The sequence below is a fragment of the Pristis pectinata genome, chromosome 6, assembly GCF_009764475.1.
Source record: "Pristis pectinata isolate sPriPec2 chromosome 6, sPriPec2.1.pri, whole genome shotgun sequence".
NCBI lineage: Eukaryota > Metazoa > Chordata > Chondrichthyes > Rhinopristiformes > Pristidae > Pristis > Pristis pectinata.
The window spans coordinates 87007432-87115202 of NC_067410.1; the positions used below are offsets into that span (position 1 = coordinate 87007432).

Genomic DNA, 107771 nt, shown 5'->3' on the forward strand with positions numbered 1-107771 from the left:
TTTATTGATAGTGACTCAGGTAAGCATCTGACAGCAATTACTTTAGTTTTGTCATTTTATTGCTTTCCTTGTTTAAAATAGAAGAACATTTGTTCAAGATGTATCCTTGTTCATTTGTTTTAAGGTCAGAATTGGACAAGGAGGTTTGCACAGCTGAAGATTTTTAATTTTTGACTCAAGTAATTTCCTGATAATGTAAAAAATGGCAAATATTTTATACAGCGTAACAAGTATAAAATCATATCTTCAAATGGTAGAAGCTGGGCATTTTAAGCCAGAATTACAAAAACATGGAACTTCAGGATGCTTTTCTTTATTGTATTATCCCAATAAAAATCAAATACTTTTTACATTTGAAACTTATATGCTTTTATATCCTCAGAGCCATAAAGTCTTACTTCAAACTCAATATTCCAGAGGAATCCTATAAATTAAATTTAAAATAATTAAACTGACCTGTCATTTCCTGAAAGTAAAAACATATTATTGATCCGCAACCCTTTGTGAATTTTTCGTTGTTTCTAAAGTCACATTGATTTTTCTGTTTGGGGCTAATTTAAATGAAATGAACAATATCCCACCTTATTGCGTAGTAATAATTGGGAAATCCTGAAACCTGAGGTCTCAAACCCAGGGAATGTTAATCTACAAAGAAGCATAGGAACAATGACCTAGAGTTTAAGTCAAAGGTACAATGAGGGAGGTGGAACAGAGGACCAGCAGTGCTAGTGAAACCTGAACCCCAGTGCAGGGCACCTGTCAGTGTATTTTTTTTACCCCAGCCACTGAGTTAGCATAGTCCTTGTTGGTAACAAGATAATTCCTCATGATTTTATTTTATCCAATCCTTAAAAGAATGCTCCAAACTTGAAGCATTTTGGAGTTGGAAATCAAAAGAGGGAAGTGGGAAAAGAGAGTGGAAAAGTAAAAGATTGCACATTGGCTCATTGACTGTCAAGCCTCTAGGGCTGTGAGGATCCAGGGTGACGTATAGTTCCACGGTAACCAGAGGAAGAAGCTAGTTGAGTCACTGAACTGGAGGGCTTGGAAGTGGCACAAGTGATATCCAATAGCAAGTGGCAACAATAATGTGGTACCATGCTTATTGATTCAAAGTAATAAATGGTTTCATGACTTAGCAGGACAGGAAAGATGCTAGCAATGATGCACTCATCAAAATCCTGATAAACAGAGTCAGATGATTAACACATTGAAATTGAAACCATCCTGTCAATGGGAGATAGAGCAGGTAAGAGGTTGGGAGGGGAGGTGGAGAGAGTGAGTGGGGAGTGATGCAGGATAGTAGTGCAGGGGGTGAGGTGGTGGCGTACATTCAGCCTAGGTTGATAGACCAGGATTTCAGAAGTTGGGTACAATTATGTGAGTTCACCACAAGCATCTTATGGACAAATTTCTATTGCTGTGACTCTTGCTGGATCAGTTGTAAGTCCTGACAACTCTCTAGTACTAGAGTGAATAAACTTGGGTCAAGGGCACAGGCAAAATATGGGTCTAGGATTAGTGAAATAGTCCAATTTAAAGAAGCCTGTATTCTTACAACCATGGATCCAGATTTGAATGGAAAGAAAGATTAGCCAGCAGACTCAGGTTCCTGAGGATCGTTGCCTACTTTATAGCTTACTGATGCCAAAGTCATTTTGAAGGCAATTATAACCGCAGGAAACCATAGTGAACTCTCCAGCCTTATGACTCCTTGATGCTTCCAAATAAAGCACGGACTGTTACGTTATGCCAAATGCAGTGAACACATTACACAGTCAAAATGGATCATGCATAACATACTTTGATAAATTATGTACTTGGTTTGCAGACACTCGCACAGCTTCCACTTGTGCTTGTAGTTAATTGAGTGGGTGGTGGTGCAGATAGGGAAGCAGAGCCCTACATCACAACAGATGGTGAAGAGCACATCCCCTTTGAAACATTGCACTTAAACATTTGTGAGCCACTCATTCCCCTTCCTTTGGCCTGTTTCTCTTAATGGGAGGAGTTGCCGGAGAAAGAATGCCACCATGCCTTTTGAATCATATTGCTACACAGCACAGACATTCAATAGTGGTGCAAGCAATTTATTTGTCAAGAGATTGTGTTGTGTGTGTGTGGAGCCACATTCCTGCATATCACCCAGGTACAATGATGGAAAGTCAAGAGGCCCAGGTTTGACTTCCAATGCTTGCAGCCACCATCACATATCGGGAAGGTGAGGCCTCAAAATGTGGGTAGTAATCTGGCTGGATTGAGCTGGGTGTGGCTCACTGCTTGGACTCAATACCAGCGGTGCCTGCGCATTTACACACAAAATCCTGAGGAACTCAGCAGTTCAGGCAGCATCTATGGACGGAAATAAACAGTCATTTTGGGTTGAGACCCTTCCTCAGGACTAATGATGAAGGGGCTGTGCATCTATAGAGGGAGTTTATTTCCCTCCATAGATGCTGCCTGACCTGCTGAGTTCCTCCAGCATTTTGTGTTTGTTGCTCCAAATTCCAGCATCGACAAAATCTCTTGTGCCTGCACACTTAGACACTTTTAGGATGTGGAGGGTGAATGAGCTGATAATCTCTGAGGTGAAACCAGCTCCAAGCAAAGGGTAAACCTCAGGTAGCATACTCCAAGGCCCTGCCTTAGAACACACCAATAGTCTTCCGCAATTCACCATTGTTCATAAATGTCTTTGATGATGGAATTTGAAAACAGTTCAAGAAGATTTAAGTAATTTAAAAGTTAAAAATGATTACATTTAAAAATAAAAATTAAAAATTCCTTAAATACTTACAAATAATTAAATAATTTGAAGTAGAGTAAAATAAGGAATTCAAGCACTTACCATTATCCACAGGGTCAGTGACTACATTGAAACAAATAGGTTGTCACTGGTACACCTGGACTCCCTGGTATAAAACTGATGTGATGCGGAATATGTCCCTCTTCAGCTTATTCTTCACTAGAAGGCTCAATGGTAGCTTCACCAGTACACCAGGAGGTCAGTACCAGCATCTGCCTTTGGGTTTGTCTTGGACTTGACCAAAAGTCCTATTTATTGGCCAATATATATCCCTCACTCAATGTCATTAAGGAACAAATATGGGCTGATCAGCTGACTCATGGACCAGCAGTTAGTGGAGTAACTGCTGGTAGTCACTCTTGGTCATTGTTGGTAGGTTGCTGGACTGATGGAGTAGTTTGCCAATCGTTGAGCTGGTCACTTCCTGTCTCACTGGTTGACGACAAAGCTGGTCATTGTGCTTCCAACAAATGGACCTGAGGTTCTCAGTGCCATCCCACACACGAAGTAGTGTGTCAATGGTCATGGATGAGAGATTCCCACAAGTCTGTGGAGATGGAGTTTTGAGAATATCCTTGAACTCTTATCTCTTCCCATGAAACAGCTCAAAATAGTCTGATTTTGGACATGTGAACAAATTTGCCCTGCAGTTGAGTTGACTAAGTGTAATTAGGGCCTCATTGTTGGGGATGTTGACCTGGGGGAACAGTGCATTTTCTCCCATGTACTTTGTAGATACAGCATTGATGGTATCTCTTACCGGAGAGCAAGGATCACTGCTGAATTGTAGATAATTATTTTTGTGTTGGGTTTGAGGTTCTTGATAACCCCCAGGCAGTACTGGTACTCTGCAGGTGATGATAAATTTGATTGTGAATATCTTCCTTCCCTGAGAGGTGACTTTCAAGATATGAGAAGTGATCCATGTTTACCAGGTTCTTAACATGAACCTTTATTATCAGAGAGCAGTGTGACGCAGAAGGGGCAGATTGGTAGAGAACCTTTGTTTTGCAGATGCTAAATGCAAGGTCCATCCTCTTGTGCGCTTCAGTGAACAAGTCAACGATTGCTTGGAGTATGGCTCCAAACATGTTTCGTCAAGATACTGTAGCTCAACAACTGAGGTTGAAGTGAAGTTACCATGAGTTCTGTGGATTAGTTCCACTCCAGCAGGAGACGATGTGCAGCATTGTGGCAAGGAAGATTGAAAAGTGTTTTAGGGCAACATGCAGCCTTTCTTGACATTGCTCCACACTGAGATTGGATCCACAGTGGACACACTGGTTAGTATAGTGGCTTGCATGCCATCATGAAGCAAACTTAAAATGGAGACAATTTTTGTGAGCAGCTAAATTTGAGAAGGATGCTCCATGATCCCTCTCAATCGATGGAGTCAAAATCTTCAGCAAAATTGACAAAAACCACATATGGTACTGCTCCCTACATTTCTTTAGACTTGTCATGAGTTAAGGTTCATACCCTGTAGGTAGAAGGAATCCTTACAGCGATTCATGGTGAAGCCACTGGGAGGAGAATGTTGAGGACTCTGGTGATGACTTTCTCCATGGCAGACATCAGGGAGATCCATAAAAACAGCATTACTCTTCCAGTTTATTCTTCCAAAAGAAGATGTACCCACCACCTTCTTCTTTTAAAACCTGCACCAAGTCCAACATTGTGCAAGACCAGAGGAGCATTTTCCAGCCTGAGACCATGAGGAAAATTGTGCTGTCCCACTGAGGACTCTACCAATACAACACTGGTGTCTCAAAGTCAGCAGTTAACTGGATTTGCTCAAGCTTTAAACAGAAGGCCTGCCTCATTAATTTGTATGAAGTACTATACCCCATCTCAACCATGATCCTGGTTGAACTATACTGATACTTTAAATGGATCTCCATCAATTGAGATACACTTTAGGATCAATGAATGTTTTATTTGCATTATACGTGACTACAGAACTGTTTGAAAATTATTCACAAGGCATAAATGTGGTTGGCAAGGCCAGTATTTATTGCAAACTCCTAATTATCTATGAATTCAATGGATTGTTATTCCATTTTAGAGAGGAGTTAAGAGTATATCATATTGCCGTGGATCTGAGGGCACATCTAGGCCAGGTGGGGTAAGTAAAGTACATTTCCTCCTGATGGACATTTGCAAATCTACTACACTTAGAACTTCAGAAGCCATTTGATAAGCTGTAGCAATATTATTGCAGAAAACGACAGCTCAAAATGTAAGAGGTAACATAAGAAATGGAAGGGGAAAGGAAGTCTATGCTCTTTCTGCCACTTACAGAGGATTTCTGTGTGCTCCTGATGCATGGACTGAGGGTTCTCTATCCCACCCAATACATCTTCACTTTGAGAGACCATAGGCCAAGAGTCAGTGGGGATGTGGCATTTCTTCAACGAGCTTTTTCAGTCACGTAGGCATAAAAGGCAACTATCCACAACTATTTAGCAATCATTGATGACGTCAGCATAAAAGCCACACGCCCTGTAAAGCCTGCTTTTCAGCTTCAGAAGCACATTTCTTTCCCCTTTATAAGGGTGAGCAGGAATAAAAAGTCTTCAAGATTAATCTAGACAAGAGTACATTTTAATTTGGGGAGGGGGTTGGTTTGGAAACAGAAGACTTCAACAGCGTCATATCAGCCAAAAGTGGCAAATTAAAACATGGAGCCTTAAGAGATTATATTAAAAAGGAAGTCTATGCAATTTATATTTTTAAGATAGGATAGGATACAACTTCAATTGCTGTTTTATCTGTTGTTTTTATTATTTATGTTCTTCATTATACAATTACTGTGTAATGCCTTGACAAATTCCAGTAGATTTTGGCACCCCCAGGAGCTGCCACAGATCTGAATGTTAATGTTCTATTCAGGGTGATCTCCTGCCAATAGCACCTCTAAACCAGTGAGGCAACTAAAGTTCCTATTTATGTTTTTACATCAATGAAATGAAATAAATCATTCTAACTTAAATGTTTTGTTGCTTTTCAATCTGATAGCCTAGAAATTTCGGAGCGGGAGCTTTGAGAAGAGGTGAGTCTCTGTGCTTGCACTTGTGACTGCTTCATTGCAAGAGTGTAGGAGGCCAAGTCCAGAAGATCAGAGTTGGAGTGGGATGGAAAAGTAAAATAAAAGACAGCCAGAAAGTCAAAGTCACCTGGTGGACAGAATGAAATTGTTCCACAAAGCAGTCATTGAATCGCTAGCAACACACACAAAGTGCTGGAGGAACTCAGCAGGTCAGGCAGCATCTATGGAGAGAAATAAATAGTTGATGTTTTGGGTGGAGACCCTTCCTCAGGACTGGAAAGGAAGAGGGCAGAAGCCGGAATAAGAAGGTTGGGGGAGGGGGAGGAGCACACGCAGGCGGGAAATAGGTGAGTTCGGGAGATAGGTGAGAGGGGGAAGGCAGGTGGGTGGGGGAGGGGGGAGATGTAAGAAGCTGAGAAGTGATAGGTAGAAGAGGCAAAGGGCTGAAGAAGAAGGAATCCAGTAGGGAAGGGCAGTGGACCATGGAATAAAGGGAAGGAGGTAGGGAATAGTTAAGCAGGTCATGAGGGCAGGGGAAGGGGAAAGTGAAGGGGGAAGGGGGCCACAGGAATGAGGATAGACAAAGGGAAAAAAGAAGAGGGGAGGGATAACTGGAAGTTAGAGAATTCGATCTTGAGGCGGTCTAGTTGGAGACGATCAAGGCGAAATATGTGGTGTTGTTCCTCCAACCTACTTCTGGCCTCAACGTGGCAGTAGAGGAGGCCATGAATAGACACGTCGGTATGGAAGTGGGATGTGAAATTGAAGCGGCTGGCCACCAGGAGATCCTTGCTTTTGCGGCGGACAGAGCGAAGGTGCTCGACGAAGCGATCATCCAAGCTCACCGATGTAGAGGAGGCCGCACCAGGAGCACCGGATGCAATAAATGACACCCTCGGATTCACAGGTGAAGTGCTGCTTCACCTGGAAGGATTGTCTATGGCCCTGAATGGTGGTGAGGGAGGAGGTGTAGGGGCAGGTGTGGCACTGAGTGCGGTTGCAAGGATAAGCGCTGGGAGGCTCACCTACGGGGAGGGACGAGTGGACAAGGGAGTCGCGGAGAGAGCGATCCCGACAGAAAGGGGAGAGGGCTGAAGGGAAAGATGTGTCTGGTGGTATCCCATTGGAGGTGGTGGAAGTTGTGGAGAATGATGTGTTGGATGCAGAGGCTCGTGGGGTGGTAGGTTGAGGACAAGGGGAACCCTGTTCCTGTTACGTCAGAGAGGGGATGGGGTCAGGGCAGATGTGTGGGAAATGGAGGAGATGCAGGTGAGGGCAGCATTGACGGTGGAAGGGAAACCCCGGTTACTAAAAGAGGAGGACATCTCTGATGTCCTAGAATGGAAAGCCTCATCATGGGAACAGATGTGGTGGAGGCAGAGGAACTGGGAGAAGGGGATGGAATCCTTGCAAGTGACAGGGCAGGAAGAGGTGTAGTCAAGGTAACTGTGGGAGTCGGTGGGTTTGTAAAAGATGTTGGTGATTAATCTGTCTCCGGAGATGGAGACAGAGATCCAGAAGGGGGAGAGAGATGTTGGAGATGGATCATGTAAATTTGAGGGCAGGGTAGAAGTTGGAAGCAAAGTTGATGAAATTGATGAGCTCAGCACGGGTGCAGGAAGCAGCCCCAATGCAATCCTCAATGTAGCAGAGAAAGAGTTGGGGAGCATTACTGGTGTCGGCTTGGAACATGGACTGTTCCACATAGCCGATGAAAAGGCAGACATAGCTGGGACCCATGCGTGTGCCTATGGCTACACCTTTAGTCTGGAGAAAGTGGGAGGAACCGAAAGAAGTTGTTGAGGTTGAGTACCAGTTCAGCCAGAGGAAGGAGGGTGGCAGTGGAAAGGAACTGGTTGGGTCTGTTGTCCAGAAAGAAGCAGAGAGCCTTAAGGCCTTCCTGATGGGGGATGGAAGTGTACAGGGACTCAACGTCCATAGTGAAAATGAAGTGGTCAGGGCCAGGGAACTGAAAGTTGTTGAAGTGTCACGGACGTAGGTGGGTAGGAACTGGACCAAGGGGGACATGTGGTTTCTCCAGTGTGGAGGAGACCACATTGTGAGCACCAGTATTGGAAAAAGTACCAGAAAATCACAGCTTCACTGGTCTGCCCAAAAATCGCCCTGGAGTTCTACTCAAGTCCCAGGAGACTAGTTTAAATGTCATTATATTTTGTGAAATATAGTGTTATATTCAGGGCACTTGCCCTGATTCCTCACTTAAAATCCCTGCAAAAATGACACCAATGAATGAAAAAGGGCATTCATCTTTTTCCTGAAATGTTTTGATCTTGATGCCCTATTTGAACTGGATGTCACCCTATAAATTCAGCTTGAATTACCTATCTCACCTGTATGGATGATGTAATAAAACAACTGAGTGCCTGTTATTGCAATCTTACAACACAGTTGTAGTCTAATTTGTTTACTGTAATTACATCTACCAGCCATTAGTTCTAATAGCAGTCTTGTTGTAAAACCTATTACACATTGCCATCTCTACATTCCTGGAATGTATTTCAAAATACCAAAAGCAGAGACTTTATGAATAAAGTTGGAATTGTGTTATGGTACTGTGTAATTAAACAGGTTTGCATTCATACAGGATTTGTATTTATAGAAGACTGACAGAGAATGCAAAGTAATTTCTTCTTGTAAAGTCATCAGAATTAATGTGAAGTAAAAAGGAAACAAACTACAAGATGATCTTCAGCATAAAAGCATGAATGACTTGCTATCCACATACAGTCCTGCCCATCTCATAGTTGCCAAACTGGTTTTATAAGTGGTGGATGTTTGGATATTATGGCCTAGCCTTGATTATTGTACAATTGTTTATTATGCATACATATGGTGGTCAATTTTCATGGCCCCTCAAATGGGAGTGGTGTATGGTAGGAGTTAAAACAAGACATTTTATTCACTGGCTTGAAATACTCTGTTTTTGCTCAACAACATTTTATATTTGACTTTTATTTGAACTTGAATTGAGGCTGTCTAACAACAAACCTGACAGAGATAGAAGTTAACACAAGCTGGCCAGAAAGTCTCTTACTTTTTGGAATTTGCCTCTTCCATGCAATGCAAAGGAATCCTTGGCCTTCTCTGCTACAGTCTTTCCTATCCTTTCCCCAGTAATAGCTCCACAACCCACTTTCAGCCACATAGCTTATGGCATGGACTGCTCCTCCAGTCTCTAGTGGTGTCCAGCTCCTCTGGTGTCCGACCCTCTGGCTAAAGAAAGAGAAATTTCTTTAGCCAGAGGGTTGTGGATTTATGGAATTCGTTGCCACATACAGCTGTGGAGGCCCGATCATTGGGAGTGTTTAAGGAGGAGATTGATAGCTACCTAATTAGTCAACGTTTCAAGGGATATAGGGAAAAGGCAGGGAATTGGGGCTAGATGGGAGAATAGTTTAGCCAATGGTGAGGTAGCAGAGCAGACTCAATGGGCTGAATGGCCTACTTCTGCTCCTTTGTCTTGTGATCTTGTGATCTCTCCTCATTATTGCCCAACCCATTGGCCTCAATATTTTTCCCACTGGCTTTGGGCAAGATATAGATACAAAAAACAAAGCCTCATTCTCCTTAATGCATTAAAATTGATTGAGGATGGAAGTCAAGCTACCAGCACTTTTCAAAAAGGATTTGGGTCAATGCTGGATGGAGAAAAAGAATATGTGCCTATGCAAAATTGCAAGGTTGTGGATTTAATTGGATAGCTCTTTAGGAGCTGGAACACACATGATGAGCTGAAGGACCTCCTTCTGTCCAGTATTATTTTATGATTCAATGACTAAAATGAAACTCAGCCAACAAATTCAGTGGGTTCCATTTGAACTTTTCCCTCAGGTGTGGCATCCACTTTCACCTCCCATCAACCACTACTGCCCATTGATCAAAACCAGTGCCCATTGACCATCGTCACCTGTCAATATGTCACCATCACTGACCACCACCACTACCCATTGACCACCATCACCCATCGACACCGCCAGTACCCATTGACCATCACCACACTTTGACCATCACCAACACACTTTGACTGCCATCAGTAACCATAGACCATGGCTGTTACCCATTGACCACCACCACCCAATGACAACAATCCACCATGCACTAATCACTAGAGCCCACTGATCATCATCATCACACATGAACTATCACCATCAACCACCACCAACACATAGCCTATGACCACCATCCATTGACAACCAATCCCCCTACTGACTGCTGCCATGCATCGACCACCACCACCGTCAGCCATCACTACCCATCCACCATCAACCACCATCACATACGACAACCAGCCATTTACCATCACTACCCAATGTCAACGGCCACCCATCAACTGCCATCTATTGAACAACACTACTCATTGACTACAACCATCACCCATCAAGCACCATCATTCACTGACCATCACCACACATGGATCATCACGGCCCATCAACCACCACCATGACCCTCATTCATCAATCATGACCATCCATTGACCACCACTACCCAAATTACACCACCCATTGACCACCATCAATTAACTACCAATACTCAAGGATTACCACCAACAATCGACCACTACCAATATACATCTACCACCACTACTTACTGACCACCACCACCTGTTAATTAGTACCACCCAATGACCATCATCAATTATTGACCATCACCACCCACTAACCTCTACCCACTGACTCCACCACCTTTTGACCATCCCCACTGACCATCATCACTCACTGACCACCATTGTTGTAGCTTTAAATGAGGCACACGGAGAGCAGAGCTGTACATGTAACATGTCTTTATTTACCACAAGCAGACACGTTGGGGAGACCTGATGAGAGAATTTCTTTGTAGAATCTCTCTGAATTTAAAGTACACAGAGTTTTATACTCTTAAGCACAAAGATAACAAATACAACTTCAATTGTCAAATCTGCATGGTTTAGCTATTGAAATATTTTGGGATGGACAAATGGATCCATTGAAATACATATTGACAACAAGGGCACATCTTAATTGGCAACAGCATCAAACACCTTTTTGAGACAAAGTAGATCACATCAATGTTCAAAACCTTTTAGGGATCACTGTATTCTGCAGGCTGACTCTCTGAGAACACAAAGACCCCAAACATTGATTGACAGAACAAATATACCTATGACCATATTTGATGTACTAAGTGGCAAAATAGCCAGTAAGGAAGCTTCCTTGATCTCTGTCACAATGGTGTAATATATGTTAGCTCAAGATGTTTGATGCCTGCTTTGATGTAGGCCATTAACATAGCTCTATTCTCTAGCCAAAGTTGTCTCATGATCATGCCAGTTTCCAAACCACATCTCTTAAGTGGCCACCTGCTCTCCTTTAGTGGTGTTTGTTCAGGCAGCTTTATGTAATTTCAAAACTGATAACTGCTTGTTGCATTTGAAGACACTTTAGTTCTCATTTGTATTAATGGGCACTGCCCTTTAACTCCTGATTATAACTGCTTCTCCCTACAATCACCACTAATCAACTAGCCTCTCATTATCCTTAATAACGTGCCATAAATAATTGTTCAATGCTACGGAGGAAGAAAATTAAATAATGCAATTACACTCAAATAATAAACCCACCTTTGCCCTATCACATTCTGACACGTGGATAAGACACGCAGAGGTAGGTATGTACAGTATGATAAAAATAAAAACTTCAAATGCTGGAAAGCTGAACTAAAAACAGAAAATGGTGTAAATTCACAGGAAGTTGACTTCTCTTTCTGCAGATGCTGCCTGACCTGCTGAGAGTTGCCAACATTTTTTGTTTACATTATAAACAGCATGATGCTACGCATCAAACCAATCTGATGGTCTCTGAATTCGACAGTGTTCTAACCTTTGCTACCCTAAGTGGGTCTTAGTGGAGCTGGTAGTAGTACAGATGGTGATACTTTCAATTAATTAGTTTTATACTGGACATTAACAAAAACACTAGTGTTGAATTTAAGATTGCATATTTTCAGCAAGGAGCTACATATGAAATTTACTCCTCTTAATTACCATTGATTATTTCAACTGAGGAGTTCCACATTTTATAGTTTTTTTTTGCTTCATTCAAGTTGCTAAATACAGTACTTCAATATTTTTGGTGTAAAAAAGGGTAGATTATTACAAATTGTGAGAGTTCCACCCAAGTAAGATTAGCAGTCAGATGACTGAGTAGCTGGCTTTAAACTTCCTAATGTGCTTGGCTGAGAGGAAATATCGAGCCAATTGCATACTTATATAACTTAAGGGGCAGAAAGGGATAACATAGTCAGTAGTTATAGTTTAAGAGGGATTATTACTGCAATAAAGGTGCAGCAGCCTCAGAAAAACTATTGCAAAGCAATCCAAACTATAATACTGTTCACACTGTGAACATGATATAACCATAAAGTTCTATGGAATACTTTGCCAAATGTATAGGAGACACACTCCAGGGCAACACTAGATAATGTGAGAGTTGTATATCACAAAGAGCCTAGGTACAGGAATGCACAGTAGCACCTTAAAATACACATTGAAACTTTGAGCTAGTAATACTGATAAGGGAACCATAGACAGAGAAGCTCATTAAATTTCCCTTGTAATTGCTCACCAAATAAAGGCATGAAGGGTCTTCCACCTGAAATATTAACTCTGTTTCTCGTTCCACGGAAATTGCCTGATCTGCTAAGTGTTTCCAGCATGTTTTGTTTTGATGTCTAATGGCTTTGGCCTCCATGTGGTTGCACCCATAACAAACAACAAAAGAAAATTGGTCCACAGCTCCTTGGAACAGCAGCCTTTGTATTTCTTATAAAAACAATTGTTTCTATTCAAACACCTGCATCAAGCATAAGCGTTTTGTTATCAATGTATATTTTTCCATCATTACATTTTATTTCTCAAGGCAAAATTATAAACTATAATGCAATATTTCATCAGAACTGTTTTACAAGAATGAGATATGTTTTATTTGCTGTCCTTAATATCTTTCTCTAAGTCATGCACAACATTCTTCATTGTGATTGATTTTAATTATTTGACTGTTAGTTAAAGACTGTTCTTTATACCTCAGCTCAATTTCAAATAAAATACTGTATGAATGACATGATCCATACAATTTGAGAAATTTGTGATTGAAAATAACTCGATCAGTTTTCCATATTACTCTATAGAATTCCGCAAAATCAAACATTCATTTCAACAGAATAATTTATGCATTTTTAGAATTTTTCTTTCACGAGTTCTTAGTATATGGGCTTGTTGGTAAAGTTCAATTTGTTATTCATCCCTAATTGTCCTTGAGAAGGTGGTGATGATCCATTACACTTAGATTTGTGGAAGTGCTTCTTTGATGTTATTTGGTTGGATGTCAATGTTAATCGATCAGTAAAGGAATGACGATGCATGTCCAAGTCAGGATGATTGGGAGGGAATTTGGAGGTGAAAGTGTTCACATGTCCTTTGCTCTTCTATACAGTGAAGGTCATGAGTTTGGGAGATGCTACCAAAGCAGCCTTGGTTAGTTGCTACATTACGCAAAGTGCAGTTTTTACATGGTGAAACAAATGGACTAACTTGTCCTGGAGAACACGGAGCTTCTTATCCATGGTTAGAACAGCATTCATCCTCATAAATACAGCACAATCTTTCCCCTACCCTGCAGGTGGTAAAAAAGCCCTGCTCTGCACAGTCACAATAATAAGTGCATTCAGTTTCCCCAAATGCCCAACAAACTTCTCCAATGGAAATGTGGATCATAAAGAACGGAACACAGAGAAACGGAGGACCGCAGATGCTAGAATCTAGATGAAAAACATGATGATGCTGGAGGAACTCAGCAGGCCAGGCAGCATCCATGGAGAAGAGCAGGCGGTCGACATTTTGGGTCAGAACCCTTCTTCAGGACTGAAGATAGGAAAAGGGGAAGCCCAATATATAGGAGGGAAAAGCAGAGCAGTGATAGGTGGACGAAAGAGGGGAGGCGGGGTGAGCACAAGGTGGTGATAGGTAGATGCAGGTAAGAGATAGTGATAGGCAGGTGCGGGGGAGGAGGGGAGAGCAGATCCACCGGGGGATGGGTCAAAGGTAAGGAGAGAAAGGAGAAAAAAAAGGGTAGGAAAAGAGATAGTCTGGGAAAGAGAAGAAGAAGAAGCATGGTGGTGGGGGGGGGGGGGAAGAGGGCATTGTGGGGAATAGAGGTTGGGATTACTTTAAGTGGGAGAATTCAATGTTCAAGAACAGAACATCATTTTTTTGTTGAATGCCTTGATCTCAGCCAAGCAGTGACAAGGTGTGCTACTTTCTACCTCTTATCAAGAGATGGACATTTGGCATTGGTATCTTTTCATTGTTCTCCTATTTCAGTTATCGTCTGGGTCAGGAAAAAGGTCAACTTTTAAATCGAGCTACACCATCAACTCCTCTTGGGTGGCAATACAAAAGGGGCCAAGGGAAAGTGAGATATTCACAACATACCCCAATATATTTGGAAGAGAAAGGGAATGGGTAAGAAATTATCAAAAGAAAACTATTCCCATTCATGGACTTGATGCATTGCACAACATTGGGAAAGGCCATTAAATCTAGATGATTGAAATCATTAAATGTTAACCAATAGTTCGGTTAGCCACTAAAGTTCTTGTTGAATATTCAGTCTAAAGTGAGCCATTATACTTGCTAGGCAATACTTACACATCTTCAAACATAACTTTCCTCCAACAAGTGTTCAAATATTTGAAGTCAATTGACATTTTAAAACCGCGTGAGAAATAAAAGGTAAAATGTTCAATATTTTTTTCCAAGTTTATGGAGTTCTTACCTGCCTGTCCTATGATTAAATTAGAGAACATTTTAAAATAAGATACAAACTCGTATTTCTATATATAAAAGCTGTAGTTCAAAGTCGGGGAGTGGGGGAGGTATAGAGGGTAGGAGGAGGTGAAATTTAACTTAAAAGGAGGATACTTGTACAACGGGTGGCAGATCCGCTCTGATCCCGTTGCACCAAACCACCTCTATCCCCCACCCACCAACCACCGAAGTTGAATTTCTTTCTGAGGGGTTTAAGGGTCACATTCTTGGAGTAGGTGCGTTTCCTCCTCGGCTGCCCTCAGTTTATCATATTCTGCTCGGGGAACTGCACCATCGGCCCGCGTCAGGTTAAAGACGAACATTTCTTTGGTCCCGTTTCCTCCAGGGCGGGAGCGCCAGCTGAGCCAGCACGCAGTGAGCAAGAAGAAAGCCAGGAGAAGAAGTATGTTCAGTGCAATATGCCAGCAGAAGAAATTAGTGACGAACATCAGATTGGCTATATCATCGGCCTTCCAGGGTTTGCCTGTGAATGGTTTGTAAAGAATGAAAGCGGCGTGCAGGAGCCAAGTTCCCTGGATCATCACCAGGCACGTCTTGGTGAACCACAGGATGGGGTCATTGGGTCTCCACAGTTCGACAGTGAGGACGAGGCAAACCAAGAAGCAGACGAAGAGAAGCAACGCATGCACCGAATTTTCCACCTGTTGTTTGCCGTGCATGTGGTTGTAAAGGAGAAGAGCTTCTATGTAAAAGGCAATTGCGATGGCAATGCTTTCAAACAGGAATAAGCGTCTGGGCAGGCAAGCCTGGCTAATGACGTCCACCCAGCCACTGAGAGCGAAATAGGCGTACATAGTGACATGCTGCCACTCGTTGGGGTGGATGAATGGGTAGTCTGGCTTCTCTTTGTTGAAAAGAATCATCTTATAGACTCCGGGAGGATAAAAGAACTCTGCCATAACCGCTAACGTACCGTACACGATCTTCATCACCCCTTCAACAGGAATCCGCTTCACGCAGCCCCTGAGTCCAGCCGTCCGAGGGGGAGATACCAGCGGGATCTTCTCGCCTCTAAGCACCAGCAGAGAAAACTTGAAGGCGTAAAGAATGCCGAAGGAAACGAACGCCAGTCCGGGCGAGATGTGACCAATAAATGTGCCCATGCTGCTGCTCGAGTGCTGTTCCCTGAGTGAAGAAACCCTTCAGCGGTGAACCTGTCAAACCACCTAGCTGGTTGGGAATGTCAGGTTGTTTTTTGTTTGAGACCTAATTTCCTGGGAACGCCTTTTACGCCGCCCCGTGGTGGACACCTGTCGTATTTCAATCCGCGAATTTTAGCGGGCGATGAAGTTCCATTTGTTTTTGGAGTGGGGAGTTGGCTTCTTTCAGCGTGGAATAAATGACACTTTGCAACGGCAGACCTTGCACGTTCGGACGACGCGTTAAAGGGACGCGGTGTGCAAGATCGCAAGACAAGCGCTCTTTCACAATTCAGCAAGGAACTACTCTGCTCGGCGACCTGGCTAACAATTATCTGACAATCCACGTTTCATGAAGGGCATTTCGGCGGTGCAAGACTTTTTTTCTTAATAATTTCCTCTATTTTAGGACCGCCAAAATTTGTAACGCCCATAGAACCACCCACTGGCATCAGGCTTCTGTTTTTAAAAAGATTTCTCAGAGGTGACTGTGAAGGACTTTCCATCCCAGCACCATCACATCCTCCCACCACCATTCCTTGCAAAAGAAAGTCTTTATCCATAAAAAGGCGACGAATTTCCTTATACTTCCAAATCAGAAAGTTGTAAGTTCAAATTTACGTCCTCATACTCCCGACTGATATTACAATACGGTCCTGTGGTAAACTTGGCTGCACTTTTAAAGCTGCTATCCTTTAGAATAAAGGCTCCTTTGGGTTGAAGGCTCTGTCTTCTCTCCCTTGGAATTATTCCAAGAAGAGCAGGAGAGTTGCCGAGTTACCATCTGTGTCTTAACTAGTACAAGTTAAATTGGTTGTCTAATCATATATTTATTTTTGTTTATGAGGTCTTGTGCACAAAAGTCTGCAGCATTTCTTTACATTGCAAATACTGCGAAGAGTGAGACTTCCCGAGGTTGTAAGAAGTATTATATAAATTGAAGTTTTTTTTCAATGGTCACTGGAAGGATAAAAACAGCTCCTTATCACTCTCCACGTCAAAATGCTTTTTTCAACATAGTTTGGTGTTTAGTGAAGGCAGAAAAAAAACCTTTCCTTTCTTAATTCAGTTCTCAACTCAGATTCACATTATTGATTCTACCCAATAGATTTTCTAATTCTTCATTGAGTATACATACTCTAAAATATAAAAAAAAAGTTTGTTGAACTAATTGCCCTTGCTCCTCCACCAGCTAAAAAAATGAATAAGTATAGGTTGTGGATTACAAAGTTATGTCAATCAGAGAGAGTGCAGGTTTGTTCAAAACATCTCAATGAAGCTTGGGGTTTCAGCAGATTATCACACAATTGCAGACGGGTTGCAGTGCATAATGGGGGGGGGGGGCGCATTGTGATAGTTCACTACAAAGTCAATTGTAAAAGATGCCAATGTTTAATAATTGTTTGATGGTATCTAAACTATAGGATGTTTTATTATGTTGGAACATACTTGGATAATTGTTTTGATTGCATATTTTAATTACTTTTCCAGTATTTATTTTTAGCTTCACATTCCTTTTCCCGAGCATACATACACACATAACAGATGTCTTAGTTTTTGGATTAAACTCCAGTAACAACCACAAAAATAATCTGCACTCAAAATATGTAATTTCACAGAAACAAGGAAAAATTTAAAACATTTTTCTTTTTGCTCCCCTCAACAGTTTTCCCATTTTGTCATAGGGTTCATGTATGAGGCAAGGATTTATGTTAAGTCTTTGTAAATATTACTTAACAGCATTTCACCTGGAGGTGCACGTCAATAGCCCATGGAGACAGTGTTGATGTTATTTCCTTGTCCCTCCCTGGTGCAGTATTTCTCTGTGTTTGCTAAACATTGAAGTAATTAACCAGCTGGAAATCAATACTCATTGGATTTCCAATGGAAAATGAACAATTTACTGGCCTCTGCCAACGCAAGCAGAGTTAAGGTGATAAACCCACTATGGGTAAGGTGCTGAAATGTGGGCTTTTCCCAGAATTTCATGGTTCTGTGTTTTACAGTAGTCAAGCTTTCTGATCCAGAGACAATAAAGAAACAACAGGAAATATCCAGTTCAGGGTGTTGTATGACATGGAGAGATACTTGGAGATGGTATTTTTCTAATGTACGTACCATCATTATTCTCTTTGGTTTATTGGTTTATTATTGTCACTTGTATCGAGGTACAGTGAAAAGCTTGTCCTACAAACTGATCATACAGGTCAATTCATTACACAGTGCAGTTACGTTGAGTTAGTACAGAGTGCATTGATGTAGTACAGGTAAAAACAATAACAGTACAGAGTAAAGTGTCACAGCTACAGAGAAAGTGCAGTGCAATAAGGTGCAAGGTCACAACAAGGTAGATTATGAGGTCATAGTCCATCTCATTGTATAAGGGAACCGTTCAATAGTCTTATCACAGTGGGGAAGAAGCCATCCTTAAGTCTGGTGGTACGTGCCCTCAGGCTCCTGTATCTTCTACCCGATGGAAGAGGAGAGAAGAGAGAATGTCCCGGGTGGGTGGGAGCTTTGATTATGCTGGCTGCTTCACCAAGACAACGAGAGGTAAAGACAGAGTCCAAGGATGGGAGGCTGGTGTCCGTGATGCGCTGGGCTGTGTCCACAACTCTCTGCAGCTTCTTGCGGTCCTGGGCAGAGCAGTTGCTGTACCAAGCCGTGATACATCCAGATAGGATGCTTTCTATGGTGCATCAGTAAAAGTTGGTGAGAGTCAAAGGGGACAAACCAAATTTCTTTAGCCTCCTGAGGAAGTTGAGACACTGGTGAGCTTTCTTGGCCATGGCATCTACGTGATTTGACCAGGACAGGCTGTTGGTGATGTTCACTCCCAGGAACTTGAAGCTGTCAATCCTCTCAACCTCAGCACCATTGATGTAGACAAGTGCATGTACACTGCCCCCTTTCCTGAAGTCAATGACCAGCTCTTTTGTTTTGTGGACATTGAGGGAAAGGTTGTTGTCATGACACCATTCCACTAAGTTCTCTATCTCCTTCCTGTACTCCGACTCATCACTGTTTGAGATACGGCCTACAACGGCTGCAGGTTTTTGATTACTTAATTTGCCTCCCAAGGTTCTCAGGACCTCAGCTTTTCATAATTGAGTTAGATGAATGAATAGACAGTTCTACATCAAGAATATTATGTTTAGCCATGAATAAATTGTGTGTATCAGACTAGGAGGGTAAAAGGGGAAAGATTGCTTGTGTGTCATGACTGTAGAGGAGGCTTGACCCAAAAGCAGAGCAGTGGAGATGACTTAGCAATGAATGATGACTTTAATAATAGACCACAAAATCACAAGCCATGAGGGGCCCCAAAACAGGAGAGAATAGAAACTAAACACCGCAGGCAACAAGGTAACCTTAGGCAGGGAGAGCAAAGCTGGGAGCAACTGCTTGGGATCAGCTACTTTGATAAGTGAACAAGGACAGTGGCTGAGAACTGGGGTTAAATAGGCTGTAGATGATGAGTCTGGAATGAGCAGCAGGTGAACCCTATTAGCTAGGTGGAGCTTAGGAGATGCTTAGGGAAATGTCTGTGAGAGTAGGCCCAACATTGTGAGGCAGACAGGAGTTTAATGTGGGAATGTGGGAGCTAATTCAATTGGGATTCAAGAATGATGGAGAGGAATATTTTTTTCATGGTGAGATACTACAAATGGTGAAAGAATGAAGGATCCAGGTGTTCGGGTACATAAATCACTAAGCCGCTGGTGCAAAAAGTATTAATTACTTTCTCAAGCAGGTTGGATTGCTGAATTGAGGAAGTCATACTGCAGTTGTACATAGCTTTCCTACCTGTAGTTTACTTCAGGGGGTCATATGTCCGGAAGAATTTGTTGGCTTTATCAAAATGATATTAGGCTAAAAACATTATCATGGTCAATGGAAAAGTAAATCAGAGATGGAACTAAATAGGCTGCCAACTCATTATTGCCAATTTTTACACCACTGTCAAAGACCAATTTCACCATTCAATAACTCTGATGACAAAACTCAAAAATTGACATGGGAAGGAATAATAAAAGGTAAGTTAAAACAAAATAGAATTCCTAGACAACAAAAGAAATAAAGATGGAACCAAGTATCAGAAGCTCTTGCTTCCTTACCTCATGTTTGCATCTGGTAATTGGAAAGGAAAATTGGTCCAGGCATTAAATGATTAAGTTGAGAAGCTCATCACTTAAGGCTTATATAATCAGAACTGACTAAAACTATTTGCATTATTAAATTCATTTCAATTAATGTAAAAAGAACATACAACAATTTGGTCAAGGAAAACAGTGTTGCATTTCAGATAAATGATTATATCAATAAAAACACAAAACAAAATTCACTGTTATCATCAAGTGCTGTTTTTGTGGTTTAAACCTATTAAACAGATTCAACCTCTATCTGAAAGGAATCTAATCTAAATACTGGAAAATGAAAAAAATCGCAGATGCTAGAAATCTGAAATAAAAACAGAAAATGCTGTAAACACTTAGATCAGGCAGTATCTGTGGAAAGAGAAATAGTCAACATTTCAGGTCCAGAATCTATTGTCAGAACTGAGAAAGAGAGAAAAACAAGTTCGTTTTCAGTCTTTCAGAAGGTGGGGGCAGGATGGGTTGAGCAAAGGGAATATTGCTGAACAGGTAAATCCAATTAGGTTAATAGATGCAGTTACAAACATATTAAGCTTTTCTGTCTGCATAATGTGTTGTAAACTGTGAGGCTGTGGGACATGTCCAGCAGCCAGACTATACAAATAGAATAAGAACTCAGCCAAACTGAAGATAGGCAGAAATGGTCAGTTCAGAAACAGACAGAAAGAAAGAGCTGTGTTTCCTAAAGGTGGAGAATTTGATGTTGAGTCCAGAAGGCTGCAATGTGCCCAGATGAAAGACGAGTTGTTCTTCCTCATTGTAACAGTGCAGGATGCCATGAACGGAAAGGTCAGAGTGGGAGTGAGTTGGTGAATTACATTGATAGACAATAAGAAGCTCGGGTTCACTCAGGGAGAGAGATGCAAACCAATCAGCCAATCTGTGTTTGGTTTCTCCAATGTAAGAAGACCACATTGTGAACACCACATGCAGTATACTAGATTGGAACAAGTGCAAGTGAATCACAGCTTCATCTGGAAAGATTGTTTGGTTCCCCTGGATGGTGAAAAGGGAAGAGGCGAAAGGACAGCTGTTGCATCTCCCACAGATGTATGGGGAAGTGCCATAAGATGTTGAGTGGTTGTTGAGGCAGGAAGAGTGGTCAAGGGAATTGCAAAGGGAACAATTGCCTTTAAAATGCTGAAAAGGGAGGGAAGGGAAATATGTACCTGGTGCTGAAATCTTGTTGGAGCTGGCAGAAATTGCAGAGGATGATCTGTTGAATGCAGATGCTGGTGGGTTGGAAGGCAAGGACTGTGAGAACCCTTCTCTTGTTCTATCCCACAGTCATTCAGTTCAGAGGCAATCACTTTTGCTGCCAATTTCCATTCTGCTCTCACCTTCACATGGTCCACCTCAGACTCTACCTTTCCTTTTCTGCTTCCCTCAGTCTCCATCTTAGGGGATAGACAAGCCATAAACCTCCATTACAAGCTCACTATCTTTCCCATTTCAGATAAAGAGTCCTGTACCTGAAACGTTAACTATTTCACAGATGTGCATTTCCGGCATCTAAATACTTCTTAAAGAAAATAAATGAGAAAGAAATATGATCCATGGTTTATTAAATTACACACTGAAGTTTCATATGTCTAAGTTGTGTGGCACCACATTAAACATCCCTTTGCTGGAAATTCCTTCAGTTGACCAGCTTATTTTACTGGAAGTCTTGAATAAATGAAAGATAATAATTATGCTGCTTTTAGAGTCTTCTGCCATGATGCCAGACTCAAAATATTTGTTCAAGGTTACAGTAATTTCCTTATTTCCCTTTATTAATTTGTCAAACATATCCTTTTAGAGATAAACATTTACTTTAACTCTTTATATAAACTAACTGTAGGTGTTTCAATGAAGTGGTCTGTATTGCTCATCTATTCTCTGAATCCATTTTGTCGACCTTATTTTAAGCCATCCTTTGCTGGATTCTGAAATTTTCTCTACCATCTGGCCTACTGCTAACCTTTGTAACTTTGGTGGCCTTTTAAGGTACCATCCTTAAGTTCTATAGTTAGCCATGGATGTACCTTCCCTCCTTAGGGGCCCTTTTTTCCTCAATGGAATTTACCCTTGTTAAGAATTAAGAAAAATGTCCTTAAATGTCAAACTCTGCTTACTAATTAGCCTTACTTTTTAATCTATTTCCTAGTCACTTTAACTTACTCTGCCTTCATACCTATATAACTACCTCTAAGTTTGAGACACCAGTTTCAGAACTCCATTTTACATTTGCTTCATGACAGCATGCAAGCCATGATCCTAACCAACAGGCTTACAACAGACACAATCGCAATGAAGATGTGCGTCAAGCGAGACTGTACTTGGCCCCACAATTTCCCCAGTCTTTCTCATCACATTACTTCACCTCACTTTCAGTCAGCTTCTGATGTGAGTGGAGCTAATTTGCACAACGAATGAGAAACAGCTCAACCTACAAAGACTACATCCTAGAACCAAGTTCATCCAAACCTCAGGAGTTGAGCTGCAGTACGCAGATAGTTCTTGTGTTTGTGCCTACTCAGAAGCTGCCATCTTTGACTTGTGCAATGAAGCATATCAAACCTTACACTCAACATTCACAAGACAAAGTCCCTCTATCAAACTGCCTCCACTGCACAACACTGCTGTTCAACAATGAAGGTACACAGAAAGACCCTGAAAAATACAAATCATTTCCCTTATCTCCGGAGCTACCTGTCGGTGAAGGATGACATTAAATTCACTACTGCCTTCAATGTGCCAGCAAAGCCTTTGGTTGATTAAAGAAAAAGGTGTCTGAAGAGCAAGACCTCAGACCTGGCACAAAATCGACTTGTCTCTAAGACCTGGACTACCAACATCAGACACTGCAAAGATGCCACCAACCCTGTCTCTGCAAAATCCCCCAAATTCACTGGAAGGATAAGTGAACCAATGTCAGTGCCCTCTCCCAGGCCAACTTCCCCAGAACTGAGGACCTTGTTTCACACAGTCAGCTTCATTGGGGAGGCCATACCACTCACACATCTGACACAGACTCATGAAACAGACATTTGATTCCAAGTTTTGTTATGAGAAGAAATGTTTAAGCCGACACAGAAAATGGTGCAATAGCCCACTACCCCACCCTGTCAGGCACTTCCTGTTCCATCTATGGAAGAGTCTGCAGTTTCCACAATGGTTTTATCAACCATTACAGAACACACAAAAGTCATCCTAAATCCTGAGGCACTGCCTAAGAAGATGGTGATAACTATCTCTAAGCTTAAGACACTAGCTTCAGAACTAAATTCTCACTCTCAAACATAAATTCTGTTATTTTATGATCACTCATGAGCAGTACATTCCTTAAAGGAATAAACCAGGGAATCATGAATGGTCAGCCTAACATCAATTATTGATCAATTAAATCAACAGAGTCTACAATTAAGGATAGTGATTAAGCAGCATAAATTTTCAGCTAATCTGATAGTCGTATGGGTTTGTAAAGGGAGGGTCATTCCTAGCAAGATGATGGAATATTTTTGAATGTAATCAGTGGCCCTCAGAGGTGTTTCAGAGCATTAATATGGCCCTTCCTGCAAAAGAAAAAAGCTGTGCACCACGGTCATAAGTAGATTACTTAGTGTGTTAAAGATTTGATCAGTGGCAACTCCATAGAGAGGTGGAAGAAGGGGATGTCACATGCCTCCAATACATGAAGCTTGAGATAGTATATAACATTTTGCTTTTACTGCTAAGTAAACAGTGGATAAGAGAATATCTATTATGCAGACTTTCAGCAGCATATGAGAGTGGCTGTCAGCTCAAGATGAAGCTCATGGAACTGGAGGCAAGTCATTGACTAAGTGAGGAAAATAGTTGAGCAGCAAAAGTGATTAGGGACATTGGACAGGTATTCAAATTGGCAGGATGTTGCTAGTGATGTACCAAAAGAAAAGATCAGAATTGGGACTGCAACAAATCAAAGTTTTTATAAATGAATTAGATAAAGGGATAGAAAGTCATGTGTTCAACTTTAAGTTTGCCAATAACAAAAAGGTAGGCAGCATTACAAGCAGTGTAGATGGAAGCACTAAATTATAAGAGAAAAAAATTAGTTGAATGGGCAATACTCTTGCAATTGGATTTCAATGCAGGAAAATGAGGTCATCCACTTCAGAGCCCAAATGAAAATACTTATAAATATTAAAACTAAAAGGCGTGGAATTTCAAAAAGACCCTGGTTTCTGCGTACATAGATTAAATGTCATGGACAAGTACAAAAAAGTGTGAAGAATTCTGAATGCCCTTTCATAAACCATAATCAATGGCAGTCAACCATTAACTTTAACTAAGATAGATTTTTGTTCAGAAAAGGTATGAGGAAATGAGCAGTGTATAGAATTAGGTCACAGGTAAACAATGATTTTATTAAATAGTGGAGAGGCTCAAGAGGTAGGCCTTATCTTCCTCCTGGACTCAATCCCACCCAAATTAAGAAGTAATTATTTCTAGGCATAAACTAGAATTCCAGTGTTTCCTGCAAGAATTTTCTGTCAGGACACCATGGTAACATCCCAAGCAACCAAGAAAGTCTAGGCAAGAGAAAACTCAATAGTAAGAAGGTGGAAACCTGGGCAAGAAAGGCCCAAAGTTTTCTTATGGTAACCCAGAGGAAGACACTTGTTGCTTCAAGCTTACAAGGAAATATAAATGGGTCTGTTTTCCTTCTGGCCTTGATAGGATTTGTGTGGGTTTGGGCAGTGAGAGAACAGCACTACTCTTCAACCTCACTTAAGCTTAAACTGCAGATTGGATTTTTATAGGACCCTGATGAAAATAATGAAAGCAGTCAAGTCCATTACTGGTCTGCAACAGTCCCAAGCCATTTTAACACTCCTTTCCCTGCAACACCTGAACCACCATGGTAAAGAAGGCTAAGGGCTGACTGCTGGAAAATGAGATTAGTGTAGAAAGGCATCTGATGGTCAGCATGGACAAGGAGGTCTATTTCCACGCTTTGACTCTGTATAATGGCACTTGTTACCTGCGTCCATTTTCCAGGCTGGCTTCATTAAGGCAAGAGCAGTTAACATTTATGATGCTCAGTGTTTAAAGTTGGCATTAGGCAGATAAATTTGTTAGTTTTCTCAAAGAGAACTGAAATCAGAATAAAATTAGTTATTTATTTTAGGATTTTTTTTAAAACACAGCCATGCCAGACTTCAATACAAAACATACTTCATTAAATACATTTATGAAAGGTATATGGTTTCACATTGACAAGTCTATCCTCATTTATTTTTAGTTTTATAACATTATTGATGCATACTTACATATGAATACAGAAAATGTGGTTTTATCTTAAAAGCAATTAATTTAACAGCGATTTCAAAACAAATGTACTCAAAATCATGGCCTGTAATTTGAAATATAAGAAATATATACCCTTACAAGACCTGAAGTGAACAGGATTACATTAATTTGCTCACATACTATATTGCCTTTCTACAATTTACCTGATCACTTTATGACAGCATCTTTTCATTTTTACAGTTACCAATATATACAAAAAGTTGATTGAACAAGTGCTCACATTAAGTATGGTAGCAGCTGCACATATTATGTGGTGCATGAAGATTCACAACAGCAACATCGGAGATCTGGAAAGGGTAAAAAAGAAACATATTGTGCAAAATAACATTTAACAAATTTCATTTAATAAAATCAATAATACACTGGAAATTAGAATATGACTAAGCAAAAACGAATCATCATGAGTTGGGAGTAAAATTAACATTGGTAATTTAATCAAGTGTTTCAGGTGATGAAGCAGGGTCAATGCTTGAATAGTTTATGATATCTGAATCCCTAGATACTGTTATTGCACTTATCACAACTCCAGTACTCTGTTTATACAGATTGTATTCTTCAGTAATATTTTTTGGCGGGGAGTGAAGATCTTACGTTGTTGCAGGTTGATAGAAGAATATCACCATACCATATTTAAGGTCACCAGTTTAAGGGTACTTAGAATTATTTCTTTCCTTTCGTATTGATTGGAAAAGAAAAACCTGTACAGTTTTATCATGATAGAACAGCAATAACTCTGCTTAAAGCAGCAAAATGGGACTACATAGAACCATTAAAAAAAATCAGAGTTAAGTGAAGAGACATTAAGCCAGATGACTAAAACCTGAATCAGAGGTAATTTTAAAGATATGTATTAGAGGAGGGAGGAGCAACAGAAGCATTGATGTTTATGGATAAATGGTAAAGGCATATTACCTAATTATGTCAGAGGTAAGCAATCCATGAAAAGTGGAACTCTTATGCTGAAAAGGATACGTGCTGGTTACATTCAAACTATATATGAACAGGTCTTTAATTCTCAAACAGGTCTTTAACAAAGCTTCATTTTCTACCAAAATACCTCATCTGTCATTCTCCCATATCAAATTACCTAATAAGCACACTCTACTCAATCTAGACCTGGAGACACTACAATATACAAGTGCATTCACAAATACTCTTGAATTCAGTGACAGTCTTTTTTTCTCCATTTCAATTACTTTTCCAATACCCTGATTCAGACAATTCCTCTCCTTCCCTTTCCCATATGCTTACCCATTTTTCCCAAACTTCTCATATTTCAACCCGATCCCTTTCTCCCTTCTAAACAGATTCAAGTTATTAATTTTACATTCATCCTCATATTGTTGCAGGCATCCCCTTGTGCACACCCCCCCCCCAGCCTAATCCCCAAATTCATGCTAACACCACTTCCAAAATCACCTCCCCCACCAACTCCCACATTCCCATCTATCTCAAAGGGACCAACATTTCCTGCCTGCTCAACTATTTAACTTAACATCACAGGAAGTTCTGGAAACACTCAGCAGGTCAGACAGTGGAAAGAGGAATAGCTAATGCTTCAGGTCCAAAACCCTACATCAGACCAGAAACATTAACTGCTTCTCTTTCCATAAATGCCGTCTGACCTGCTGAGTATTTTCAGCAATTTCATTTTTTTCAGATTTCTAACATCTGCAGATTTTTGGTTTTCATGTAATTTAACTACTAGACTAATACTTCGAACTGGGAGGGTTGTATTATGAGAAAGGATTACACAGGTTGTATCTGCTGAAGAGTAAGAGGGGACTTGATTGAATCATTCAAGATCTCAAGGAGTCCTTACAGGGTAAACATGGAAAGGATGTTTCCTCTTGTGGGTGGATCTAGAACTAGGGGTCAGCCAGATGAGGTGAATATTTTTTCTCCCAGAGGATTGTGAGTCTTTGGATCTTTCTTCCTCACAGCAGTGGTAAAAGGTTACTGCAGGTAGGTGTGAATGCAGAAGAAGTTATAAATCAGATCAGCCACAATGTTATTGAATTGCTGAGGAGACACAAGGGGCCAAGAGGCGTATTCCTGCTTCAAATGCATATGTTCACACTTTGTAAGCCCTGTCTTACAGTCTATCGCTACGCTTGGTAAGCAAGGGGTGAAAGGTTACTATAGGTAGACTGGAATGTGGAGTTAATGTTACAATCAGATAATCCATGATCTTATTAAATAGTAGAGCAGGCTCAAAGGATCAAGTGGCTTACTCCTGCTCCTGAATCATTCATATGCACTTCCTGCTTCGATAGGCAAGAACTGCAATCATTGAGAAATGCCATTCTTGCTGTTATTTGTCCCTCAACGATTTTGAAACTGCCCAGCAGGCCAACCATTCATTTGTATTAACAATGTTCAAAGATCAATAAAGCTAGATGGACCACCAGAAATGAGCACCGTGCAAAGCAAAGACATGCCCAGTGAAGTTCACTCTCAAAAGTCATCATACCTAACTTCTTGGGATTTATAATTAAATTGCAAGGGTTATTCCACAATCTCACCAAACAACAGCCTGATAGTCATGATCACTTTCAGCCATATCCCAAACACCTCTTTCATTGGACTTTTGTGACCAGTGGTGTTCCATAGGGATCAGTGCTGGGCCCTCTGTTGTTTGTCATATATATTAATGATTTAGATGAAAATGTAGGTGGTCTGATCCGCAAGTTTGCAAATGACCTGAAAATTGGTGGAGCTGTGGATAACAAGGAAGGTTGTCAAAGGATACAAATAGGATACAGGTCAGCTGGAAATTTGGGCAGAAAAATGGCATATAGAGTTTAATCTGGACAACTGTAAGGTGATGCAATTTTGGAGATCAAGTACAAAATTATACAGTATATGGCAGGACCCTTCGGAGCACTGATAGACAAAGGGATCTTGGGGTGCAAGTCCAAAGCTTCCTGAAAGTGGCAACACAAGTGTATAGGGTGGTAAACAAGGTGTATGGATTACTTGCCTTCGTTGGTCAGGGCAACGAGTCTAAAAGAAGGGAAGTCATGTTGCAGTTATATAAAACTTTGGTTAGACCACATTTGGAGTATTACGTGCAGTTCTGGTTACCACACTCTAGGAAGGATGGGGATGCTTTGGAGAGGGTATAGAAAAGGTTCACCAGAATTTTGCCTGGATTGGAGTCTACTAGCTATAAGGAGGTTGGCCACACTAGAGGGCATACTGTAGGTTCATGGTGAGAGTGAGAAAGTTTAAAGGAAATTTGCAAGGCAAGTAGTTTTGTTTACACAGAGAGTGGTAGGTGCTTAGAACATGCTGCCATGGGAGGTGGTTGAAGCATATAAGCTGGCAATGTTTAAAAGGCATTTAGACAGATATATATACAGGCAGTGACAAGAGGGATACACTCTATGTGCAGGCAAATGGCAGTTGTTCAGACTGGCATCAAGGTCAGTGCAGACATAGTGAGCCAAAGGGCCTGTCCACTGAGGCAGTTTTAGTAATGGCTAAATATGGCCCCTGCCATCCTGAGTACATTATTTACCTAATTTTAATGCCATTTCTAAGTGGTGATCAAGTACTGATCCCTGAGAAGGGGTGATATATCAACCGGAGATACCTTATCAATGTTTCACATAAGGCTAGTGATATGATTATGCATGACTTTATGTCCAATTCCGCAGGTAGACAAACTCGCCATATTAAAGAGAAGCAAACGAGTGGGCCTGGACATCTTTAACACTTACTCTAGAACCTGAGTCTCGCTAACCTCATGTGAAACATTGATAAGGTATCTCCAGTTAATATATCACCCCTACTCAGGGATCAGTAATTGACTACCACTTGGAAATAGCATCGATGTACAATAATGTACTCAGGGTGGCAGGGGCCATATTTAGCCATTACTAAGACTGCCTCAGTGACACTATTAACCATCCTATCAGAGCAAGTCCTAAAGGACACAGTTGCTAGTCTAATTATGCAGCAGGTACTGACGGAATTCACATGAGGTAGCAACATGAAAATCAACTGCAGATGCTGGAAATCTGCAATAAAAGCAGAAAATGAAGGAAACACTCAGCAGGTCAGGCAGCATTTGTGGAAAGAGAAACTGTCAATGTTTCAGGATGAGACCCTTCATCAGAAGGGTAAAAACATAGCTGACCTCTCTTTCACCAATCTACCTGTTGCAAATACATCTGTCCCTGATAGTATTCCTCAGTGAAGACAAATTCCATCTTCACGCTCGGTATGCCTTACTTAGCATTGTACAACAGTACTATTGAACTTAATGGAATGCATACAATCAAGATCTAGCATTTCAAAACCAAGCTGTATGGGCCATAAATAGCAGCAGAATCCCTCGACTTCCTTATCAGGATCCCAGTCAGTGAAGATTGGTAATAACATCTCCTCGCTGACAATCAATACAGGATGCGTGCTTAGCCCACTGCTCTACTGTCTATACACGCATGACTGTGATTAAGCACAGCTCAAACGCCATCTATAAATTTGTCAATGACATCACTGTTACTGGTAGAATCTCAGATGGCAATGAGGAGGCATACAGGAGTGAGATAGATCAGCTGGTTGAGTGGTGTCGCAACAACCACTTCGCACTCAATATCAGCAAGACCAAGGAATTGATTGTGGACTTCAGGAAGGGGAAGTCGGGAGAACACACACCAGTCTTCATTGAGGGGTCAGCAATGGAAAGAGTGAGCAGCTTTCAAGTTCCCGGCATCAACAACTTGGAGGATCTATCCTGGCCCAAAACATTGATGTAATCATGAAGAAGGCACTTCATTAGGAGTTTGAGAAGATTTGGTATGTTACCAAAGACTCTTGTAATTTTCTAGAGATGTACAGTGGAGATCATTCTGACTGGTTGCATCACAGCCTGGTATGGAGACTCCACTGCACAGGATTGCAAGAGGCTGCAGAGGGTTGTAGGCTCAGCCAGCTCTATCACGGGCATAACCCTCCCCACCATCAAGGACGTCTTCAAGAGGCAGTGGCTCAAGAAGGCAGCATCCATCACTAAGGACCCTCACCATCAGGGACATGCCCTCTTCTTGTTACTACCATGGGGGAGGAGTAACAGGACCCTGAAGACCCACATTTAATGATTCAAGAACAATTTCTTCCCCTCCACCACCAGACTTCTGAACAGTCCATGAACCCATAATCACGACCTTATTATTCCTTTTTTTGCACTATTTACTTATTTTTGTGATTTATAGTAATTTTATGTCTTTGCAATGTACTTCTGCCACACAACAACAAATTTTGTGTCATATGTCAGTGATAATAAATCTGATTCTGAATTTAATTCCCTCTCATTACCACTTAGCCTACAGATTCCTCACTCAATACCATTAAGTGAGGAAATCAAACTTAATTCAGTGAGCTTACAAGAGTATGCCTAGGGCAGCACCAGATGTATCTAAAATCATGATTATACTTATGCTAAACTGTAGTAGTGGCATGCTCTGTATAGAGCTAAGTGACTACATACCAGTAGATCACTTCAAGGTTCTACAGTCTGTCACATCCAGTTGTGAAGGATGGTGGTCAATTTCACAATAAACAGAAGTTTATTTTGAAGAAATGTTGATGAAATTCACCAGTGCCTTCAATGCATCTGCAAAGCCTTTGGTTTATTGAAGAAAGGTGTACATGAAGATCAAAACCTCAGAAAAGGCCCAATACTCATGGTCTACTGAGCAACTGTGATTCCTGCCCTCCTACATGCTTTTGTGACCTGGATTACCTGCAGCAGGCATCTCAAGGAAATGGAAAAAAAACACCAATATTATCTCTGCAAAATCCTCCTAATTCACTGCAAGGACAGGTTAGCCTCTCCCAGGTGAACATCCACAGTTTTGAAGTTGTGGTTACACTCAGTCAGCTGGATTTGACATGCCCAACACCAGACTCCTGAAACTTTCTATCCTGAGCTCTATTATGAGAAGAAATTACCAGGTTGACACACAGAAAATAGTGGAAGGAGCATGCTACCTGACAGACTACCTACCCACCAATCCTGTCAGGCACCTCCTGTTTCATTATGGAAGAGTCCCCGATTCCCACACTGGCTGCAGAACCAGAATGGCGGCAAGGGACTGTGTAAGAAGAATATGATAAAGAACATTCAGCAAGGTATTGAAAACTTCAAGACCATGCATTTGGAACACACAAAGGCCATGGGAAAGCAGTGGGCAGAGCCGACCACCTCACAAACTTCCCAGCCGCTGCACTATGGAAGAGTCTGCAGTCTGCACATTGGCCTCATTAGCCATCTCAGAACCTACAGAATTGGAGAGAAAACAATTCATGCTCGATTCCAAGGGACTGCGTAAAAAGAAACAGAAGTTGGAAGCTCCCCATCTCCATGCTCAAAGCTGACAAAGTGCAGTGTATAGTTTTACCTTGTGCTCTCCTGCTAGAATTCATAACTACTTTAATCAATCATCATCCATGTTTCTCCTGTTCACAGATGATGTCAGTGTTGGGGCAGGTTCAACCAAATAGCTGAATGATAATACCATCATCACCTAAAACAGAAAACAAAGTTAAACAAATTCAGTTAATTCATTTTCACATAAACATTATTACTATTTGCATAAAAATAATCAAACTTGGCTTATATCAAAATCAAAAAGGTTGGCATGATGCATGTGATTAGATTGCTCTATGTAGCCTCTAGCAAAATGACACAGGTCCTTTTTAAAATGATTAACTTGTCCATACTACGATGCAAATAGCAGGTTTGCACATGCCAGGATGGGCCTAAAATTCTAAATATCTAGAAACAATCTGAGCACAATGTAGGAATTCTAAATTAACTTTGATAATGTGAGTTGAAGGAAGAGTTAGAAAATGGTTAGCCAATGCTCCTACTCCCAACTGCAATTTTCTGAGTTTAGCTCAGAACCTCAGTCAAATTGCCAGCCAAAGCATGGCCTTCAAGGTTGCATGTACTCTTTACATATCATCAAGCACAAATCCTTGAAGTTATCTGGACTGGGCTGGATGGACTATCACCATTCATATAACTATAAAGGTTGAGAAAATCATCAATCTTCAGAATCTGCAATTTGCAAATGAATTTCCAAGTTATGTTACAAACCGCGTCATGCAAGAAGTCATAATGTAATCTGCATTTCTGTGAGGTACCTGGTTTTCATTTTACTTACAGTTAGAAGTGTCAGAAGACCCATCATGACTCCTAACATTATATAAAGATTGTTAATTAATCCTCCTGCCCACATAGGGCCCATTATTGTGGCAATTCCACCTATTGAACGGCGTAATCCTTGACTGAATCCTACAAAAGATAAAGGAAATATTTCAGAGCTAAGCACCGACACATAAAAATTAATCTACACTCTACTGTCAAGACTTGCATATACTTCATATTTCAATACTCTTCATAGAATGAAGCCATTTCGACCCATCAAGTTTATGCTGGATCATGAAGCAAACCCATTACCTGTAACCAATCCTCCCCACATTCCCATCAACTTGCCACAGACACCATCACTTATCTATCCCCAAGGGGCAATTTACAGTGGCCAATTAACCTATCAACTTGCACACTTTTAGGATGTGGGAGAAAACCAGATGAGCCTGGGGAAACCCATGCAGCTAAGCTCAGGCTTGAACCAGGTTCACTGCCACTGTGAGGCAGCAGCTCTACTGGCTACACCACTATGCTGCCCAGTTGATCACATAAAGCATTTATAATGTTAGAAACACCATTAAAATTATGAATTAAAACCTTTTTACTAAAATACACTGGATGTTGGACTAATTGCAGTACAATGACACTACTAGTTCCTATAATAGCCTAAATAGTGTTCTAATGAAGGTGTTGCAGGAACCTGAATTTAGATTGCCAAAGAGATGTGGGAAATATCCTTATCTATATCTGAGAGATAGGGCGAAGGTAGGGAAGTGGGGAAATCAGCAAAGGGTTATAATTCAGTGTCACATCTGTCAAAAACAGAAGCCAAAAAAATCTACAGCAACACCAATCTACTGTGTCTGAGAATGCCCCTAGACTTACATTCCCTACGAGAACTATCCCCTGAGAATCCCATATTTCAATAAAGTCACATCTCATTCTTCTGAACTCCAATGAGTACAAGCCCAATCTGCTGAATCTTTCCTAATAAACCATCTGTTCTTTCCAGAAACCTTATCAAATGCCATCTGGAAATGTAAAAACACTACTTTTACTGGCTTCCTTTTATCTATCTCCCTTGTTAAATCTTCAAAAATGCTAATAAGTTCAACAAACTTTTTTTTCATAAAACTATGTTGACTTTGCTTGATTGTATTGTGGGTTTTGAAATGTCCTGCTACTACCTCACAACAATGGATCCAAGCCTTTTCTCAATGACATATCTCATGCTAACTTGACTATTGTTTCCTGCTTTCTGTTTCTATCCTTTCTTAAATAAAGTTATTACATACAGGATTTTCCAATCCCCTGAGACCTTTACAGAATGTAGGGAATTTAGGAAAATTACATCAATGCATTAACTTTCTCAAACAGCAAATCATGTGGAATTGTCAAGTAAGAATAATAGAACTGTGTTTGGGTCTGTTGCCAATATTATATCCATGCTTTGTACAGATAAACTGCCATGATATCTCCTTGATCTCATGCAAACTAGGAAGTTTAATGACCTCACTAACATTGGCCAAAAGTCTCCTTCTGCCCCTTCTTTATGACCTCTTTAAATGCATGATACTCTTTCAATCATTACCCTCAGGAAGGTGACAAACAAGTCAGCTGAAAGTAATAGGTAAAATTAACAGCGAGATCTAGACTTGCAGCACTCTAAAGCAAATGCTGCCTCTTGGGTGTCCAGATCGCACTTTTGGAGTATCACCATCACTGGAGGCAATGACAACCACCTACAGAAGACTCTGGATTGCCGCAAGGGGTCTTCACCAATTCTATTACCACAAAAGCATTAGATATAATAGTGCTACATGTAATGAGAAGTGGCTACATGAACACCTCCATTTATTTGTCCTGACTACAAGTCTGCAGAATTGCCAATATTTCCAAAGTAAATGTTTTGACCATTGACCTTCTGGACTTGGTGGATGATTTGGAGAGAACTATTCAATGTGAATTCCAAGGTCCTCAGGGTAACTTTCCCCAGTGGCTCCATCATTTAACTATCACATTTCCTTTTCTAGTGAACAGTAGGTTTTCAAATCCAGTGCCCAAGTGGCCAGACTGAAGCCTAATTTCCTAAAAACGTTCATTGTCTTGTCTATCTAACACATCATGTGCCTGTTCATGAAGTTGTCAGGACACATGACAACTCTGTCCCTGCACCATTGTTAATGATTCAGAGTGAAGGTCCCATGAATTTTAGGACATTGAAGAAGAAATCACTGGGAATTATAAGAAAATTGGGAAAGTTTGTAATATGGTCAACTTAAGTCTCATACAAATTTGAAAGGGATTATCCCTGCAGAGACAAACCAAAGATCAAACATTACAAAGAAAAACAGGTTACTAATGAAACTGTGAAATCTGCGTGTAGCTATTATAATACGAATACTATAAATTGGTGAAAGGTTTTTGGATCAGTGGAATATCTTTGGGCTCTCACTCAAAGTCTTCCCCAGTGTACACTGTAACAGGCCTGAATAAATAAACTTGTTTGAGAAACTCGCCACTGCTGTACAAGAGATTTTCTTTATGTGCTGTCCCTATCTGAGCCCTAATTAAGATAGCAACTGGGCCCCATGAGAAAGCTAGATTCAGGGTACAGGTTTAACACAAATTCCTACAATAATTGGCACTGCGAGCAGGGTGCTGGTCAGGACAACCTAATCGGGTGAGTATGCTTAATTCTACCCACAGTAGATGGCATATTGTTGTTGGGCGACCGTATGTTGCAATATAAAAAGAATGAATTGGAGCACAAGGAAGGTGCAGTGATTTTACTTGGTAAGGTTGGTGTGAGAGGGAAGTAACAAGTCAAGTCACTGACGTGGTGAAATTAAACGTCAGGTCACTGATGCTGAAGAATTAGACGTCAGGTCACTGACACAGAGAAATTAGATGTCAGGTCACTGATGGGGAGGAATTAGATGCAGGGTAGGAACCTTAAGGTGGTATCAGTAGGACACACAATGTACTGATGATGGCTACTGATAGGAAAAGCGCTGACATTAAATGGAAACCCAAGGGATCCACAGTAAAACCAATAGTGGATTATAATAAAAAAAATTAAAAATATGATAGAGAGAGGATATGATCTGAAGGCACCCCTCACTGAGCAAAAGGCTTGGTGGAAGGGACAAAAAAAAGAGAAGTATGAAAAAGGAGTAATTATTCATGCAGCCATGGGGAACAACCAACAAGGAAAGATAAAAATAGCAGCAATAAAGTGTGCACAAGATGAGCAATGTAGAAACAATGCAAGAGAATGGTGGCGGCTGTGTTGCCCCCTGTACTGCTAGCGGACAGGGATGAAATTGACTGGGGAAGTTTAGAGCAGGAAAACTATACATAATGGATATAATTATGAGCCACTCCTACTCTATGACAAAGACATAAAGAAATCAGCCGCAGCTGCAGTGGCCCCGATTAGGATCGCAACAAGGACGATGGGGGGAAAAGTTATACATACGGACCATCGGGGACCTTTGACTGCTTCAGAGAAACAGATGATTATCAACGAACTGCCTGCTTTAAAGAGGAATGATAGTAATTGGGCATTTTAGAATAAGTTAGCAGAGTTAAAAGATGCTCACAGGATTACTAATGATGATAATCACTTGATAGTGAAGGTTAAAGTGCCATCCACAGTATGAACATCCCTGCCACCTAATTACCGAGATAGAACACGGGTCATGCAAACAGGATCCAAGTTTCATAATTTCAAAAGAGCTGTAAAAAATGAACTCGGGAGTGGCACACCAAATTGGACAAGGGTAACCTTGGTAAAACAAGAACCAAGGGAAAGAGTTGAAGACCATATGGGACGAAAGTTTGTGGCTTATAGCGAACAATCAGGACAGGCAAACACCCATAGCAATGATTATATGTTCTTGAATTTACTTCAGGATGGAATGGGTACTCACATAAAGAGAATATTAGATACGGGGCTCCCAGCGGGGAACAATGACTTGGGACATGAAAACTGAGGCAAATCAGGGCACCAAGACTAAAATCAGCCGGATAGAAGATTAGGACAACTTAGAATGTTATGTGTGGGAAGACAGGGCATGTGAGGAAAGGAAGGATAAGACCCTAGAACTGCTACGATGCAGCAATTGTCGGAAGATGGGACAATTTAAAAGGGATTGCTTGACTGAGGACGAAAAGGACAGGGACCACAATGGGACCTGGTAGGTCTCTCAGCATGGCCTCAGTAAGTCCTGAAATGTTAGAAACACCAGAGGGAGGGAGTCATCAGAGTGAGCAACTTCCTCAATGTTTAAATGCTAATGGGAATTGGAGGCTGGTAGAGCTTTGGTTGATGTGGGGATGTTTAGATGCATGTCTTCGCGTGATCAATGTCTTCCAGTATTCTGTTGTATCAGAGCCTCAATGGCTTGAATGATTTCCTTGAGGCATGTGTGACGTTTGTGTTTTACTCTCTGTTTGAATTTCTGAGTGAAAATTATGTTTTGCTTGAAGTGTGTTAATGGTTTGTGAGTTTTAAAATGTTTCATGAGGTGCGGCAACTTGTGAGTTAAAAGCTGTTACCTGTTTGTTTCATCTGTGTTATAAATATAAATATATATCCTATTAATCTTATGCTCCAGAGGAATAGGATGTGACGAACTAAAAGATTTCACTAATCTATACAGTAGATTTGCAGGACCTCTTTAAGAAGTTGCGTGGGAGGCCCCACCCATCCATCATTTCTTTCCCTTTATTCTTTGGGTTATGTTAGAAATCTTCATTGTGGAAATTAACTCTTTATTCTAAGCTTTTCAGTTATTTTTGGAAGTTCTAAAGTAAGAGAAGTGCAAGCATGGATTTCTGTTTTGTCTTACCTGTGTTTTTAGTTTGTATTCTTTTATTTGTTTCCTTTGAAATTGATTTGGGAGAGCAAAAAAAAAAGTCTGGGTTCTACATTGGCCATGTAAAATCCAGTTTAAGGTGTTTAAAATGTGAGTGTCTCTATTCCGGATATGAGATTCCCACATCCTAGAGAGAAAATTGGCACTTTGGGATAATTGTCAATTAGTGTATACTTAAATGGGGAGTATGAAATTGGTATTTTGGGAAATAGACTGGACAATTGGGAATCTTAAACATTGTTTTTCTTAATAATAATATTTTCCAGAAGGTTAAAAGATGTTGCTCGAGACTTTTGACTTACTGATTTTGAGTTCTTTGGGAAAGCTTGTTTTGATGTCATCACAGTGTCTCTCTTTTAAAATACAAATGAGCAGTCAGGATTCCTGTTTGGTAAAATGCAGATGAGAATCCATGGACTGCTTTGCCAACTGACTGTGCTGGATCCTGCTTTGCAAAGAGCGGGTGTTGGAAGAATTGTTTTCTTTGCTCTGAAGATAATAAAAAGAGGAAAGTAAAATGGGAACCTCAAGAGTGCTGTCAGTAGACAGCAAATGATTGCAAGGGTAAATATTAATGTGAGCTGTGCATCGGCTATGGCAAAAGTGGAGACAATATTCTCCATTTAAGTAAATGAGAAGGGGTAGGAGAGATTTAATGGACACTGTATTAGGAGGTGTTGGAACAGGACTGGGTGCAGTTAACTCCTTGAATACTGAAACAATGGGAATGTAACTAGAGTATTCGATAATGGAAAACAGTGTGCATGTGTATTATTTCTGGAAGTTGTTTATTGAAAGGATGAAAACTTTTACCAAACTGCCAGTGGAGAAGTGTCAATAGTTTCCATGATTCGCACCATGAACTCAGTCTATTAGCTTACCCAATATCATGAACAAAGTGGGAACTTTATCTTTTACTCATTAAATTTAAGTGTCTTAGGGGGGTAAAGTAGAATTTTTTTTAAAAATTTTAATTTTTTAATATTTTATTTACAGAGTGGCAACAGGCCCTTCTGGCCCAACGAGTCCACGCCGCCCATGTTAACCTACCCGTATGTCTTTGGAATGTGGGAGGAAACTGGAGAACCCGGAGGAAACCCACGCAGACACGGGAGAACGTACAAACTCCTTACAGACAGCGACGGGAATCGAACCCCGATCGCTGGTGCTTTAATAGTGTCGCGCTCAGAAAAGATCACCTGAGGTAACTAAAGAATTGAGTGACATTGCCAAAGATCTGTAAGGAAAGAAGGTTTAAATGGTTTATGATTGGGAGAATTATACCAAATGGCCAAGGTAGAGACAGACCTTATTGTCCACTATTGCTGAGATATTTTCATGGGTTGATCCCCTAAGACCAATATATATTTCTGAGCTTAGTTATTCATCCGGTAATTGTATTGTTTGTTTTAATGTTAGTATTGTTTAATATGGTATTGTTAAAACCCTCGTTACTGAGAGAAGTGCAGTATATTGCCTAATCAAGGAATGGTCATTGTAACAACTATGTGAGAGATGAAATGTGGTGTCAGAAGTGCTGAACTGAACAAAAGGGCAGAGAGCTAAAATAATTACATGTTTATTGACCAAATGTATAGTATGACTGGACTTGTTAGGCAGTGGCCAGACAGATTCAATATTGCTTAAAGGAATGAGCTAGGGCTTTTCTCTTTGAAGAGAAGCAGGATGAGAAGTGATTTGATAGAGGTCTACAAGATGATAAGAGGCATAGATCAAGTGGACAGTCAGAGACTTTTTCCCAGGGAAAAAATGGCTAACATGAGGGGGCATAATTTTATGGTGACTAGAGGAAGATATAAGGGGGATGTCAGAGGTAAGTCTTTTACACAGAGAGCGGTGGGTGTGTGGAACGCACTGCCAGCAGAGGTTGTGGAGGCAGATAGGGACATTTAAGAGACTCTTAGATAGCCACATGAATAATAGAGAGATGGAGGGCTACGTGGGAAGGAAGGTATAGATAGATATTAGAGCAGGATAACATGTCGGCACAACATCGTGGGCCGAAGGGCCTGTACTGTGCTGTAATGTTCTATGAATAAACAAAAATGCTTTTGAAATGCAAATTGTAATGAAATGCAAATTGTAATGGCTTCCTTGGGCATGGCCAAGAGCCAGCAGGGAGGAAATCAAGAAGAAATCTCCAATTATAAGAAAATTGGGAAAGTCCGTAATATGGTCAACTTGTGTCATACAAATTAGAAAAGGATGTTGGGAAAATAGGCCAATAGCGGAGGTGGCTTAAAGGTCACTTAGGAGAAATGGGGTACTACTTGGATCATGGAACTGGTTATATTACAAGGCATAGCTAACTGGAGCAGAGATAAACAATTGGAGGTCGGATTATAGCTTAAGTGCAGGAGAACTGATCTTGAGATAAACAAAGTCATGACAGAAGGACAAGACCCAATTTGAGCACCCAATTGCAGAGAATGAGGGAAATGACTGGTAAAGGAAGGGAAAGTCCCATTTGTCTGGCAGTTAGAGGCAACCCCTGCAGAGATAAAACCAAAGATTAAATACTGCAAAGAAAAATGGGTTACTGATGAAATTGTGAAATCCACATGTAGCTATTGTAATGTAAATACTATAAATTGGTGGAAGTTTTTTTGGATCAGTCAAGTATCTTTCAGCTTTCACTCGAAGTGCTCCCCAGTGTACACTAACAAGGTTGAACAAACCGACTTGTTTGAGAAACTCGCCACTGCTGTACGAGAGATTTTCTTCGTGTGCTGTCCCGATCTGAGCCCTAATTAAAATGATGACTGGGCCCCACGTGAAAGCCAGATTCGGAGTACAAGTTCAACACACAAATTCCTTCAATGGTCATCCAATCACCACCAGAACTTACAACCACAGGTATTATCTTCAGGCAGCACCATGATTATCTTAATCACAGTCAAGGCAGGTGAACTGTAGACTGTGTTCCTTATTATTTTATTCTTTATAGTGTTATGGACTCAGTAAATGTCCCTTTAAGATAGAGTTAGTAGTGTGCGTGTGTGTGTGCATGTGTGTGTATGGCGTGCTTACATCAACATAAGATAAAGGAGGTAATGACGTTGTTGAAGAAGTCAGTCAGAGAAAAGGGAGAGAGACACCAGCCTGCTAGTTTTCTCTATCGATGGATGAGAAACAATAACTGTGTCTGTTACTACAATCCACATATGGAAAACGGGAGTAATCCGGTGGAGTTCACTTTGTTGCTGACCTATAGAGGGAAACAGGTATTTGTGTGGACGACCACGATTCGGATGCTTTTCGGGATGAGGAAGTCACTACCAAGTAAACACTGAGGTGTCGTTTGGGTTCCATCATGGAACATTTGGATTTCGTAATTACTCTCTCTATGTTCTCTACATCTATGTTTTATCTTCATGTTTCACCTTATGGCTTGCTGAACTGAACTTTGAAAACTATTCCTGAACTTGGTGTTTGGGAATTTGTCACAGACACATGACGATTTTAGTATAGTGGTACGGGGAATAGACAGGTGCTTCTGTGGCTGCAAACAAGACTCCCAGTTGGTGTGTTTTCTCCTGGGTGCAAGGGTCAGGGATGTCTCAGAGTGGCTGGAGGGCATTCTGGAAGGGGAGAGTGAACAGCCAGTCGTCGTGGTGCATGTAGGTACCAGCAATATAGGAAAAAAACATGATGAGGTCCTACATGCTGAATTTAGGGAGCTAGTAGATAGATTAAAAAGTAGGACCTCAAAGATAATAATCTCAGGATTACTACCTCTGCCACGTGCTAGTCAGAGTAGGAACAGCAACATATGTGACTATGTGGCTTGAGCAGTGGTGCAGGAGGGAGGGTTTTAGATTCCTGGGGCATTGGAACTGGTTCTGGGGGAGGTGGGACCAGTACAAACTGGACGGTCCACACTTGGGCAGGACTAGGATCAATGTCCTGGTGGGATTGTTTGCTGGTGCTGTTGGGGAGGGTTTAAATTAATATGGCAGGGGGATGGGAATCCATGCAGAAAGACAGGGAAGCAAGACAGAGACTAGAGCAAAAGTTAGAAAAGAGTGTGGAGTACAGAAAAGTCAAACTCAAAGGACACAATGGTTACTAGATTCTAAAAGGATAATGTGTATAAGGGCAGTTTGACCGAATGCCCATAGTATTCGAAACAGTCAATGAACTTGTGGAACAAATCACTACAAAGGGGTATGATTTAGAGGCCATTACAGAAACGTGGTTGCAGGGTGGAGATGAGTGGGAATTAAATATCCAAAGGTATGAGGTAATACAGAAGGATAGGCAGGAAGGTAAGGGAGGTGGGGTAGTGCTCTTAATTAAGAATGAGATCAGGGTGATAGTGAGAGACAATATAAGATCTAAGAGGCAGAATATTGAGTCCATCTGTGTAGAGATTAGGAAAAGTAAAGGGAAAAAGTCACTGGTGGGAGTTGTCTAAAGGCCACTGAATAATAACATTACAGTGGCACAGGCAATAAAGCAAGAAATATTTGATGCATTCAAGAATGGAATGGCAGTTGTCATGGGGGACTTTACCTTCCACAAAGATTGGGCAAATCAAGTTGGTCAAGGCAGTCTTGATGAAAAACACCATGATGCTGGAGGAACTCAGCAGGCCGGGCAGCATCCGTGGAGAAAAGCAGGTGGTCAACTTTTCGGATCGGGACCCTTCTTCAGGACTGAAGATGGGAAAAGGGGAAGCCCAAGATATAGGAAGGAGAAGCAGTGCAGTGATAGTTGGACAAAAGAGGAGAGGCGGGGTGGGCACCAGGTGGTGATAGGTAGATGCAGGTAAGAGATAGTGATAGGCAGGTGCGGGGGAGGAAGGGAGAGCAGATCCACCGGGGGATGGGTAAAAAGAGAGGGGGGATAAAGGGCTAGGAAAAGGAAGAAGAGAAGAAGCATGGTGGGGGGGGGGGTGGGGGGTTTGGGGAAGGGGATTACCTAAAGTGGGAGAATTCAATATTCATGCCGTTAGGCTGCAAGGTTCCAAGATGGAAAATGAGCTGCTGTTCCTCCAGTTTGCGCTTGGAATTCTTGGCAGTGGAGGAGGCAGAGGACTGATATAGGCCAGTTGGCTTAACATCTATAGTCGGGAAAATGCCAAGTTATCATTAAGGAAGAAATAGCGAGACATCTGGATAGAAGTGGTTCCATCAGACAGACACAGCATGAATTCAGGAAGGGCAGGCCCTGTTTGGCAAACTTACTGGAGTTCATTGAGGATATAATGAGCGCAGTGAACAGAGGGGAACAGGTGGATATTGTATACTTGGATTTTCAGAAGTCGTTTGACAAGGTGCTGCATAAAAGACTTATCCATAGATAAGGATGCATGGAGTTGGGGGTAATGTATTAGCATGGACAGAGGATTGGTTAACCAATCAAAGGCAGAGTTGGGATAAATAAGTGTTTCTCTGGTTGGCAATCAGTGGTGAGTGGGGTACCGCTGGGGTCGGTGCTGGGTCCACAACTGTTCATGATATACATTAATGATTTGGAAGAGGGGACTGAGTGTAGCGTATCTATGTTTGCTGATGACAATCAATTGAGTGGAAAAGCAAATTGTGCAGAGGATATGGAGAGTCTGCAGAGAGATATAGATAGGTTAAGTGAGTGGGCAAGGGTCTGGTAGATGGAGTACAGTGTTGGTAAATGCGAGGTTTTCCACTTTGGAAAGAAAAATAGAAGACCAGATTATTATTTAAATGGTGAAAGATTTCAGCATGCTGTTGTGCAGAGGGAGTTGGGAGTGCTTGTGCATGAATTGCAAAAGGTGCAACAGGTTATCAAGAAGGCAAATGGAATGTTGGCCTTCATTGCTCGATGGATTGAATTTAAGAGCGGTGTGGTTATGCTGCAACTGTACAGGGTACTGGTGAGGCTGCACCTGGAGTACTGCATACAATTCTGGTCTCCTTACTTGAGGAAAGATATACTAGCTTTAGGGGTGGTGCAGAGGAGGTTCACCAGATTGATTCCAGAGATGAGGGGGTTAGCCTATGAGGAGAGATTGAGTCACCTGGCACTATACTTGCTGGAATTCAGAAGTACGAGAGGGGATCTTACAGAAACATATAAAATTATGAAAGGGATAAGATAGAGGCAGGAAAGTTGTCCTAATTTCGTGTCATCCGCAAATTTACTGATCAAGCCTTGTGCATTTGCATCCACATCATTTATATAAATAATGAATAACAAGGGTCCCAACACCGACCCCTGCGCACTCCACTAGTCACCGGCCTCCATTTTGAGAAACGTCCTTCAACCACCACCCTCTGCTTCCTACCTCCAAGCCAATTTTGAATCCACCTAACCAGCTCTTCCTAGATTCCATGGGACCTAACTTTTCAGACCAGCTTACCTTGCGGGACCTTGTCAAAGGCCTTTCTAAAGTCCAAATAGACAACATCCACTGCCCTACCCTCATTTACCTTTTTGGTTACTCCAAAAGGTTCGTCAAGCATGACTTTGCAACACAAAGCCATGCTGACTCCTCTTAATCAGATGCTGTCTATCCAAATGCTGGTAGATCTTGTCCCTCAGAATTTCCTCCAGCAACTTCCCCACGACTGAAATTAGGCTGACTGGCCTGTAGTTCCCTGGCTTTTACTTGCTACCCTTATTAAACAATAGAACAACACCTTCCAGTCTTCTGGAACTTCACAGTGGTTAACGATGAAGCAAAAATTTCCGAAAGGGCCTCCACAATTTCCTCTCCAGTCTCCCACAAAGTCTAATGATGCACTTGGTCAGGCCCAGGGGATTTATCCACCTCATTGCACTGTAATGCTGCAAATACCTCCTCCCTGGTAATATGATTGTCCTCCAAAATATCTCCACTTCTTTCCCTTATCTCTTGAGCAACTATGATTTTCTCCTCGGTAAACACAAAGAGAAATATTCATTAAAAATCCTACCCATCTCCTGTGGCTCAAGACGTAGGTGGCCCTGCTGATCTCTAAGGGGACCTACTCTCTCCCTTGCCACCCTTTCACTCTAGCTGTAGAACCTCTTGGTATTTTTTTTAACCTTACCTGCCAGATCCATCTCATACCTTCTCTTTACCCTCCTGATTTCCCTCTTAAGAGTATTCTTAATCATTTTATAAGAAGGGATTCACTGGTCCCCGACCTCCTTTTTCTTGACCAGATCCTCAATATCTCTCATCAGCCAAGGTTCCCTAAGCTTGCCAGGTTTACCCCTCACCCTAACAGGAACATGCTGTTCCTGGACTCATGATATCACACTCTTAAGCCTCCCACTTGCTATTCATTCTTTCCTCTTCAAACAGGCTCACCCAATCAACCTCTGCTAGATCCTGTCTAATTCCCTCCAAATCAGCCCTGCTCCTGTGGACTTGTCCTATCCTTTTCCATCCTATCTTTAATAGAATTATGGTAACTCAAGCCAAAGTCCTCCCTGACTGCCACTTTAATTACTTGCCCAGCCTCATTCCCTAAGAGAAGGTCCAGTATTGCACCCTCCCGAGTAGGGTCCTCTATATATTGACTCAGGAAACTTTCCTGGACACATTTCAAAAATTCAGCCACATCCAAGCCCTTGCCCAGAGTGTTAATACTGGGGAAATTAAAATCTCCCATTAATACAACCCTATTATTCTTACAACTATCAGCAATTTCTCCACACACCTGCTCCTCAAGTTCTCACCGACTATTGGTGGGGGGGGGGGGGGGGGGGGGGGGTGGGGGGGTGGTCTATAATACAGCCTGACTTGATTGATCCTCCCCTTCTTATTTCTAAGTTCTACACATATGACCTCACTGAATAATCCCCCAAGAACGCCATCTCTAAGTACTGCTGTTATGTCCTCCCTTATCAAAAAGGCAACACCCCCTCCTCACTTACCTGCCCCTCTGTCACACCAGTAGCATCTGTATCCTGGAATATTGAGCTGCCAGTCCTGCCCTTCTCTCAGCCATATTTCTGTTATAGCTATCGTATCTCAGTCCTCAGAGCCAATCCACGCTCTGAGTTCGTCTGCCTTACCTGTTAAACCTCATGCATTGAAATAATTGCAGTTTAACTGGGTATTCCCTTCCCTGCCTTTACTGTCCCCCTGGCTATCCTGATTACTAAACTTGCTCTCACTGGCTACTGCTTTATCCCATGACTTGCTCGTGCTCAGAGTCCCATCCCCCTGCCAATCTAGTTTAAACCATTTTGTGTAGCATTAGCAAATTTCCCTGCAAGGATACTGGTCTCTTTCTGGTTCAAGTGCAACCTCTTCCTCTTGTACAGGTCACCCCCTACCCCAGAAGAGATCCCAATGGTCCAAGAACCTGAATCCCTGCCCCCTGCACCAGCTCCTCAGGCACGAATTCATCTGGTCTATCCTATTTCTGACCTTGCTAACACACGGCACTGGGAGTAATCCAGAAATCATTACCCTCAAAGTCCTGCATCTTAACCTCTTACCTAACTCCCTATACTCATTCTGCAGAATTCCCTTGTTCTACCCATGTCATTTATCCGAACATGTACAATGACCTCTGGCTGTTTGCCCTCCCACAAAGATATTGTTGAGGAGGATGTTGGTGAGAAACCCAGAGATGCAGAAAGAGGTCAACTGTTTTTAACTCAGATGCTGCTTTATCATGGAACTACAGTGGCTCAAATTACTCATATTCTGTTGTTTATATATCACACCAGTCTTGCTCTACCCAATCCAGCAATCATTCCTTATACGATCTCAATTAGGAGGTACATCTGGCCTTCCTCTTCCTCATATCCTCCCTTGGAAATCTACCAATGATATTACGCATTCGTCTATACTGTATCTCACTGGCAGTTAGCTAGTGGGTCTGCAGAAGAGCACTGGCCAGCTGCACCATGTGCATCAGCGTGTTCTGGATTTTTAAAACTGTGCACTGCAGCACAGAGGGATGGGTCACGCTGGAAGTTAAAAGCAAGCACACCTGACCTCTTGTTATGTTCCAGTCTCACCACTAAGTCTGGGGCATTCTGCAATGTGCTGAGCTGAGAGGTTGGAGATTGATTATACTTGGTATCTGGCCACTCGCCTTTATACCAGCCATATATGGTGCACTGGATATGGCCAAATTCATTTGAATGTGGTTGCTGACATTAATTAGGAAGTTACTTGTTGATTTTTCTTTCCTTCTCCAATTGTTTACATTACCTTAATTGTATTTGCTTTTTTATTTTTTTTAATTTCAACATTTTAAATGCTTTTAAAATCAATATCAACTATCTTTAAATGTCCCTGATTATCAAACAATTTCATGTGAAGTTAGAGACACAATTGAATGCACAACAGCTGTGGCAGGGTTTGCATGCCATTACTTCCTATAAGGTGAAACCTAACAGCATAAGTGGCAGTGATGCTTCACTCCCTGATGAGCTCAACATGTTTCATGCACTTCTCGAAAGGGAGAATAATACAACATCTGTGCGAATCCCCACAGCATCTGATGACCCTGTGATCTCTGTCTAGGAGGCCAACATCAGAACATCCTTCAAGAGGGTGAACCCTCGTAAGGTGTCAGGCCCCGACAGTGTACCTGGCAGAGTACTGAAAATCTGTGCTGACCAACTGGCTGAAGTGTTCAAGGACATCTTCAACTTCTCACTGCTGCAGTCAGAGGTTCCCACCTGCTTCAAAAGGGCATCAATCAGACTGGTGCCCAAGAAGAGCAGGGTGAGCTGCTTCAATGACTATCACCCGGTAGCACTCACATCAACTGTGAAGAAGTGCTTTGAGAGGTTGGTCATGGCCAGAAATAACTCCTGCCTGAGCAAGGACCTGGACCTGCTGCAATTTGCCTACCGCCACAACAGGTCTGCAGCAGACACAATCTCACTGGCTCTCCACTCAGATTTGGAGCATCTAGACAACAGCAAAACATATGTCAGGCTGCTGTTTATCGATTGCAGCTCAGCATTCAACACCATCATTCCCTCAGTACTAATCAACAAGCTTTGAAACCTGGGCCTCTGTACCTCCCTCTGCAACTGGATCCTTGACTTCCTTATCAGGAGACCACAGTCAGTGTGGATCGGTAGTAACATCTCCTCAGTAACAATCAACATAAGTGCACCTCAAGGATGTGTGCTTAGCCCACTGCACTACTCTCTCTACACTCATCACTGTGTCGCTAGCCACAGCTCAAATGCCATCTATAAATTTGCCGATGACACCACTATTATTGGCAGAATCTCAGATGGCGATGAGGAAGTGTACAGGAGTGAGGTAGATCGGCTGGCTGAGTGGTGTCACAACAACAACATCTCACTCAACATCAGCAAGACCAAGGAATTGATTGTGGACTTCAGGAAGGGGAAGTTGGGAGAACACGCATCAACCTTCATTGAGGGGTCAGTGGTGGAAAGGGTGAGCAGCTTCAAGTTACTGGATGTCGACATCTCAGAGGATTTATCTTGGGCCCAACACATTGATGCAATCACAAAGAAGACATGCCAGTGGTTCTACTTCATTAGGAGTTTGAGGAGATTTGCTATGTCACCAAATACTCTTGCAAATTTCTATAGATGTACAGTGGAGAGCATTCTGACTAGTTGCATCACAGCCTGGTATGGAGGATCCAATGCGCAGTATTGAAAGAGGCTGCAGCGGGTTGTAGACTCAGCCAGCTCCATCACAGGCACAACCCTCGCTGCCACTGAGGACATCTTCAAGAGGCGGTGCCTCAAGAAGGCAGCATCCATCATTAAGGATCCTCACCATCTGGGACATGCCCTCTTCACTTTACTACCATTGGGGAGGAGGTACTGGAGCCTGAAGACCCACACTTGACATTTCAGGAACAATTTCTTCCCCTCTGCCATCAGATTTCTGAACGGTCCATGAACACCGCCTCATTATTCCTCTTTTGCACAATTTATTTTTGTAACTTATAGTAATTTTTATGTCTTGCATTGTACTGCTGCCGCAAAACAACAAACTTCACGACATGTCAGTGATAATAAACTTGATTCTGAACACATTTAAATAGTGAAATAGGCTTTCTATAATAAGACTAGAAAAAATCCATTATGGTGGTGCTGAGGACACTGCCTCAGGATCATCCTCCAGAGATTTGGTTGCCACTTTCGGCCCAATCTGGCTACAGAATGATCATGGAACTAAAGCTTCAAGTTTGGTGGGAGGTATGTGACAGCAAAAGGTTACAGCTGTGACAATTCCACGTGATGCATTAAATCCAGTACAGTCCGACTAAATTCAATGCCACTTCCACTTGATCACCATTAATAAATCACCATCTACATCCATTCATTCAAAACATGCCTTTGCATCTATTCATTGTTCTCTTTATTCCCTCTTTGTAGCAGAGAGCAAAGAACAGCTCGTAGAAGCTGAGAATGAGGGGTAGTTCTCCAGCTCTCTCTCAGCAAACAGTAGAACATTTGCAGTTTTTTGTCTGCTTGACCAGAAATGGGGAGGTAGGAGGAATCCAGTTACATGACAGAATTAAATCTGAATCACATGGCAAACATTCAATCATTATAGCATGTTTATCGCAGTGAGTGAAATATGATCATATGAACAATAACCACTCAGAATATTCAAACACTGACAGTTCTAATTTATGTCTTTAATCTCGCAAAGAGCAAGTAGTGTTCCAGGAGGAAGGTAGAAATTCCTTCAATTAGTTTTCTCCTGCTGTAGGTCCACTGTCACGGTATTCATGCAGCCATGCACAATTCAGATAATTATTCTTCAATCAGCCTAATAAAATAGGTTTTCACCTCGTAGTTCATACATCACAAATGAACAACAACAGATGAGACAGCCACAGCAGTGGACAGGCAGCAGGCTGTTTTAAATGCTGCTGGGCTGGAAGCAGTTGCTGTAACTTGTTACGGTTAACAGAAGGATCCTTATCAAACAGAAAGATCCTTACCAAGCAGCAGCAAAGAACATGTGATATTCTGACAGTGTTATGCATTGTTGCAGAGAATATGGAAAACTCTGCGTCAAACACGTTCCACAATGTCACATGATGCCATGCCCCCATTAATGAAAAAGAGTCACCTGTATGGAGCACTAAACTTATACAGGCAGGCCTTTGCCAATGGCACAGCCATAATGAAAGTCCTTTTAAGTATAATATTTGATACCTATGTCTGTTGGATCATTACCCCGCTAATCTACAACTCATTGATAGCTGGAAAATGTAGGTGGGCCATGACAATGATGATGACGAAAACACACACAGAATGGGGAGGGGAATTCATTTAAAGTACTTCTATTTCTACCCATTAGCCACTCTTACTTTGGTAATAACTCAAGTGTCACCTAGTGTTCCAACGGTCAAGTCTGTCCCTGTACAGATATAGGTGGAGTAATAGTTTATGGGGTTGGTGCTCTCATAGGCTCCAGGTGACATCTCCCTGTCAGCATAGATCCAAGCATCCTTTGTCTCCCTCTGCTGAAGCCATCAGTGTTGTACTGTGCAGAAGTATTAGGAAAAGCAAGCGTAAACACTTGTAATTGTACACAGGTAAGCATGACTGACAAGGGACTTTTCCATTCTTATGAATTGCCACAACTAGGATCCTATGAAGACGATAGTTGGTCATTTGCAGGACTTGCTTTGTGTTAGGCAAAAGGGACGGAGAGGAACAAGAGAGAACAGATTTTGCATGTAGAGTTCAGATGGATGGAATGTGAGTATCTAAATGAATCTTGAATAATGAGGATATCTACTGATGCATCAGACACACCACCTTTTTTTAAAAATTATAAGAACATCCATGGTTTGTGCCTTGTTTTTCCTGCAGTTCAGTTCTATGCATTGGGCAAGGTATGCAAATATGCAGCATGACCCTTCTGTAGATACAGGTTAATGCAAACAGAAAGGACTTCCGGGTTTGCTTGAAATATGAAGCACACGATCAGCATGCTGAGGGCTTGCTCAATGGCACATCTTATTGTAACATGCTTTTCAGTTCTTCACTGTTGAGCCTGAGGGGTTAGGTTTCTCAGTAGTGTCATCAATCACATTTTAAGTGGGCATCCATCTTTAAAAGTCAGCAAATTTGTTTTGAGGTATGAAGAGACCAAGAAGAGTTAACTGCACAGGATGAAAACATCATGGCACTTGCTTGAATTATGTCTACATCTGCACAAACATATTCTTGCGGTTACATGAGTATTGCACATTGATGACATGATGGCCTTTTGCCCCACAAGGCTGCATCCTCAGCCCTCTACTCCCTATATACTCATGACTGTGTGGACAGATTCTGCTCTAACTCCATCTACAAGTTTGCAGATGATACCACTGTTGTAGGCCGTATCTCAAACAGCGATGAGTCGGAGTACAGGAAGGAGATAGAGAGCTTAGTGGAATGGTGTCATGACAAGAACCTTTCCCTCAATGTCAACAAAACAAAAGAGCTGGTCATTGACTTCAGGAAAGGCGGTGGTGTACATGCACCTGTCTACATCAATGGTGCTGAGGTCGAGAGGGTTGAGGGCTTCAAGTTCTGGGAGTGAACATCACCAACAGCCTGTCCTGGTCAAATCACGTAGATGCCACGGCCAAGAAAGCTCACCAGTGCCTCTACTTCCTCAGGAGGCTAAAGAAATTTGGCTTGTCCCCTTTGACACTCACCAACTTTTAACAATGCACCACAGAAAGCATCCTATCTGGATGTATCACAGCTTGGTACGGCAATTGCTCTGCCTAGGACCACAAGAAACTGCAGAGAGTTGTGGACACAGCCCAGCGCATCACGGACACCAGCCTCCCATCCTTGGACTCTGTCTTTACCTCTTGTTGTCTTGGTGAAGCAGCCAGCATAAACAAAACCCCACCCACCCGGGACATTCTCTCTTCTCTCCTCTTCCATCAGGTAGAAGATACAGGTGCCTGAGGGCACATACCACCAGACTTAAGGACAGCTTCTACCCCACTGCAATAAGACTATTGAACGGTTCCTTTATACAATGAGATGGACTATGACCTCACGATCTACCTTGTTGTGACCTCGCACCTTATTGCACTGCATTTTCTCTGTAGCTGTGACTTTACTGTTACACTGTTATTGTTTGTACCTGTACTACGTCAATGCACTTTGTACTAACTCAATGTAACTGCACTGTGTAATGAATTGACCTGTACGATCGGTTTGTAAGACAAGTTTTTCACTGTACCTCAGTATAAGTGACAATAATAAACCAATACCAATACCAATGAACACTTATAGTAGATCTGAAGATGCTTTAATTGCCAAGTCAATGAGGTCCTGCACTTGTGGGAAGTCAGACAGTCACAACCTGAATTTCTATTGATTCTGAATGGTGTCATGGTATGAGGTTTCCATGCCTTCATTCAGTTATCTGTTTCATGCGTTTGTCGGCCCCTGAGACCATCAGCAAAGTCCTGGAAGAAACTAGAGGCAAAGAAACTGAGAATGTTGGTACCCTTGAAATTCTTGTGAAGCCCATGACTGCCATTCCGCCTGAGAGCAAATTTCTGCCAACATCTGATGCAAGGTCCTGTGTCACCTTAAACAGGAGTGTTCAAACATTTGAGGAAGCTTATCCTCTGTAGACTTTGCAAGCTGAATCTCTCTGCTGAACTTTCCAGCTGCAGGCTTATAAGTACAAACTGTTGTAGCTCTTACTGATACAGTGCCTATTCCTGTACTGGAGCTTCTGCTTGTACTGGACATCTTAGTCCTCAGTGAAGACTCAAACCAGCACAGGATTAGTGTCATCAATGCTAATCTGACAGACCAGAACTCAAAAATATAGATAACTTTCAAAACAACCTTCAAAGTTGCCAAAATAACCTCCCAATGCAAATTCTATGAAGTAATGTAAACAAGACCTTTCTTGAAGACAAGAAAGCAGCTGCAAGTTAGCAGTGGTTTTTGACATATTTGCCTGTCAATTGTTCTCTCACCTTGCTTTCACTGACAAACTCCAGGAGGTCTAGGAAACCTGTGACACGTGGTTAAACAGCAAAGGCATTTTAAACATTGCTCTAATTGACTAATGAATATATTGAAACTGACAACCTGCCTTTCCTGTAGGGATTGGTCACACACAGCCTAATATGCTTCAACATTATGAGTCACCCAGTTACAGCACTGTCAATTTCATCAGTACAACCATTCCTTTACCCCTGTACTCCTGCATATTTAAATTCATCCTGATGCTATAATTTAGTTCTCCAGCCTTCTTACGTAATAAATACATCACAAAAAGTTGTGGGGATGTGGGAGAATGAGAAAGAGAGAAACCACAACAAACTGACCTTGTGTTTTCTCTGCAGTAACTTTTGAAAACAAAGATACTTGAGATACGGCAACAAAAGGCAACCCCAGAATTTGGAGAAACACACCTACCACAAATTCTGATAGCAAGATGGCAAAACTTCCTGTTAAAAAAAAGAGAATCATATGGTTAAAAACCAATTTATTGAAAACATAACTCTGCGTGTAATTGGACAAAATAACATTGCTACTTATTTGTATTTGGTATAGAGTATAAACACGATGGAAAAAGCTGGTATTGTAGATACGTAACCCTTATAGTAAAAATATTGGTTAGGAGTTGCCAGAAGTGAAGTGGCAAGAATCTGTATCAGGAGTGGAGACCTTGTTACTTGCATAACAGAGGCAAGCCTCCACAGACTATTGTGGGCACAGAAGTCTTGAGCGGTACCTTGATACCATCAGGAGACATGTAATGTTTGTAAAACTGTGCTTCATTATAGTAATACCAAGAATTAGCATCAAAGTGATGTCACCAGGGATGTTTTAAATCAAAGTGATGCAAATATAGACAGTCTTCACTTATATGATTGCATGTGCAATATCAACAGGTACATCACTGAAGCTTTTTTCTGCGACCTACCTGATCAGCAATACGTGGTACTTATGTCATCTTGTTTGAATTCACTTCAATTGTAAGAGCTTTGTAAAATTAATTGATATGTAAATACTATAATTTTCAAATGTCAATACTATGGTTTCTAAATGTCAATCAGACATGTTTATACTACTCAAGAGGAAGAAATGGGCATGTATTTCATCACAAAACAACAAATTATTTTTGTATCAGAAATGATAGCTTGTTGGAGAAATGTTAATTCTTGAAAAACCAAATGAAAGTTGTATGAGAAAATAGGCACAAATACAACAAAATTGTTACCTTTTGGGTTTGCCAAGAAGATTAAACACCAAATACAAGAAATGTTGCATATGATAAGACCCACTGCCAGGATTACTCGATCTGCAAATTTAGTGCTTAGCCACCTCACAATAAAAAATCCAACTATTACCTACAAAACAGAAAATTAGGTCATCCCAAATCTGTGTTTGAATACCTATTGATTATTAAATGTTAATTCCACAATACATTGTAATATTGAAATATATTTTCTTAAACTTACCTCTACACCACATATACAGTACATCAAACTGTTCTCCAATTCTCCAAAGCTGAAATATTTCTGGGTAATTGGGGTAACCATTGTCTAGAGTGAAAAAAAGCATATAGTATTAAAGCTGTACAAAAAAATTTCAAAAACGTACACAGAAATCTGAAGCAATATTAATGCAGTTCCTACGGTGCAAAATAATGACTAACTAGTAACTGTTGTGTACATATTCATTGTAATAACTACATTAATATGTTCTGAATTACTTTGCAATGAACCATTTGACACTCAGTTCAGACATTATTAGGCAGTACTAGACACCATTAACTGGTACTGGTGTAAGACCACAGAAAATTAAATCATACATCATGCAATAAAGTAAATAGTAACATTCTAACCAGAATGATAACACAATAATGAAATACCAGAGTTTAACTTATGAAACTGGGGAAGGGCAAGGTTGGGTGGAGAGACAGGAATGGGTAGTCACTTTGTAAAGAGTTTAAGAATTTGTGGGCTTAGGGTCACTCACCGATAAATCTCAAAAACAAAGAAGTTTGATTTCTTTCATCTATAAGACATATTGACTTTATTAACTCGGGTAAAACAGATCCCCTATTTCAAATATGACATTAATTTCTATCTAATAGGTTGCCATGAAGGAAACAGAACACAACTGGGTGCAAATGTAATATGATGGCTTAGTATGATGTTGGCTTTGAGGAGTACGTACCACACTGCCACTACAGAGTAATATTACCTTCAACCTACAGGACAAAAAGGATGCTTTCAATTCAAAAGCCATATTTTGTTTTTGAGAGCAGCATTTATTGCCATTCCTAAGTGCCCTCCAGAAGCACCCAACTGCCTTTATGACCTGCTATAGTCCATGCAATGAAGGGACTCCTCACAATGCATATAGATTTTCAGTGTTTTTACCAATAATGATGAAGAAAGAACTATATTGTTCAGGAAGGAGTGCATCTTGAAGGGATTTTCTGCACGTGTTTCCATGCACTCTAATGCTTCTCTAATATTATTAGTTTCACTTGGCTAGACAAGTGAAGAACATTTCATCACACTCAATGTTTTTCCCTTGTAGATGATACAGTGGTTATGGAAATTAATAAAGTGACCCACCCACCACAGAAAATCCAGCCTCTTACATCGTCCTGCAGTTTTGGGATTCATACAACTGTTCATATTGAGCTTCTGGTCTATGTTGATAGAGGATTTGTCAAAGATAATGCCACTAAATATCAAGGGAGGTGGTCAGACTTTCTCTTTCTAGAGACTGACAGTGCCTGGCACTTTTGTGGTGATTGTCACAAGTCCTGCATGGTAAGCTGGTCTGGAAGGTTAGGGAAGTAGGCTGCGGAGTAGAAAATGGATTTCAATACAGTTAAGTGTGAGGTGATGCATCTTGGAAAGTCCAACCGGCTTAGGACATATACCATGAATGGTGGGGCACTGGGGAGTGTAATTGAACAGAGGGACCTAGGAGTACAAGAGCATGGCTCATTGAAAGCAATGTCACAGGTAGACAGGGTGGTGAAAAAGGCATTTAGCACACTGCCCTTCATCAGTCAGGGTATTAAGTATAGGAATTGGGACACTACGTTACAGTTGTATAAGTTGTTGGTAGGCTGCACTTTGAGTACTGTGTACAGTTTAGATCGCCCTATTATAGAAAAGATGTGGTTAAACTAGAAAGACTGCAGAGAAAATTTACAAGGGTGTTGCCAGGACTAGAGGACCTGAGTTATAGGGAGAGGTTGGCCAGGCTAGGTCTTTATTCCTTGGAACATAGAAGAATGAGGGGCAACCTTATAGAAGTGTTTAAAATTATGAGAGGCACAGATAAGGTTGATGGTAACAGTCTTTTCCCCAGGTTAGGGGAGTCCAAAACTCGGGGGCAGAAGTTAGGGTGAGAGGGGAATGATTTAAAAGGGATGTGAGGGGCAACATTTTCCATGCAGAGGGTGGTGAGTATATAGAATGAGCTGCCGGAGGAAGTGGTTGAGGCAGGTAAAATAGTATCATATAGGAAGCACTTGGATAGGTGCATGGAGGGACGGGGCTTGGATCGAATGCAGGAAATTGGGACTAGCATAGACTCTTTGGGCCGAAGGGCCTGTATCCGTGCTGTATTGTTCTATGACTGTATGACTCTAAGTCAATCTAAGCCTGAACCTTGTCCAGTCCTCGCTGCACACAGGAACAACTGCTTCATTATCCAAGAAGTTGCAAGTGGAATCGAAGATTATTCAGTCATCAGCAAACAGCCCCATATTATACCCTCTGAAGCAGAAGACTAGTGAGCTTAGGGCAAGCCCACTGAGGATCACCTGCAGTGCTGTCCGACGCCTGAAATGACAGGTTTTCAACGTCCACAATCATGTTCCTTTGTCCTGTTGCCAAACAATGGGGAATTTTCTGCTTCTATTTCAACTAACTTCATTTTATTTAGCTCCTTGATGCCAAACTCAATCAAATCAAGGCCAGCTGTTTCACCCTGTGTCTGGAATTGATTGGACATATGATCCAATCTGTGCAATTCATCTGGGCAAGACCAAACTGTGCTCTAGAAAGCTGGTTATTTTTGAGTAAATGTTGCTTGATATCACTCTACAAAACAACTTCCGTACTTTTCTGATGATTGAAAGTAGACTTTTGAAATGATGTGTAAATGGATTCCATTTTCCTGCTTTTGTCGACAAGACTTAACTGGACAAACTACCTCAGGTAGGTGCCAATGATGAAGTTGCATTGGAATATCTTGAATAGAAACATAATTAATTCTAGAGTACTGGCTTGGATTTTCATCAGAGGACACAGCCTTTGTCGCATCTCACGCATGTAGCTGTTCCTCCATATGTGGAGGGGATCAAACCTGTTGACCTGTAATATTCTGGATTTCAGTTGAAGACCAAGGTGGATCATTACTTGTCTTCTGCACTCAAATGCCAAACTATGCATGCAAATAGCCCTGTGTTGGTATCTCAGTTTTATTATATCTGCTATTGATCCTGATTTAACTTTATTCATTTCTTATTGAATGCGTTTGATTTACTGGCTTGATAAACATGGTAGAGTAAAGGATATAGTAGCCTGCCTGGTTATGGATTGTGGCAGAATACAACTTTGCTGTTGCTGAGTTTCCACAGTGTCTTATAATTTTGAACAGCTGGATTGATCTGAACCCATGCCATTGATCATGATGATAGTACCATACAACTATGGAGAATGTGATCAGTATGAAGGTGAGACCTCACTTCTACTACAGTCCTCTACCAATACTCTCTTGCAAGACAAATACAGAAATGGTGATGAAAGGGTTTGACATTAAAAGTGTAATTCTGTAGATATGACTACATCCAGTTTGATTAAACTATGGAAATGTTCACCTATTTCTAGTACAAATGCTGGTGAGCAGATTTCTGCAGAATGAACTAAGCTGCCTGTTTCTTTGTTGATTTGTGTTTGAATCTAGTTCTTGTCTTTTTGTAGTCACTTTGAGCCATATCAGGAATGACATTGCTATGGATCTGAAGTCAGTCACAAATAAGGTGGACAAGAAGATCTGATTGCCTTTCCCAAAAGTACATTAGTGAACCAGACAAGTTTATAAACTAGTGGTGGCATGGGTCACAGTTACAATGTCAGCTTTTGATTTCCAGAGTTTTGAAAATAGCAGCCATAAACTCAGTTTATCAGTTTGGATTGCAAGTCCAGTACCATAACTACTATGCTTTCCTACTCTTATCTCTACTCAACTTATGATTCTACTAGAGTGTTGAATACCTCTAAAGCAGTCTGATTGAAGAGAGTAATGAATTGTGCTGTAAGGACAACCACCACTTCCTCACGTAGATATTCTGAAATAAAAAAAATGACTAATTAAATATTGAATTTAACAGCATTGGAAATTTCAATAAGATACAATGGAATTTTTTTTTATTGTCATCACCTGAAAAGAAATTTCAATGAAATTAAAAAATCAGATGTCTTCTTTAACAGATGGGTGATGTTTCCGTCTACTTACTGGTTGAGCAGTAATGGATAGAAAAGAAAGGTTTTTAGGAAAGCCAAGAATTGGGCTCAATATTTTCCATACTGTTGAGTGCTGTAAGAAATTAATTTTTTTCCCTTCAATTAATTTTTTTCATACCATTGAAAACTTCTCATGTCTATCTGAAGTTAATGACAGGCCAGCTATCAAAAGCTGCTTCTAGAATGCACAAGCCAAATATCATATTTATTATTCATGTTTTAGGATGTGGTTATCACTGCATGGGCAAGACCAGCAGTTATTACCCATCCCAAACCGCTTTTGGCATACAGGTGATGAACTGTTGCAGAATTTCAGGTGACAGTACTCCCATAATGCTGTTGGAGAGGAAATTCCAGAACTTGGGCTCAGTGACAATGAAGCTGTGGTGATATATACAAATCAGGATGATATGCAGATTGAAGCGGAATCTGCAGATAGCGGTATCCCGATGTGACTTGAACCTTATCCTTCTTAGTGGTAGAGGTTACGGGTTAGGGAGGTCTTGTCATAACAGCCCAGGTGAGTAACTACAATGCATTATGTAGATGCTACATGCTATGACCATTGTATGCCATTGGGTACCAATTAAACAGGCTACTTTGTCCTGGATGGCAGTGAGCTTCTTGAGTGCTGCTGGTGCTGCACTCATCCAGACAAACAGAGAGTATTTCATCACTTGCCTTGTAAACGTTGGAAGAGCTTTGTTGCAGCTGATGGAGAGTCCATCATCACCTGCTCTTGTAGCCACAGCATGTATGTGGTGATATTAAATGGTATTACCAAGGATAAGCATTTAGAGTCTCTCTTACTGGAGATAGTCATTGTCTGGTACTTTGGTGGTGGAAAAATTACTTGCCTGAAAGCTGTCTAAACATGGTCTACTTCATTTTCTGAGAAGTTGTGAATGGAATTGAACATTACGCGATCATTAGTAAACATCCCCACTCTACTCCAATGATGGAAGAAAGATCATTGATGAAACAGATGAAGATGGTTGGGACTAGGTCACTATCTAAATGAACTCATGATATCCAGGAGCCTAGATTACTGACCACCAATAACCACAATGATCTTCCTTTGGCATGATATGACTCCAAACATTGGAGTTTTTTTTCCTTCGATGACCATCGACTTCAGTTTTACCAAGACCACATTCAGTCAAATGCTGCTTTGATATCAAGAGCAGCCACTCCATCTCTGGAATCCAGGTCTTTGGTGAGCCAAGGCGGTGATGAGATCTGAAGCAGACTGGTCCTCACGAAATCCTAACCAGGCATTGGTGACCAAATAACTGCTGCCTGATAGGGTTGCCAATACCTTCCATAAATTTGCTGATGTTAAGAGTAGGCTGGTTAGGAAGTAATAAGCCACATTGGATTTGTCTTAATTTTTGTGAACAAAACATTCCTGGACAATTTTCCACTATGTCAGGTGGCTGCAAGGGTTGCAACAGTGCTGAAACAGTTTGCCTTGAGGCATGGCTAGTTCTGGAGTGCAGGGCTTCAGTACTATAAGAGGAGTATTATCTGGTTCCGTAGTTTTTACTGTTTCTTGTGTTCTGAAATATTTCTTGATATCATGAACAATTAATGCTGGGATCTCTTGAGGAAGCTGAATTAGACCATCCTCTCGGCACTTCTGGCTGTACATAGTTGTGAATGCTTCAAGCTTGTCTTTGGCACTCACTTGCTGGGACCCACCATTGCTGTGGATCAGGGAGCTCAGTCATAACTTCATGACAGCTCATTTCCAGGACAGAATTAATAGCCTAATTACTTAATTAGTCAACGTCACCAAGAGACAGCAATCTTAATTCATCTGATTAGCAAAATTAGGGTGTATTATCTCCATCTAAAGTAATAATTTTAAGGAAAATATGAAGAGAATTGATGTAAATTAAAATAAACCACACTGAACAAAAAGTGAAACTCAAAATGCCTGGCAGCTTTCTTTCATGGAAAATTTACAATAAAAATTGTTTGCTGCAAATACTTGTCATGTATACAAGACAAATACATTCATGTATTTTGGAAAAGATCTATCATACTCACAGAAAAAATCTTTTGTCCACAAGGTGGCACATTGAGACTGTCAAAATAGATCAAAATTTAAAAAAAAATAAAAGCTTGCATTATATTTTGTTTAAATACCTCAAATTTCCCACGCTGAGGGATGTGTGCTTTTGCATTATTTATAGTTGTTGTTGCATCAGCATTAAGGGATGAAATATTTCTCAATCCCACTACAATCAAATGAACCAAAAATATTTGAGAAACTGCACAGCTTTGAAATATGAAATCAGAAGAGATTTTCCTTTTTTAAACCACATGTTCAGATACTGATTTTTTCAACAATTGCTACACAGGCTAATGAGAGATTTAGGCTCCAAATCTGAGCAGGAGGAATCAATATTTAGCCTTGAGAGTTAAGAAAATCTTTAAAATGCAATACATAAAGCAGAAATCCCAAAGTTTGCATGAGGATACGCACGAGTCCAGGAAAACCAAATAAGTTCTGATTTGCTGTTGCATTGAGTACAAGACAATACTCACTATCCAGGATTACATGAAAATATGAGGATCTAGAACAATGTGAAACCTGATTATCAGAACCATGAAAGTCGCAGATATCAGTGCCTTTAGAAACAAGGGTAGGCAGTAAAAAAAATTATTGTATACAGAATGTATTAAAAAGTATACCTAAACCTCTGATCAAATTGTGCATTTTTCAACTGGAACAAAAATAAAGTGTTTAGCAATTAAAAATCTACCTGGAGTTGAGCAATATTTTGCCCATTTCTGAAGGTCTTGGTGCCCATCAGAAAGTAAACTCCTGACTTTTTGTAGGGGTTTTCTTTTGCATTGGCAATTTCTCCAGCATGGAGTTCCCACCTCACCCCATCACACACACCCTCTCCTGCATCCCCCCCCAAATTATTTCAAGAGTTGCACAAAGTATAAAATTCGTCACAAAAATGAAAGTTCTTCATTACTCACAACCAAGTTTTATCAAAGCAATTATCCCTCAAATCTGTGACATTGAAAGGGCCACTGCTCAAACTACATTCTCTGCCTTCATTGAAATATGTGATCTCCAGTGACTTCCAGTACACACTCTTGACTGTTTTGTCTGTGTTGCTTATGGTCACAGTTTTTCTCACCTTCTCAGCATCAGGATCATTCCAGGCTGCTACTACTGATCTGTCATAGTTTTTTGTGTGCTGCTTATTGCTGTTCAAGGGAGATCACTCAAACTCCACATTCAAGAACAGAAGACCTTTCCTTCAGCTGACAGGACTAGGCAGAATGGTCATAGGGATTTGACTTCATTGCAGTCTTCCACAAAATGAAGATAATCATAGACTGTATTCATGTAGTATTACTCCTTACAGAGACCTCCCCAAGAATCTCTAGCTATCAGTGTTTGTCCGCAGTCCTAGAAGGTCTCCAAATCAACCTTGCACAATATTCATGCATCTTTGCCAGTTGTCCAGGTCCTTCTGAATCCCAGAAGCGCTCTTCCATCTCACTTTCATTACTGCAATATTCATTCACTGAGTGGCAACACTCCCCTGTAGCTGTATATGGTAAATCCCTTTAAGAGCAGGCTGTTGAGATTGAAGCTAAATGACAGCAATTACATGATCTTCCAAAAGTTCAATAGAATAGCACTATGCTGAAATTGAAATAACCCAGTATTAAGTGGGGAAACCAAACATGCTATTCTGTGAACCCTGCAACTGAAGATCGTGATTTTCTTGGATTTTTATAAGCATCAGAATGACCCAAGATGTAGTTTAACACCTTTAATGTGGATGAAAGTAATTTCTGGGCCAAAGTCTCAAAATGAATGAGGAATCAGGAATTTAGGTTGAAAATTCGATTCAAATAATGACAGTTATTTTAGAATCTTAATTGATAACCCATAAGCAATAAAGGTGGATGATGCACAACATACCCCAGTTTGAAATCAACCGTACTATATAACCATATTTTGTCAAGTATCAAGGCAATGTAGTGTTCTTGTATAAAGGGATAAAAAGTGCAACAAAAGGAGATTTGTGGCACCAATGGATTACATTTTGAATAGATTACAAAAAAATACTGATACCTACCTTTAACAGCGCTAAAATTGTGAAATGGATTATTACTTGTTTTATAATCTTCAATGTGGCCATTAGGAATATATCGATATTCATCTGCTGTACTATTTTCACCATCTACTTCATTTGTTGGTGGAAAATGTAATTTTTCATTTTCATTAGTAGCACCATACCGATTGCTATTTGCAGCTGCATAATTCACATCATCAATCAATGGTTCTTCCTCCTCTTCAGTTGAAACTATTATTCTTTTAGAATTGTGCTTGGGAACCAACGGAAGGTCATAATACATAAAGATAATAATCACTTGAAGAATAATCCACATTAAACACATGAAAAGCTGTAATAAAATGAAAAGAAGTTAAGTTTGTGTGAGCAACTTCTGGATAGCCTGGAGGGATAAATTCAAATAATGTTTAGGCCCTTGAAAATGGGCCTAGGCATCACAATGCAAGATTAACTTAAGTCGGTTGTCTCTGATGCAGGCAGCATCCCATAATTGTGCTGTCCGCTAATGAATATGATTGCTGCTTGTTGCATCTCAGCAGGAAGCCGACACTTGAGGGCAGCAGAGTGGCACAGCAGTTAGTGATGCTCCCTCACTGCTCCAGCAACCTAGTTATGATGCTGACCTCAGGAGCTGTCTGTTGGTGTTTACACATTCTCCCTGTGACTGTGTGGGTTTCCCCAGGTGCTTTGCTGAGGTCAGCAATGGGCTGAATGACTTTCTTCTGCTCATAATAAGCAAGTTCAGACCAGCATCATTTTAACTTAGCCTCCACTACCCAATTCAAGACTAACCCTCAATGGAGTTTTGTAGCTACAGCAAATGGCATATTTCACCGAGCATTTTCTTCCTAGGCACCATATATTATTCAACACAAAAAAAATTCTAATGTGAAAATTGCATCCTAAACATCATGTAATGATGTGGTTTCTGCTGAGAGCCCTTCGCTATACCCACATCTATCCCACCTCCATCAACTTGCCTGCTATTTGACACTTCCACTCATTCTGCAAATCATGCAGTATTCCAAAGGTAATGCTCTAGTGCACCTATGTCTGGGAGGAACAGGTAAGTTTGGAAGTGTGATGTCATCAAGAAGTTCTTATGCACTTGGCACAATACATCCCATAAACATTAACAATTTAAAAAAACTCCAAACACCAAGCAATTATGTAATTGTAATAACATCAAGTGGAAATCAATGGCAACTAATCTAAATAGTAGTTGATGAATTCTTTCAATATCATTCCTGGATGGGGGAGGTAGGGAAAAATAGAGGGTGTCATTCCTACTTTTAAATATCTTAAGATATGTGCATGTTGACTTGCATTAAATCTGCTGCATAAATCTGACTGGCATTAGTTGTGTATCAGCCAATGCCCTCACATACTATGAAGTCTAGCTTCATTTGCACATCAAATGTCTGTGCAGATATTTTGTAAGTTTGCTGGGGAGGAAAATGTTGTTTTCTTTATAGCTATAATTGATATCCTGACCAAAATCACAACTTATATCTTCCGTAACTCTGGTGTATTATCTTGCCCAATCCTCTCTGCAGGCTGAGTCACTGCCAAACAAATCACTGGCTATGTTAATTCAGTCAGACTGAAGTCATTTCATTCCATTTACCCAGACCAACATTACACTAATTTCTCACAATCATCTCCAAAGTATCTAATCCTTTCTTAGCCACCACCACGTTTAGCTTCCATATGTCTGTTGAAGCTATCAACATTTTTAAAGCACAATTTAAAAAGTATTAGAATAAAGCTTCTTGACAACAACTATCCAAAGAAAATATGAAGCCAGATGTTCAAAGATCTTCCACTGAAAAGACAACAGATTACTCGTATTTACATGTTTTTACACACTTAACTAGGCAAAATCTCGGGTCTCATTTTTGATTTTGTTAATTTTGTATGTCAGTCAAGTAGACAACAAAATGGAGAGATTGTGGTAGGAGAGAGCCACACATCATCAACATGCTTGTGGAAACAGATGCATTTTCAGATGATGTCACCAAAGGATAGTATGTCGATGTGAAAATGACAGATAATAGAAATTGAAGGAATAGAAATAAATTCCACAAGCTAAACTTTCCCTATCTCCGCATCCACATTTTTCCATCTATTGATATTTATTAACCGCAGACCCCACCAGAAGATTCAACCAAAAACAAAAATGCCAAAATCAACATCCTCATCTCAGCAACTATTATCAAACTTCCCTCTTTGAACTCCATTGGCTTCCTATTTCCCAACTTGAGTTATAAATTCTCCATGTTTTCATTTTACCTTACTTTAATGATTTACTTTTGCTCTCTATCCTTAAGCACATCAAATGCTGCTTTAACTGTAACTTCTTCACTTGTTCTCTCTTCTCAATCTTCAGCACTCACCTTTGTCTTATACATTTTAAAAATCTTTTTTATTGAAAAATAAACAGATGTCTTCTGAAACACAGTGTGCTATATAAAATAATTTTTTTCCTAAAAGAAAAGCCATCTTAAATATTCTTGGATCCCTTAGCACAATGTTTGGGTTCAAAATGCTTATAACAGATAAACTCACATGAAAGGTCATCTATCATAAACATAAGTGCACTTTGATCTTGGTACGTTTAATAATCAAATCAGAAGCCTTAAGCAATTTCAAAAGTTCACCTTTGTCCAACTGCTTGTCTGTATACTGGTTGTGATTTATTTGATGTGACTGGCTTTCAAGATCTGAAACTGATACTCCATTTCTTTTTTAAATTGTTAATGCTCTTGGTAATAAAGAGCAAATCTTGATTATATAACCAATAAAAGTACGTCCATTTGTTTACAGTCTCAGTCTAACATAATAAATACATTACTGCTTATTTTTAAGTTTTAATTCTACATACATTTGCAATATAGAATATTAAAAAGAACAAGAGTAAATCTTACCCCCGGTGAAGTGTATTTATTGACTTTAAATGGCCCCAGGTTGAAGTTGCAAAGTCTCAGGAATAGATTAAATCCTGGTCCTAGTAACAAAAAAAATGTACAAAAATAAATCTGTTTTAACTTAGGAGAATTTGGTGGATTAATTGTTCCCCCTGTTAAATATTTGGATGCTTAAATATGATTACACTGAGGTAGAAGCAAGTTAACATCAGATAATATCAGTCCAGTTTCCTTGTGGAATTGTTAAATTCTTGATGCAATTACTTCTTTTAATATGCAAAAATAATAGAAACTTACACAAATTATTTTAATCAAGTTTGGTATCTCTTTCATACATTTCATTTCCTTACAATATTTCATTAACATAGCAGAGCAATACAGCTGCTTCTTTATTGATGCTTGCCAGGTCCTCATCCTAGATATGCATGTGAACTGCATGCATGAGGAAGTGATCGACAGTTTGTGGTGCATCATCAAACTCGCATATTAGGTTGCTCACTAAACCAATTTTTTTTGGATGTGGCATTACAGTATCCATTTCCAGAATGAATACTGTTCATCCCTTGACCTACAAGTTAAAAGGAAACTCATATTCTATACAGCTGACCCCCATGTTAGGTTACGGAAATTTGCCCTTACCGAATTCACAAATCACAACCCAAAAACTTGAGATACAGAATGAAATTCGCTCTCACAGAAGTTATGTGCAAAAAAAGTAAATAAATCACACAAAATGTATTTAGTTTCAACTTGAGTTTCTTAACATATGCGCAAAAGACGCATCTTCGCGTTATGGAAAATTGCAATATGGACCATTTTCTACGAACGCAACCCACCCCCATAATGCGGGAGTCACCTGTATGCTTAGGGTGTTGGGTCGTTATGAAGCACTTGGAATAAGAATCAGCCTTATCCCAACTTCTGTGGTGGTGTTCTTACATCCTTAAAATAACAGGTGTAATTTTAGAATTGTAGCACACTTGCTTTTGTTACCAAGCATCAAACAGTGGTTCTAAAAACAAAAAAATATGAAATGTTCTGTTTATGAATTTTATTTCTGCAATTCCAAAAAAATGCTTAAAAGCAGAGTAATACAGATATGCCTTAATCACAACATAAAAAAGAACACCCAATATTAGATTATGTGTCAATTTCCTGACAATATGGGCCTCTCTAATTTCAATACACTTGGTCTTATCAGGTGTTGATAAAGGACAGGAGGCATGGCGAAGTGTGAAAATGATTTCAAGATGAAAGCAAAATAATGAAAGATCATAAATGAAAATAAGACTGCTCACTCACTGGGTGTTTAGGGTTTAAAAGATGGAAATACATTGAACTTTGTTGGGAATTTCATGCTAAATGCAGAAAGGCAAATTCACAAAACTGCCAAACTGCAGAACAGGTGGGTGGGTATCAACTTATTGTTTGAAATATTCTCAACGGTGTTGGTGATGGTGGAAGGGGACGTTTTAATTATTTTCTCTGAGTGTGATGTTTGGTTTTCATTTCAATATTTATGAGGATAATGACAACTGCTGGTGACACAATTATTGCCCATCGCTAGTTACCCGTAAAGGGTGGAACGTGTTTATCTTTGAACCATTCCAATTGTTAATCATAGCTTACATGAGCAGCAATGGAGATTTCTAGATATAATGAAAGCAGCAATGAAGAAACAGTGACACAAATTCATGTCATAAGGAATTCAGAAATACAGATCAGAATTCTATATTTATCCAATTCAATCCTTGCATTGGAATTTACTATTCATTAATATTTACTTACCAACCAACAACCCAGCCTGTCGTGCAGCCATAACGACTGCAAATACTGTAGCCCGTTCCTCCGTTGTGGTAGAACGAGTAAGATATCCAAAAATGCATGCACCAGCACCAGTCCCAATGCCTGCAAAGAAATAAGTTTATTCCCTTTCTTGTGAGCATCCAGATAAGTTGAGCATCATTTACCAGAATCTAATGTTCAATATTTGTTTGGTTGTGCTTATAGAGAACAAAAATTAGTAATCCCTGCCTCCTGCAAATAATTTTTTCCACAACAGCTTGATGTGAACAAAATTTTAGCAATCCTTTTTTTCCAAAAAGATAAAACAAAAGTAGAATTTCTTCTTTATTACTGGACTTGAAGGTTGAAATGTGGGTTGATGAAGGTTTTTCTGAATAGAAGATAAGCAATGAGATAATTTCTTTCTTTGGTTTCTGAGAAAATTAAATATATTTAGCAAATATTTAATGATAATCAGAAAAATAATTAATTTATATAAACAATATGAATTCCTAATTCTCTTCCACTTTGGAAAATAAGAAATTAGATGATTTATCAGCAAGGAATATCAGATGGGAAATGTGAGAATAAATTTGATTGCCCCTTTGGAAAGGAATAGCACACGCTAGAAGGGCAAAAGGTTTGATTCTGCACCACATTATTGACTATATAGGTATGTGCAGGACAATAAATACCTCCTTTCAATGCGCTGTTCATGAACATAATACAGCTCACTATTTAAATCTCTTGATTCGTTTAATTACAAATTGCCACTCTTGCTTACGTTTTTAAAGATTGTCAGCTTTAAGTGCTTCATTGTGCAGTTTGTTTCTAGCAGTCACCATTTGCTCTTTGCAAAGTAAGTAGATCTGTTTATTACTTTCACTCTTAGGCATCATTCTGCAACCACATATTATTCTTCTTGGTTGAACTTCTTGATATCTTCAAGTATCTGGAACTGTTCAGCAAGATCCCCATTCACTCTTGTCTTCCTTTGATTAGAACCCAAATCACGCATAGATAAACTATTGATATCATATCACTGATATATACAATCTACCTGGCATAAAATAGTTTAGTTCACAATTCCTAGACACTCCACTCTATACACAGATTCTACTCTTCACCCTTTCCTCACCAAAATATTGATATTACACTAAAATGGTTCAAAAGTTGTTTTTCAAGAATGTGGGTGCTACTGGCAAGGCTAGCAATTACTGCCAGTTCCTAGCTGCCTTTGAACCACCATCTTCAATCATCTTTCTTAAAATAAAAGGATGAAAACGTAGAAACTTATTTCAAATAAGATTACAGATTTCATTAATCTTGCAATGCTATTGTAATTAACCAATTATTTTACAACTTTATAAGGATGACCATATGAATAAAACAGATAGTAGAGATAGATGAACGATGGGAGGCTTCCTCAACAATAACGCACAGTTTATAACTTGACCTTACCTGCTACAAGCCGACTACCAAGTAGTAACCATTTTGAATATCCCATGAAGTACATAAAATTGCCTAAAAACAAAGTTGTGGTATTAATCCCCAAAAATCAATCCATCGATATATTACATCTGAATTATTTATTTTGTTTCGTGTCATCAAAATAGTCTATATAAATAAAATAATCCCAGTGATTTGCAGAAGCATTCAAGAGTCAAAAGGTCAGTTTTGATTGAGATTCTTTGTCAGTATTGTTATTATTTAAGAAGACAGATCTGGACTATATTCTCATTAATATATCAACTGAAATGTTAACAAATCATTCACCTTCAGACACTAAATAACCAGAGAAATTATTTTATTAATTAATTTTTAAACTAAAAATGTATTTAATAGCCGAGTGGGCCTCCAACAAGCAACAATGCGTTTCAAGTAGATTTCCATCTACCAAGAGCAGGTGGTAGTTTGATTTTAAAAGCTGACTTCCTATCTGGATTTAACAAACAGATGACCTCATCTCTCATGTTCCAAAACAATCCCATATCCTTATACTCTTAATTATTTATTTCTTCAGTATTTTACATGCCTCAGGATTCTCAATTAAATACTCGTCCTATGAGTTATTATTGCACAAACTGGGTACAGATGGGACAAGAGGCAACGTTTTTAAAACACTGGTAAAATGCTGTAAATATATAACAGTGCAAACAATACGACTTCTGCCTGTCTTTCCACCCACTGTTCTTCTCCTCTTCTGATCAGCCACCACTACAGATCTTTTGATGTATACTTAAATAGCAAGTAGAGTAAGAAAACATGACATACCTGCAATTTCAAACAAATTAGCAAATAATATGATTGCTTTTGTCCTCCGTGATCTGTCTGATATATGACCAAGAATGGGGCCTGCAATCAGCCCACTAAAACTGAATGCAGATAATCCCAAACCCAGAAAGTAAGGTTCAGCTTGAAGTGTCTGAAGATATGCCCAGATTGTTGGAAGTATTACAGCTGAAACAACAGTTTTTAAAAGAGTTTTAGATTACAAACTGAATAATGCCTTTCTACACTTGCATTACATTTTTTTCAACTGTAATCTACATTTAGCAGCATCAAACTATATACACTGGTATGGCTCATCTATTGTTTGGATGAGCACAATTACATTGTTTAATACTAAAGCGTAATTGTTTCATGTAAATCAGAAGTTAAAACTTGTCCTTCAGACTGTAATTTTGAATTTTGTATAACTTCCTTAGTTAGCAAGAAGTTACATTCATGCAAATGTGCGTTTGCTGTACAAAAATATGCTGAGACAGAAAGACAGCAAAAAAAATGATTTGAGAGAAAAGGCTCGAAGAAGGATGGTGAAAGGAGAGGCCACTTTCTTGTATGTAAAAGGAAAACAACTGAAAAAATTAGGGAACTAAAGGAAGGAAAGCAGCATCAACAAAGTGTTCTTAAGCAAATGAGCAATTTTATTACACTTTAGCGTATTAGAAATGCTTATATTTTCACACTGTTCTCTACTAAAACATTCTGGAGGTGAAGAATAATAGATTTACAAAAAAATCTTTCAGTTTTATTCTGTGCATTTGATCACTCATGATATTTTCAAGTGATCCAGATAATTCCATTATAATATCTAAATATTTTATAATAGCTTTTCTCTAAAAGTAAATTAGTATCAGAATGGAGGCAGTCTCAGGATAATACGTACTTTCAAGGTCAAAGCCAAACTCCATTACCATTACACAAGTTTCAATTCCCACTCTCCCATCTACCTCAACTCACACATAAGCATTATACAAGTGCATTGAAGTGGTCACTTGATTAGTTTAAAAAATAGTTTACCAATTTTCAAATTGAGTAGAAAACTGTTATATAACAAGGTAATGCTTTTGCAACCGTTAAATCAGCAAACGGCTTTATTGCATTGATTGTTAAAGGAAATACTATAAGAAAAGCAGCTTTTCAACTTCAGAACCTTCAAAATAATAACTATTATGTCCGTCAGAAATATTGCTTGTTTATTCATTTGCAACACAACAACTGTATTGATTATGCAAGCTTATTAGGATGGATTTCAAATATACACATGGGATTGGCAAAATAGCTCAGAAGCCACTCTGGAATATGTGACATTTATAATATGTAATTAATTTTTTTGCAAAGGCACACAGTTTAAATTCAGAATGCCATAGTAATCATTCTTCTTCCTGTGGTTCAATAACTTAACATTTTGTGCTCCATTTTGATGAATGGGTAGCAGCTTGCCGTTATACTATATTCCATACAAAACACTGCAATAACTACAGATTATTATGTCTGCTTAGCTTTCTACTGTATGGTACTGGCTGTCTCCATTTTTCACAAGATTTTCAATATGAAGGCATATTATAAAAACAATTTGGTGTTAGCCATCTGATAAAATTGATTATAAAGCTATTTGAAAATTGTATTTTTTTTAAACGAATGCAAAATGTTTTTTATGAAATCACTAAAAGGTATACTGTGGTAAACCTATAACTTTGATAATTGATATTAGTGTAGGACAGTAAAATGACAAAAACAAGACAATCCTTTGGAAAAATGATTATTTGTTGCAGGTTGCATTCCATGAACAATACAAGATCAATACATATGCATTTTAAAAATATCAGTCAGGGAACATAGTAACATTCCTGACTGTCAAAATGTACTAGCTGTTCCTACAACATTGCTTTAACGTTGGCCTCCTCGAGTGCCAGAAGTTTAGGATTTCCACACACAAATGCTGAAGTTTCATTCACTGACAACAGTTTGTGGTAATCTTCATGACTGTGCTTCAACTCACGGAGTCCGGCAGCAATACACAAAATTCTGGCACTTCCCCACCACTTATCGCAGGGAATCCATAAAAAATTTCTGTAGACCTACCATAGGGTGATTTCACTAACTCCATGAATTTCACTGGAGGACAATAGCTGTGAAGAATTATGGTAACTGATAGCTTATCACAACTGAAATGAAGGAAGGGCCTGTTTCTGTGCTGCATAACTCTATGACTCTATGTCAACATTACAGCATAGAATGAGGCCCTTTAGCCCATTGAAACTACCATGTGGGTGACTCCCAGCAAAACAAAATAAAAACAGAAAATGCTGGTAATGCTCAGCAGGTCAGGCCTCAACTGTGGGGAGAGAAACAGAGTTAACACTTCAGGCCAAAGTCAGAACGGAAAAAGACAAAAGGAGTCAAAAGAAGCTTGTTAAACTGCAGGGATAGTGGGGGAGTGGGGATGTCTCTGATAGGGTAAACTGGGGTGACCACAGGGATAAGGTGTAAACAAGGTTATCAGGTCAATGAGAGAATGGGAGCAAAAAAGAAGTTTATATGAGCTTCTTTAGTTTCCTTCCCTGTTCTGAAGAAGGGTCTTCAGCCTGAAACATTAACTCTTGTTTTTCTTCCCACAGATGCAGCCTGACTGGCTGAGGATTTTCAGCATTTGATGTTTCAGTTTAGACTTCCAGCATCTGCAGTTTTTTTCTGATTTTCACACTTTAATTCCCAGCAGAGCAATCCCAGCACTCCCATCCTCCTCTTATCTCCTGGAAAACTATTCTTTTCCTCCTATCAATTTCCCCATCCCTCACTGCTGATTCTTCTGTCACCCACATGGTAGTAATTAACCATCATTTCCTGAGGTCTGCCAGAGAGGAAGCAAATAAATGCAGAAGAAAGGTAATAGTTGGCTGGTTTGGCAGAGTGAGCAATTAGATCACCTTTACTTGTAATGAAGCAGTCAGAATGAGCAGGCCCCCAGGTTTGTAACTTCACCACAGTCACAACATGTAATCCATTGCAAGCATGCGACATCGCCAGATCGCCCATGAATGGATGGGCAATTGATGGTCAGCATGTACTCTGTGGGCAAAAAGTCCTGTTTCTATGCTCTACCTCCCTATGACTCGATGCCAATCAAACCCAAGAACTTCCAATCCATCAACATGCAGCTAGTTTCCAATCACAAGAAAATATTTCTGCTGATGAACATAGTAACAGGGTCTTCAGCCCTTGTCTGCACCAACCAGGATGCCAAAGTAAACTAATCCCATCTGCCTGCACATGAACCATATGCCTCTATTCCCTGCCTGTTCATGTGTTGATCTAAATGTCTCTAAACGTTGCTATCATATCTGTTTCTGCCACCTCCCCGGCAGCACATTCCAGGCACTTACCACTCTGTGTTAAAAATTTACCTCAGAAATCTCCTTTAAACTTTCCCCTTCTTGCTTGAAACCTCTGCCCTTTAGTATTTGTTACTTCCATCCTAGGAAAAAGTCTAATGATGTATCCTATCCATGACTCTCATAGTTTTACATACTTCAATCAGGTTGCCCCTCAGTCTTCGATATTCCAGAGAAAACAATCCAAGTTTAGCCAATCTCTCCTTTAGCTAATACACTCCAATCCTGGCAACATCCTATTGAACCACTTCTGCACCCTCTCCAAAGCCACCATATCTTTCCTGAAGTGTGGCAACCAGAATTGTAGATAATACTTCAAATATGGCATAACCAAAGTTTTATACAATTGCAACATGACTCTCAACTTTTATACTCAATGCCCCGATACAGGCAAGCATGCAGGGCTTACCAGGCTTTACCACCCTATCTACTTGTATTGCCACTACACCCCAACATCCTTCTGTATATCAATGCTCCTAAGGGGTCCTGCCATTTACTGTATACTTTCCTCTTGCATTTGATCTTCCAAAATGCAACAACTCACACTTCTCCGGATTAAACTCCATTCTGCCATTTCTCTGCCCAAATTTCCAACTGATCTTTATCCTGTTGTATCCTTTGACAACCTTTCTCGCTATCTGCAACTCTACCAATTTTCCTGTCATCTGCAAACATACTAATTGACAAAAGGTTTGCAGCAGCTGCAAGGAAATGCCTAATATGCAAACATTTCCTGACAGCTGTCATAAACCCTCCATTGTGTGCCACTCACATTATACCTTAAAACAGACTGATGGCTCAAAAACAAGGAGTATTCATTTAAGACAAGACTAATGACACCTGTAAGGAACTCAGTCAATGACACCCAGGAATGGTACAAACAAAGCTATGACAACCAGAAGTGTCATGGAGCAAGTCAATGGCATGCTTAAGATATGCTTCAGGTGCATTCATAGCTGGGAAAGCCCTTCAAAAACCATTGAGCAACACATGTAGAGGGTTGGTTCTACATCATTACAAAAGCAGCTGCTCTACATCATTACAAAAACAACTGTTACTCATTCCACAGATGCTGCCTGACCTGCTGAGATTTTTTCTAGCATTTTCTGGTTTTGTTTCAGATTTCCAGCATCTGCAGTATTTTATCTTTGTTCACAATTCCTTACTCTTGCTTTCCCTTAAACTTTTACATTACTGCAACTTCTGTCACTCAGAACCTTGCTGAATGTTTTTGGTCAATGCTCTGGATTTTGCATCCGTTGAAAACCTGGCCATTCATTGCTTCACTGTTATCAATGCGATGACAGATACAGCCAAAAGACAGAATATGGGATGCAAACGAAGATATGGGGGAACTGAATGGCTTCATTTCTCAATTTTAATTGGAGAAAATTTCTTCTTATCCAGTTCTGCATATTGAACAAGCAGTGTACCAACTTGGAGACACGTCTTCCTCTTAAACTCAGAAATAACACTATGGAAATCATCTATAGAAAATAATGAGATGAAACAAAATCTGAGGATTGGTACATCAACAACAAAGGTTGGTGGTGTTGTGGATAGTGTGGAGGATTGTCGAAGATTGCAGAGGGACATTGATAAGATGCAGAGCTGGCTGAGAAATGGCAGATGGAGTTCAATCCGGAGAAGTGTGAGGTGGTACACTTTGTAAGGACAAACTCCAAGGCAGAGTACAAAGTTAATGGCAGGATTCTGGGTAGTGTGGAGGAGCAGAGGGATTTGGGGGTTCATATCCACAGATCCCTGAAAGTTGGCTTGCAGGTGGATAGGGTAGTTAAGACAGCTTATAGGATGTTAGCATTCATAAATCATGGGGTTGAGTTTAAAAGCCGCGAGGTAATGATGCAGCTCTACAAAACTCTGGTTAGACCACACTTGGAGTACTGTGTCCAGTTCTGGTCGCTTCATTATAGGAAGGATGTGGAAGCGTTGGAAAGGGTGCAGAGGAGATTTACCAGGATGCTGCCTGGTTTAGAGAGTATGCATTATGAGGAGAGACTAAGGGAGCTAGGGCTTTACTCTTTGGAGAGGAGGAGGATGAGAGGAGACATAATGGAGGTGTACAAAATATTAAGAGGAATAGATTGTGGACAGCCAGCACCTCTTTCCCAGGGCACCAATGCTCAATACAAGAGGACATGGCTTTAAAGTAATGGGTGGGAAGTTCAAGGGAGATATCAGAGGAAGGTTTTTTACCCAGAGAGTGGTTGGGGCATGGAATGCGCTGCCTGGGGCAGTGGTGGAGGCAGGTACATTGTTCAAATTCAAGAGATTACTAGATAAGCATATGGAGGAATTTAAAATAGAGGGATATGTGGGAGGAAGGGGTTAGATAGTCTCAGGCGAGGTTTAAGGGTCGGCATAACATTGTGGGCCAAAGGGCCTGTATTGTGCTGTACTGTTCTATGTTCTATGTTCTAACAAGTGCCAGAATTCAATGTCATTAGACATCCTCACTGTAACACCAGTGTTTTCAGGTTAGATCCAATACTAGTTCTGCAAAAGTGTTTCTTTCACAAGTAAAATAACTTCAAGATCCAAAAAAAACTGCAGGTGCTTGAAATCTGAAATAAAAACATGGCATGCTGAAATACCCAGCAGATCAGGCAGTATCTATGGAGAGAAAAAGTTATTCTTTTAAGACGATTATCTTTGATCAAAGCTGTACACAATATAGCACAGAATAATACCATATCTAATGGAGAAAATGGCCCCAAATCCTTTGAAAGATGTAATCACTTAAGACTGGGAAGTAACACCACGATCAGGAGCCTGGGGAGTTTCTTAAATATGTGTTAATATTTGCATAAAACACTGTAGTGCTATCCTAAGTATAGAAGGATTTCATACTGATTTATCCTGGCATCCAGCCAGTTGCATGCAGAAAACCAATGGTGTATTAAACACTAAAATAAAATCAATTAAGAACATTTGTAGAAAACCAACCAAGCGGAAACCATCAAAATTCAATCTCAATTTACTCTTTTTTAAACAGTAACACAACTCATGTTTCCATGCAATATCAGTTCGTAATGGGATATAAAACTGCAATAAAAATTGAGTTAATGATTTCTCCACAGTTGATGATGCGTTCTTACAAGATAACTTGAAATATTTTACAGAAGTTAATATTTTCTTAGTATTAGATAATGGAGAAATGTTTCATAGCAGTTTAGAGCTTGGTGGTTTCTTTTAAGTGAATAAATGAGTTAATCATAGGCAAGTTAATCTGCAAACTAGAACTGACCAACTTGCATAAGGCAGATTGCAATTCCCTTCCCCAGGAAACCTCACTCCAATTGGCTATGGAATCAGGTCTAGTGCCAAATGACTCAGTTTGATGAAAGATGAGTGAGTGACCTGGAACACTGGCTTGGATCTGGCAGGGAAATGTCAATATGGAGTTCAGTTTGAGAGTGGCACCTTGGGTACTTTGCCTTGAACTTGTGCAACAAGCTCTACATTAGGAACTGAGCCAAGTAACCATTTCCCCTCTTGAGTTCAATGGAAGTTTATATAACCTAATTTAGACTTTTTTTAAAAGCTGTCTGAGAGTATTTAAAATCTTTCAGCTGCTTTTGTTTTATTATGTAATTACTATCAGAAACAGATATTTATCAGCGAGCTACGCATGGGATCCTACCTTAGCTGTGTGTCAGTTTATTTCTCTCTTTGTGGATGGAGCATGATACTACAATCGACATAATCCCAATACATGGCAGAAGTCCCTATCAAGTTCCTCCCCCTACCCCAATTAAATCCCATTGTATTGTGCATGGCACTGTCAGATTAAAGGCTTTGCCATTTCTAGACAGCACATTTCTACAGGGCATTATGTCTAAACTTCTTTCAGAAATTAATGACAATCAAGACCACTTCATTGTTGACTGCAAACTCCATGCCATTAAACCTGATTCTCGCTCTATTTATACTAACTTGGTAAGTATTTCCTGAATTTTCTGTTTTTATTTCTGATTTTTAGCAACTGCAGTATTTCACTTCTCTATGACTTGCGCTAGTTTTTTGTTTACTCTAAGATTAAGCAAACTCCACACTCTAATATCAATGTGGTTACACAGATCTTATGCCATGATCACAGCTCCTCCCTTTGGAAAATGACTCACAACTGCACCTTTCAGTGATTGCATCAATGGTTCAGTCACTAAATATAATTCATTCTGTGGTACAGCAAGGAAAACCATGGAGGTAGCTAAGGTAATGTTTAATCTTTGCAAAGTCATCTGACATCAATAGGAAACAAAATAAGCAAAACTTTCAACCATAGGACATAAAACAGTACAGCACAGGAACAGGCCCTTCGGCCCACGATGTTATGCCAAACTAATTAAGCTAATGATGCCTTACTAAACTAATCCCTTCTGCCTGCACATGGTCCACATCCCTCCATTCTCAGCATATTCATGTCCCTATCTAAGAGCCTCTTAAATACTTCTATCATATCTGCCATCACCACTACCCCTGGCAGTGCATTTCAGGCATCTATCACCCTCTGTGTAAAAAACTTGCCCCACGCATCTTCTTTGAACTTTCCCCCTCTCATCTTAAATGCAAGCCCTCTAGTATTAGACATTTCGACCCTGGGAGAATGATACAGGCTGTCTACTCTAGCTATGCCTCCCATAACTTTATAAACTTCTATCAGGTCTCCCCTGGGCCTCTGCTACTCCCGAGAAAACAACCCAAGTTTGTCAAACCTCTCCTTATAGCACATGCCCTCTAATCCAGCAAACCCCTTCTGCACACTCTCCAAAGCCTTTACATCCTATAATGGGGCAACCAGAATTGAATGCAAAACTCCAGATGCAGCCTAACCAGAGTTTTATTAAGCTGCAACATAACTTCTTGATTCTTGAAAATGCCTCGACTAATAAAGGCAAGCATGCCATACACAATCATGATTGCTATTCAGTATTCTCTGGTACTATAGTGATTAGCAGTGGATGCGAGAAGGGGACAGCATCAGATTCAACAATCAAATAACCCACCAACACTTAATAATTGAGACTTGAAAAATGCCCACTTGGCAATGCACTAAAAGCCTGTCAACATTACGATATACAAAATCCATCAAGGATCAACTGCTCAAATGAGAAAGCTAAAGGAAGGGGTGAAGTTAACAATCTATCTTCTGCCTAACTGGCCTGATACATCCTTCCTAAAATGTTTAATGAATCTATCAAACTAAAACAAACTCACTTGACATTTTTACACAAAAAAATCTAAATCTTAAAGCTGCCCATCTTTCCTACAGCAGAATTTTCTGAGGACTTAATTGGAAAGTTACATTGGATATGCATCAATTTTTAAGTATGTATTTATACTCAGATTACTTCTCGACCTTATTAGCATATCAAAAATGCAAAGATGCAAGTACAATAAACAGAAAAACTGGCATTCACAATCTGACGTGTGCGAAAAATCACAACTGGCTGCATATTCCTCTAATATAAAAAAATAAAGTTTAAATCATTCTTCATGCACATTAGCCAACTGATATTAAGATCACATAATTAGATTTATTTCACTTTTTAATGCACCATAAAGATACAAACAAAGAAATGGAAAAAGTAGAGTAGATCTGTACATTATTAACTACTTGCAATAACAGGGATAAAAGTTACTGTTTTGTACTGTGTTAATAGTTCTAAGCTTAACTTTGCACCTGTTTTCAGCCTGTGAAATTGCTGATTGGGATCAGAGCCTTAAATGAGCCATTAACTGATAGGCATTGTTACGAACCAGCAACAAAAGAAACTCTCCGAGTCATGTGATAAGTGTTAAAAACTACTTTATTAATAACTACTTATGATAATAAGAAAAATAAAAGTAAAAATGTTAGAATGTTAGAAGTAAAAATGTTAAACCTTGAACATTAACCCCAAAACTAAACTCGTGTGTGTGTGTGGCGAAGTCCCAAACTCCAAGTCCAGGAATGGTTATTAAAGTTCAGTTCAGCAAGCCATAAGGTGAAACATGAGCAAAGGCTTCTTCAACAACCACCGTTGTCTGAAGATAAAACGTAGATGTAGAGAGAACATAGAGAATAATTACGAAATCCAAATGTTCCACGATGGAACCCAAACGACACCTGTGTCTACTCGGTAGTGACTTCCTCACCCCGAAAAGCATCCAAATCGTGGTTGTCCACACAAATACCTGTTTCCCTCTACAGGTCAGCAATAAAGTGAACTCCACCGGATTACTCCCAATTTCCATACGTGGATTGTAGTAACAGACACAGTTATTGTTTCTCATCTATCGATAGAGAAAACTAGCAGGCTGGTGTCTCTCTCTCTTCTCCCTCTCTCTCTCTCTCCTGACTGACTTCTTCAACAACGTCATTCCGTCCTTTATCTTCTGTTGACATAAGCACGCCACGCGCGCACACACACACACACACACACACACACACACACACACACACACACACACACACCACTATGCTCTATCTTAAAGGGACATTCACCAATAGTAACCTAGTCTGTAACAGCATAAAAAAATGTAATTGCATGTATAACACTTTCTGTCCAATTTTCTCAATCTTTTTCTGGGTTTGCAAAATTCTACACTAAGAACACAGGAAAGAATCATGAAATATCAGATTCACTGCCTACGAGAGATAAACAGAAAAATATAAGCCATCTCTGGAATACAAAGCATTACTACTTCGAGACCCAACAAATGGGCTTTTGAATTCACCCAGTTATGCCAATCGGTTCTGCTTCAGGATCGCTCTCCACTGTACTGTTCAATCAAAAGGAACCTCACAGCTACTGTTGAATCTCAGAACCCCTCCCACCACCCAGTTCTGTCCAATTATGAAACAAGAAAGTTGTAAGATTTAAGCTCAAAGCACCAGTAAACAGTCCAAAATATCCTTAATAAGACTTTAATTTACTCCATTACTGTAAGTCAAGACGCAAAAGACTCCATATGCTGGAATGTGGAGCAAAAAACAAACTGCTGGAGGAACTCAGCAGGTTAGGCTGATGGACTCAGATGAAGGGTTTCAACCTGAAATGTTGACTGTCCATTTCCTTCCACAGATGCTACCTGACCTGCTGAGTTCCTCTAGCAATTTGCTTTTTTTTACTGTAAATCAATGCTCTCTGATTATTACCAAAATTGTTTAAACATTCCTGTTGGTATAGGTCATTCCAACTAAGAAAGAACTTTTCATGAAATTACATCAGTCACAAAATAAGTCCTTTTGACAGTCAAACTCTACATCACATTACAACACAGTTGATTAAGATCCTGTAATATTACAATGACAAAAATTGGATTTGTGAGAGCAATATAGTAAAATAATGCTGCACTATAACTAAAGAAACAATGAATATAAATGAACATATTAAATTAATTTTCTCAAGATTGGTTTGTTGCTAAAAATGTTGTTTCCTCTCCAGTGACTTTGTTCTCTACATTACGAGGTCAGTTTCCCTCATGAGGAAACTGGATATACTGCAACCAAATGTTTATCTCAGATAGAAGTGACATTAAAGCCATAAACCTGTAAGAGTCTCTGAATGGACTAGTTTATTCATAAATGCAAAAATATAAATGTCCATACATTCTCTATAACATTTTCAAAAACACACTAAAATATGGTCTTATTTTTGCTCAGCACCAATCTTTTAAAGGGGGTTCTAAGTGGAGATGGGTTTAAAATTGAGAATAAAATAAGTCATAGTTCATACTATACGCTGATTAAAATACATTTATATTTATACTATACGCTGATTAAAATGCATTTATATTTAATTAAAAGCTTAATACAGCAAATAATTGCCCCACTATGTATACCATACATATCACTGGGCGCTCCTGAGTATAGGCATTTGGTTTGAAGATTTCAACAATTCGGTGTTCATTCTTTCTCAGCTGCATTCCTACCGATTTACGAATAATAATGCACTATATGCTTTTCCCGCACATTACTGATCCTGACATTTAATCCTGTAGTCCGGCAATTTTTTTAGAAGTTAAGCTCTTCTCTCTGGCGGCACTCCTTGTCCAAACATGACTCCTATATCCAGCCTTTCCCAAACGAAGCTTCATTTCTCACTCTGACAATAATAGTTGAACAGCTGGACTTACTATTAACTAATATGCACTCCCCAGGGGTTGCAAAAGAAAGTCCTCGAAAACGTTTGCAATCGAATAAAAGTGCTATTACATCATATGGAAGATACAGAATTGTAAATTAATTCAAAACCTGAACTGCTGTACGTTTATTTTTTTCCTTCTAAGCATGTTTAAACTCGCCCCATTGTCTTTATTAACGTAGCAAATATGCAGGTTGGAAATTTGATCTGACACCAGGTTAAGTCAGTGGAGTTTAGGATCCAGTAAAGTCTGGGAGTCTCAAACGGAACGTAGCCGTGAAAACCATTCCCTTCAACTAATTAAAGCAAAATTTGAATTAATCTCTAGGAGGAGACACAGGGATTGCTCAACCCAGAGCTCGGCATAGGTCAAGTCATGAACCATGACACGGTGTCCTGTGCAGGTCAATTTCATTCCTCGCCTGTTGCTTCAGCTTATCTTGTCCACGCTGGCCTCAAGCGGCCAGAATTGAACGTCCGAGCGCAGTAAATCGCACTGTTGCGAAGGCAAGGGATGAATCAGGGGATGGGGGGCGGGTCGGGGTGGTGGCACCTGAGCCAGCCATGGCCGGGGGTGGGGGGAAGGTGTTAGATCCTATACAGGCGGTGCCCTCTCCACACCACCCGGGGTTCTTACCATACTCGATGCCGCTGAAGAGAAAGAGTAAGCCGATGGCGACGTTGGTGAGCCTGCGCTTTGTGCAGTGCTCCATCGCACCGCGGCCGCCTCCCCTCACTCCTGTGCGGCGAACAGCCTTCCCGCCGGGCCACGCCAGGCCAGACACACCGCAGCTGGGTCCAGCTCTGCCAGGCGGCTGTTGACGGCTCGGGGACGTGGGCGAGCGGGCGGGGGGGGGGCGCGCCTCGCTCGCGGGCACGCGCCCGCGCGGGGGTCGGACTCGCGCGCGCGCAAAGCGCCCGTTTGTTTAACTTTCAAACTGGGGAGCGCTGGAAAGTTCGGTTGGTGCCAGGCCGCCGATGTCGTCCCGCCAGGTCGGGGGGCTCCTCCCTCCCTCTGCAGCTGCAGTCGAAGCTCTCGGTTGTCAAAGGAGGGGAGGCGCGGCCTGCCGGAGGAGCGCCGGGGGGTCAGTCGGCTCCCTCACTGGGCAGCACTGAAGCAGAAAGTCGCGCGTCCCAATCCCATTTAAACACAGAAACCACCGCTAACACTCAAAGGAGGGAGAGCTGCACTCTGGCATCCACTGGATGGGACATTTAACCGAAGGTTAGCTCAGTTGAGTTACTCCCTCATGTTCTGGCAAGGATTCCTCAATCCACATAACAGGCAGGTAATCCGTTTAGTGGTGTTTTATTGGTGTTTCTTGTGTGTACCGTGTTTCCCTCCTTAATACTGACGGCACCACTGAAATCATTTTGGGGAGGCACCAGATAATGTGGACAGCCATCAATCACCATACAGAAAATTTCAAAAGGATAGGCGACTGGACATTAATCTTTTCCAGTCTTGTGGCATAATGGAAATGACTAGTAGGAGTAAAAAGGAGTTAGAATTATAGAAAATATACGATAGAGGAGGACATTCAGTTCATCTTGTCCATGAAGTCAAAAATGATGCCTAATCCTGCCTTCCAGAATGCAGTCCAAAGCCAAGCAGGTCTAAATTCTTTAAGTACACATCTAGGCTGTGTAAATGTACCTCCACCTATCTTTCTCTTCCAATTTCTACCTTGCTATGGGTGAAAAAAAGTTTCCCCATCTCCCATCTAGTTGTTTTAAATCTAAGCCCCCTAGTTGTTGATGCCTCTGCAAAAGGAAATAGAGTAAATAGGAAGTTCCTATCTAAGCTCCTCATAATTTTATACGCTTCTTTTAAGTTTCCCTTACCCTCCTCTATTCCAATGAAAGTAACCTCTGCCTAAACATAGCTGCTACTCATAGCTAATATTTATCAGTCTTGGCACATTCTCAGAAACTGTTCTGCACCCGCTCCAGTAAGTACATCTTTCCTCTTTTGCACTGTTCAAGCTGTGATCTAACTGGTGTTGTATTCATTTCTAATATAAACCACCACTGCACTTCCTACCACTCCAGATGGGGTCTCACCAGGACCCTGTACAGCTGCAGTAAAACATCCTTGTTCCTGTACTCAGGTCCATTTGCTTTGATGGACAACAAACTGTTCACCTTCTTAGCTGCTTGCTGCATTTGGTAAATTGGTTTAGTATTGTCACATGTACTGAGGTACAGTGAAAAACTTGTCTTGCATACTGTCCATACAGATCAATTCATTACAACAGTGCATTAAGGTAGTACAAGGTAAAATAACAGAATGCAGAATAAAGAGTTACAGTTACAGAAAAAATGCAGTGCAGGTACACAGTAAGGTGTAAGGTCACAATGAGGTAGATTGTGAGTCAAGAGTCCATCATACTAGTGAACCATTCAATAGTCTTATAACAACAGGATAGAAGCTGTCCTTGAGCCTGGTGGTACGTGCTTTCGGGCTTTTGTATCTCCTGCCCGATGGTACAGAGGAGAAGAGAGAATGTCCGGGGTGGGTGGGGCCTTTGATTATGCTGACTGCTTTACTGAGGTAGCGAAAAGTGTAAACAGAGTCCATGGAGGGGAGGCTGGTTTCCATGATGTGCTGGGCTGTGTCCACTACTGTCTGCAATTTCTGGCAATCATGGGCAGAGCAGTTGCCATACCAAAGCTGTGATGCATCCAAATAGAATGCGTTCTATGGTGCATCAGTAAAGATTGGTGAGGGTCAAGGGGGACATGCCAAATTTCTTTAGTCCCCTGAGGAAGTAGAGGCACCGGTGAGCTTTCTTGGTCATGGCGTCAATTCAAACACTTATTTTCAGAGACTGGTGCATAAGGACACCCAGGTCTTGTAGCAACTTCCCTTTTTGAAATCTGTCATCATTCAGATAAAAACCTTTTTTATAACCAAAGCGGGTAACATCATATTTATCCACATTAAACTGCAACTGCCATGTATTTGCCCACTCACCCAACTTGTCTACATTGGATCCTCTTTGCATTGTCTTTACAGGTCACATCCCCCACCTCTCTGTGTCATCTCCAGACCTTGAGAAGTTACATTTAGTTCCCTCATCCAATCATTCATACATAATGTGTCTGGGGTTCAAGCACTGATCCCTACTGCGCTCCACAATTTGCTGCCACCCAGAAAAATTCCATGTTTCCTGTCCAACCAATTCTTAGTCCATGCCTCTCTATTACCCCATCCAATGTGCTTTAATCTTGAACACTAACATCTAGTGTGGGACTTTATGAAAGGCCTCCTAAAGTCCAAATGCATATCCACTGGTTCACTCGGAAAACTTCAGTAGATAAATGTATTAAGTATGTTTTCCATTTCATAATCCTGTTTACACTTGCCAAGTGTTCTGTTATTGCAGATTCTGACATCCTCTCCACTACTGACACTCGGCTTACTGGTCTGTGATTTTTTTTCCTCCTTTTTTAAATAGTGGGACTACTTCTGCCATCATCCAATCCATAGGAACTGCTCCAGAGTCTAAAGAATTTTGGAAGATGACCCCCAATGTACCCACATTTTCCAGGGCCACGTCCTTCAGTTCTGTGGGATGTACATTATCAAGTCGTGGGGATTTTACTTTCTGTTGTAATAATCCAGAAAATGCCGTCCAAAAATTATCAAATGTTTGTTGCTTTTTTACACTATTTGTGCTTTAGTGGACATTGTTGTTTTTAATTTATCAGAAATGTAAATCATGGACAACCACATTAATATATTACATATTGCTGTCATGTCTCATGCACCATTCCTTGGTTTCATTCCTTCTTTGCAACAGTGAGTTTCTCTTCTGCAGTCAACTGCTTTGCATTATGATATTGGTATGCAAAATGAAAAACTGACACAGCTGCTACTGTTAAAAGATTTGAAAGAAGCCACATTTTTTGGGTAAACCTAAAAGCTTTATTTTGTACCATGATGTGATGTCTGAGCTTGGGAATGATATCGACACATTAGGTAGCAAGATGAATTTCAATTTGAGTTAAGGGAGGAAAAAAACAAGACATTTTTTTCCTCATCCATGCTTCAAGTCTATTGATAAACATTTTTTCCCCATAGGACTGAGACATGCCTTCATTGAAACAGGTATGTTCCTCCACTCAATTAGATCATGCCAGACCTGTGCCTCTAATCCATGTACCTATCTTTGTTTCACATCCTGTGATGCCCTTACTTTAAAATCAAATGATTTTATTCTTCCAATTTTTAGTTGACCCATCATCCAGTACATAGTGGGGCAGGTTCCAGATCACTATTATTTTGTACGTGAGATAAAGTGCTTTCTGATTTTACATCTAAATTTCACATTCTGGATTAAGCTCATCAAATCCATTATTTTAAATACCTCCATTAGTTCACTAGTTAATATTTTAAATGTCATGCCAGTGCAACACAGCCTCATAATTTAACTTTTTAATATTTTGGCCAATACTTAAAACCCAACCAACATCAGGTCTTATTTTACTATTCTGTGTTGGATCTCGGAGTAGCAAATTGCCTGCTCTAGGTTTTAAATTACGTTACAACAGTGGCTATATTTCAGAAGCACTTATTTAGATGTAAAGCACTTTGAGGTGTTCTGAAGTCATAATTCCTCTATAATGTTACGTACCAGCAACAAAAGAAACACACTGAGTCATGTATAAGTGTTAGAAACTGTTTTATTAATAACTACTTATGATAATAAGAAAAATAAAAGTAAAAATGTTAGAAGTAAAAAAGTTAGATATTAAACATTAACGCCAAAACTAAACTCGAAGTGTGTGTGTGGCAAATTCCCAAACTCCAAGTTCAGGAATGATTCTCAGAGTTCAGCAAGCCATAAGGTGAAACGTGAGCAAAGGCTTCTGCAAAACCACCAACTAAAGAGAAAATGTAGAGAGAAAACAGAGAGTAATTACGAAATCCAACTGTTCCACGATGGGACTCATACGACACCTCAATCACTGATGATCTTCATTCATTTGTTCCGAAGTATCTGCCACCCCAAAAAGCATTCAAAAAGCCGTCCACACAAATACCTGTTTCCTTCTACAGGTTAACGACAAAGTGGACTCCACTGGATTATTCCAAAAATCCATACATGGATTGTAGTGACAGACACAGTTATTGTTTTTCATCCATCGATACAGAGACCAGCAGGCAGGGTGTCTCTCTCACTCTCTTTCTCTGATTCTGACTCTCCGAACAAACAACAGCATGTTGTTATCTCGTTGCCATGGTGATGCCCCCCCCACACATACCCATACTAAATGCAATATTCCAGATGGAGAATGACCAAGGCCATGTAGAACTTTTGAATTTTTAAAATTTTTTTTTTAAATTTATTTCATTACTTTTGAATTCCATTAGCCCTTTTGCTTACTTTTTGTTCTTTTGTGCTAGTTTTGAATGATCTGTAAATGTGGACTTTAATTAAAGAGTTTCATGATCAGTTAACCTAAATCTCAGCGTCATAGCATTAAACAGCATTTTATGTTACTCTTGAAATAAGAAACATTTTTATTTGGATGCTGTTTAAAGAATTCCATTTTGTACAAAAGAATTCCATTTTGTACACATCAAAACATGTATAACTTTTCATGAAATGGCCACTTAAAATGCTGTTATTTGAAATATTAAGGCCACTCATTAATTTTAAATAGTTACTTTCCTACATCATCTCCTTTGAAACAAGGAGAACTGGAAATGTAGGACATTTAGAGATTTGGTGTGATAAATCATTTGTTGACTAAAATCAACAAATTTGATTTCATTGATAAGTTAAGTACATTTAAGATTTCTACATTCTTGTCCTTTCATCTTAGAATGCAAGTTTCTTCATTAGCAGATACACTCTGGAATCCACCTCAAAGCCATGCAAATTATTTGCATCACCTTGAAGCCTCATAAGTAGACCTCCATAGGATACATAAGCTGACCTGTAAGAAATGAAAATTCATTTAGTATATTTGTAACACTTTCAGCAAATAAGTAAAATTGAAAATACTGGGCGAGAATTTTCAAGGAAATCTCCTATGAACCCACAGGTCCTGAATTTGCTGACTATGTACTTGTCTTTCCAGACTGCCTGTACGTCCTTCCACTAGGTTGGACTTGTGCAGGTTATCACAATAACTTTCAACAGACTGGAAATAAGTATTAGGTTGTTTACACTTATTTTATTAAGTGTGTTGAGTTAAATATTTCTAATTGCTAAAATATGTCTTTTGGTGCTTAAAATTTTATTAATATTTTTTGGTTAGTTTGTTTTGAATGGTTTGTTTGAAATGAATATTTCTCAGACAGGCTTTGTTCTGGTCCCCTTCTTTCCACCCTACTCCCATTCCCCTACATCAGCAAAGTGATGACATTTACATGCACAAGGTCCTCACCTTACAGCATCAAAACTGAGAGCACGTATTGGCAAGGGATCCATAGAAGCTAAGTTTGCATTTACCATGTTGGTGTGTGGATAGCATTACAACTTGCCACTGGCATGAAGTTATTTCTGCTGTTTGAAAAGTATTTACTATTTTTGGGTCTAAAGAAATAGCATCATGGAAGAATTGCTAAATATTGTCACTATCTCTGAACAATATATAAATCCTAATTTCACAGAGTATATTAACAAGCTGATGTACCAGGATCAGGGATGGTTTTAATAAAATTTATTCTTCAGTCTACAAGTAATCTGCCTGATTACCTTTTCTTTCAATCCACCATCTTAAGTACTCAATGGTTTATACTGTATATCTATCAGAAAATCCTGGGGTGACAGGTTTTTAACATGTCTATAACCCTTTTCATTTAAAATGAGAAAAGACCTCATTGAAACATGCAAAATTTCCTACAGGGTTTGAATGGTAGATACAAAGATAGGATTTCTTTATTAGTCACATGTACATCGAAACACACAGTGAAATACATCTTTTGCGTGGAGTGTTCTGGGGGCAGCCCGCAAGTGTCGCCATGCTTCTGGCGCCCACATAGCATGCCCACAACGTCCTAACCCATACGTCTTTGGAATGTGGGAGGAAACCGGAGCACCCAGAGGAAACCCATGCAGTCACGGGGAGAACGTACAAACTCCTTACAGACAGCGGCCGGAATTGAACCCAGGTTGCTGGCGCTGTAATAGCGTTACGTTAGGGTGTCATGGTCTCAAAATGAGGGATTGGCCATTCAGGACAGGGATGAAAATAATTTTTTTTCTACCAGAGGATAGTGAAACTGGAATTCTTGACCCCAGAGGGCTATGGAGGCTCATTTGCTAAGTATATTCAATCAGAAATCAACAGATTTTTTGACGTTAAGGGAGTCAAGGATTATGACATAACTGCAACAATGCAAAAGATCAGTCATCATGTTACTGAATGGTGGAACAAGCATGCAGGGCTAAATAGCCTACTCTTACTTCTATTTCATTAGAGCAACTCGTCAAGGCTTTCTCTCAGCATCACATTCTAAACATGCAGTTGCTACTGTGAACAAGAAAAGCAAAGATAGCAGCTGAATGGGAACACTATCACCTCTGCTTTAAAGTTGCTACCCACTTCTGTATCTGGAGTTTTTCCAAGTCATTTTCAAGAACCTTCCCTATCAGGAAAGTAGTGTCCATAGGCTACAGGTGTCCAGAGACTTATGGCCTTGTTCTCAAGGAGGATTGGGGACTGGCAAAAAATAACCACATTGCCAGCAATGCCCACATCTTAATATTTAATAAAATGTACAACATAAAATCTATAACCACAGTTGACACATCCATTTTCAAGGTCTTTTCTAATATCTATCTAGATTTTTCCATTACATCATCATCAACTACCTTTGCATTGCAATGGTTTACTCAGAAATATCATATACTTTGCTGATGGTAAATACTTTCTCCCAGAACTCCTTCGAAATCTGATCCAAAAAGATCTGCGCCAAAACAGCAAAGTACAAAGTCTAGCTTTAGAAAAAATTTGCATTCTGTTCAGGTGCTAATAAACTTTGGGTAGACAACACAAAAAAATCTCCTACAGCATTTACATTATCTATCTTTAAGAAATACATTCCACTATATTAAATGTAAATTTTCAAGAACTATTATACTGCAGTTTATATCATTCTGGTACTCACAGCCTGGTGGCTGCTTCAGTTGAGCTTTCATCTCCTTCTATTCGATAAACTTTTCCATACATAACATATTCAAATTGGTCTGCCCTGTGAGATGTATAAAAAAAAGGAAAGTAATAACATTTAGAAAAGTACAAAAATAGATTCTTTACATTTTTGGATTCAGGAAAACTTGAGCTATATTCTGTGCAAAATATGTTACCTACTGACTAGACTATTTGCATTGAAGACATACTGCAATAATTTATATTCTTAATATAGAAACCAAGTGTTTTAATTATTTTTCAATGGCTCAACCACTTAATTCACATAAGAGACACAAGAAATTCTGCAGATGCTGGAATCTGGAGCAATACACAAAAACACTCACTCAGCAGGTCAGGCAGCATCTATGAAAGGAAATAAGCAGTCGCCGTTTTGGGCCAAGACCCTTCATCAGTTCTCATGAGTCCTGATGAAGGGTCTCTGCCTGAAACATCAACTGTTTATTTCTCTCGATAGATGCTGCCTGACCTGCTGAGTTCCTCCAGCACTTTTTGTATATTCCAATTCACATAAGGCACTCAACAACCAAGTTTTCTTTATTGCTGGTATCTGAACTATTTTAACTAAGATCCAATTAGTTACAATGCACGTCCAGTATAGTAGTAGTCATTAGAAATGAGAGAGCCAGCCAGGACTCATACTGTTCACTGTCATATAGTAACTATTCTTGGAAGCAGATTGGTGCAGGAAACCACATGTATGAATATTGGACAAGGATAGGACTAGATTATATCAGATTTTTGAAGTCAAAATTGTGGTCAAAACTCATCACCATAGCTCATACACGAATAATGGAGATTTAGCAAGATGCAAGTGTGGAATTTTCCACTGTACAACTATTCAGGAAAGAATAGCATACAAATAAAGATGAAGCAAACATAAAAGAATGGCACTGATCTGCATGGAAAATTGAGCAAAAGAGTATATGGTAATTAAATGATATGGAATAATTAGAAGTACATTCTAGGATACGTTCTGCAATATCTGTACCATTAAAAAGCTTAAATATTAAAAATACAAATTTCAAATCAGAATTGCCATCTTTTCATCTTATTCAAGTTCACATTCTCAATTGTTTTAATAATCAATCTCCCAATAATGTTAGTAGTTTCACAAAAGTAACATGCAACAAAGTTCTTTGAGAACGCAGCCTTAAGAATAGCAAGATGGTATTTTAGATCTCAAAATCATTTATAAAGTCAAATTTGGAACCTTTGAGGCAGCAATTCAACTGTTATGCAATTTTTTGGTAGTTCCCCAAAATAAATGGAATTCCTGCAAAAAGTGAATTTTAACACCAAATTATGTTTAACATAATGATCATTTGTGTTTGTTGTTAAAAAAAAAAACTGGACACGTCCAAGCATAAATTAATCACCATTGCACGCTTTCGCTTACTGTGCACATTTGAAGGCCTGAAAGGACCTCTAAAAATAAAGCAGATATCTTTGGCGCAATGATGGCAATAGACATATTTTTAAAATTGTGTATGTAATTTTTAAAAAGTTCTGACTACTATATATCTACCTATCTATATCTGATATATCTAGCAAATGATTTTGCATTATTTTAAGCCATTTAAAATTGTGTTATTCACAGATGGTGGACTGATGCAGATTAAAAGTTCTTATTTTCTTTGAAAAGCAAATTTTCAGGCACTTTAATCACAATTGCCACTTAAATCGATCATAGAATTATTTAAGGCAAAGTTATTTTTAATAAGTTAATTTAAGTCTTAAAAAGCTAGCCAGTTATGCTTGGTCATGGCATTTGCCAAAATGTAGTTGAGTTTGGACAACTTAAGAAAGAAACAGATGAGTTAGTAGTTTAAAAAAAAATTGGCCTTTACTGTAACTTTATGTTTCATTTAGCTTTACAATGTTCTTACTGCCAGAAACGTTAAACCAAACTAAAAAATAATGATCTGGGTCTCGGGAGACTGATGACACTCTCTTCCATTTTACAAGTACTAATTCCCACATAGATCCTTTAGAGACCACCTCAAAAAGCAACCACTCTTCCATATGTGCACAAAGCCAAACAACACTGAAAATATTCAAAATTGTTTTCCCGCAGAGAAGGGGACTTGTGATGTGAATAATGCAATCTCGTAAACTGTTCTGGAACATGAAATTTCAGGTCACAATAAACACAATTAGATGTGTTTTTCAGCACAGTTTAAAAATTATATGGATTAAACATGCAAACATAAAAGTACGACAGATAGGATAAGACCCAATTGCTCCTTTAATCTTGTCTGAGACCATATCAGTACAATTCAACATCGTGACCCATCATCTTACATATTCCAACAAACATGGCTAGTTAGAAGTTCATCCTTGATTAGTAGTTAAATATGTAAAGTATTACATTGTACTCACTTCTGAAATTTAGCTCTATTTACTTCAATGCAGTAACTAGAAGGTAGGAAAATCTTGGGAGAGGTTTTTAAAAAAGCCAGTTTAGGTGGGACAGTATCAAAAACATAAAATTTCTCTCAAACTCTCGAGGTAATTAAATGCATTTCATAAACCAAGGAGACACATAGCATAGTATGATACTAACTTTTGTGCATGGTGACCTTTGCCTTTTAGGAATTTATCCAGGTTGTTTTTGAATGTTTGCAAATAATCCACCCACTGCATTTGCCTACAACTTGTTCCAAAGATCAGTAACCCTTGGTGAAAAGCGCTGATATTTGTGGTTTTGTAACTTGCATGCAATTTTGCCTGGTTTTCTCCGATATTTCCCAACTCTAACAGTGTTGGAAGCAGTTCAAAGGGACATTACTAGATTGGTACCTTGAATAGGCGGGTTGTCTAATGAAGAAAGATTGTACAAGATCCTAACAGATCTTAATAGGGTGGATGCTCTCGGTCCCCCTGTACCCTCTGGTTAACAGGGTCTCTCCCCCAATATTATCTGGTGACAGGGTCTCTTTCTCTCCCCCTCCCCTCATGTAGTCTCTGTGCCTCATTTTCTAACCTCTAACTTTATCTTTCTTCCTGGAATTTATCTGGAATTGACAGACTCTTCACAACTTTGCTGTTATATTTGACATCAAGTTTAGTTTTATTCCTCATATTCATATGATAAAGCCTGCTAATTTAAAACCGTATTACATCACCTGACACTGTCACATCAGTCCCTGCACTTGTTGACAACTTATTCTTGGTTAAGCAACACTACAACTTTAAAATTCACAGTTTCGACCTTCTGCATCTTTACAATCTCTTCCAATCCCCAACCTTTTGAGATTCAATTCTGTCATCAGTGACTGCACCTCGGGCTGCCAAAGCCCCAACTTCCCGAATTCCATCTATAACCATCTCTGCTTCTATTTCCCTTTGCTCCTTTAGAACATTACCTAAACTTAACTCTTTGATCAAGTTTTTAATCATCTACCTTATTATTTCATGAAGCTCAGCACCAACTTTTGTTTGATAACACTCCTGTGAAGAACTTTAGAATATTTTTATATTAAAAAGATGATATACAAGTAGAAGTTGTTGTTGAGCTGCTCTCTAGCAGCAAGCACTGCTTCATTATCACGAATGAACTGAATCCTGTGGAATTGTCAGCAAACAAGCCTAATCCCAACTTTATAGTAGAGGCAAAGTCATAAATGAACAAATTTATGACGACAAATTAGGTTAAGGGAACATTTAATAAAGATGTTCAAATCATGAAATGTTTTAAAGGTATAAGCAAACAGAAACCCATTTTAATAGCAGTAGGAAGGTAACCAAAAATATGCATAAGAAAGGTAACCATAATATGCTGAAAAGCTTCCATCAGATCTGCAAGATTCTATGATTGCCTCAGTACCTAGATGGCCGGTCATCTGTGGGGTTATATTCTCCATCATCTGGCGTTCCATCTTCATACAAAGTACTTGCTATTACCAGACGAAATTTGTCACCTGGGGGGGAAAAAAGCTTTCAGTATATTAGCATAATAAAATTAACTCTCCATAAGTCCTTCCCTAGTGCAAACTAGAGCCATGTACAAAACAAATTCAAAGCACATTTTCCTTTATTAGTGTCTACAATTATTTTACCCAATCAAAAGCAACAAAATTAGATCAGTAAGGTTACTAACATTCCCTACTTCAAATCCAAACCAAATCCATGCAGAATTGATATGCATCTTTGTTTCATATGGAACCGACAGCTGACCTATCGAGAACACTGATTGTTGTAAGAAATTAAACTAATTTGGTCAAACAAAACATCTCTACAATTTGAATCCAATTAAATTAACCATTCCACATCCAATGCAGTTAAATGTGGAACCTTTCATTATATTCCATTGTTAATAATCAAATTTTGATCCTAGTAGCTGCATTCAACTGAACTCAATTCATAAACTGAAACACTTTCACATGTCATTTTGAAGTAAACAGTTTTGAACTGCATAATTTTGAACTGCAGTAGTTCAGCATTTGGATGGAATGCATGAACATTAATGGTATCTCACACAACTATGGCTTCATAGTTACTATTAAAATAACAATAAATATAACTTATAGTTATCCAAATTAAAAATGGCATTGTCAGTGTCTTACCAAGTTCAACAGGATAAATCTGAATGTTTACATCAAGTATCAGGTCCATTTTAAAGGATTCACTCTCACAGTGTAGGCGAGAAACTGTAAAGACAACAACAGTCCTATTATCTGCCTAAAGATGCCACAATATTTCTTTCATTTGTCACTGTCGTCTAAAGTCGAAAACTAATTTAACAGCAGATTTCAACTGCAATTATCAAATACATTTTCAGCTTCTGAGTATTCATATGAGCAGCATATAATTAGGTAGTATATTTATATTTTTTGCATACTAATATATTCTCCTGTATTTAAAAATGGCCATTTATGTTTCTCTTTTCAAAGCATTAAAGTCAAAGCAAACTAGACCATAAGTAGTAGTAGCTATAAGTTGTTTGACCCCTCATGGCTACTCCCATCACTCAATGATCCCACTGATCTTTTACTTCCACAACACATCCCATCATAACCCACAATCCCCTTAACATCTCAATAATGTAAAAAGCACAGCAATGCGATACAGTGGGGCTTGAATGACCCGAGTTATGGCTGACCAGGTAGTGGAAATTTGCCCTTGCAGAATTCACAAATCACTATGCAAAGATTTGAGATATTAGATATTTATTTATTAGTCACATGTACATTGAAACACAGTGAAATGCGTCTTTTTGCATTACTGAGAATGTGCTGGGGGCAGCCCTCAAGTGTCGCCACTTTTCCAGTGCCAACATAGCATGCCCACAGCTCCTAACCCATATGTCATAAAATACATTCTCTTACAGAAAACCATGTTACAGACCATTTTCTAGGAACACAAACCTCCACCATGCCCCCCCACCCCCCCCCAAACGTAGCACAGAGGTGGCCTGTCATCTATTTCATTCATTTTTTTAATTCATGGGATAGAGGTACCATGAAAATGGCCAGCATTTATTCTCTATTCTTAATTTATATTGAGAAATTGGTTATGAATCTCCTTCCACAAGGGTCATTTAAGAGACTGTTAGGTAGGTACATGGACAAAAGAAAAATAGAGGGTTATGGGAGGTGAAGTAGAGAGGGGGATAGATTGAATGGAGATAAGGTTTATATAGTTCGGCACAACATCGTGGGCCACAGGACCTGTACTGTGCTGTACTGTTCTATGTTCTATATGCCAGCTGTGTGATTAGGCACAAAATTCCAAGATTTTGATCATGCAATGAAGTATAGCAAGTTATTCCATAGCAGGATAACATGCAACTTGATGGGGAACTTGTACATAGTGAGATTCCCAAGTACCTTCTGTAAATATCGTTCTAGATGACAGTTTACTGGTTTGGGAGAATCGAGTGAAGAAACCTTATTGCTGCAAGAGTATACATGGCGCACAGTGTGCCTGTGTTAGAGGGAACAATTTTGTAAGATAATGGATGCCATTCAAGCCCCACTTTTTCCTGGATGACAAACCTGAGTGTTTTGCAGCCCAATTATACAATCAAGTGATGTGTATTCTAAATCATTCCCAACCTGTGCCTTGTAGGCAATGGCGAGGCTTAATGGAATCATTTGAGACATTTGCAAGAGAATACTCAGCCTTAGGCATACTGTTGCAGTCACAATATTTATATAACTGGTCCAATTGCTCATTAGCGATCCTTTGGAGATTGATCAGGGATTTTGTAATGGTGATGCCATTGAACATTAAGGGGAAATAGTTAGATTCTCTCATCTTAGAGAAGGATACTCCTTGGCATTTGTGTGGCACAAAGTTATATGCAGACCCAGCCTGAATGCTGTCTTGCTTTATGTGGGAAGAGACAGTTTTATTATCTGAACACTGCACACTCATCAGCAATCCTTCCCACATTTGACCTTTTGATGCATCCTTATATTAGCACAATGGTAGTTACAGGAGTTACTGGCTGGTTAGGACAAAGGACCTGCTCCTAGGCTGTTGATTCTATTTAATTACAGCTCATAGGATTCTTGAAGAATCAAAAAACAAACTGCTGGAGAAGCTTAGTGGATCAGGCAGCATCTGTGGATGCAAAGGGATGGTTGACCTTCGGGGTGAGGCCCTGCAGCAGTCCTACTGCAGTCATCAGTGGAATTTTAAAATGGCATGTTGCTTCGCTAGTGCCAGACGCAGACTATCACTAAAGAGTTGCAGGGCATTTTACAGGGGAAAAGATGTTGTCCATATGGGTCCCAATGACAAAAGAGTTGAGGTCCTACAGATTTTGATTTTTTTTTAAAAAGAGTTGGGGTGAGCAGGATCACAAAAGGTAGTAATTTCTAGGTTTCTCCCAGTACCACATGCCAGTGAATTTAGAAATAGGAGGATAATGCAGATGAATGCAATGCTGGTGAGGAGGGGGCGTGTCAGATTCCTGGAGAACTGGGACCAGAAATGGGAAAGGTGGCACCTGTACAGGCCAGATGGACTGCACCTCAACACGGCTGGGACCAATATCTTTGTGGGGAAGTCTGGTAGTAATTTTGGGTAGATTTAATCGAGCTTAGCAGGCAGATGGGAAATTAAGCACAGATTGAAAAGAAAAACAAAGTCAGAAATGGAAGGTAAAAAGTTAGTGAAAAAATTTGAAATCCAGAGAAACGAAAAATTTGAAGATAGATAGAAAAGGATTCTAGCTATGCTTAAAGGTAGCTACATTTGAGCTGGTAACAAGAGGAGTCAATGAGGACAGGGCTTGATGCAGTCCACATTGATTTTACATTGCAGGTTGGTCAATAAAAGTCCATGGGCTCCAAGGGAATGTGGTACATGGGATCCAAAATTGGCTCCATGGGTGGTATAATGGTGTAGCTAGTAGAGCTGCTGCCTCACAGCACCAAAGACCTGGGTTCAATCCTGACCTTTGTGTAGTTGCACATTCTCCCATTGACCATATGGGTTTCCTCCAGCTGGTCGAGTTTCCTCCCACGTCTCAGAGACATGCAGGTTGATAGATTGATAATGTTGCCATTGTGAATTGCCCCTTGTGTGTAGGAAAGTGGTAGAATCTGGGGAGAATTGATGAGAGTGTAAGGAGAATAAAAATTTGGAATTAATGTAGGATTAGTGTAAATGGATGGTTGATGATTGGCACTGACTCAGTGAGCTGAAGGGTTTGTTTCTATTCTGTACCTCTCTATGATTATAACACTGGTTTACGAGTGGATTTTGAAACTGGGAGCCTGTTATCAACGAAGTTCCACAAGGCCAGGTACACAATTCCTTGTCTTTTGTAATGTATTTTAGTGATTTAGAGTTAAATGTGGGGGCATGATACAAAAATTGGTTATGTGGTTGACAGTAAAAAGAAAAGTACTAGCTGCAGAAAGCTTTAGATGACCTGGTAAATTGGGCAGAAAGTGGCAAATGGAATGCAATCCAGACAACTGAGATAATGTCTTTGGAGAGCTCAAACAAGGCAAAGGAATACACAATAGATGAGAGAACACACAGAACAGAGGGAGTGTATGTCAACAGATTCTCAAAGATGTCTTGACAAGTCAATAGGATGATTGAAAAGACCAATGGGATACTTTCCCTTAGCAGCTAAAGCACAGAATATAAGAGCAGGAGGTTCTACTATAAATGGGTTTATGCCACTAGTTAGGCTGTGCCTTGTGCACTGCTTATGGGTCTGGTTACACAGGAAGGATATGACTGCACTGGAGAGGGTGAAGAGATCTACAAGGACATTGCCAGGACTGGAAAATTATAGCTACGATGAAGGACTGGATAAGCTGGAAGAGACAAGGCCAAGAAGAGATGTAATTCAGCTGTATAAAGCTATGAAGGACATTTCTCTTAGCAGAGGACTAAAAGCCTTATTCGTATAAGGATAAGAAGGGAGATGAGGAAAAATTCTTTCACCCAGAGGATGGTAAGGATCTGGAATTCACTGCCTGAAAAGTAGTGGAGCCAAAAATACTTGGGATTTGTTCCTGAAGAGCCCTGACCCGCAGGGCATCCGACCAAATGCAGGAAGATGGGATTAGGCAGAATAAACTCTTTTTTAAACTGGCACTAGCACAGTGAGCCAAATTACCTTTTTCTATATCACAAATTTTCTAATATTCCATAAATGGTACCAATGCACTGCTTTGATAAAGTCTGAACTATGTTACAGTTTTGGTCCAAAACTGGACAAAGATGAATCCCTTCTGAGAGGCAAGAGGTGAGAGTCACTGCCCAAAATGTCAAGATGGAACTTGACTGTGGGGCATCAAAAAGCCTGCTAAAACTGAATTTAATGGCAATGAAAATCTCTCTACCAGCTGGAATAATAGCAATCATGAAAGAAGAGGGTCATGGTTGTTGAAGATCAATCGGTTCATCCCCAGGATCTTGTTGCAGGTGGTCCTCAGGGCAGCTTCCTCGGCCCAACTTCCTACCATCATTGGGTTGGGAGTGGAGATGCTCAATAATAATTGCACAATGTTTAATTCTATTCATAATTCCTTAGAAAATGAAGCAGTCCATGCCTCAATGCAGCAAGACCTAACAATATCCAAGCATCGACTGATGTGTGCATGAATATTATTTGCCACTTAAGTACCAAGTAATGACCATCTACAACATACAAGAATTTAACCATGTATTCTGGCATTCAACACCTTTGTCATTGTCAAATTCCACACCATCATTTACTGACTAGAATCTTAACTGGACCAATTGCATATATTCCACTGTTCTCTGAAGGACATTAAGATTTTATGGTGTTTAGTCATTCTTAATAAAATCTATTCCTTTAAGATGATTTGATATTTTATGGTCATGATTATTAATGATACATTGGTTAACCTCAGGTTATTTAATGAATTAAATTTAAACTCCATAGGATTTAGTGGGTTTTGAAGTCATCTCCTCGGATGGAGATCGGGATTACCAGCAATGACAAGGTCCCACATCATCGGTTAATCAAGGAAGTTCGAATGCATGGGGTCAGTGGAGAATCAGCTGTGTGGATCCAGAACTGGCTTGCCCACAGAAGACAGAGAGTAGTGGTTGAAGGGACTTATTTGGGCTGGAAGCCTGCGAGTGGTGGTGTTCTGCAGGGATCTGTATTGGGACCCATACTGTGCTGTTTGTGATGTACATAAATGACCTGGATGAGTATGTTGATGGGGGGGATAGTAAGTTTGCAGATGATACCAAGATTGGTGGAGTTGTGAATTGTGTAGAAGACTGGCGAGAGATACAGCGTGATAATAGATCTGTTGCAGAAGTGGGCAGAGAAATGGCAGATGGAGTTTAACCTGGAATAATGTGAGGTGTTGCACCTTGGTGGGACTAATGTCAAGAGGCAGTACACTCTAAAGGGCAAGACCCTTAATAGTGCTGAAGTGCAGAGAAACTTTGGAGTGCAAATCCATGGCTCACTGAAAGCGGCTACACAGATAAGATAGGGTGGTAAAGGCGGCTTTCATTAATCAAGATATTGAGTAAAGGAGTCAAGAAGTTATGATGCATCTCTATAGAACTCTGGTTAGGCCACATTTAGGATATTGCATACAATTCTGGTCACCTCACTACAGGAAGGAGGTCGAGGCTTTGGAGAGGGTGCAGTGGATGTTTACTAGGATGCTGCCTGGACTAGAGGGCATGTGCTATCAGGAGAGGCTGGACAAACTTGGGCTCTTTTCTCTGGAGCGGCAGAGACTGAGGGGTGATCTGTTGGAAGTGTATAAAATTATGAGGGGCATAGATAGGGTGGACAATCAATATCTTTTTCCCATTATTGAGCAATCCATTATGAGAGGGCATGCATTTAAGGTGAGAGGGGATAGGTTCAGAACAGATGTGAGGGGCATGTTTTTTACTCAGAGAGTGGTGGATGCCTGGAATGCATTGCCTGATAGGGTGATGGAAGCAAATTCATTGGGGGCTTTTAAGAGGGGCTTAGATGGGCACATGAATGAGAGGAAAATGGAAGGATAAGGGATTTCTGCAGGTGGAAGGGATTAGCTATGTCGGCACAACATTGTGGGCCGAAGGGCCCGTTCTGCGCCGCACTCTTCTATGTTCTATGTAATCTAATCACTTTTAACCGTTGCCGAGAAATTGAGCCCTTTCCAATCTTGCACAAGTGACATGAAAACGCGCGACTGTCAAGCCTAAACATTCTCTACTGGATGGAATACAAAATACTGTTTTAAGGACAGACATCCACCCAAGGTTTCAGAGTGGAAATTGTATTTGAGCCACCTGGCCCCATTCAATAAAGCACACGATGCAGCAGGACAAGCGCATGGACAAGAATTCGGCGTTTTTCCTTACCTCTGTCAAACTTTATACCCTCCGGATCAATATCTTTCACATCAAAAATATCCTCAAATAAAATCCCCGCCATCGCCCACCACACAAAGTTAAAATTAACTTTAAACAACAAAACTTCCAACAACTGCTCAACAGGCCCAGTTGCAGAACCGACCAATTTCTCAAAGTATGTCGGGATACTGGCAGAATCGCCGCATCTCCCAGCAGCCAGGCAGCGGCGCAGTGTGATCATCCGCACTGGCCTCCGCCATCTTTCATCAAGGCATGGTTTTGTGCCTGCAATCATCTTGCTGAATGCTTTTACAGTAATTGAAGATAACAGCTGTGGTTTGCAGTTTTGTGAGTTTGTCTGGTTTTCATTGATCTTTGAATGGAAATCTGTATCAAAATCAAGGTATAGTAACACAACTCCAGTATCTATTTTTAAGCAATTAGATATTTAATGCTGCTTCGATTTCTTTGATATGCTTCACTTGTTAAAAAGTCATACAACTGTGTAGTACGCTTTATAACCTCATTGTCAGTCCCAGAATTTCCAGCATGCGCATAACCTTGATTGACAAACCGACGTCAAATTACACCAAATAATTGTGCTACTCTTGTTGCTGCGTGGTGTGATGATAATGGGAACATAAATGTGGGGCCTCAAGCTGTTTAGGGTCAGATGAAATCTAATAAAACTAGTGTGTGTCATGACGGTGAGAATTCCTGTCGAGGAAAGCATGGTAATATGGTATGGTAATATCAATAACGAATGATAAACTGGATAGGTTAGAGGGAGAATGTGAAACTAACTCAAATATTAAAACAAAACAGAAAACGTTGATCGGGCAACATTTGTGGAGAGAGAAACCAGTTTAATGGTTCAGGTCGATGATCGTTCATCAGAAGTGGGAAAATGATGTTTATTGTAGGGCTGGGTCCGATTTGTCTCCCAGAACTGATGTCCACACAGCGCAAGCTCCTGTGCTGGATGCAGAGGGTTGCTCACACCCTCGGATCGGACAGTGACTAGCCTTGGGTGACGTCGTGCAGAGCCACGCACCGGCCCTGACACAAGCCAAAGCTGGAAGTGGACCTTTGACACCTGTTTTATCATGTTTTATAGATTTAATATTATTTCAAAAAAAAGGAGTTATTTAAACACTTAGGTACTTCAACACATGGAGATAGTTAAAGCATTAAAGTTAAATGGTATATATTTAAAATCATTTACTTTCCCCTTTTCCAACCTGCAGCCCGAGTATCCCCACTGAAATTAAGGGTGTTTCCAGGATTACATCAGGTCCAGTTTGGCATTTCTCCATCGTAACTTGGGGAATCAGAATCTGGCTTATTATCACTGATTTACATGACGTGAAATTTGTTGTTTTGCGGCAGCAGTACAGTGCAAAGACATAAAAATTACTATAAATTACAATATAAGTAAATAATGGGGAGAAAAAGGAATAATGAGGCAGTGTTCATGGGTTCATGGACCGTTCAGAAATCTGATGACAGAGGGGAAGAAGCTGTTCCTAAATCATTGAGTGTGGGTCTTCAGGCTCCTGCAAGATCCCAGCAAGATCAGGCCCTGCTGCTGGACTCCATGTTTAGTAATCCAGCCACATAGAGTACGTGTCAGACTAATAGCGCATGCACGCATGGAATTCCAAGACTTACTGGGGTTTCAGTGGCTGAATGCGGAGGTTTTGATCAGAATTGTCACCACCAACCAGCAAGGTTCGTCACAAAAATCATATTTTATTTATTACTTCTTGTGCTTTAATAAAAGAATAATTCTAGGAATTGAAACAATGAGAGATAATGTGCAGTTCCACAAAACAATTAAACACTTCCCCATTATCCTTGTTAATGTAGTCCCTGATTTTAGAACCATCTACTCACTATATTACCTCATCTATAATTGATTTATGCTCAAGTGGAAAATACAACATCAATTACATTAAAATGCTGGTCACAGCGTTCCGTGAGTATCATTTGACCAGAGTTCTTCTTTTATTTAGAAGGCCAGGGAAAGAAGAGAAGTATTCGCAGGTGTAAATTCCAGCACTATAACAGAGAATATGTATAAATCACTTAGAGTATTACAATGTGCACCAATGCCTTTGTTAACCGTGAGTCTAGGTTTAAGCTGAGTTTGCTGACCTCATGGAAATAATGAAGCAAACCTAGGAACTTCTGGATCTGGCTGGCCCAAAGAACCATTTAAATCATTAAAAAGCATTCTCCCAATATTCTGTAAGTACTTTGGAATAAAACATATGCAAAGATTTTCGGCAGTAGAGTGACGCAGCTTGAAAAGTACCAGAGCCCCGGGTTCAATCCTGGCCTCAAGTACTGTCTTTATGGAGTTTTCACATTCTGCCTGTGACCACGTGGTTTCCTCCAGGCACTCTGGTTTCCTCATATGTCCCAAAGACATGTGAGTTGGTAGGTTAATTGGCCTCTGCGAATTGCCCCTCGTGTGTATGTAAGTGGTAGAATCTGGGGAGAGTTAATGCAAGTGAAAAGACAGGTTTAATGTAGGATTAGTGTAGGTGGGCCGAAGGGCCTGTTTCTGTGCTTTGACTCTGACTCTAACAGTGTGTGATGTTAGAAGGCAAACTAGCAACTGTTCCTTCATCTTTATCTTTTATGTTCCAAATGTTATTGCAGAAGACTTTGGTTTAGTGGCTGTGCAAATAGTTTGTTTTGTCTGAAACACATGATCATTTTTTATTGAATGGAGTCAGAATTAAACATCATCACACAGCATTTCATTGGAGATGCCAGCATAGTTTCACAATATTGTTATAGCTATGTGTTGAATTTTGTACTTTGTTACGAAGGAAAATATTCTTTCTTTGTCAGCATTGTTGGAAGCACTGAAAGATGCTTGAAAACCATCTTTAGCAGGATATTAGCCAGACCAATTATAAACAGATTTTATTAGAGAACTTCTCAACCTGAGCTGTTCCAAGATGGGGACATGCCTTTAAATTGGATTCACAACATTTCATTGTACCATATGGCTTGATAGTAAATAAATTCTTCAGCAATCTAACATTCAGCTGCTATGACTCGAAGAAATATCTATTAAGATTCCTAAACATCTGAAGATAAATTTTTTTCTTTTTAAGGACAATAATAATATGCTCTGCTTCTTTGAAACTGGATTACAAATTGACATTCTGAAAACAATAAGCCGTTGCCACATAGAACTTTATGGCATCTGTACTAAACTTTTGGTGCTTTTGCAAATGAACTGATATACAATTATTCTGTGGAACAGTGAACATATTCAGTCTTTCTAGGCAGTTCTAAGCGTTTCTTATATCTTGACAATTACTGTAGATGTTGCAAGAATGATTAGTTTTATGAATCTGCTGAGAAATTTTCAGGAAAATATTGCAATATCCATAATCATTTTTAGTGAATTTTGTGTTGTTGCTGCAATTATGATTGGGACTCAGTTACCAGCGATGGAGGACATCTACCAGGCTCGATGTCGGAGCAGGGCTTTAAACATCATTCGAGAACCAGCTCACCCTGCTCACTACCTTTTCAAACTACTCCCCTCTGGTAGGCGATACAGGACAATACATGCACACACTACAAGACTGAAACACAGCTTTTTTCCCAAAGCTGTTAAATTGTTGAACATGGACTGACACCTCCTATACATGTAAACATACATATACTATGTCTTCCCCCCTTTACTGGCTGGACTCATCACGGTGTTATTTAATATATTGATATTGATATGCTGCTGATTATCATTATTATTATTATCATGGTTCATTTGCACACTGCCTTTTTATATACTTTATATTTGTGTAAGTATGTTTGTTTTATTTTATAGTTATAATTGCTCTTACCAATTTACTGTTTTGGTTTTTATTAGGCAAGGGAATGCCATCGTAATCTCATTGTGTTGTTGTTGCTACAGTACAATGACAAATAAAGAAATAATAATAATAAATAATAAATATAAGTTTTCAAATGTTTATATTTTCAGTTTGGCAGAAATCACAAAGTTACCTTATAGCTGTGCCACCTTCAAGGAAGTAACAAGCACAACATAACCAGCATCTATGGCTATAGACCTTTATGTTCCTGACAATCAGATTAACAAGAGTGAGGTGGCTAATCCTGCATCTACATGGTCTTTTTTTTAATAATAGAATTCTGCTTTTTACCCTTTTAATTCTAATGTTCAGAGTGATATTGTCCAAGCATAACCCAATGCCATTTTCCAATGGAATTACTTCCTTTGGGAAAATGTTGTGCATTAGATTAAAAACATCATTTTTAGTATTGGTGGCATTTCGAAAGGCATCTTCAAAGTACCCAGTCTATTAGGTGATAGACTATTAGGATAGAAAAGGCATACAGGGACATAGGCCTAATGTGGGCAAATGGCATCACAGTTGGCATGGATCAAGTGGGATGAAAGGTCCTGTTTCTTTGTTGCACACTTCCATGATTCTTTGATAATTTCTCCTGATTATAGTTGTAAAATGTGAATCACTTTATGTAACCACATAACCCTTGCATCCACCAAAGTAGAATATAAGGGATACCTTTAAACATTTTCAATAATGGATTCAAAATACTGTGGTTCAAGGGTTAATTATAGCTCTAGCCTCATGATGTTCTCGCGCATCTTGCTTTCATCACTGTATGTCTTCTCAACTGTGGGCCTCCCCTTCAGCTGTTACTGAAAGCCAGCTCAATTTAAAACCAATAAAGGTGTGTTTTTTCTGACAAAGGTCAATTTTGAAAGTTCCAACTTTCATTCAGGTCTGCATGTTACTTTCAATTATAGTCTCACTCTGCTCATTTATAAGCCTTGCAATTCCGTCACAGAATTGATAGGAATCAATAGGAATGCCTCCACAACAAAAGTAAACAACTTTTTTAAGAATTGTGCTATAATTTCCTTACATGAGCAGCTAGTAGAGCTGCTGCCTCACAACTCCAGAAACCCAGGTTCGATCCTGACGTTGGATGCAGTCTGTGTGGAATTTGCACATTCTTCCACTTGGATCTCCACCTGGTATTCTGGTTTTCTCCTACATCCCAAAAATGGGCATGTTGGATGCTTAGTCAGCCACTGTAAATTGTCCCGAGTGTGTAGGTGAGTGGTAGAATTGGAGGAGAGGGAGTTAATGGGAATGTGGCGAAAATAAAATAGCTTGAGGTACTATTAGTATCAATAGTGGGTGTGGACTCTGTGGGCAAAAGGCCTTGTTTCCATCCTGTATCCCTTATTGATTCTATCTCTAAATAAGACCAATACTGTACACAGAACTCCAGATGTGGTCTTAGCAAAGCTCTATTCATCTGAAGCATAACCATTCTAGCAATAAGTATTAACATTCTGTTAGTTTTCCGAATTATTTGTTGTGTCTACATACTAGCCTTTTGTAATCATGCAGTTGGATACTCAGATCCTTCTGCGTCTCAGAGCTCTGCAATCTTTCACCACTTAGACATTATGCTTCTTTTTTATATTTTCAACCAAAATGGACAATTTCACATTTTTCCATATTATACTCCCTTTTGCAGTATCTTTGCCCACTCACTTAACTTATCCATATCCTTTGTAGCTTCCTCATGTCCTCTTCACAATTTACTTTCTATCTTTTTTGTTATCTGCAAATTTGGCATCCATTCCTTTAGTGCCTTCATCCAAATCATTCATAAATTTAAAAAAATGTTGATGCCCCATCAACTGATCTCTTTGGCACACCACTCATAATATCTTGCCAACCAGAAAAAGACTTATCTCTGTATCCTGTTAGCGGGCCAATCTTCAATCCATGCAAAGTGTTGCTTCCAATATGATAACCTTCCATTTTCTGCAATAACCTTTCATGTGGCGCCTTAAAGGCCTTCTGGAAATCCACGTCTACTACATCCATTGCTCCCCTCTATCCACAGAACATGTTACTTATTCAAAGAATGCCAATAAGTTGCCCCAAGATAATTTTCCTTTCACAAAAAGTTGACCTTATCTGATTACCTTGATTTTATTTCTAAGCACCCTGCTATAATGTCTTTAATCGTAGCCGGTATCATTTTCCCCATGTTGGATGATGAGCTAACTAGCCTGTAGTCTTATGCTTCATTTCTTCATCTCTTTTTGAATAAAGAAGTTAGATTTGTTATTTTACAATCTGATGGAAATTTCCCTGAATCTAGAGAATTTTGGAAAATTAAAGCCAACAGATCTCACCAGCCACTTGTTTTAAGACCCTATGATGAAGTCCATCAAGACCCAGAGACCTATCTACCACAGTTAATACAAAAACTAATGGAAATATCCCTGAATCTAGAGAATTTTGGAAAACTAAAGCCAACAGATCTCAATCGCCACTTCTTTTAAGACCTTATGATGAAGTCCATCAAGACCCAGAGACCAGTCTACCACAACTAATACAATTTGCTCAGTTCTGCTTCCATGACTATAATTTTCCAGAGTTCCTCCCTTCCTTCTGATACCTGATTTACAGCTATTTCTGGGATGTTACTTGTGTTCTCTACAGTGAAGACTTTTGAAAAATATCTGTTTAATTCACGTGCCATTTCTTATTTTCTATTATTTATTTCCTACATTTTTTAAAACTTCGACAGAAAATATTTCTCTTTGTTCTTATATTTCTGACTAACTTTATCTTGTACTCTAATTTTCCCTTCCTTATTAATCTGTAAGTCATTCATTTTTAAGATTCAGTACAATCTTTAGACCTGCTGCCATTTTGTTCAATTAGATAAGATAAGATTTCTTTATTAGTCACATGTACATCGAAACACACAGTGAAATGCATCTTTGCGTAGAGTGTTCTGGGGGCAGCCCGCAAGTGTCGACACACTTCTGGCGCCAACATAGCAACACACCTTCTTAGCTTTGATACTGTCTTTAATCTTTTCAGCTGACAATAGAGGGTGACTCTCTCACCCACTCCCCCGCCCCACCCCCATGGAAATTTTCTTTGCCATTGGAATGATCTATTCACTGGATTCTGAAAGACTCCTCAGATATCTGCCACCGTATCTCAACTGAGTGAACCTGTAATCTGATTTGCCAATTCACTTTTAGCTAGCTCAGTTTTTATGCCATCCTGATTGGCCTTATTTAAGTTTAAAACACTAGACTTGAACCCATTCTTGTCCCCCAAAATTGAATGTAAAATTCAAACATAATATGATTATTAATCTTTCTATACTTGTATTTATCTGAAGAATAAGCATTCTGACCATGAAGGGAAAGCATTCAGTAATTATTCTCAGTGTTAGAACAGCATTGTTGTTCATAACTGCTGATGGTACTTTTCATCATGAAAGTTTTCTAACTGACATGCACATTCCAGAAACCACGAGGTATCGGTCACAATTTATACAAAAGCTAAACGTTTCTCTTTGCATGACAATAATTACAACTGAATGAAAAGGGATTGTGTTGTCTACTCCACAAATGTCTTTTATCAGCTGTGAAAGGAATATACAATGTACCTTTTTTAATCACACAAAAGAAAGTCTTGATTTCAAGACTGCTGGCAATATTTTTATATGTGATAGAAAGATCTCTCGAGGTCCTTAAATGAACCCTTAAGTTCATATTAAAATATTATCTCACTTGCCTATTGATAATCCAAACTTTCCTCATTTTTATTTTTCACGTGACTTTCATATGTTTTTTCCACTCTATGACCTAATAAATAGGATTACTAAGCCAGTTAGCTACACTCTGATTTTGATGTTGATCTGATGAAGTGCAGAGTGGAAGTCAGACTCTTCTTTAGAGAGATGGAAAAATTGAAGGATCACAATTGAATTTTCTGTGTCGACTTCCTGGAACTAACCTCAAGAACAATCTTGAAGTGGACATTGCTGGAAAATATTTTGTAAAAGAGCTGCAGAGTTTAGGATCATCAGAAGGCGAGAAAAAAAAGAGTAAACATTTGAGCTGTACGGACTGATAGTGGTACTGTATCTTTACAACCTTAATTATGCTGCCCTACACAGGTAAACTTGATACCATTAACCTCTCCTAGCTATAGATGAATTACCTCATGAAAGAGCTAAAATGCTTGGATATTTCCATAAACTATGTAACTATATATCTGAGAAGGGAAAAATGGCAATTTTTTTCAAAGTTGCTCCATCTCTAAAATGGTTGTTTGAAAACAGATGAAAATAGTAAGCCGTTGCACAAAAGGAATTTGCTTTCAAGCAAGCATGTGCTGTGTTAGGGTAAAGTTAAAATGATTA

At 39.8% G+C, this 107771-nt stretch overlaps 3 protein-coding genes across 4 annotated transcripts; all 3 read right to left on the reverse strand.

Annotated features, from left to right (window-relative positions):
- Positions 1 to 14927: 14927 nt before the first annotated feature.
- LOC127571877 (transmembrane epididymal protein 1-like) lies at positions 14928 to 16103 on the reverse strand. The gene has a single exon (XM_052018622.1). It carries the CDS (start codon positions 15837 to 15839, stop codon positions 14928 to 14930), a length of 912 nt encoding a protein of 303 aa, XP_051874582.1. The 5' UTR covers positions 15840 to 16103.
- A 9029-nt stretch (positions 16104 to 25132) lies between these two features.
- On the reverse strand, positions 25133 to 81783 carry LOC127571985 (major facilitator superfamily domain-containing protein 8-like). 2 transcript variants are annotated; one of them, XM_052018778.1, is made up of 13 exons: positions 81160 to 81781; positions 68969 to 69154; positions 68156 to 68218; positions 66698 to 66817; positions 64910 to 64989; positions 61986 to 62313; positions 57622 to 57695; positions 53830 to 53913; positions 53589 to 53718; positions 52690 to 52812; positions 32548 to 32678; positions 31780 to 31905; positions 25133 to 25656 (listed from the first exon to the last, which is right to left on the reverse strand). In XM_052018778.1, the coding sequence occupies exons 1-12, from the start codon at positions 81233 to 81235 to the stop codon at positions 31816 to 31818; spliced, it is 1485 nt and encodes a 494-aa protein (XP_051874738.1). In that variant the 5' UTR covers positions 81236 to 81781; the 3' UTR covers positions 25133 to 25656; positions 31780 to 31815. The 2 variants fall into 2 exon arrangements, 1 of the variants encoding a protein (XP_051874738.1); XR_007956543.1 differs by lacking the exon at positions 25133 to 25656 and having other exon boundaries at positions 52781 to 52812; positions 81160 to 81783.
- Positions 81784 to 85263: 3480 nt separating this feature from the next.
- polr2h (RNA polymerase II, I and III subunit H) lies at positions 85264 to 99704 on the reverse strand. The gene is made up of 5 exons (XM_052018779.1): positions 99513 to 99704; positions 93260 to 93343; positions 92521 to 92614; positions 88651 to 88734; positions 85264 to 86471 (listed from the first exon to the last, which is right to left on the reverse strand). The coding sequence occupies exons 1-5, from the start codon at positions 99583 to 99585 to the stop codon at positions 86354 to 86356; spliced, it is 453 nt and encodes a 150-aa protein (XP_051874739.1). The 5' UTR covers positions 99586 to 99704; the 3' UTR covers positions 85264 to 86353.
- Positions 99705 to 107771: the final 8067 nt, after the last annotated feature.

Excerpts from the sequence above, each read along its gene's own strand:
- LOC127571985 (XM_052018778.1), bottom strand. The coding sequence starts at position 81,235 with ATGGAGCACTGCACAAAGCGCAGGCTCACCAACGTCGCCATCGGCTTA. Across the intron at positions 62,314-64,909 it reads ATAAATACACTTCACCGGGG|CTTTTCATGTGTTTAATGTG; the intron begins GTAAGATTTACT and ends ATTTTATTACAG. Across the intron at positions 57,696-61,985 it reads CAATTTTAGCGCTGTTAAAG|AATATCTACGTGAGGAAGTG; the intron begins GTAGGTATCAGT and ends TTTTTATTTCAG.
- LOC127571877 (XM_052018622.1), bottom strand. The coding sequence starts at position 15,839 with ATGGGCACATTTATTGGTCACATCTCGCCCGGACTGGCGTTCGTTTCC.
- polr2h (XM_052018779.1), bottom strand. The coding sequence starts at position 99,585 with ATGGCGGGGATTTTATTTGAGGATATTTTTGATGTGAAAGATATTGAT. Across the intron at positions 92,615-93,259 it reads GATTTATCCTGTTGAACTTG|GTGACAAATTTCGTCTGGTA; the intron begins GTAAGACACTGA and ends TTTCCCCCCCAG. Across the intron at positions 88,735-92,520 it reads ACAGATGACCGGCCATCTAG|GGCAGACCAATTTGAATATG; the intron begins GTACTGAGGCAA and ends TACATCTCACAG.